Source organism: Aristolochia californica, unplaced genomic scaffold (genome assembly GCF_029961685.1).
Source record: "Aristolochia californica isolate CCGP_79_NKW_82.1479 unplaced genomic scaffold, dmAriCali1.0.hap1 SCAF_10, whole genome shotgun sequence".
Taxonomy (NCBI): Eukaryota; Viridiplantae; Streptophyta; class Magnoliopsida; order Piperales; family Aristolochiaceae; genus Aristolochia; species Aristolochia californica.
Window position 1 is genome coordinate 13199582 of NW_027181771.1, and position 144179 is coordinate 13343760.

Consider the following 144179-nt stretch of genomic DNA (forward strand, 5'->3'; position numbering starts at 1 on the left):
AATGCTGAACAAGCCACTTTTTGCCTATTCTACAAAAAGCGAACCTAAGAATCATATATCATCGTAAATGTTTTGATCGATTAATAATGTGTAACGGTTATAATTTTTTATATAAAATACTTATGGTTTGGGAGTCAACACTCGATAAAAAATGCCTCGCCCCCCATTTTCCGAATATTGCAAAATCCAATATATAAAAAACTTAAAGATTTTACAATCCTTAAAAATCACAGATACTTTTTGGAATTATCACTCTCAGCATTTTTGCATTTCAATTTTGGATATTCAATTTTTTTTCAAATCCAAACATGAGTTTTCTCTCTCCCATTTTTCTAGTAAACAAGAAGATAAGGCAAATAGATCACAACAAAATGAAAAGTTTAGAGTTTATGTATGCAAAAAAATTTGAAAACTATAATAAATGTAAGTGAAATTTTTTTTCATGCACTAATAATGAACACCAAAGTTTTGTTATCCATGTTTGTGAAATTCCACTAGTACAACCCCTAATTGCATGGTGGAATTTTATAAGAAAGAGATTTCTAATTGATCCTAACATGTTTGAAATGTGGTGGATATGCATGCCAGACACATAATGAAGATGCAAATGAGCTAATGATCCAAAAATTTCATGGTGTAGAAAAACTTAAATTCTCAAGTTAACGTGTGGTGGGATATTTACCAGAGCTAAACAACCCACTTTTTGCCTATTTTACAAAAAGCGGACCTAACAATCATATAACATCGTAAATGTTTTGATCGATTAATGATGTGTAATGGCTATAATTTTTGTTATAATTGACTTATGGTTTGGGAGTCAACGCTCAGTTAAAAATGCCTCGCCCCCCTTTCCGATGATTACAAAACCCAATATATAAAAAACTTAAACATTTTACAAACCTTAAAAATCACAGATACCTTTTAGAATTATCTCTCTCAGCATTTGTGTATTTCCATTTTGGATGTTCAATTTTTTTTCAAATCCAAAATTGAGTTTTCACTCTCCCATTTTTCAGGTAAACAAAAAGATTGAGGAAAATAGATCACAACTAAATGAAAATTTTAGAGTTTATGTATGGAAAAAAATTTGAAAACTATAATAAATGTAAGTGATGAAAATTATTTCATGCACTAAAAATGAACAACAAAGTTTGGTGATCTATGTTTGGGAAATTCCACTAGTACAACCCCTAATAGCTTGGTGGAATTTTATAAGAAAGAGATTTCTAATTGATCCTAACATGTTTTAAATGTGGTGGGTATGCATGCCAAAAACATGTTGAAGATGCAACTGACCTAATGTTCCAAAAATTTCAAGGAGTGGAAATAAATAAATTCTCAAGTTAAAGTGCGGTGGGATATTTGTGAGAGCCAAACAACCCACTTTTTGCCTATTTTGAAAAAAGTCGACCTAACAATCATATAAAATCGTAAATGTTTTGATCAATTGATGGTGTGTAATGGATATAATTATTGTTAGAAATGACTTTTGGTTTGGGAGTCAATAATCAGTTAAAATTACCTCGCCACCCCCCCCCCCCCCCCCCTCCTCCATCTTTCATTGATTCTGAAACCCAATATATAAAAAACTTGAGTTTTCTCTCTCCCATTTTTCTAGTAAACAAAAAGATATGGCAAATAGATCACAACATAATGAAAATTTTAGAGTATATGTATACAAATAAATTTGAAAACTATAATAAATCTAAGTGAAAAAAATTATTTCACTCACTTAAAATGAACATCAAAACATTGTTATCCATGTTTGGGAAATTCCACTAGTACAACCCCTAATGGCTTGGTGGAATTTTATAACAAAGAGATTTCTAATTGATCCTAACATGTTTTAAATGTGGTAGAAATGCATGCCTGAAACATGTTGAAGATGCAAATAACCTAATGATCCAAAATTTTTGAGTAGAAAAAATTAAATTCTCAAGTTAACGTGTGGTGGGATATTTACCAGAGCATAACAACCAAATTTTTGCCTATTTTACAAAAAGCGGACCTAACAATCATATATCATCGTAAATTTTTTACTCAATTAAAGATATGTAACGGATATAATTATTGTTAGAATTGACTTTTGGTTTGCGAGTCAACACTCAGTTAAAAATGCCTCACCCCACTCTTCCGATGATTCCAAAACCCAATATATAAAAACAAAAGATTTGACAATCCTTCTAAATCACATATACTTTTTGGAATTATCTCTCTCAGCAGTTGTGCTTTTCCATTTTGGAAGTTCAATTTTTTTTCAAATCCAAACTTGAGTTTTCACTCTCCTATTTTTCTGGGAAACAAAAAGATAAGACAAATAGATCACAACAAAATGAAAATTTTAGAGTTTATGTATGCAAAAAAAATTGAAAACTATGATAAATGTGAGTGAAAAAAATTATTTCACACACTAAAAATGAACACCAAAGTTTTGTTATCCATGTTTAGGAAATTCCACTAGTACAACCCCTAATAGCTTGGTGGAATTTTAAAAGAAAGAGATTTCTAATTGATCCTAACATGTTTTAAATGTGGTGGGTATGCAAGCCAAAAACAAGTAGAAGATGCAAATGACCTAATGGTCCCAAAATTTCAAGGAGTAAAAAAAATTAAATTCTAAAGTTAACATGCTCTGGGATAATTACCAGAGCAAAACAACCCACTTTTTGCCTATTTTACAAAAAGTGGACCTAACAATCATATAACATCGTTAATATTTTGATTGATTAAAGATGTGTAATGGTTATAATTTTTTTAGAAATGACTTATGGTATGGGAGACAACACTCAGTTAAAAATGTGTCACTCCCCTCTTCCGATGATTGCAAAATCCAATATATGAAAAACTAAAAGAGTTTAAAATCCTTGAAAATCACATATACTTTTTGGAATTATCTCTCTCAGCGTTTGTGCATGTCCATTTTGGATGTTCAATTTGTTTTCAAATCCAAACTTGAGTTTTCACTCTCCCTTTTTTATGGTAAAAAAAAACATAAGGAAAATAGATCACAACATAATGAAAATTTTAGAGTTTATGTATGCAAAAAAATTTGAAAACTATAATAAATCTAAGTGAATAAAATTGTTTCACGCACTAAAAATGAACACCAAAGTTTTATTATCCATGTTTGGGAAATTCCACTAGTACAACCCCTAATAGCTTGGTGCAATTTTATCAGAAAGAGATTCTAACTGATCCTAACATGTTTTAAATGTGGTGGATATGCATGCTAGAAACATGTTGAAGATGCAAATGACCTAATGATCCAAAAATTTCAAGTTGTAGAAAAAATTAAATTCTCAACTTAACATGCGGTAGGATATTACCGGAGCCAAACAACCCACTTTTTGCCTATTTTACAAAAAGCAGACCTAACAATCATAGATCATCGTAAATATTTTGATCGATTAATGATGTGTAATGCCTATAATTTTTTTTAGAAATGACTTATGGTGTGGGAGTCAACACTCAATGAAAAATGCCCCTTTCGATGATTGCAAAACCCCATATATAAAAACCTAAAAGTGTTTACAATCCTTAAAAATCACAGATATTTTTTGGAATTATCTCTCTCTGCATTTGTACATTTCCATTTTGGAAGTTCAATTTTTTTTCAGATCCAAACTTGAGTTTTCACTCTTCCATTTTTCTCGTAAAATAAAAGATAAGGCAAAAAGATCACAGCAAAATGAAAATTGTAGAGTTTATGTATGCAAAAAAATTAGAAAACTGTAATAAATGTAAGTGAAGAAAATTATTTCATGCACTAAAAATGAACACCAAAGTTTTGTTATCCAAGTTTTGGAAATTCCACTAGTACAACCCCTGATAGCTTGGTGGAATTTTATAAGAAAGAGATTTCTATTTGATCCTAATATGTTTTAAATGTGGTGTATATGCATGCCAGAAACATGTTGAAGATGCAAATGACCTAATGGTCCAAAAATTTCAAGGAGTAGAAAAAAATAAATTCTCAAGTTAACGTGCTGTGGGATATTTACCAGAGCCAAACAACCAACTTTTTGCCTATTTTACAAAAGCGGACCTAACAATCATAGATCATCATAAATGTTTTGATCAATTAATAATGTGTAACGGCTATAATTTTTGTTAGAAATTACTTATTGTTTGGGAGTCAACACTTTGTAAAAAATGGTTCTTCCGATGATTGCAAAACCTAATATATAAACAACTAAAACAGATTACAATCATTAAATATCACAGATATTTTTTGGAATTATCTCTCTTTGCATTTGTGCCTTTCCATTTTGGAACATAAATTTTTTTTCAAATCCAAACTTGAGTTTTCACTCTCCCATTTTTCTCGTTAACAAAAATAAGGCAAATAGATCACAACAAAATGAAAATTTGAGAGTTTATGTTTGCAAAAAAATTATCAAACTATAATAAATGTAAGTGAAGAAAATTATTTCATGCACTAAAAATGAACCCCAAAGTTTTGTTATCCATGTTTGGGAAATTCTACTTGTACAAACCCTGATAGCTTTGTGGAATTTTATAAGAAAGAGATTTTTACTTGATCCGAACATGTTTTAAATGTGGTGGATATGCATGCCCGAAACATGTTGAAGATGCAAATGACATAATGATATAAAATTTTAAGGAGTAGAAAAAAACAAATTCTCAAATTAACGTAGTGGGATATTTTCCAGAGCCAAACAACCCACGTTTTGCCTATTTTAAAAAAAAGTGGACCAAAAAATCGTAGATCATCATAAATGTTTTGATTGATTAATGATGTGTAACGGTTATAATTTTTGTTGAAAATGACTTATGGTTTGGGAGTCAACACTCAGTTAAAAATGCCTCCCCCCATTCGCCCACCCTCCTCCCCGCTCTTATGATGATTGCAAAACCCAATATATGAAAAACTAAAAGAGTTTACAATCCTTAAAAATCACAGATAAGTTTGTGGATTTATCTCTCTCAGCATTTGTGAATTATGGGTGTTCATTTTTTTTTTCAAATCCAAACTTGAGAGTTTTCACTCTCCATTTTTTCACGTAAACAAAAAGGTAAGGCAAAAATATCACAACAAAATGAAAATTTTAGAGTTTATGTATGCAAAAAAATTTGAAAACTATAATAAATGTAAGTTAAGAAAATTATTTCATGCACTAAAAATGAACACCAAAGTTTTGTGATTCATGTTTGGGAAATTCCACTATACAACCCCTAAAAGCTTGGTGGAATTTTATAAGAAAGAGATTCTAATTGATCCTAACATGTTTTAAATGTGGTGGATATGCATGCCAGAAACATGTTGAAGATGCAATTGACCTAATGGTCCAAAAATTTCACGGAGTAGATAAAATTAAATTCTCAAGTAAACGTGCGGTGGGATATTTACCAAAGCCAAACAACCCACTTTTTGCCTATTTTACAATAAGCGGACCAAACAATCATAGATCATCATAAATTTTTTGATCGACTAATGATGTGTAACAACTATAATTTTTGTTAGAAATGACTTATGATTTGGGAGTCAACACACAATGAAAAATGCCCCTACCGATGATTGCGAAACCCAATATATAAAACCCTAAAAGAGTTTACAATCCTTAAAAATCACAGATATTTTTTGGAATTATCTCTCTCAGCATTTGTGCATTTCCATTTTGGAAGTTCAATTTTTTTCAAAACCAAACTTGAGTTTTCTCTCTCCCATTTTTCTCGTAAAATAAAAGTTAAGGCAAATAGATCACAAAAAAACGAAAATTTTAGAGTTTATGTATGCAAAAAAAATTAGAAAAATATTTCACGCACTAAAAATGGACACCAAAGTTTTGTTATTCATGTTTGGGTAATTCCACTAGAACAACCCGTGATAGCTTGGTGGAATTTTATAAGAAAGTGATTTCTAGTTGATCCTAACATGTTTTAGATTTGGTGGATATGCATGCCATAAACATGTTGAAGATGCAAAAGACCTATGATCCAAAACATTCATGGTGTAGAAAAATTAAATTCTCAACTTAACGTACAGTGGGATATTTACTAGAGCCAAACAACCCACTTTTTCCCTATTTTACAAAAAGAGGACCTATCAATCAAAGATCATCCTAAATGTTTTGATCGATTAATGATGAGTAACAGTAATAATTTTGGTTAAAAATGATTTATGGTTTGGGAGTCAACACTCAGTTAAAATGCCTCCACCCGCCCCCGCCCCACCCCCCCCCCCCCCCCCCCCCCCCCCCAACCTCTTTCAATGATTGCAAAAACCAATATATGAAAAACTAAAAGAGTTTACAATCCTTAAAAATCACAGATACGTTTGTGGAATTATCTCTCTCAGCATTTGTGCATTTTGGGTGTTCCAATTTTTTTTCAAATCCAAACTTGGGTTTTCACTCTCCCTTTTTTCTCGTAAACAAAAAGATAAGGAATAGATCACAACAAAATAAAAATTTTGGAGTTTATGTATGCAAAAAAATTTGAAAACTATATTAAATGTAAGTGAAGACAAATATTTCACCCACTAAAAATGAACACCAAAGTTTTGTGATCCATGTTTGGGAAATTCCACTAGTAAAACCCCTAATAGCTTGGTGGAATTTTATAAGAAAGATTTTAATTGATCCTAACAGCTTTTAAATGTGGTGGATATGCATGCCAGAAACATGTTAAAGATGCAAATGACCTAATGATCCAAAAATATCGAGTAGAATCTAAATTCTCAAGTTAACGTGCGGTGGGATATTTACGAGAGCCAAACAACGCACTTTTTGCCTATTTTACAAAAAGCGGACCTAACAATCATAGATCATCGTACATGTTTTGATCAATTAATAATGTGTAACGGCAATAATTTTTGTTAGAAATGACTTATGGTTTGGGAGTCAACACTTAGTGAAAATTGCCTCTTCCATTGATTGCAAAACCCAATACATAAACATCTAAAAGAGTTTACAATCCATAAAAATCACAGATATTTGTTGGAATTATCTCTGTCAGTATTTGCGCATTTCCATTTTGGAAGTTCCATTTTGTTTCAAATCCAAAATTGAGTTTTCACTCTCCCATTTTTCTCGTAAACAAAAGGATAAGGCAAATAGATCAACACAAAATGAAAATTTTAGAGTTTATGTATGCAAAAAAATTATAAAACTATAATAAATGTAAGTGAAGAAAATTATTTCACGCACTAAACATGAACTCCAAAGTTTTGTTATCCATGTTTGGGTAATTCCACTAATACAAACCCCTAATGGCTTGGTGGAATTTTATAAAAAAGAGATTTCTAATTGATCCTATCAGGTTTTAAATGTTGTGGTTATGCATGCTAGAAACATGTTGAAGATACAAATGTCCTAATGATCCAAAAATTTCAAGGAGTAGAAAATATTAAATTCTCAAGTTAACGTGTGGTTGGATATTTACCAGAGCCAAACAACCCACTTTTTGCCTATACTTAAAAATCACAGATACTTTTTGGAATTATCTTTCTCAGCATTTGGGCATTTCCATTTTGGATGTTCATTTTTTGTTTCAAATCCAAACTTGTCCCACTTTTCTCATAAACAACACGATCACAACACGCAGAAAAATTTAGAGTTTATGTATGCAAAAAAATTTGAAAACTATAATGAATGTAAGTGAAAAGAATTATTTCACCCAAAAAAATGACCTCCAAAGTTTTGATATCCATGTTTGGGAAATTCCACTAGTACAACCCCTAATGGCTTGGTGGAATTTTATAAGAAAGAGATTTCTAATTGATCCTAACATGTTTTAAATGTGGTGGATATGCATGCCAGAAACATTTTGAAGGTGCAAATGACCTAATGATCCAAAAATATCAAGGAGTAGAAAAAATTAAATTCTCAAGTGAACGTGTGGTTGGATATTTACCAGGTCCAAACAACCTACTTTTTGCCTATCCTTAAAAATCATTGATAGTTTTTGGAATTATCTCTCTCAGAATTTGTTCATTTCCATTTTGGAAGTTCAATTTTTTTTCAAATCCAAACTTTTCCCACTTTTCACATAAACAAAACGATCACAACAAAATGAAAATTTTAGAGTTTATATTTTCAAATAAATTCGAAAACTATAATAAATGTAAGTGATGAAAATTATTTCTCGCGCAAAAAAATGAACTCCAAAGTTTTGTTATCCATGTTTGGGAAATTCCACTAATACAACCCCTAATAGTCTAGTGGAATTTTATAACAAAGAGATTTCTAATTGATCCTAACCTGTCTTTAATGTGGTGGATAAGCATGCCAAAAACATGTTGAAGATGCAAATGACCTAATGATCCAAAAATTTCAAGGAGTAGAAAAATTGGATTCCCAAGTTAATGTGTGGTTAGATATTTGCCAAAGCCAAACAACCCATTTTTTGCCTATCCTTAAAAAATCACAGATACTTTTTGGAATTCTCTCTCTCAGCATTTGTGCATTTCCATTTTGGATGTTCAATTTTTTTTTTTCAAATCCAAACTTTTCCCACTTTTCCAGTAAACAAAATGATCACATTAAAATGAAAATTTTAGAGTTTATGTATGCAAAAAAAATTGAAAACTATAATAAATGTAAGAGAAGAAAATTATTTGACGCACTAAAAATGAACTCAAAAGTTTTGTTATCCATGTTTGGAAAATTCCACTAGTACACCCCCAAATAGCTAGGTGGAATTCTATAAGAAAGAGATTTCTAATTGATCCTAGCATGTTTTAAATGTGGTGGATATGCATGCCAGAAACATGTTTAAGATGCAAATGACCTAAAGATCCAAAAATTTCAACCAGTAGAAAAAATTAAATTATCAAGTTAACGTGTGGTTAGATATTTACCAGAGCCAAACAACCTACTTTTTGCCTATCCTTAAAAATCATTGATAGTTTTTGGAATTATCTCTCTCAGAATTTGTTCATTTCCATTTTGGATGTTCAATTTTTTTTTTTAAATCCAAACTTGTCCTTCTTTTCTCGTAAACAAAATGATCACAACAAAATGAAAATTTTAGAGTTTATGTATGCAAAAAAAATTGACAGCTATAATAAATGTATGTTAAGAAAATTATTTCTCGCTCTAAAAATGAACTCCAAAGTTTTGTTATCCATGTTTGGGAAATTCCACAAGTACAACCCGTAATAGGTAGTGGAATTTTATAAGAAAGAGATTTCTAATTGATCCTAACACATGTTCAAGATGCAAATGACTTAATGATCCAAAAAATTCAAGGAGTAGAAAAAATTAAATTCCCAAGTTAACTAGTGGTTGTATATTTGCCAGAGCCAAACAACCCACTTTTTGCTTATCCTTAAATATAATAGATACATTTTTGAATTCTCTCTCTCAACATTTGTGCATTTCCATTTTGGATGTTCAATTTTTTTTCAAATCCAAACTTGTCCCACTTTTCTCGTAAACAAAATGATCACAACAAAATGAAAATTTTAGAGTTTATGTATACAAAAAAATTTGAAACTATAATAAATGTAAGCGAAGAAAATTATTTCACGCACGAAAAATGAACTCCATAGTTTTGTTATCCATGTTTGGGAAATTCCACGAGTACAACCCCTAATAGCTCGGTCGAATATTGTAAGAAGGAGATTTCTAATTGATCCAAACATGTTTTAAATGTGGTGGATATGGATGTCAGAAACATGTTGAAGATGCAAATGACCTAATGATCCAAAAATATCATGGAGTAGAAAAAATTAAATTCTAAAGTTAACGTGTGGTTGGATATTTACCAGAGCCAAACAACCCACTTTTTGCCTATCCTTAAAAATCACATATACTTTTCAGAATTATTTCTCTCAGCATTTGTGCATTTCCATTTTGATTGTTCGATTTTTTTTCAAATCCTAACTTGTCCCACTTTTCTCGTAAACAAAACGAACACAACAAAATGAAAATTTTAGAGCCTATGTATGCAAAAAAACATTTAAAACTAAAATAAATGTTAGTGAAGAAAATTATTTCAAGAACTAAAAATGAACTCCAAAGTTTTTTTATGAATGTTTGGGAAATTCCACTAGTACAACCCCTAATAGCTTGGTGGAATTTTATAAGAAAGAGATTTCTAATTGATCCTAACATGTTTTATATGTGGTGGATATGCATGCCACAAACATGTTGAAGATGAAAATCACCTAATGATCCAAAAATTTCAAGGAGTAGAAAAAATTAAACTCCCATGTTAATGTGTGGTTAGATGTTTGCTAGAGCCAAACAACCCACTTTTTGCGTATCCTTAAAAAACAAAGACACTTTTTGGAATTCTATCTCTCAGAAATTTTGCATTTCCATTTTGGATGTTCAATTTTTTTTCAAATCCAAACTTGTCCCACTTTTTTAGTAAACAAAACGATCACAACAAAATGAAAATTTTAGAGTTTATGTATGCAAAAAAAATTGAAACTATAATAAATGAAAGTGAAGAAAATTATTTCACACACTAAAAATGAACTCCAAAGTTTTGTTATCCATGTTTGGGAAATTCCACTAGTACAACCCCTAATAGCTTGGTGGATATTTATAAGAAAGAGATTTCTAATTGATACGAACATGTTTTAAATGTGGTGGATAAGCATGCCAGAAACATGTTGAAGAAGCAAAAGACCAAAAGATCCAAAAATTTCAAGGAGAAGAAAAGATTAAATTCTCAAGTTAACGTGTGGTTGGGTATTTACCAGAGCCAAACAACCCAATTTTTGCCTCTCCTTAAAAATTATAGATACTTTTTGAAATTATCTCTCTCATCTTTTGTACATTTCGATTTTGAATGTTCAATTTTTTTTCAATTCCAAACTTGTCCGACTTTTCTTGTAAACAATACGATCACAACAAAATGAAAATTTTAGAGTTTATGTATGCAAAAAATTTTTGAAAACTATAATAAATGATAGTGAAGAAAATTATTTCACACACTAAAAATGAACTCCAAAGTTTTGTTATCCATGTTTGGGAAATTCCACTAGTACAACCCCTAATAGCTTGGTGGAATTTTATAAGAAAGGGATTTCTAATTGATCCTAATACGTTTTAAATGTGGTGGATATGCATGCCAGAAACATGTGGAAGATGCAAATGACCTAAAGATCCAAATAAGTCTAGGCGTAGAAGAAATTAAATTCCCAAGTTAACGTGTGGTTGGATATTAGCCTGAGCCAAACAACCCACTTTTTGCCTATCCTTAAAAATCACAGATACTTTTTGGAATTCTCTCTCTCAACGTTTGTACAATTCCAATTTGTATGTTCATTTTTTTTTTAAATCCAAACTTGTCCCACTGTTTTAGTAAACAAAATGATCACAACAAAATAAAAATTTTAGAGTTTATGTATGCAAAAAAAATTGGAACTATATTAAATGAAAGAGAAGAAAATTATTTAACGCACTAAAAATGAACTCCAAAGTTTTGTTATCCATGTTTGGGAAATTCCACTTGTACAACCCCTAATAGCCTGGTGGAATTTTATAAGAAAGAGATTTCTAATTGATCCTAACATGTTTTAAATGTGGTGGAAATGCATGCCAGAAACATGTTAAAGATGCAAATGACCTAATGATCCAAAAACTTCAAGGAGTAAAAAAAATTAAATTCTCAAGTTAACGTGTGGTTAGATATTTACCAGAGCCAAACAACCCACTTTTTGCCTATCCTTAAAAATCACAGATACTTCTTGGAATTATTTCTCTCAGTATTTGTGCATTTCCATTTTGGATGTTCAATTTTTTTTCAAATCGAAACTTGTCTGACTTTTCTTGTAAAGAAAACGATCTCAACAAAATAAAAATTTAACAGTTTATCTATGCTAAAAAAATTGAAAACTATAATAAAAGTAAGTGAAAAATTATTTCACACACTAAAAATGAACTCCAAAGTTTTGTTATCCATGTTTGGGAAATTCCACTAGTACAACCCCTAATAGCTTGGCGGAATTTTACCAGGAAGAGATTTCTAATTGATCGTAACATGTTTTAAATGTGGTGGATATGCATGCCAGGAGCTTGTTGAAGATGCAAATGACCTAATGATCCAAAAATTTTAAGCAGTAGAAAAAATTAAATTCTCAAGTTAACGTGTGGATGGATATTTACAAGAGCCAAACAACATACTTTTTGCCCATCCTAAAAAATCATTGATACTTTTTCGAATTATCTCTCTCATTTCCATTTTGGATGTTCAATTTTTTTTCAAATCCAAACTTTCCCCACTTTTTTCATAAAAAAAACGATTACAAGAAAAATAAAATTTTAGAGATTATGGTTGCAAAAAAATGTGAAAACTATAATAAATGTAAGTGAAGAAAATTATTTCACGCACTAAAAATGAACTCCAATGTTTTATTATCCTTCATTGGGAAATTCCACTAGTAGAACCCCTAATGGCTTGGTGGAATTTTGTAGGAAAGAGATTTCTAATGTATCCTAACTTGTTTTAAATGTGGTGGATATGCATACCAGAAATATGTTGAAGATGCCAATGACCTAATGATCCAATAATTTCAAGGAGTAGAAAAAATTAAATTCTCAAGTTAACGTGTGGTTGGATATTTACCAGAGCCAAACAACCCACTTTTAGCCTATCCTTAAAATCAAAGATACTTTTTTTGAATTATCTCTCTCCGCATTTGTGCATTTCCATTTTGGATGTTAAATTTTGTTTCAAATCCAAACTTGTCCCACTTTTCTCGTAAACAAAACTATCACAACAAAATGAAAATTTTAGAGTTTATGTACGCAAAAAAAAATTGAAAACTATAATAAATGTAAGTGAAGAAAATTATTTCATGCACTAAAAATTAACTCCAAAGTTTATTATCCATGTTTGGAAAAATCCACTAGTAAAACTCCTGATAGCCTTGTGGAATTATATAAGAAAGGGAATTCTAATTGATCCTAACTTGTTTTAAATGTGGCGGATATGCATCCTAGAAAGATGTTGAAGATGCAAATGACCTAATGATCCAAAAATTTCAAGGAGAAGAAAAAATTAAATTCTCAAGTTAACGTGTGGTTGGATATATACCAGAGCCGAACAACCCACTTTTTGCCTCTCCTAAAAAATCACAGATATTTTTGAAATTATCTCTCTCAGCATTTGCGCATTTCCATTTTGGATGTTCACTTTTTTTTCAAATCCAAACTTGTCCCACTTTTCACATAAACTAAACGATCACAACAAAATGAAAATTTTAGAGTTTATGTATGCAAAAAAATTTGAAAACTATAATAAATGTAAGTGAAAAAAATTATTTCACACACTAAAAATGAACTCCAAAGTTTATTATCCATGTTTGGGAAATTCCACTAGTACAACCCCTAATAGCTTGGTCGAATTATATAAGAAAAAGATTTCTAATTGGTCCTAACATGTTTTAAATGTGGTGGATATGCATGCCAGAAACATGTTGAAGATGCAAATGACCTAATGATAAAAAAATTGCAAGGAGAAGAAAAAAATAAATTCTCAAGTTAACGTGTGGTTGAATATTTACCAGAGACGAACAACCCACTTTTTTCATATCCTTAAAAATCACAGATACCGTATGGAATTATCTCCCTCAGCTTTTGTGCATTTCCATTTTGGATTTCTATTTTTTTTCTAATCCAAACTTGTCCCACTTTTCACGTAAACAAAATGATCACAATAAAATGATAATTTTAGAGTTTATGTATGCAAAAAAAATTGAAAACTATAATAAATATAAGTGAAGATTATTATTTCACGCACTAAAAATGAACTCCAAAGTTTAGTTATCCATGTTTAGGAAATTCCACTAGTACAACCCCTAATAGCTTGGTGGAATTTTATAAGAAAGAGATTTTAATTGATCCTAACAGCTTTTAAATGTGGTGGATATGCATGCCAGAAACATGTTGAAGATGCAAATGACCTAATGATCAAAAAATTTCAAGGAGAAGAAAAAATAAAATTCTCAAGTTAACGTGTGGTTGAATATTTACCAGAGCCGAACAACCCACTTTTTTCATATCCTTAAAAATCACAGATACTTTATGGAATTATCTCTCTTAGCTTTTGTGCATTTCCATTTTGGATTTCTATTTTTTTTTCTAATCCAAACTTGTCCCACTTTTCACGTAAACAAAACGATCAGAACAAAATGATAATTTTAGAGTTTATGTATGCAAAAAAATTGAAAACTATAATAAATGTAAGTGAAGATTATTATTTCACGCACTAAAAATGAACTCCAAAGTTTAGTTATCCATGTTTAGGAAATTCCACTAGTACAACCCCTAATAGCTTGGTGGAATTTTATAAGAAAGAGATTTCTAATTGATCCTCAAATGTTTTAAATGTGGTGGATATGCATGCCAGAAACATGTTGAAGATGCAAATGACCTAATGATCCAAAAATTTCAAGGAGTAGAAAAAATTAAATTCTAAAGTTAACGTGTGTTTGGATATTTACTAGAGGTGCCGATCCTTAAAAATCACAGATACTTTTTGGAATTATCTCTCTCATCATTTGTGCATTTACATTTTGGATCCTCAATTTGTTTTCAAATCCAAACTTGTCCCATGTTTCTGGTAAACAAAACGATCACAACAAAATGAAAATTTTAGAGATTATATTTGCAAAACAAATTGAAAACTATAATAAATGTAAGTGAAGAAAATTATTTCACGCACTAAAAATGAACTCCAAAGTTTTCTTATCGATGTTTTGGAAATTCTACTAGTACAACCCCTAATAGCTTGGCAGAATTTTATAAGAAAGAGATTTCTAATTGATCCTAACATGTTTTAAATATGGTGGATATGCATGCCAGAAACCTGTTGAAGATGCAATGACATAATGATCCAAAAATTTCAAGGAGTTGAAAAAGTTAAATTCTCAAGTTAACGTGTGGTTGGATATTTACCAGAGCCAAGCAACCCACTTTCAGCCTATCCTTAAAATCAAAGATACTTTTTGGAATTATCTCTATCTGTATTTGTGCATTTCCATTTTGGATGTTAAATTTTTTTTCAAATCCAAACATTTCCCACTTTTCTCGTAAACAAAACGATCACAACAAAATGAAAAATTTAGTGTTAATGTATGCAAAAAAAAAATTGAAAATTATAATAAATGTAAGTGAAGAAAATTATTTCATGCACTAAAAATAAAGTCCAAAGTTTATTATCCATGTTTGGGAAACTCCACTAGTTCAACCCCTAATAGCTTGGTGGAATTTTATAAGAAATAGATTTCTAATTGATCCTAACATGTTTTAAATGTGGTGGATATGCATGCCAAAAACATGTTGAAGATGAAAATGACCTAATGATCCAAAAATTTTGAGTTGAAAAAAGTAAATTCTCAAGTTAATGTGTGGTTGGATATTTACCAGAGCCAAATAACCAACTTTTTGCCTTTCCTTAAAAATCACAGATACTTTTTGAAATTATCTCTCTTAGCATTTGAGCATTTCCATTTTCGATGTGAATTTTTTTTTCAAATCCAAACTTTTCCCACTTTTCTCGTAAACAAAATGAGCACAACAAAGTGATAATGTTAGAGTTTATATATCCCAAAAAAATAGAAAACTATAATAAATGTAAGTGAAAAAAATTATTTCACACACTAAAATTGAACTCGAAAGTTTTGTTATCCATGTTTGGGAAATTCCACTAGTACAACCCACTTTTAGCTTATCCTTAAAATCAAAAATATTTTTTTGTTATATCTCACTCTGCATATGTGCATTTCCATTTTGGATGTTAAATTTCTTTTCAAATTCAAACTTGTCCCACTTTTCTCGTATACAAAACGATCACAACAAAATGAAAATGTTAGAGTTTATGTATGTAAAAAAATTTGAAAAATAAAATAAATGTAAGTGAAGAAAATTATTTCACACTCTAAAAATGAACTCCAAAGTTTATTATCCATGTTTTGGAAATTCCACTAGTACAACCCAAGATAGCTTGGTGGAATTATATAAGAAAGTGATTTCTAATTGATCCTAACATGTTTAAAATGTGGTGGATATGCATCCCATAAATATGTTGAAGATGCAAATGAGCTAATGATCCAAATATTTCAAGGAGAAGAAAAAATTAATTTCTCAAGTTAACGTGGTTGGATATTTACTTGAGCTGAACAACCCACTTTTTCCACATCCTTAAAAATCGCAGATACTTTATGGAATTATCTCTCTCAGCATTTGTGCATTTCCATTTTGGATGTTCAATTTTTTTTCTAATCCAAACATGTCCCATTTGTCTCGTAAACAAAACGATCTCAACAAAATGAAAATTTTAGAGTTTATGTATGCAAAAAATTTGAAAACTATAATAAATGTGAGTGAAGAAAATTATATCACGCACTAAAAATGAACTCCAAAGTTTTGTAATGCATGTTTGGGAAATTCCACTAGTACAACCCCTAATAGCTTGGTGAAATTTTATAACAAAGAGATTTCTAATTGATCCTAACATGTTTTAATTGTGGTGGATATGCATGCCAGAAACATGTTGAAGATGGAAATTACCGAATGATCCAAAAATTTCAAGAAGTAGAAAAAATTAAATTCTCAAGTCAACGTGTGGTTGGATATTTACCAGAGCCAATCAACCCACTTTTTGCCCATCTTTAAAAACCATTGATACTTTTTGGAACTATCTCTCTCAGCATTTGTGCACTTCCATTTTGGATGTTCAATTTTTTTTCAATTACAAACTTGTCCCACCTTTCACGTAAACAAAATGACCACAACAAAATGAAAATTTTAGAGTTTGTGTATGCAAAAATATTTTAAAACTATAATAAATCTAAGTGAAGAAAATTATTTCAGGCACTAAAAATGAACTCTAAAGTTTCGTTATCCTTGTTTTCGAAATTTCACTAGTGCAACCTCTAATGGCTTGGTGGAATTTTATAAGAAAGATTTTTCTAATTGATTGTAGCATGTTTTAAATGTGGTTGATATGCATGCTAGAAAGAAGTTGAAGATGCAAATGACCTAATAATCTAAAAATATCAAGGAGTTGAAAAAATTAAATTCTACAGTCAACGTGTGGTTGGGTATTTACCAGAGCCAAACAACCTACTTTTTGCCTATCCTTCAAAATCATAGATACTTTTTGGAATTATCTCTCTCAGCATTTGTGCATTTCCATGTTGGATGTTCAATATTTTTTCAAATCCAAACTTGTCCCACTTTTCTCGTAAACAAAATGTTCACAACATAGCAAAAATTTTAGAGTTTATGTATGCAAAAAAATTTAAAAACTATAATAAACGTAAGTGAAGAAAATTATTTCACGCACTAAAAATAACCTCCAAAGTTTTGTTATCCACGTAAGGAAAATTCCACTACCGAATGGCTTCGTGGAATTTTATAAGAAAGAGATTTCTAATTGATCCTAACATGTTTTAAATGAGGTGGATATGCATGCCAGAAATATGTTGAAGATGCAAATGACCTAATGATCCAAAAAAATTTCAAGGAGTAGAAAAAATTAAATTCTCAAGATAATGTGTGGTTGGATTTTTACCAGAGCCAAACAACCCACTTTTTGCCCATCCTTAAAAATCACAAATACTTTTTGGAATTATCTCTCTCAGCTTTTATGCATTTCAATTTTGGATGATCAATTTTTTTTCAAATCCAAACTTGCCCCACTTTTCTTGTAAACAAACCGATCACAACAAAATAAAAATTTTAACGTTTATGTATGCAAAAAAATTTGGAAACTATAATAAATGTAAGTGAAGAAAATTATTTCACGCACTAAAAATGAACTCCAAAGTTTTGTTATCCTTGCTTGGGAAATTCCACTAGTACAACCCCTAATGGCTTGGTGGAATTTTATAAGAAAGAGATTTCTAATTGACCTTAACATGTTTTAAAAGTGGTGGATATGCAAGCTAGAAACATGTTGAAGATGAAAATGACCTAATAATCCAAAAATTTCAAGGAGTAATAAAAAATAAATTCTCAAGTTAACGTGTGGTTGGATATTTCCAGAGCCAAATGACCCACTTTTTGCCTATCCTTAAAAATCATAGATACTTTTTGGAATTGTCACTCTCAGCATTTGTGCATTTCCATGTTGGATGTTCAATTTTTTTCAAATCCAAACTTGTCCCACTTTTCTCGTAAACAAAACGTTCAAAACAAAATGAAAATTTTGGAGTTTATGTATGCAAAAAAATTTGAAATATAGTAAATGTAAGTGAAGAAAATTATTTCACGCACTAACAATGAACTCCAAAGTTTTGTCATCCATGTTAGAGAAATTCCACTAGTACAACCACTAATGGCTTGGGGAAATTTTATAAGAAAGTGATTTCTAATTGATCCTAACATGTTTTAAATCAGGTGGATATGCATGCCAGAAACTTGTGGAAGACCCAAATGACCGAATGATCAAATAATATCAAGGAGTAAAAAAAATTAAATTTTCAAGTTAACGTGTGGTTGGATATTTACCAGAGCCAAACAAACCACTTTTTTCCTATCCTTAAAAATCACATATAATTTTTGGAATTATCTCTGTCAGCATTTGTGCATTTCCATTTTGGATGTTCAATTTTTTTTGAAATCCAAACTTGACCCACATTGGCTGTATACAAAACGATCACAACAAAATGAAAATTTTAGAGTTTATGTCTGCAAAAAAAACTGAAAACTATAATAAATGTAAGTGAAGAAAATTATTTCAGGCACTAAAAATGAACTTCAAAGTTTCGTTATCCATGTTTGAGAAATTCCACTAGTACAACCCCTAATAGCTTGGTGGAATTTTATAAGAAAGTGATTTCTAATTGATCCAAACATGTTTTAAATGTGGTGGATATGCATGCCAGTAACATGTTAACGTGTGGTTGGATATTTACCAGAGCAAAACAACCCACTTTTTGCCAATCCTTAAAAATCACATTTACTTTTTGGAATCATCTCTGTCAGCATTTGTGCATTTCCATTTCCGATGTTCAATTTTTTTTCAAATCCAAACTTGTCCACCTTTTCTCATAAACAAAACGATCACAACAAAATGAAAATTTTAGAGTTTATGTATGCAAAAAAATTTGAAAACTATAATAAATGTAATTGAAGAAAATTATTTCATGCACTAAAAATGAACTCCAAAGTGTTGTTATCCATGTTTGGGAAATTTCACTTGTACAACCCCTAATGGCTTGTAGGAATTTTATAAGAAAGAGATTTTTAATTGATCCTAACGTGTTTTAATTGTGGTGGAAATGCATTTATGTTCTCTGAGTTTTCCGAGGAGGAGGACTCAGTTTCTAGATGAAGTTCATATACTTCATCTTCTGACTGGATGTCATCATAATGGATGATTTCCAATCCATTTTCTATGGCTAATAACTTATAAGTACTGTACCGCCGTTGCTGTTTATCATTTGGACAATCTTTTGCAAAATGTCCTTCTTTCTAGCATATCTAGCATTTACATTTGCTTGGGGTTTTCCCCTTTGGGCAATATGCATTTGACCTTTTACTGGATGTGGTAGGGCCGGAATTTGTTCTTTTTCTAAAGTATCTGTTTTTAGGATTATACCTAGTTGTAGAACTTTTTTTTATCCTAAATTTTTTTCTGTTGAAATCCTTAGAATATTTTCTTTGCTTATGGGAGGTGGTTTTACAACCATAAGCTCCTACATTTTTGTTCTGGTTTGAACAACATAATGTTTGTTTATTTGCCTTACTACTTTTCTTTTGTAGTTTTTGGACTTCACAAAGATTTGCCAACATGTCTTGTACAAATCTATCTCTTCTTCCTAAAGTGTCAAAGTTTAGGAAAGTATACATGGTTAAAGTACCAAGTTCTGGATTATTTTGCCAATATTTTGTTATGTAGTCTTTTTCAGCTACATGTGCAAAAGGTTCTGGAAATTTTACATAAAAGATAGACAGATAAGGTTTCTGATCTTCTTTTTGCAGTTTATAGAAGTAACTTGCAAATTCACAATAATACTTCTCATAGAAACAAATGTTACAAATTTGTAACTTGTTTAATTTCTGAAGAGTTTCTAAACATTTTCTTTGTTTAGTACTCTCATTGTAAGCTTCTACGGTTGGATGTATTCCTAGAAATTCTTTTGATATCTTAGCCACTAATATTTTCAAGATATTGGCTATCGATATTGAGGTATTAGCTCATTTTTGGTCTTCGGGAAGGTTGTCCCACCAATGAGCTACATTACCCTGTAAAGCTTGGGTAAAGAAATTAAATGCTGAATCTTTGTCCCAAGATTCATGCATATTTGCAGCATTGCTCATACTTCTTTCCCATTCTTTAAGGACATTTTCTTCATCCTTGGGGCAATCCAAGTTGAGATAAAATTCAAAAAGGTTTATGCTATCTATGGATGTGTGTCCCTTAGTAGCATTTGATGGATCGATATTTGTGTATTTTGTCGAATACCTTTGTCCTCCCAGGGATATTTTGGAGTGGGAGAAACTTTCTCGTTCTTGCGGGTGAACCGCAGTATGGTTTCGGAAGTAATCTTGAGAGCTATCTTCCATGTGGGTGTCTCGTATATCTTTCCCAATGGAAATAGTACATCTCCATGGAATAGATTGTATCATCTTCAGGTTGAAGCATGTTTCTTAGTAAGAGGGTGAAGGCAAGGCCATCTCTCTTTCTTTGTAAACGATCTAAAAGTTTTTGCCTATAGATCATCTATTTCTAGATCTTGTCCATGCTTGTTTACTTGTCCGGAATTTCCTATGAGAATTTTCGGGAAATCTTATGACTTGTGGTCGGGCTTCTTCCCAGCTGTCATATATTCATGTTTCTCTTCCTATGAAAACAACATACCAATATTTTTTTTTTCTGGTTTTCCATATATACTTGTAGAGGCTTCTCCTGTTGAAGCGGTGTCTACAAGTTGAGATACGATTTCTTCTTGGGTCATTCTGTAGATCTCACTTTGCTGAATGATTACCAAATCTTCTAAGAATTGCTTAGATAGCCTATTCTTGAAGTTCAAGTTGTTCAATCCTGATTTGGTGTTTTAGATCTTTGATAACTTGTTTTAATCCTACTGGACCGAGTCCTAAGAATCGTCCATCTCGGATTATCCGTTCTTCCTTCGTTGTTATAATCTACAACTAAAAGATTTTCTTCTAACTCTTTGAGTTTGGCTTGAACTCGTAAGACGCGATCTTTTAATTGTCGAATCTAGACCTTCTGGAATTCGATTTGATTATCATACCTTCTGGTCATGATATATTATCGTAGTAGCGAATAATTTATAAGTCTTATCGTTGGATTAGACCTATTTTGTTCCATATAGGAAGTTTTAAGGTTTTGTAGATATTTTCCATATACAAATGTTACATGGGATGTGATCGGTTTGGGTCGTAACTGTTTGGGAGTATTTATACCTAAACAGAAAGAATTAAAGTTAAGCTTTGAATTCTTTGACACATATAAGCTCAAGTCTAATACTTGGCTCTGATACCATTTTAAAGACAACAAGCTTCTAATAGACTTTAACACAAACACACAGTGGATTATGGTACCGAAAGCACTATTGCCTGATACCAATAAATACACACAATGAGTCTCCAGCAAACTCAATAGGCTAAACAGCGGATGACATGGTGAACCTAGGGATGAGGGCATCAGAACTAGATCCTAGGGATCACAACTACATACTGACTATAGGCAGCGGAAAACAACGATGACTCACACAATACTATTCCTACAGTCACACTTCAACAGTCTTTCATTTCACCATCATATTACTCCTGCTTCCTACCACATGTCACTGCTATGTACTCGTTTGTGTCTATTTTCATAGCTATCTAATAGGCCCAACATGACTTCTGTTGCTACTTAAAACTTCTTTGGGGTTTGACCCTATTCCTGTCGGCTTACCACCACGTGGGAAATCCGTCAATGCGGTCCTCATGGTCTCTAGAGGGTCCCAAGCCGTTCCTATTTACTGTTGCGGCTCCATGGCTGCTTCAGCAGGGTAGAGCACAACTCCGTTTCATTTTCTACCTCGGAGCGTAGCCGAATAATTCGAAGTCTCTAGCTTCTGTCCTATTTGGCACTATTTTAAAACTATTTCTTTTTGACTAGTGAACAGTAAACATGAATAGTAACCATGAATAGTAAAGATGAACAGTATTTTTGAATAGTAACTTTGGAACAGTAAAAGCAAACACTATGGAGATCATATATATAGATGAAGAATATGAACAGTAATAACAAATATTGTACGAAGCACAATATTACAAACATGCGGAAAATATAAAAATATTTTTCAAACAAAAATAAAACAACTAAATACAAAAACGACTTGAAGATGTAAATGACCTCATGATCAAAAAATTTGAAGGAATAAAAAAAATTTAATTCTCAAGTTGACATGTGGTCGAATATTTACTAGAGACAAACAACCCACTTTTTTCCTATCCTTAAAAATCACAGATACTTTTTGGAATTATCTCTCTTAGCATTTGTGCATTTTCATTTTGGATGTTCAATTTTTTTTCAAATCCAAACACGGCCAACTTTTCTCATAAACAAAATGATCAAACCAAAATGAAAATTTTAGAGTTTATGTATGCAAAAAAATTTGAAAACTATAATAAATGTAAGAGAAGAAAATTATTTCACACACTAAAAATGAAATCCAAAGTTTCGTTATCCATGTTTGGGAAATTCCACTAGTACAACCCCCTAAAGGTATGGTGGAATTTAATAAGAAAGAGATTTCTCACTGATCCTAACATGTTTTAAATGAGGAGCATATGCATGTCAGAAACATGTTGAAGATGCAAATGACCTAATGATCCAAAAATTTCAAGAAGAAGAAAACATTAAATTCTCAAGTTAACGTGTGGTTGGATATTTACCCGACCCAAACAACCCACTTTTTGCCTATCCTTAAAAATCAAAGATACTTTTTGGAATTATCTCTCTCAGCATATGTGCATTTCCATTTTGGACGTTCTATTTTTTTTTCAAATCCAAACTTGTCCCACTTTTCTCGTAAACTAAACGATCACAACAAAATGAAAATTTTAGAGTATTTGTATGCAAAAAAAATTAAAAATTATAATAAATGTAAGTGAAGAAAATTATTTCACGCACTAAAAATGAACTCAAAAGATTCGTAATCCATGTTTGGGAAATTCCACTAGTACAACCCCTAATGGCTTGGTGGAATTTTGTAAGAAAGAGGTTTCTAATTGATCCAAGCATGTTTTAAATGTGGTGGATATGCATGCAAAAAACATGTTGAAGATGCCAATGGCCTAATGATCCAAAAATTTCAAGGAGTAGAAAAAATTAAATTCTTAAGTTAACATGTGGTTGGATGATTACCAGAGCCCAACAACCCACTTTCTGCCTATCCTTAAAAATCACAGATACTTTTTGGAATTATCTCTCTCAGCATTTGTGCATTACCATTTTGGATGTTTATTTTTTTTTCAAATCCAAAGTTGTCCCACTTTCCTCGTAAACAAAACGATCACAACAAAATGAAAATTTTAGAGTTTACGTATGCAAAAAAATTTGAAAACTATAATAAATTTAAGAGAAGAAAATTATTTTACGAACTAAAAATGAACTCCAAAGTTCTGTTATCCATGTTTTGGAAATTCCACTAGAACAACCCTAATAGCTTGGTGGTATTTTATAAGAAAGAAATTTCTAATTGATCCTAACATGTTTTAAATGTGGTGGATATGCATTCCAGAAACATGTTGGAGATGCAAATGACCTAATGATCTAAAAATTTCAAGGAGAAGAAAAAATTAAATTCTCAAGTTAACGTGTGGTTCGATATTTAACAGAGCCAAACAATCCACTTTTCGCCTATCCTTAAAAATCACATATACTTTTTGGAATTATCTCTCTCAGCATTTGTGCATTTCCATTTTGGATGTTCAATTTTTTTTCATATCCAAACTTTTCCCACTTTTCTCGTAAACAAAACGATCACAACAAAATGAAAATTTTAGAGTTTATGTATACAAAAAAATTTGAAAACTATAATAAATGAAAGTGAAAAAAATTATTTCATGCACTAAAAATGAACTCCAAAATTTCGTTATCCATGTTTGGGAAATTCCACTAGTACAACCCCTAATAGCTTGGTGGAATTTTATAAGAAAGAGATTTCTAATTTATCCTAACATGTTTTAAATGTGGTGGATATGCATGCTAGAAATATGTTGAAGATGCAAATGACCTAATGATCCAAAAATTTCGTGTAGAAAAAAATAAATTCTCAAGTTAACGTGTGGTTGGATATTTAGAAGAGCCAAACAACCCACTTTTTGGAATTATCTCCCTCAGCATTTGTGCATTTCTATTTTGGATGTTCAATTTCGTTTCAAATCCACACTTGTCCCACTTTTCTCGTAAACAAAATGATTACAACAAAATGAAAATTTTAGAGTTTATGTATGCAAAAAAAATTGAAACTATAATAAATGTAAGTGAAGAAAATTATTTCACGCACTAAAAATGAACTCCAATGATTCGAAATCCATGTTTGGGAAATACCACAAGTACAATCCCTAATAGCTTGGGGGAATTTTATAAAAAAAATATTTCTAATTGATCCTAACATGTTTTAAATGTGGTGGATATGCATGCCAAAAACATGTTGAAGATGCAAATGACCTATTGATCCAAAAATTTAAAGGAGAAGAAAAAATTAAATTCTCAAGTTAACGTGTGGTTGGATATTTACAAAAGCCAAACAACCCACTTTTTGCCTATCCTCAAAAATCAAAGATACTTTTTGGAATTATCTCTCTCAACAGTTGTGTATTTCCATTTTAGATGTTAAATTTTTTTTCATATCCAAACTCTTCCCACTTTTCACGTAAACAAAACGATCACAACAAAATGAAAATTTTAGAGTTCTTGTATGAAAATTTGTTTTGAAAACTATAATAAATGTAAGTGAAGAAAATTATTTCACACACTAAAAATGAACTCCAAATTTTGTTATCCTTGTTTGGGAAATTCCACTAGTACAACCCCTAATGGCTTTGTGAAATTTTTTAAGAAAGAAATTTCTAATTGATCCAAGCATGTTTTAAATGTGGTGGATGTGCATGCCAAAAACATGTTGAAGATGCCAATGACCTAATGATCCAAAAATTTCAAGGAGCAGAAAAAATTAAATTCTCAAGTTAATGTGTGGTTAGATATTTATCATAGCAAAACAACCCACTTTTTTCCAATCCTTAAAAATCATAGATACTTTTTGGAATTATCTCTCTCAGCATGTGTGCATTTCCATTTTGGATGTTTAATTCTTTTTCAAATCCAAACTTGTCCCACTTTTCTCGTAAACAAAACGATCACAACAAAATGAAAATTTTAGAGTTTACGTATGCAAAAAAAATTGAAAACTATAATAAATGTAAAGGAAGAAAATTATTTCACGAACTAAAAATGAACTCCAAAGTTTTTTATGCATGTTTTGGAAATTCCACTAGTACACCCTGATAGCTTGGTGGAATTTTATAAGAAAGAGATTTCTGATTGATCCTAACATATTTTTAAATGTGGTGGATATGCATGTGTTAAGCATCTAGCCAATACTACCGAAAAGACCAGCTTATTAGAAGCGGAAGACATAGGTACTTAACCCCAAGACCATAACAGTACATCCCACCCTCCCGAGCCGATGACCACAGTGGCCTTAACACAGCAACGGGGACCGGGTCAGGAGTTCATACTCCCGTACGGCTCCCTGTCAAGGGCGTATGTCCACCTGTGCACGCGGGGACTCGAAGTCTAGATGTAGCGCCTGCTCTGATACCAAATGTTAAGCACCTAGCCAATACTACCCAAAAGACTAGCTTATTAGGAGCGGAAGACATAGGTACTTATCCCCAAGACCATAACAGCATGCGACAAACAAGTGGTAGATGCAAATGACCTAATGATCCAAAACATTCAAGGAGTAGAAAAAATTAAATTCTAGAGTTAACATGTGGTTGGATATTTAGCAGAGCCAAACAACCCACTTTTTGCCTATCCTTAAAAATCATAGATACTACTTGGAATTATCTCTCTCAGCATTTGTACATTTCCATTTTGGAAATTCAATTTTTTTTCAAATCCAAACTTGTCCCACTTTTCTTGTAAACGAACCGATCACAACAAAATGAAAATTTATGAATTTATGTATGCAAAAAAATTTGAAAACTATAATAAATGTAAGTGAAGAAATTTATTTCACGCAGTGAAAATGAACTCCAAAGTTCCGTTATCCATGTTTGGGAAATTCCACTAGTACAACCCCTAATAGCTTGGTGGAATTTTATAAGAAAGAGATTTCTAATTGATCCTAACATGTTTTAAATGAGGTGGATATGCATGTCAGAAACATGTTGAAGATGCAAATGGACTAATGATCCAAAAATTTCGAGTAGAAAAAATTAAATTCTCAAGTTAACGTGTGGTTGGATATTTAGCAGAGCCAAACAACCCACTTTTTGCTTTTCCAAAAAATCACAGATACTTTTTGGACTTATCTCTCTCAGCATTTGTGTATTTCCATTTTGGATGTTCAATTTTTTTACAAATCCAAACTTGTCCCTCTTTTCTTGTAAACGAACCGATCACAACAAAATGAAAATTTTTGAATTTATGTATGCAAAAAAATTTTAAAACTATAATAAATGTCAGTGAAGAAAATTATTTCACGCACTAAAAATGAACTCCAAAGTTTTGTTATCCATGTTTGGGAAATTGCAATTGTACAGCCCCTAATAGCTTGGTGGAATTTTATAAGAAAGAGATTTCTAATAGATCCTAACATGTTTTAAATGTTTTGTCTCTCTCAGCTTTTGTGCATTTCCATTTTGGATGTTCAATTTTTTTTCAAATCCAAACTTGTCCTACTTTTCTCGTAAACAAAACGATCACAACAAAAGGAAAATTTTACAGTTTATGTATGCAAAAAAAATTGAAAACTATAATCAATGAAAGAATATTATTTCATGCACTAAAAATGAACTCCAAAGTTTTGTTATCCTTGTTTGGGAAATTCCACTAGTACAACCCTGAATAGCAAGGGGGAATTTTATAAGAAAGAGATTTCTAATTCATCCTTACATGTTTTAAATGTGGTGGATATACATGCCAGAAACATGTTGAAGATGCAAATGACCTAATGATCCAAAAATATCAAGGAGTAGAAAAAATTAAATTCTCAAGTTAACATGTGATTGGATATTTACCAGAGCCAAACAACCCACTTTTTGCTTATCCTTCAAAATCACAGGTACTTTTCGGAATTATCTCCCTCAGCATTTGTGCATATCCATTTTGGATGTTCGATTTTTTTTCAAATCCTAACTAGTCCCACTTTTCTCGTAAACAAAACGATCACAACAAAATGAAAATTTTAGAGTTTATCTATGCAAAAAAATTTGGAAACTATAATAAATGTAAGTGAAGAAATTTATTTCACGCACTAAAAATGAACTCCAAAGTTCTGTATCCATGTTTGGCAAAATCCACAAGTACAACCCCTAATAGCTTGGTGGAATTTTATAAGAAAGAGATTTCTAATTGATCCTAACATGTTTTAAATGAGGTGGATATGCATGCCAGAAACATGTGGATAATACAAATGGACTAATGATCCAAAAATTTCGAGGAGTAGAAAAAATTAAATTCTCAAGTTAACGTGTGGTTGGATATTTAGCAGAGCCAAACTACCCACTTTTTGCCTTTCCATAAAAATCACAGATACTTTTTGGAATTATCTCTCTCTGCATTTGTGTATTTCCATTTTTGATGTTCAATTTTTTTACAAATCCAAACTTGTCCCTCTTTTCTTGTAAACGAACTGATCACAACACAATGAAAATTTTTGAATTTATGTATGCAAAAAAATTTGAAAACTATAATAAATGTCAGTGAAGAAAATTATTTCACGCACTAAAAATGAACTCCAAAGTTTTGTTATCCAGGTTTGGGAAATTCTAATTGTACAACCCCTAATAGCTTGGTGGAATTTTATAAGAAAGAGATTTCTAATTGATCCTAACATGTTTTAAATGAGGTGGATATGCATGCCAGAAACATGTTGAAGATGCAAATGGACTAGTGATCCAAAAATTTCGAGTAGAAAAATTAAATTCTCAAGTTAACGTGTGGTTGGATATTTAGCAGAGCCAAACAACCCACTTTTTGCCTTTCCATAAAAATCACAGATACTTTTTAGAAATATCTCACTCAGCATTTGTGTATTTCCATTTTGGATGGTCAATTTTTTTTCAAATCCAAACTTGTCCCTCTTTTCTTGTAAATGAACCGATCACAAAAAAATGAAAATATTTGAATTTATGTATGCAAAAGTATTTTAAAACTATAATAAATGTCAGTGAAGAAAATTATTTCACGCACTAAAAATGAAGTCCAAAGTTTTGTTATCCATGTTTGGGAAATTGCAATTGTACAGCCCCTAATAGCTTGGTGGAATTTTATAAGAAAGAGATTTCTAATAGATCCTAACATGTTTTAAATGTTTTGTCTCTCTCAGCTTTTGTGCATTTCCATTTTGGATGTTCAATTTTTTTTCAAATCCAAACTTGTCCTATTTTTCTCGTAAACAAAACGATCACAACAAAAGGAAAATTTTACAGTTTATGTATGCAAAAAAAATTGAAAACTATAATCAATGAAAGAATATTATTTCATGCACTAAAAATGAACTCCAAAGTTTTGTTATCCTTGTTTGGGAAATTCCACTAGTACAACCCTGAATAGCAAGGGGGAATTTTATAAGAAAGAGATTTCTAATTCATCCTTACATGTTTTAAATGTGGTGGATATACATGCCAGAAACATGTTGAAGATGCAAATGACCTAATGATCCAAAAATATCAAGGAGTAGAAAAAATTAAATTCTCAAGTTAACATGTGAATATTTACCAGAGCCAAACAACCCACTTTTTGCCTATCCTTCAAAATCACAGGTACTCTTCGGAATTATCTCTCTCAGCATTTGTGCATATCCATTTTGGATGTTCGATTTTTTTTCAAATCCTAACTAGTCCCACTTTTCTCGTAAACAAAACGATCACAACAAAATGAAAATTTTAGAGTTTATCTATGCAAAAAAATTTGGAAACTATAATAAATGTAAGTGAAGAAATTTATTTCACGCACTAAAAATGAACTCCAAAGTTCTGTATCCATGTTTGGAAAAATCCACAAGTACAACCCCTAATAGCTTGGTGGAATTTTATAAGAAAGAGATTTCTAATTGATCCTAACATGTTTTAAATGAGGTGGATATGCCTGCCAGAAACATGTGGATGATACAAATGGACTAATGATCCAAAAATTTCGAGGAGTAGAAAAAATTAAATTCTCAAGTTAACGTGTGGTTGGATATTTAGCAGAGCCAAACTACCCACTTTTTGCCTTTCCATAAAAATCACAGATACTTTTTGGAATTATCTCTCTCTGCATTTGTGTATTTCCATTTTTGATGTTCAATTTTTTTACAAATCCAAACTTGTCCCTCTTTTCTTGTAAACGAACCGATCACAACACAATGAAAATTTTTGAATTTATGTATGCAAAAAAATTTGAAAACTATAATAAATGTTATCCAGGTTTGGGAAATTCTAATTGTACAACCCCTAATAGCTTGGTGGAATTTTATAAGAAAGAGATTTCTAATTGATCCTAACGTGTTTTAACGGAGGTGGATATGCATGTTAGAAACATGTTGAAAATGCTAATGACGTAATGATCCAAAAATTTCATGGAGTAGAAAAAATTAAATTCTCAAGCTAACGTGTGGTTGGATAATTACCAGAGCCAAACGACCTACTTTTTGCCTATCCTTCAAAATCACAGATACTTTTTGGAATCATCTCTCTCTCAGTTTTGCGCATTTCCATTTTGGATGTTCAATTTTTTTTTCAAATCCAAACTTCTACCCACTTTTCTCGTAAACAAAACGATCACAACAAAAGGAAAATTTTATAGTTTAGGTGTGCAAAAAAATTTGAAAACTATAATCAATGAAAGAATATTATTTGAAGCACTAAAAATGAACTCCACAGTTTTGTTATCCATGTTTGGGAAATTCCACTAGTACAACCCTGAATAGCAAGGGGGAATTTTATAAGAAAGAGATTTCCAATTCATCCTAACATGTTTTAAATGTGGTGGATATACATGCCAGATACATGTGGAAGATGGAAATCACCTAATGATCCAAAATATCAACGAGTGGAAAACATTAAATTCTCAAGTTAACATGTGATTGGATATTTACCAGAGCCAAACAACCCACTTTTTGCCTATCCTTCAAAATCACATGTACTTTTCGGAATTATCTACCTCAGCATTTGTGCATATCCATTTTGGATGTTCGATTTTTTTTCAAATCCTAACTAGTCCCACTTTTCTCGTAAACAAAACGATCACAACAAAATGAAAATTTTACAGTTTATGTATGCAAAAAAATTTGAAAACTATAATAAATGTAAGTGAAGAAAGTTATTTCACGCACTAAAAATGAACTCCAAAGTTCTCTTATCCATGTTTGGGAAATTCCACTAGTACAACCCCTAAAAGCTTGGTGGAATTTTATAAGAAAGAGATTTCTAATTGATCCTAACATGTTTTAAATGAGGTGGATATGCATGCCAGAAACATGTTGAAGATGCAAATGGACTAATGATCCAAAAATTTCAAGGAGTAGAAAAAAATTAAATTCCCAAGTTAACGTGTGGTTGGATATTTAGCAGAACCAAACAACCCACTTTTTGCTTTTCCATAAATATCACAAATACTTTTTCGAATTATCTCTCTTAGCATTTGTGTATTTCCATTTTGGATGTTCAATTTTTTTTACAAATCCAAACTTGTCCCTCTTTTCTTGTAAACGAACCGATCACAACAAAATGAAAATTTATGAATTTATGTATGCAAAAACAATTTGAAAACTATAATATATGTCAGTGAAGAAAATTATTTCACGCACTAAAAATGAACTCCAAAGTTTTGTTATCCATGTTTGGGAAATTCCAGTTGTACAGCCCCTAATAGCATGGTGGAATTTTATAAAAAAGAGATTTCTAATTGATCCTAACATGTTTTAACGGAGGTGGATATGCGTGTCAGAAACATGTTGAAAATGCTAATGACCTAATGATCCAAAAATTTCAAGGAGTAGAAAAAATTAAATTCTCAAGTTAACGTGTGGTTGGATAATTACCAGAGCAAAACGACCTACCTTTTGCCTATCCTTCAAAATCACAGATACTTTTTGGAATTATCTCTCTCAGCTTTTTTACATTTCCATTTTGGATGTTCAATTTTTTTTTCAAAACCAAACTTGTCCCACTTTTCTTGTAAACAAAACGATAACAACAAAAGGAAAATTTTACAGTTTATGTATGCAAAAAAAATTGAAAACTATAATCAATGAAAGAATATTATTTCAAGCACTAAAAATGAACTCCAAAGTTTTGTTATCCTTGTTTGGGAAATTCCACTAGTACAACCCTGAATACCTAGGGGGAATTTTATAAGAAAGAGATTTCAAATTCATCCTAACATGTTTTAAATGTGGTGGACATACATGCCAGAAACATGTTGAAGATGCGAATGACCTAATGATCCAAAAATATCATGGAGTAGAAAAAATTAAATTCTCAAGTTAACATGTGATTGGATATTTACCAGAGCCAAACGACCTACTTTATGCCTATCCTTCAAAATCACAGATACTTTTAGGAATTATCTCTCTCAGCTTTTGTACATTTCCATTTTGGATGTTCAATTTTTTTTTCAAATCCAAACCTGTCCCACTTTTCTCGTAAACAAAACGATCACAACAAAAGGAAAATTTTACAGTTTATGTATGCAAAAAAATTTGAAAACTATAATCAATGAAAGAATATTATTTCAAGCACTAAAACTGAACTCCAAAGTTTTGTTATCCATGTTTGGGAAATTCCACTAGTAGAAACCTGAATATCTAGGGGGAATTTTATAAGAAAGAGATTTCTAATTCATCCTAACATGTTTTAAATGTGGTGGCCATACATGCCAGAAACATGTTGAAGATGCGAATGACCTAATGATCCAAAAATATCAAGGAGTAGAAAAAATTAAATTCTCAAGTTAACATGTGATTGGATATTTACCAGAGCCAAACAACCCACTTTTTGCCTATCCTTCAAAATCACAGGTACTTTTAGGAATTATCTCCCTCAGCATTTGTGCATATCCATTTTGGATGTTCGATTTTTTTTCAAATCCTAACTTGTCCCACATTTCTCGTAACCAAAACGATCACAACAAAATGAAAATTTTAGAGTTTATGTATGCAAAAAATTTGAAAACTATAATAAATGTAAGTGAAGAAATCTATCTCTCGCAGTAAAAATGAACTCCAAAGTTCCGTTATCCATGTTTGAGAAATTCCACTAGTACAATCCCTAATAGCTTGGTGGAATTTTATAAGAAAGAGATTTCTAATTGATGCTAACATGTTTTAAATGAGGTGGATATGCATGCCAGAAACATGTTGAAGATGCAAATGGACTAATAATCCAAAAATTTCAAGGAGTAGAAAAAATTGAATTCTCAAGTTAACATGTGGTTGATATTTAGTAGAGCCAAACAACCCACTTTTTGCCTTTCCATAAAAATCACAGATTCTTTTTCGAATTATCTCTCTCAGCATTTGAGTAATTCCATTTTGGATGTTCAATTTTTTTACAAATCCAAACTTGTCCCTCTTTTCTTGTAAACGAACCGATCACAACAAAATGAAAATTTTTGAATTTATATATGCAAAAAATTTTGAAAACTATAATAAATATCAGTGAAGAAAATTATTTCACGCACTAAAAATGAACTCCAAAGTTTTGTTATCCATGTTTGGGAAATTCCACTTGTACCGCCCCTAATGGCTTGTTCGAATTTTATAAGAAAGAGATTTCTAATTGATCCTAACATGTTTTAAATATTTTATCTCTCTTAGCTTTTGTTCATTTCCATTTTGGATGTTCAATTTTCTTTTCAAATCCAAACTTGTCCTACTTTTCTCGTAAACAAAACGATCACAACAAAAGGAAAATTTTACAGTTTATGTATGCAAAAAAATTTGAAAACTATAATCAATGAAAGAATATTATTTCAAGCACTAAAAATGAACTCCAAAGTTTTGTTATCCTTGTTTGGGAAATTCCACTAGTACAACCCTGAATAGCTAGGGGAATTTTATAAGAAAGAGATTTCTAAATCATCCTAACATGTTTTAAATGTGGTGGATATACATGCGAGAAACATGTTGAAGATGCAAATGACCTAATGATCCAAAAATATCAAGGAGTAGAAAAAATTAAATTCTCAAGTTAACATGTGATTGGATATTTACCAGAGCCAAACAACCCACTTTTTGCCTATCCTTCAAAATCACAGGTACTTTTCGGAATTATCTCCCTCTGCATTTGTGCATATCCATTTTGGATGTTTGATTTTTTTTTTAAATCCTAACTAGCCCACTTTTCTCGTAAACAAAACGATCACAACAAAATGAAAATTTTAGAGTTTAAGTATGAAAAAAAATTGAAAACTATAATAAATGTAAGTGAAGAAATTTATTTCACGCACTAAAAATGAACTCCAAAGTTCCGTTATCCATGTTTGGGAAATTCCACTATTACAACCCCTAATAGCTTGGTGGAATTTTATAAGAAAGAGATTTCTAATTGATCTTAACATGTTTTAAATGAGGTGGATATGCATGCCAGAAACATGTTGAAGATACAAATGGACTAATGATCCAAAAATTTCAAGCAGTAGAAAAAATTAAATTCTCAAGTTAATGTGTGGTTGGATATTTAGCAGAGCCAAACAACCCACTTTTTGCCTTTCCATAAAAATCACAGATACTTTTTGTAATTATCTCTCTCAACATTTGTGTATTTCCATTTTGGATGTTCAATTTTTTTACAAATCCAAACTTCTCCCTCTTTTCTTGTAAACGAACCGATCACAACAAAATGAAAATTTTCGAATTTATGTATGCAAAAAAATTTGAAAACTATAATAAATGTCAGTGAAGAAAATTATTTCATGCACTAAAAATGAACTCCAAAGTATTGTTATCCATGTTTGGGAAATTCCAGTTGTACAGCCCCTAATAGCATGGTGGAATTTTATAAAAAAGAGATTTCTAATTGATCCTAACATGTTTTAACGGAGGTGGATATGCATGTCAGAAACATGTTGAAAATGCTAATGACCTAATGATCCAAAAATTTCAAGGAGTAGAAAAAATTAAATTCTCAAGTTAACGTGTCATTGGATAATTACCAGAGCCAAACGACCTACTTTTTGCCTATCCTTCAAAATAACAGATACTTTTTGGAATTATCTCTCTCAACTTTTGTACATTTCCATTTTGGATGTTTAATTTTTGTTTCAAATCCAAACTTGTCCCACTTTTCTCGTAAACAAAAGAATCACAACAAAAGGAAAATTTTACAGTTTATGTATGCAAAAAAATTTGAAAACTATAATAATGAAAGAATATTATTTCAAGCACTAAAAATGAACTCCAAAGTTTTGTTATCCATGTTTGGGAAATTCCACTAGTACAACCCTGAATAGCTAGGGGGAATTTTATAAGAAAGAGATTTCTAATTCATCCTAACATGTTTTAAATGTGGTGGCCATACATGCCAGAAACATGTTGAAAATGCTAATGACCTAATGATCCAAAAATATCAAGGAGTAGAAAAAATTAAATTCTCAAGTTAACGTGTGGTTGGATAATTACCTTTGCCAAACGACCTACTTTTTGCCTATCCTTCAAAATCGCAGATACTTTTTGGAATTATCTCTCTCAGCTTGTGTCCATTTCCAATTTGGATATTCAATTTTTTTTTCAAATCCAAAATTCTACCCACTTTTCTCGTAAACAAAACGATCACAACAAAAGGAAAATTTTACGGTTTATGTATGCATAAAAATTTGAAAACTATAATCAATGAAAGAATATTATTTGAAACACTAAAAATAAACTCCAAAGTTTTGTTTTCCATGTTTGGGAAATTCCACTAGTACAACCCTGAATAGCTAGGGGGAATTTTATAAGAAAGAGATTTCTAATTCATCCTAACATGTTTTAAATGTGGTGGATATACATGCCAGAAACATGTTGAAGATGCAAATGACCTAATGATCCAAAAATATCAACGAGTAAAAAAAATTAAATTCTCAAGTTAACATGTGATTGGATATTTACCAGAGTCAAACATCCTACTTTTTGCCTATCCTTCAAATTCACAGGTACTTTTCAGAATTATCTCCGTCAGTATTTGTGCATATCCATTTTGGATGTTCGATTTGTTTTCAAATCCTAACTAGTCCCACTTTTCTCGTAAACAACACGATCACAACAAAATGAAAATTTAAGAGTTTATGTATACAAAAAAATTTGAAAACTATAATAAATGTAAGTGAAGAAATTTATTTCACGCACTAAAAATGAACTCCAAAGTTCCGTTATCCATGTTTGGGAAATTCCACAAGTACTACCCCTAATAGCTTGGTGGAATTTTATAAGAAAGAGATTTCTAATTGATCCTAACCTATTTTAAATGAGGTGGATATGCATGCCAGAAACATGTTGAAGATGCAAATGGACTAATGATCCAAAAATTTCGAGTAGAAAAAATTAAATTCTCAAGTTAACGTGTGGTTGGATAGTTAGCAGAGCCAAACAACCCACTTTTTGGCTTTCCGTAAAAATCACAGATACTTTTTTGAAATTATCTCTCTCAGCATTTGTGTATTTCCATTTTGGATGTTCAATTTTTTTACAAATCCAAACTTGTCCCTCTTTTCTTGTAAACAAACCAGTCACAACAAAATGAAAATTTTTAAATTTATGCATGCAAAAAAATTTGAAAACTATATTAAATATCAGTGAGGAAAATTATTTCACCCACTAAAAATGAACTCCAAAATTTTGTTATCCATGTTTGGGAAATTCCACTTGTACCGCCCCTAATAGCTTGATGGAATTTTAATAGAAAGAGATTTCTAATTGATCCGAACATGTTTTAACGGAGGTGGATATGCATGTCAGAAACATGTTGAAAATGCTAATGACCTAATGATCCAAAAATTTCAAGGAGTAGAAAAAATTCAATTCTCAAGTTAACGTGTGGTTGGATAATTACCAGAGCCAAACGACCTACTTTTTGTCTATCCTTCAAAATCACAGATAATTTTTGGAATTATCTCACTCAGCTTTTGTGCATTTCCATTTTGGATGTTCAATTTTTTTTTTCAAATCCAAACTTGTCCCACTTTTCTTGTAAACAAAACGATCACAACAAAAGGAAAATTTTACAGTTTATGTATGCAAGAAAATTTGAAAACTATAATCAATGAAAGAATATTATTTCAAGCACTAAAAATGAACTCCAAAGTTTTGTTATCTATGTTTGGGAAATTCCACTAGTACAACCCTGAATAGCTAGGGGGAATTTTATAAGAAAGAGATTTCTAATTCATCCTAACATGTTTTAAATGTGGTGGATATACATGCCAGAAACATGTTGAAGATGCAAATGACCTAATGATCCAAAAATATCAAGGAGTAGAAAAAATTAAATTCTCAAGTTAACATGTGATTGGATATTTACTAGAGCCAAACAACCCACTTTTTGCCTATCCTTAAAAATCATAGGTACTTTTCGGAATTATCTCCCTCAGCATTTGTTCATATCCATTTTGGATGTTTGATTTTTTTTCAAATCCTAACTAGTCCCACTTTTCTCGTAAACAAAATGATCACAACAAAATGAAAATTTTAGAGTTTATGTATGCAAAAAAATTTGAAAACTATAATAAATGTAAGTGAAGAAATTTATTTCACGCACTAAAAATGAACTCCGAAGTTCCGTTATCCATGTTTGGGAAATTCCACTAGTACAACCCCTAAAAGCTTGGTCGAATTTTATAAAAAAGAGATTTCTTATTGATCCTAACATGTTTTAAATGAGGTGGATATGCATGCCAAAAACATGTTGAAGATGCAAATGGACTAATGATCCAAAAATTTCAAGGAGTAGAAAAAATTAAATTCTCAAGTTAACGTGTGGTTGGATATTTAGTAGAGCCAAAGAACCCACTTTTTACCTTTCCATACAAATTACAGATACTTTTTGGAATTATCTCTCTCAGCAAATGTGTATTTCCATTTTGGATGTTCAATTTTTTCACAAATCCAAACTTGTCCCTCTTTTCTGGTAAACGAGCCGATCACAACAAAATAAAAATTTTAGAATTTATGTATGCAAAAAAATTTTAAAACAATAATAAATGTCAGTGAAAAAAATTATTTCATGCACTAAAAATAAACTCCAAAGTTTTGTTATCCATGTTTGGGAAATTCCAGTTGTACAGCCCCTAATAGCTTGGTGGAATTTTATAAGAAATATATTTCTAATTGATCCTAACATGTTTTAACGGAGGTGGATATGCATGTCAGAAACATGTTGAAAATGCTAATGACCTAATGATCCAAAAATTTCAAGGAGTAGAAAAAATTAAATTCTCAAGTTAACGTGTGGTTGGATAATTACTAGAGCCAAATGACCTACTTTTTGCCTATCCTTCAAAATCACAGATACTTTTTGGAATTATCTCTCTCAGCTTTTGTGCATTTCCATTTTGGATGTTCAATTTTTTTTTCAAATCCAAACTTGTCCCCTTTTCTCGTAAACAAAACGATCAAAACAAAAGGAAAATTTTATAGTTTATGTATGCAAAAAAATTTGAAAACTATAATCAATGAAAGAATATTATTTCAAGCACCAAAACCAAAAATGAACTCCAAAGTTTTGTTATCCATGTTTGGGAAATTCCAGTAGTACGACCCTGCATAGCTAGGGGGAATTTTGTAAAAAAGAGATTTCTAATTCATCCTAACATGTTTTAAATGTGGTGGATATACATGCCAGAAACATGTTGAAGATGCAAATGACCTAATGATCCAAAAATATGGAGTAGAAAAAATTAAATTCTCAAGTTAGCATGTGATTGGATATTTACCGGAGCCAAACAACCCACTTTTTGCCTATCCTTCAAAATCACAGGTACTTTTCGGAATTATCTCCCTCAACATTTGTGCATATCCATTTTGGATGTTCGATTTTTTTTCAAATCCTAACTATTCCCACTTTTCTCGTAAACAAAATGATCACAACAAAATGAAAATTTTAGAGTTCATGTAAGCAAACAAATTTGAAAACTATAATAATTGTAAGAAAATTATTTCATGCACTAAAAATGAACTCCAAAGTTTCGATATCCAAGTTTGGGAAAGTCCACTAGTACAACCCCTAATAGCTAGGTAGAATTTTATAAGAAAGAGATTTGTAATTGATCCTAACATTTTTAAATGTGGTGCTTATGCATGCCAGAAACATGCCAAAGATGTAAATGACCTAATGATCCAAAAATTTCATGGAACAGAAAAATATTAAATTCTGAAGTTAACGCGTGGTTGGATATTTACCAGAGCCAAACAACCCACTTTTTGCGTATCCTTCAAAATCATAGATACTTTTTGGAATTATCTCTCTCAGCATTTGTTCATTTTCATTTTGGATGTTCAATTTTTTTCTAAGCCAAACATGTCCCTTTTTTCTCATAAAAAAAAAACGATCACAACAAAATGAAAATTTTAGAGTTCATGTATGCAAAAAAATTTGAAAACTATAATAAATGTAAGTGAAGAAAATTATTTCAAGCACTAAAAATGAACTCCAAAGTTTTGTTATCCATGTTTGGGAAATTCCACTAGTACAAACCCTAATAGCTTGGTGGAATTTTATATGAAAGGGATTTGTAATTGATTCTAATGTTTTAAAATGTGGTGCATATGAATGCCAGAAACATGTTGAAGATGTTAATGACCTAATGATCCAAAAATTTCGAGGAGTAGAAAAAAATTAAATTCTCTAGTTAACATGTGGTTGGATAATTACCAGAGACAAACAACCCACTTTTAGCCTATCCTTCAAAATCACAGTTACTTTCTGGAATTATCTCTCTCAGCATTTGTGCATTTCCTTTTTGGATGTTCAATTTTTTTCAAATCCAAACTTGTCCCACTTTACTCGTAAACAAAATGATCAAAATAAAAATGAAAATTTTAGAGTTCATGTATGCCAAAAAAAAATTGAAAACTATAATAAATGTTAGTGAAGAAAATTATTTCATGGACTAAAAATAAACTCCAAAGTTTTGTTATCCATGTTTTCGAAATTCCACTAGTACAAACCCTAATAGCTTGGTGGAATTTTATAAGAAAGATATTTCTAATTGATCCTAACATGTTTTAAATGTGGTGGATATGCATGCCAGAAACATGTTGAAGATGCAAATTACCTAATGATCCAAAAATTTCAAGAAGTAGAAAAAAATTAAATTCTCAAGTAACGGGTGGTTGGATATTTACCACAGCCATACAACCCATTTTTTTTCCTATCCGTCAAAGTCACGAATACTTTTTGGAATTATCAGTTTCAGCATTTGTGCATTTCCATTTTGGATGTTCGATTTTTTTTAAAATCCAAACTTGTCCGATTTTTCTCGTAAACAAAACGAACACAACAAAATGAAAATTTTTGTGTTCATTTATGCAGAAAAATTTGAATACTATAATAAATATTAGTGAAGAAAATTATTTCATGCACTAAAAATGAACTCCAAAGTTTTGTTATCCATGTTTGGGAAATTCCACTAGGACAACCCCTAATAGCTTGGTGGAATTTTATAAGAAAGAGATTTCTAATTGATTCTAACATGTTTTAAATGTGGTGGATATGCATGCCAGAAACATGTTGAAGATGCAAATCACCTAATCATCCAAAAATTTAACTGAATAGAAAAAAAAAATTCTCAAGTTCATGTGTGGTTGGATATTTACCAAAGCCAAACAACCCACTTTTTGCCAATCCTTCAAAATCACAGATACTTTTTGGAATTATCTCTCTCAGTATTTGGGCATTTCCATTTTGGATGTTCCATTTTTTTTTCAAATTCAAACTTGTCCCACTTTTTTGATAAACAAAACTATCACAACAAAATGGACATTTGCTGGCAAAAAATTTTGAAAACATTAATAAATGTAAGTCAAGAAATTTATTTCACGCACTAAAAATGAACTCCAGAGTTTTGATCTCCATGTTTGGGAAATTCCATTAGTAAAACCCCTAATAGCTTGGAAGAATTTTATAAGAAAATGATTTCTAATTGAACCTAACAAGTTTTAAATATGGTGGATATGCATGCCAAAAACATGTTGAAGATGCAAATGACCTAATGATCGAAAAATTTCGAGTAGAAAAAAATTAAATTCTCAAGTTAACGTGTGGTTGGATATTTACTAGAGCCAAACAACCCACTTTTTCCCTATCCTTCAAAACCACATTTACTTTTTGGAATTATCTCTCTCAGCATTTGTGCATTTCCATTTTCGATGTTCGATTTTTTTTCAAATCCAAACTTCTCCCACTTTTCTCGTAAACAAAACGATCACAACAAAATGAAAATTTTAGAGTTCATGTATGCAAAAAAATTGAAAACTATAATAAATGAAAGTGAAGAAAATTATTTCACGCACTAAAAATGAACTCTAAAGTTCTGTTATCCATGTTTGGGAAATTCCACTAGTACTAACCCTAACAGCTTGGTGGAATTTTATACGAAAGAGATTTGTAATTGATCCTAATGTTTTTTATTGTGGTGCATATGCATGCCCGAAACATGTTGAAGTTTTAAATGACCTAATGATCCAAAAATTTCAAGGAGTAGAAAAAAATTAAATTCTCAAGTTAACGTGTGGTTGGATATTTACAAGAGACAAACAACCCACTTTTAGCCTATCCTTCAAAATCACAGTTACTTTTTGGAATTATCTCTCTCAGTATTTGTGAATTTCCTTTTTGGATGTTCAATTTTTTTTCAAATCCAAACTTGTCCCACTTTACTCCTAAACCAAACGATCACAACAAAATGAAAATGTTAGAGTTCATGTATGCAAAAAAATTTGAAAACTATAATAAATGTTAGTTAAGAAAATTATTTCATGCACTAAAAATGAAATCCAAAGTTTTCTTATCCATGTTTTGGAAATTCCACTAGTACAACCACTAATAGCTTAGTGGAATTTTATAAGAATGAAATTTCTAATTGATCCTAAGATGTTTTAAATGTGGTGGATATGCATGCCAGAGACATGTTGAATATGCAAATTACCTAATGATCCAAAAATTTCAAGAAGTAGATGAAAATTAAATTCTCAAGTTAACACGTGGTTGGATATTTACGAGAGCCAAACAACCCATTTTTTCCTATCTGTCAAAATCACAGATTCTTTTTGGAATTATCTCTTTCAGCATTTGTACATTTCCATTTTGGAAGTTCGATTTGTTTTCAAATCCAAACTTGTCCCACTGTTCTCGTAAACAAAACAATCACAAAAAAATGAAAATTTTAGTATTGATGTATGCAAAAAAAATTGAAAACTATAATAAATGTAGGTCAAGAAAATTATTTCACGCACTAAAAATGAAGTCCAAAATTTTGTTATCCATGTTTGGGAAATTCCACTAGGACAACCCCGAATAGCTAGGTTGAATTTTATAAGAATGAGATTTCTAATTGATCCTAACATGTTTTAAATGTGGTGGATATGCATGCCAGAAACATGTTGAAGATGCAAATCACCTAATGATCCAAAATTTCATGGAGTAGAAAAAAAATAAAATTCTCAAGTTAACGTGTGGTAGGATGTGCATTTCCATTTTGGATGTTCGATTTTTTTTTGCATATCCAAACTTGTCCCACTTTTCTCATAAACAAAACGATCACAACAAAATGGAAATTTCAGGCAAAAAAGTTTGAAAACAATAATAAATGTAAGTGAAGAAAATTATTTCACACACTAAAAATGAACTCCAGATTTTTTATCTCCACATTTGGGAAATTCCATTAGTAAAACCCCTAATAGCTTGGTGGAATTTTATAAGAAAGAGATTTCTAATTGAGCCTAACATGTTTTAAATATGGTGGATATGCATGCCAAAAACATGTTGAAGATGCAAATGACCTAATGATCCAAAAATTTCAAAGAGTAGAAAAAAATTAAATTCTGTAATTAACGTGTGGTTGGATATTTACCAGAGCCAAACAACCCACATTTTGCCTATCCTTCAAAATCACAGATACATTTTGGAATTATCTCTGTCAGCATTTGTGCATTTCCATTTTGGATGTTCGATTTTTTTTCAAATCCAAACTCGTTCCACTTTTCTCGTAAACAAAAATATCACAACAAAATGAAAATTTTAGAGTTCATGTATGCTAAAAAAATTTGAAAACTATAAAAAATGTAAGTGAAGAAAATTATTTCACGAACTAAAAATGAACTCCAAAGTTTTGTTGTCCATGTTTGGGAAATTCCACTAGTACAACCCCTAATAGCTTGGTGGAATTTTATAAGAAAGCGATTTCTAATTGATCCTAACATGTTTTAAATGTGGTGGATATGCATGCCAGAAACATGTTGAAGATGCAAATGACCTTGTGATCCAAAAATTTCACGGAATAGAAAAAAAAAAAAATCTTAAGTTCACGTGTGGTTGTATATTTACCAGAGCCAAAGAACTCACTTTTTGCTTATCCTTCAAAATCACAGATTCTTTTTGGAATTATCTCTCTCAGCATTTGTTCATTTCCATTTTAGAAGTGCAATTTTTTTTCAAATCCAAACTTGTCGCACTTTTCTCTTAAACAAAACGATCACAACAAAATAAAAATTTAAGAGTTCATGTATTCAAAAAAAATTGAAAACTATAATAAATGTAAGTGAAGAAAATTATTTCACGGACTAAAAATGAACATCAGAGTATTGTTATCCATGTTTGGGAAATTCCACTAGTACAACGCCTAATAGTTTGGTGGAATTTTATAAGAAAGAGATTTCTAATTGATCCTAACATTTTTAAATGTGGTGGATATGCATGCATGAAACATGTTGAAGATGCAAATGACCTAATGATCCAAAAATTTAAAGGAGTTGAAAAAAATTAAATTCTCAAGTTCACGTGTGGTTGGATATTTACTAGAGCCAAACAACCCACTTTTTGCCTATCCTTTAAAATCACAGTAACTTTTCGGAATTATCTTTCTCAGCAATTGTGCATTTGCTTTTTGGATGTTTGATTTTTTTTCAAATAAAAATATTTGCCACTTTTCTCGTAAACAAAACGATCACAACAAAATAAAAATTTTAGAGTTCATGTATGCAAAAAAAATTTGAAAAATATAATAAATGTAAGTGCAGAAAATTATTTCATGCACAAAAAATGAACTCGAAAGTTTTGTTATCCATGTTTGGGAAAATCCACTAGTACAACCCCTAATAGCTTCGTGTAATTTTATAAGAAAGAGATTTCTAATTCATCCTAACATGTTTTAAATATGGTGGATATGCATAGCAGAAATATGTTGAAGATGTAAATTACCTAAAGATCCAAAAAATTCATCGAGGAGAAAAACAATTCTCAAGTTCACGTGTGGTTGGATATTTACCAGAGCCAAACAACCCACTTTTTGCCTATCCTTCAAAATCACATATTCTTTTTGGAATTATCTCTCGCAGCATTTTTTCATTTTCATTTTGGATGTTTGATTTTTTTTTAAAGCCAAACATGTCCCACTTTTCTCGTAAACAAAACGAACACAACAAAATCAAAATTTTAGAGTTCATGTATGCAAAAAATTTAAAAACTATAATAAATGTAAGTGAAGAAAATTATTTCATGCACTAAAAATGAACTCCAAAGTTTTGTTATCCATGTTTGGGAAATTCCACTAGTACAAACCCTAATAGCTTGGTGGAATTTTATTCGAAAGTGATTTGTAATTGATCCTAACATTTTTAAATGTGGTGCATAGCCATGCCAGAAACATGTTGACTATGTAAATGACCTAATGATCAAAAAATTTCTAGGAGTAGTAAAAAATTAAATTCTCAAGATAACGAGTTGGTTGATATTTACCAGAGCCAAACAACCCACTTTTTGCCTATCCTTAAAAATCACAGATACTTTTCTGAATTATCTCTCTCAGCATTTGTGCATTTCCATTTTGGATGTTCGATTTTTTTTCAAATCCAAACTTGTCCCACTTTTCTCGTAAACAAAACGTTCACAACAAAATGAAAATTTTAGGGTTCATGTATGCAAAAAAATTTTGAAAACTATAATAAATGTAGGTGAAGAAAATTATTTCACGCACTAAAAATGAACTCCAGAGTTTTCTTATCCATGTTTGGGAAATTCCACTCGAACAACCCCTAATAGCTTGGTGGAATTTTATAAGAAAGAGATTTCTAATTGATCCTAACATGTTTTAAATGTGGTGGATAAGCATGCCAGAAACATGTTGAAGACGCAAATCACCTAATGATCCCAAAGTTTCACAGAGTAGAAAAAAAAAGTTCTCAAGTTCACGTGTGGTTGGATTTTTACGAGAGCCAAACAACCCACTTTTTGCCTATCTTTCGAAATCACAGATACTTTTTGGAATTATCTCTCTCAGCATTTGTGAATTTCTACTTTTGATGTTCAATTTTTTTTCAAATCCAAACTTGTTCCACTTTTCTCATAAACAAAACGATCACAACAAAATGGAAATTTAAGGCAAAAAATTTTGAAAACAATAATAAATCAAAGTGAAGGAAATTATTTCACTCTCTAAAAATGAACTTCAGAGTTTTGATCTCCACGTTTGGGAAAATTCCATTAGTGAAACCCCAAATAGCTTGGTGGAATTTTTTAAGAAAGAGATTTCTAATTGAACCTAACATGTATTAAATATAGAGGATATGCATGCCAAAAAAAATTTGAAGATGCAAATGACCTAATGATCCAAAAATTTCAAGGAGTAGAAAAAAATTAAATTCTCAAGTTAATGTGTGGTTGGATATTTACCAGAGCCAAACAACCCACTTTTTGCCTATCCTTAAAAATCACAGATACATTTTGGAATTATCTCTCTCAGCATTTGTGCATTTCCATTTTGGATGTTCGATTTGTTTTCAAATCCAAACTTGTTCCACTTTTTTTGTAAACAAAACGATCACAACAAAAAGAAAATTTTAGAGTTCATGTATGCTAAAAAATTTTAAAACTATTAAAAATTGAAGTGAAGAAAATTATTTCACGTATTAAAAATGAACTCCAAAGTTTTGTTGTCCATGTTTGGGAAATTCCACTAGTACAACCCCTAATAGCTTGGTGGAATTTTATAAGAAAGAGATTTCTAATTGATCCTAACATGTTTTAAATGTGGTGAATAAGCATGCCAGAAACAAGTTGTAGATGCAAATGACCTTATGATCCAAAAATTTCACCGAGTAGAAAAAAAAAATTTCTTAAGTTCACGTGTTGTTGGATATTTACATGTGCCAAAGAACCCACTTTTTGCCTATCCTTCAAAATCACATATTCTGTTTGGAATTATCTCTCTCAGTATTTGTGCATTTCCTTTTTAGAAGTACAATTTTTTTCAAATCCAAACTTGTCCTACTTTTCTCGTAAACAAAACTATCACAACAAAATGAAAATTTTAGAGTTCATGTATGCAAATAAAATTTGAAAACTATAATAAATGTAAGTGAAGAAAATTATTTCACGCACTAAAAATGAACACCAGAGTATTGTTATCCATGTTTGAGAAATTCCACTAGTACAACGCCTAATAGCTTGGTGGAAATTTATCAGATAAATATTTCTAATTGATCCTAACATATTTTAAATGTGGTGGATATGCATGCATGAAACATGTTGAAGATGCAAATGACCTAATGATCCAAAAATTTAAAAGGAGTTGAAAAAATTTAAATTCTCAAGTTCAGGTGTGGTTGGATATTTACCAGAGCAAAACAACCCACATTTTGTGTATCCTTCAAAATCACAGATACTTTTTGGAATTATCTTTTTCAGCATTTGTGCATTTCCAATTTGGATATTCGATTTGTTTTCAAATCCAAAATTGTCCCACTTTTCTCGTAACCAAAACGATCACAACCAAATTAAAATTTTAGAGTTCATGTATGCAAAAATAGTTTGAAAACTATAATAAATGAAAGTGAAGAAAATTATTTCACGCACTAAAAATGAACTCCAAAGTTTTGTTATCCATGTTTTGGAAATTCCTCTAGTACAACCCCAAATAGCTTGGTGGAATTTAATGAGAAAGAGATTTCTAATTGATCCTAACATGTTTTAAATGTGGTGGATATGCATGCCAGAATCATGTTGAAGATGTAAATGACATGATGATCCAAAAATTTCAAGGAGTAGAAAAATATTAAATTCTCATGCTAACGTGTGGTTGGATATTTACCAGAGCCAAACAACCCACTTTTTGCCTATCCTTCAAAATCACAGATACTTTTTGGAATTATCTCTCTCAGCATTTGTTCATCTTCATTTTGGATGTTTGATTTTTTTTCAAAGCCAAACATGTCTCACTTTTCTCATCAACATAACGATTACAACAAAATGAAAAATTTAGAATTCACGTATGCAAAAAAATTTGAAAACTTTAAAAATTGTAAGTGAAGAAAATTATTTCACGCACTAAAAATGAACTCCAAAGTTTTGTTATCCATGTTTGGGAAATTCCACTAGTACAAACCCTAACAGCTTGGTGGAATTTTATACGAAAGAGATTTGTAATTGATCCTAACATTTTTAAATGTGGTGCATACGCATGTCAGAAACATTTTGAGTATGTAAATGACCTAATGATATAAAAATTTCAAGGAGAAGAAAAAAATTAAATTCTCAAGTTAATGTGTCGGTTGATATTTACCAGAGCCAAACAACCCACTTTTTGCCTATCCTTCAAAATCAAAGATACTTTTTGGAATTATCTCCCTCAGCATTTGTGCATTTCCATTTTGGATGTTCGATTTTTTTTCAAATCCAAACTTGTCCCACTTTTCTCGTAAACAAAACGATCACAACAAAATTAAAATTATAGTGTTCAAGTATGCCAAAAAATTTGAAAACTATAATCAATGTAGGTGAAGAAAATTATTTCACGCACTAAAAATGAACTCCAGAGTTTTGTTATCCACGTTTGGGAAATTCCACTAGGACAACCCCTAATAGCTAGGTGGAATTTTATAAGAAAGAGATTTTTAATTGATCCTAACATTGTTTACATGTGGTGGATATGCATGCCAGAAATATGTTTAAGATCCAAATTACCTAATGATCCAAAAATTTCACGAAGTAGACAAAAAAAATTCTCAAGTTCATGTGTGACTGGATATTTACCAGAGCCAAACAACCCACTTTTTGCCTATCCTTCAAAATCACAGATACTTTTTGCAATTATCTCTCTCAGCATTTGTACATTTCCATTTTGGATGTTCAATTTTTTTTGAAATCCAAACTTGTCCCACTTTTCTCATAAACAAAACGATCACAACAAAATGGAAATTTCAGGCAAAAAATTTTGAAAACAATAATCAATGTAAGTGAAGAAAATTATTTCACGCAATAAAAATGAACTCCAAAGTTTTGATCTCCTCATTTGGGTATTTCCATTAGTAAAACCTCCAATAGCTTGGTGGAATTTTGTAAGAAAGAGATTTTTAATTGAACCTAACATGTTTTAAATATGGCGGATATGCATGCCAAAAAAACTTTGAAGATGCAAATGACCTAATGATCCAAAAATTTCGAGTAGAAAAAAATTAAATTCTCAAGTTAACATGTGGTTGGATACTTACCAAAGCCAAACAACCCACTTTTTGCCTATCCTTCAAAATCACAGATACATTTTGGAATTATGTCTCTCGGCATTTGTGCATTTCCATTTTGGATGTTCGATTTTTTTTCAAATCCAAACTTGTTCCACTTTCCTTGTAAACAAAACGATCACAACAAAATGAAAATTTTAGAGTTCATGTATGCTAAAAAATTTGAAAACTATAAAAAATGTAAGTGAAGAAAATTATTTCACGCACTATAAATGAACTCCAAAGATTTGTTGTCCATGTTTGCGAAATTTCACTCGTACAACCCCTAATAGCTTGTTGGAATTTTACAAGAAAGAGGTTTCTAATTGATCCTAACATGTTTTAGATGTGGTGGATAAGCATGCCAGAAACATGTTGAAGATGCAAATGACCATATGATCCAAAAATTTCACGGAGTAGAACAAAAAAAATTCTTAAGTTCATGTGTTGTTGGATATTTACCAGAGCCAAAGAACCCACTTTTGCCTATCCTTCAAAACCACAGATTCTTTTTGGAATTATCTCTCTTAGCATTTGTGCATTTCCATTTTAGAAGTACAATTTTTTTCAAATCCAAACATGTCCCACTTTTCTCGTAAATAAATGATCACAACAAAATGAAAATTTTAGAGTTCATGTATGCCAAAAAAATTGAAAATTATAATAAATGTAAGTGAAGAAAATTATTTCATGTACTAAAAATGAACACCAGAGTATTGTTATCCATGTTTGGGAAATTCCACTAGCACAACGCCTAATAGCTTGGTGGAATTTTATAAGAAAGAGATTTCTAATTGATCCTAACATGTTTTAAATGTGGTGGATATGCAAGCATGAAACATGTTGAAAATGCAAATGACCTATTGATCCAAAAATTTAAAGGAGTTGAAAAAACTTAAATTCTCAAGTTCACGTGTGGTTGGATATTTACCAGAGCCAAACAACCCACTTTTTGCCTATCCTTCAAAATCACAGATACTTTTTGGAATTATCTTTCTCATCATTTGTGCATTTCCATTTTGGATGTTCGATTTTTTTTCAAATCTAAAATTGTCCCACTTTTCTCGTATACAAAATGATCACAACAAAATTAAAATTTTTGGGTTCATGTATGTTAAAATAGTTTTGAAAACTATAATAAATGTAAGTGAAGAAAATTATTTCACGCACTAAAAATGAACTCCTAAGTTTTGTTATCCATGTTTAGGAAATTCCTCTAGTACAACCCCTAATAGCTTGGTGGAATTTTATAAGAAAGAAAATTCTAATAGATCCTAACATGTTTTAAATGTGGTGGATATGCATGCTAGAAACATGTTGAAGATGTAAATGACATGATGATCCAAATATTCCAAGGAGTAGAAAAATATTAAATTCTCAAGTTAACGCGTGGTTGGATATTTACCAGAGCCAGACAACCCACTTTCTGCCTATCCTTCAAAATCGTAGATACTTTTTGGAATTATCTCTCTCAGCATTTGTGCATTTCCATTTTGGATGTTCGATTTTTTTTTAAATCCAATCTTGTTCCACTTTTCTCGTAAACAAAACGATCACAGAAAAATTAAATTTTTAGAGTTCATGTATGCTAAAAAATTGAAAAACTATAAAAAATGTAAGTGAAGAAAATTATTTACGCACTAAAAATGAAATGCAATGTTTTGTTGTCCATGTTTGGGAAATTCCACTAGTACAACCCCTAATAACTTGGTGGAATTTTATAAGAAAGAGATTTCTAATTGATCCAAACATGTTTTAAATGTGGTGGAAATGTATTCCATAAACATGTTGAAGATGCAAATGACCTAATGATCCAAAAATTTCATGGTGTAGTAAAAAAATAAATTCTTGAGTTCACGTGTGGTTGGATATTTACCTGAGCGAAAGAACCCACTTTTTGCCTATCCTTCAAAATCACAGATTCTTTTTGAAATTATCTCTCCCAGCATTTATGCATTTTAATTTTAGAAGTTCAATTTTTCTTCAAATCCAAACTTGTCCCACTTTTCTCGTAAACAAAACGATCACAACAAAATGAAAATTTTAGAGTTCAAGTATGCAAAAAAAATTGAAAACTAAAATAAATGTAAGTGAAGAAAATTATTTCATGCACTAAAAATGAACTCCAGAGTTTTCTTATCCACGTCTGGGAAATTCCACTAGTACAACCCCTAATAGCTTGGTGGAATTTTGTAAGAAAGAGTTCTAATTGATCGTAACATGTTTTAAATGTGGTGGATATGATTGCCGGAAACATGTTGAAGTTACAAATGACCTAATGATCCAAAATTTTCAAGGAGTTGAAAAAAATTAAATTCTCAAGTTCACGTGTGGTTGGATATTTACCAGAGCCAAACAACCCACTTTTTGACTATCCTTCAAAATCACAAATACTTTTTGAAATTATCTCTCTCAGCACTTGAGCATTTCAATTTTGGATGTTCGATTTTTTTTCAAATCCAAAATTGTACCACTTATCTCATAAACAAAATGATCACAACAAAATTAGAACTTTAGAGTTCATGTTTGCAAAAATAATTTGAAAACTGTAATAAATGTAAGTGAAGAAAATTAGTTCACGCACTAGAAATGAACTACAAAGTTATGTTATCCATATTTTGGAAATTCCACTAGTACAACCCCAAATAGTTTGGTGGAATTTTATAAGAAAGAGATTTCTACTAGATCCTAACATGTTTTAAATGTGGTGGATATGCATCCCAGAAACATGTTGAAGATGTAAATGACATGATGATCCAAAAATTTCAAGGAGTAGAAAAATATTAAATTCTCAAGTTAACCCGTGGTTGGATTTTTACCGGAGCCAAACAACCCACTTTTTCCCTAACCTTCGAAATCACATATACTTTTTAGAATTATCTCTCTTAGCATTTGTTCATTTTCATTTTGGATGTTCAATTTTTTTTCAAAGCCAAACATGTCCCACTTTTCTCGTAAACAAAACGATCACAACAAAAAGAAAATTTTAGAGTTCATGTATGCAAAAAAATTTCAAAACTATAATAAATGTAGGTGAAGAAAATTATTTGATGAACTAAAAATGAACTCCAAAGTTTTGTTATCCATGTTTGGGAAATTTCACTAGTACAAACCCTAATAGCTCTGTGAAATTTTATACGAAAGAGATTTTTAATTGATCCTAACATTTTTTAATGTGGTGCATAGGCACGCCGGAAACATGTTGACTATGTAAATGACCTAATGATCCAAAAATTTCAAGGAGTAGAAAAAAATTAAATTCTCAAGTTAACTTGTGGTTGGATATTTACTAGAGCAAAACAACCCACTTTTTGCCTATCCTTCAACCTCACAGATACTTTTTGGAATTATCTCTTTCAGCATTTGTGCATTTCCATTTTGGATGTTCAATTTTTTTCAAATTCAAACTTCTACCACTTTTCTCGTAAACAGAACGATCACAACAAAATGAAAATTTTAGAGTTCTTGTATGCAAAAAAATTTGGAAACTATAACAAATGTTAGTGAAGAAAATAATTTCATGCACTAAAAATGAACTATAATGTTTTGTTATCCATGTTTGGGAAATTCCACTAGTACAACCTCTAATAGCTAGGTGGAATTTTAAAAGAAAGATATTTCTATTTGATCCTAACATGTTTTAAATGTGGTGGATATGCATGCCATAAACATGTGGAAGATGCAAATTACCTAATGATCAAAATATTTCAGGGAGTCGAAAAAACATAAATTCTCTAAGTAACGCGTGGGGTGATATTTACCAGAGCCAAACAACCCACTTTTTGCCTATCCTTCATAATCATAAAAACTTTTTCGAATTATCTCTTTCAGCATTTGTGCATTTCCATTTAGGATGTTCAATTTTTTTTCAAATCCAAATTTGTCCCACTTTTCTCGTAGACAATACGATCACAACAAAATGAAAATTTGAGAGTTCTTGTATACAAAAACAATTGAAAACTACAATAAATGTAAGTGCAGAAAATTATTTCACGCACTGAAAATGAACTCATAAGTTTTGTTATCCATGTTTGGGAAATTCCACTAGTACAACCCCTAATAGCTTGGAGGAATTTTATAAGAAACAGGTTTCCAATTGATCCTAACATGTTTTAAATATGGTGGATATGCATGCCAGAAACAAGTTGAAGATGCAAATGACCTAATGATCCAAAATTTCTAGGAGAAGAAAAAAATTAAATTCTCAAGTTAAGGTGTAGTTGGATATTTACCAGAGCCAAACAACCCACTTTTGCCTCCCTTCAAAATTGCAGATACTTTTTGGAATTATCTCTCTCAAAATTTTTGCATTTTCATTTTGGATTTTGGATTTTTTTTCAAATCCAAACTTGTTCCACTTTTCTCGTAAACAAAACGATCACAACAAAATGAAAATTTTAGAGTTCATGTATGCTAAAAAAATTTGAAAACTATAAAATATGTAAGTGAAGAAAATTATTTCACGCTCAAAAAATGAACTCCAAAGTTTTGTTGTCCATGTTTGGGAAATTCCTCTAGTACAACCCCTAATAACTTGGTGGAATTTTCTAAGAAAGAGATTTCTAATTGATCCTAACATGTTTTAAACGTGGTGGATATGCATGCCATAAACATGTTGAAGATGCAAATGACCTAATGATCCAAAAATTTCACGGAGGAGAAAAAAAATAAATTCTTAAGTTCACATGTGGTTGGATATTTACCTGAGCAAAAGAACCCACTTTTTGCCTATCCTTCAAAATCACAAATTCTTTTTGGAATTATCTCTCCCTGCATATGTGCATTTCAATTGTAGAAGTTCAACTTTTCTTCAAATCCAAACTTGTCCCACTTTTCTCGTAAAAAAAAAGATCACAACAAAATGAAAATTTAAGAGTTCAAGTATGCAAAAAAATTTGAAAACTAAAATAAATGTAAGTGAAGAAAATTATTTCATCCACTAAAAATGAACTCCAGAGTTTTCTTATTCATGTTTGGAAAATTCCACTAGTACAACCCCTAATAGCTTGGTGGAATTTTATAAGAAAGAGATTTCTAATTGATCCTAACATGTTTTAAATGTGGTGGATATGATTGCCAGAAACATGTTGAAGATGCAAATGACCTACTGATCCAAAAATATCAAGGAATTGAAAAAAATTAAATTCTCAAGTTCACGTGTGGTTGGATATTTACCAGAGCCAAACAACCCACTTTTTGAATATCCTTCAAAATCATAAATACTTTTTGGAATTATCTCTCTCAGCATTTGAGCATTTCCATTTTGGATGTTCGATTTTTATTCAAATCCAAAATTGTCCCACTTGCCTCGTAAACAAAACGATCACAACAATATTAAAATTTTAGAGTTCATGTATGCCAAAATAATTTGAAAACTATAATCAATGTAAGTGAAGAAAATTATTTCACGCACTAAAAATGAACTCCAAAGTTTTGTTATCCATGTTTTGGAAATTCCACTAGTACAACCCCTAATAGCTCGGTGGAATTTTATAAGAAAGAGATTTCTAATTGATCCTAACATGTTTTAAATGTGGTGGATATGATTGCTAGAAACATGTTGAAGATGTAAATGACATGATGATCCAAAAATTTCAAGGAGTAGAAAAATATTAAATTCTCAAGTTTACACGTGGTTGGATTTTTACCAGAGCCAAACAACCCACTTTTTCCCAATCCTTCAAAATCACAGATACTTTTTGGAATTATCTCTCTCAGCATTAGTTCATTTTTATTTTGGATGTTCAATTTTTTTTCAAAGCCAAACATGTCCCACTTTTCTCGTAAACAAAACGTTCACAACAAAATAAAATTTTTAGAGTTCATGTATGCAAAAAAATTTGAAAACTATAATAAATGTAAGTGAAGAAAATTATTTCATGCACTAAAAATGAACTCCAAAGTTTTGTTATCCATGTTGGGGAAATTCCACTAGTACAAACCCTAATAGCTTGGTGGAATTTTATAAGAAAGAGATTTGTAATTGATCCTAACATTTTTTAATGTGTTGCATAGGCATGCCAGAAACATGTTGACTATGTAAATGACCTAATGATCCAAAAATTTCAAGGAGTAGAAAAAAATTAAATTCTCAAGTTAACATGTGGTTGGATATTTACCAGAGCAAAACAACCCACTTTTTGCCTATCCTTCAACATCATAGATACTTTTTGGAATTATCACTCTCAGCATTTGTGCATTTCCATTTTGGATGTTGAATATTTTTTCAAATCCAAACTTCTACCACTTTTCTCGTAAGCAAAACGTTCACAACAAAATGAAAATTTTAGAGTTCATGTATGCAAAAAAATTTGAAAACTATAATAAATGTATGTGAAGAAAATTATTTCACGCACTAAAAATAAAGATCAGAGTATTGTTATCCATGTTTGGAAAATTCCACTAGCACAACGCCTAATAGCTTGGTGAAATTTTTAAGAAAGAGATTTCTAATATATCCTAACATGTTTTAAATGTGGTGGATATGCATGCATGAAACATGTTGAAGATGCAAATGACCTATTGATCCAAAAATTTAAAGGAGTTGAAAAAAATTAAATTCTCAAGTTCACGTGTGGTTGGATATTTACCAAAGCGAAACAACCCACTTTTTGCCTATCCTTCAAAATTAGAGATACTTTTTGGCATTATCTTTCTCAGCATTTGCGCATTTTCATTTTGGATGTTCGATTTTTTTTCAAATAAAAAATTGTCGCACTTTCTCGTAAACAAAAAGATCACAACAAAATTAAAATTTTAGAGTTCATGTAAGCAAAAATAGTTTGAAAACTTTAATAAACGTAAGTGAATAAAATTATTTCACGCACTAAAAATGAACTCCAAAGTTTTGTTATCCATGTTGGGGAAATTCCACTTGTACAAACCCTAATAGCTTGGCGGAATTTTATAAGAAAGAGATTTGTAATTGATCCTAACATTTTTTAATGTGTTGCATAGGCATGCCAGAAACATGTTGACTATGTAAATGACCTAATGATGCAAAAATTTCGAGTAGAAAAAAATTAAATTCTCAAGTTAACATGTGGTTGGATATTTACGAGAGCAAAACAACCCACTTTTTGCCTATCCTTCAACAACATAGATAATTTTTGGAATTATCTCTCTCAGCATTTGTGCATTTCCATTTTGGATATTCTATTTTTTTTCAAATCCAAACTTCTACCACTTTTCTCGTAAACAAAACGTTCACAACAAAATGAAAATTTTAGAGTTCATGTATGCAAAAAAATTTGAAAACTATAATAAATGTATGTGAAGAAAATTATTTCACGCACTAAAAATAAAGATCAGAGTATTGTTATCCATGTTTGGAAAATTTCACTAGTACAACGCCTAATAGCTTGGTGAAATTTTTAAGAAAGAGATTTCTAATATATCCTAACATGTTTTAAATGTGGTGGATATGCATGCATGAAACATGTTGAAGAAGCAAATGACCTATTGATCCAAAAATTTAAAGGAGTTGAAAAAAATTAAATTCTCAAGTTCACGTGTGGTTGGATTTTTACCAAAACGAAACAACCCACTTTTTGCCTATCCTTCAAAATTAGAGATACTTTTTGGCATTATCTTTCTCAGCATTTGCGCATTTTCATTTTGGATGTTCGATTTTTTTTCAAATAAAAAATTATCGCACTTTCTCGTAAACAAAAAGATCACAACAAAATTAAAATTTTAGAGTTCATGTAAGCAAAAATAGTTTGAAAACTTTAATAAATGTAAGTGAATAAAATTATTTCACGCACTAAAAATGAACTCTAAAATTTTGTTATCCATGTTTTGGAAATTCCACTAGTACAACCCCTAATATCTTGGTGGAATTTTATAAGAAAGAAATTTCTAATAGATCCTAACATGTTTTAAATGTGGTGGATATGCATGCCAGAAACATGTTGAAGTTGTAAATGACATGATGATCCAAAAATTTCAAGGAGTAGAAAAATATTAAATTCTCAAGTTAACACGTGGTTGGATATTTACCAAAGCCAAACAACCCACTTTCTGCCTATCCTTCAAAATCGCATATACTTTTTGGAATTATCTCTCTCTACATTTGTTCATTTTCATTTTGGATGTTTGATTTTTTTTCAAAGCCGAACATGTCCCACTTTTCTCGTAAACAAAACGATCCCAACAAAATCAAAATGTTAGAGTTCACATATGCAAAAAAATTTGAAAACTATAAAAAATGTAGGTGAAGAAAATTATTCCAAGCAATAAAAATGAACTCCAAAGTTTTGTTATCCATGATTGGGAAATTCCACTAGTACAAACCTTAATAGCTTCGTAGAATTTTATACGAAAGAGATTTGTAATTGATGCTAACATTTTAAAATGTGGTGCATATGCATGCTAGAAACATGTTGACTATGTAAATGACCTAATGATCCATAAATTTCAAGAAATAGAAAAAAATTAAATTCTCAAGTTAACATGTGGGATGATATTTACTAGAGCCAAACAACCCACTTTTTGCCTATCCTTCAAACTCACAGATAATTTTTGGAATTATCTCTCTCAGCATTTGTGCATTTCCATTTTGGATGTTCAATTTTTTTTTAAATCCAAACTTCTCCCACTTTTCTCGTAAACAAAACGATCACAAAAAATGTAAATTTTCGAGTTCATGTATGCAAAAAAATTTGGAAACTATTATAAATGTTAGTGAAGAAAATTACTTCATGCACCAAAAATGAACTCCAAAGTTTTGTTATCCATGTTTGGGAAATTCCACTAGTAAAACCCCTAATAGCTTGGTGGAATTTTAAAAGAAAGAGATTTCTAATTGATCGTAACATGTTTTAAATGTGGTGGATATGCATGCCAGAAACTTGTTGAAGATGAAGATGCAAATTACCTAATGATCCAAAAATTTCAAGGAGTAGAAAAAAATTAAATTCTCAACTTAACACGTCATTGCATATTTACCTGAGCCCAACAACCCACTTTTTTCCTATCCTTCAAAATCGAAGATACTTTTTGGAATTATCTCACTCAGCATTTGTGCATTTCCAGTTTGGATGTTCAATTTTTTTTCAAATCCAAACTAGTCCCACTTTTCTCGTTAACAAAACGATCACAACAAAAAGAAAATTTTAGAGTTCATGTTTGCAAAAAAAATTTAAAACTATAATAAAGGTAAGTGAAGAAAATTATTTCATGCACTAAAAATGAACTCCAAAGTTTTGTTATCCATGTTTTGGAAATTCCACTAGTACAACCCCTAATAGCTTGGTGGAATTTTATAAGAAAGAGATTTCTAATTGATCCTAACATGTTTTAAATGTGGTGGATATGGATGCCAGAAACATGTTGAAGATGTAAATGACATGATGATCAAAAAATTTCAAGGAGTAGAAAAATATTAAATTTTCAAGTTAACACGTGGTTGGATTTTTACCAGAGCCAAAAAACCCACTTTTTCCCTATTCTTTAAAATCACAGATACTTTTTGGAGTCATCTCTCTCAGCATTTGTTCATTTTTATTTTGGATGTTCGATTTTTTTTCAAAGCCAAACATGTCCCACTTTTCTCGTAAACAAAACGATCACTACAAAATGAAAATTTTAGAGTTCATGTATGCAAAAAAATTTGAAAACTATAATAAATGTAAGTGAAGAAAATTATTTCATGCACTAAAAATGAACTCCAAAGTTTTGTTATCCATGTTTGGGAAATCCCACTAGTACAAACCCTAATAGCTTTGTGGAATTTTATACGAAAGAGATTTGTAATTGATCCTAACATTTTTAAATGTGGTGCATAGGCATGCCAGAAACATGTTGACTATGTAAATGACCTAATGATCCAAAAATTTCAAGGAGAAGAAAAAAATTAAATTCTCAAGTTAATGTGTGGTTGGATATTTACCAGAGCAAAACAACCCACTTTTTGCCCATCCTTCAACATCACAAATAATTTTTGGAATTATCTTTCGCAGCATTTGTGCATATCCATTGTGGATGTTCAATTTTTTTTCAAGTCCAAACTTCTACCACTTTTCTTGTAAACAAAATGATCACCACAAAATGAAAATTTTAGAGTTCATGTATGCAAAAAAATTTGGAAACTATAACAAATATTAGTGAAGAAAATTATCTCATGCACTATAAATGAACTATAACGTTTTGTATCCATCTTTGGGAAATTCCACTAGTACAACTCGTAATAGCTTGGTGGAATTTTAAAAGAAAGACATTTCTAATTGATCCTAACATGTTTTAAATGTGGTGGATATGATTGCCAGAAACATGTTGAATATGCAAATGACCTAATGATCCAAAAATTTCAAGGAGTTGAAAAATATTAAATTCTCAAGTAATGCGTGGTTGGATATTTTCCAGAGCCAAACAACCTACTTTTTGCCTATCCTTCAAAATCACAGATACTTTTTTGAATTATCTTTTTCAGCATTTGTGCATTTCCATTTTGGATGTTCAATTTTTTTTCAAATCCAAACTTGTCCCACTTTTCTCGTAAACAAAATGATCACAACACAATGAAAATTTTAGAGTTCATGTATGGAAAAAAATTTGAAAACTATAATAAATGTAAGTGAAGAAAACTATTTCAAGCACTAAAAATGAACTCCAGAGTTTTGTTATCCATGTTTTGGAAATTCCACTAGTACAACCCCTAATAACTTGGTGGAATTTCATAAGAAAGAGATTTCTAATTGATCCTTACAGGTTTTAAATGTGGTAGACATGCATGCCAGAAACATGTTGAAGATGCAAATCACCTAATGATCCAAATATTTTAAGGAGTAGAAAAGAATTAAATTCTCAAGTTACCGTGAGGTTGGATTTTTACGAGAGCCAAACAACCCACTTTTTGCCTATCCATCAAAGTCATAGAAACTTTTTGGAATTATCTCTCTCAGCAATTGTGCATTTCCATTTTGGATGTTCGATTTTATTCCAAATCCAAACTTGTCCCACTTTTCTCGGAAACAAAACGATCACAACAAAATGAAAATTTTAGAGTTCATGTATGCAAAAATATTTGAAAACTCAGATAAATGTAAGTGAAGAAAATTATTTCACGCATTAGAAATGAACTCCAAAGTTTTGTTATCCATGTTTTGGAAATTCCACTAGTGCAACCCTTAATAGCTTGGTGGAATTATATAAGAAAGAGATTTGTAATTGATCCTAATATTTTTTACATGTGGTGGATATGTATGCCAGAAATATGTTGAAGATGCAAATGACCTAATAATCCAAAAATTTCAAGGAGTAGAAAAAAATTAAATTCTCAAGTTAACGCGTCATTGCATATTTACCTGAGCCCAACAACCCACTTTTTTCCTACCCATCAAAATCGAAGATACTTTTTGGAATTATCTCTCTCAGCATTTGTGCATTTCCATTTTGGATGTTCAATTTTTTTTCAAATCCAAACTTGTCCCACTTTTCTCGTAAAAAAATGATTACAATAAAATGAAAATTTTGGAGTTCATGCATGCAAAAAAATTCTACGACTATAATAAATGTATTTGAAGAAAATGATTTCACGCACTAAAAATGAACTCTAAAGTTTTCTTATCCATGTATAGGAAATTCCACTAGTACAACCCCTAATAGGTTGGTGGAATTTTATAAGAAAGAGATTTCTAATTGAATCTAACATATTTTAAATATGGTGGATATGCATGCCAGAAACATGATGAAGATTAAAATGACCTAATGCTCCAAAAATGTAAAGAAGTAGAAAAAAATTAAATTCTCAAGCTCATGTGTGGTTGGATATTTACTAGAGCCAAACAACCCACTTTTTTCCTATCCTTCAAAATCACAAATACTTTTGGAATTATCTCTCTCAGCATTTGTGCATTTCCATTTTGGATGTTCAATTTTATTTCAAATCCAAATTGGTCCCACTTTTCGCGTAAAGAAAACGATCACAACAAAATTAAAATTTAAGATTTCATGTATGCAAAAAAAATTGAAAACTATTAAAAATGTAAGTGAAGAAAATTATTTCACGCACTAAATTGAACTCCAAAGTTTTGTTGTCCATATTTGGGAATTTCCACTAGTACAACACCTAACAACTTGGTGGAATTTTATAAGAGAGAGATTTCTAATTGATCCTAACATGTTTTAAATGTGGTTGATACGCATGCTAGAAACATGTTGAAGATGCAAATGACCTTATGATCCAAAAAATTCACGAAGTAGATAAAAAAATAAAGGCTTAAGTTAACATGTGGTTGGATATTTACCAGAGCCAAAGAACCCACTTTCTGCCTATCCTTAAAAATCATAGATTCTTTTTGGAATGATCTCTCTCAGCATTAGTGCATTTCCATTTTAGATGTTAAATTTTTTTTCAAATCCAAACTTGTCCCACTTTTCTCGTAAACAAAATGATCACAACAAAGTGAAAATTTTAGAGTTCATGTATGCAAAAAAATTTGAAAATTATAACAAATGTAAGTAAAGAAAATTATTTCAAACAATAAAAATGAACTCCAGAGTTTTGTTATCCATGTTTGGGAAATTCCACTAGTAAAACCCTTAATAGCTTGGTGGAATTTTATAAGAAAGAGATTTCTAATTGATCCTTACATGTTTTAAATGTGGTGGATATGCATACCAGAAACATGTTGAAGATGCAAATGTCCTAATGATCTAAAAATTTCAAGGAGTAGCAAAAAATTAAATTCTCAAGTTAACGCGAGGTTGGATATTTACCAGAGCCAAATAACCCACTTTTTGCCTATCCTTCAAAATCACATATACTTTTTGGAATTTCCACTAGTACAACACCTAACAACTTGTTGGAATTTTATAAGAGAGAGATTTCTAATTGATCCTAACATGTTTTAAATGTGGTTGATACGCATGCTAGAAACATGTTGAAGATGCAAATGACCTTATGATCCAAAAAATTCACGGAGTAGATAAAAAAATAAAGGCTTAAGTTAACGTGTGGTTGGATATTTACTAGAGCCAAAGAACCCACGTTTTGCCTATCCTTAAAAATCATAGATTCTTTTTGGAATGATCTCTCTCAGCATTTGTGCAATTCCATTTTGGATGTTCAATTTTTTTTTCTAATCCAAACTTGTCCCACTTTTCTCGTAAACAAAACGATCACAAGAAAATAAAAGTTTTGGAGTTCATGTATGCAAAAAAATTGAAAACTATAATAAAAGTAAGTGAAGAAAATTATTTCACGCACTAAAAATGAACTCCAAAGTTTTGTTATCCATGTTTGGGAAATTCCACTAGTACAATCCCTAATAGCTTGGTGGAATTTTATAATAAAGAGATTTCTAATTGATCCGAACATGTTTTAAATGTGGAGGATATGCATGCCAGAAACACGTTGAAGAGGCAAATGACCTAATCATTCAAAAATTTCAAGAAGTAGAAAAAAATTAAATTCTTAAGTTAATGCGTTGTTGGATAATTACTAGAGCCAAACAACCCACTTTTTTCTTATCCTTCAAAATCATAGATACTTTTTGGAATTATCTCTCTCAGCATGTGTGCATTTCCATTTTGGACATTCAGTATTTTTTCAAATCCAAACTTGTCCCACTTTTCTCATAAACAAAACGATCACAACAAAATGAAAATTTTAGAGTTCATGTATGCAAAAAAATTTGAAAATTCTAACAAAAGTAAGGGAAGAAAATTATTTCACGCACTGAAAATGAACTCCAGAGTTTTGTTATCCATGTTTGAGAAATTCCACTAGTACAACCCCTATAGCTTGGTGGAATTTTATAAGAAAGAGATTACAAATTGGTCCTTACATGTTTTAAATGTGGTGGATATGCATGCAAGAAACATGTTGAAGATGCAAATCACCTAATGATCCAAAACTTTCAAGGAGTGGAAAAAAATTAAATTCTCAAGTTAACGTGTGGTTGGATATTTTCCAGAGCCAAACAACTATCGTTTTTCCTATCCTTCAAAATCATAGACACTTTTTGGAATTATCTCTCTCAGCATTTGAGCTTTTCTGTCTTGGATGTTAAATTTTTTTTCAAATCCAAGCTTGTTCCATTTTTCTCGTAAACAAAACGATCACAACAAAATGAAAATTTTAGAGTTCATGTATGCAAAACAATTTGAAAACTATAATAAAAGTAGGTGAATAAAATAATTTCACGCACAAAAAATGAACTCCAAAGTTTTTTTTCCATGTTTGGGAAATTCTACTTGCACAATCCCAAATAGTTTGGTTGAATTTTATAAGAAAGAGATTTCTAATTGATCCTAACATGTTTTAATTGTGGTGGATATGCATGCCAGAAACATGTTGAAGATGCAAATGACCTAATGATTCAAAAATTTATAGCAGTAGAAAAAAAAAAATTTCAAGTCAACATGAGGTTGGATATTTACCTGAGCCAAACAACCCACTTTTTTCCAATCCTTAAAAATCGCAGATACTTTTTGGAGTTAAATTTTTTTTCATACCCAAACATGTCCCACTTTTGTCATAAACAAAACGATCACAACAAAATGAAAATTTAAGAGTTCATGTATGCAAAGAAACTATAAAACTATAATAAATGTAAGTGAAGAAAATTATTTCACACGCTAAAAATAAACTCCAAAGTTTTGTTATCCATGTTTGGGAAATTCCACTCGTCCAACCCCTAATAGCTTAGTGGAATTTTATAAGAAAGAGATTTCTAATTGATCCTAACATGTTTTAAATGTGGTGGATATGCTTGCCTGAAACATGTTGAAGAGGCAAATGACCTAATCATCCAAAAAATTTAGGGAGTAGAAAAAAATTAAATTCTCTAGTTAACGCGTGGTTGGATATTTACTAGAGTCAAACAACCCACTTTTTGCCTATCCATCAAAATCACAGATACTTTTGGGAATTATCTCTCTCAGCATTTGTGCATTTTCATTTTGAATATACAATTTTTTTTTAAAATCCAAACTTGTCCGACTTTTCTTGTAAACAAAACGATCACAACAAAAAGAAAATTTTAGAGTTTCTGTTTGCAAAAAAATTTGAAAACTATAATAAAAGTTAGTGAAGAAAATTATTTCATGCACTAAAATGAACTCCAGAGTTTTGTTATCCATGTTTGAGAAATTCCACTAGTACAGCCCCTAATAGCTTGGTGGAATTTTATAAGAAAGAGATTTCTAATTGATTCTAACATGTTTTAATGTGGTGGATATGCATGCCAGAAACATGTTGAAGATGCAAATGACCTAATGATCCAAAAATGTAATGCAGTAGAAAAAAATCAAATTCTCAAGTAAACATGTGGTTGGATATTTCCCAGAGCCAAACAACCCACTTTTTCCCTATCCTAAAAAATCACTGATACTTTTTTGGTTTTATCTCTCTCAGCATTTGTGCGTTTCCTTTTTGGATGTTAGATTTTTTTCAAATCCAAACTTGTCCCACTTTTCTCGTAAACAAAACGATGACAACAAATTGAAAATTTCAGAGTTCATGTATGCAAAAAAGTTTGAAAACTGTAATCAATGTAAGGGAAGAAAATTATTTCACGCACTAAAAATGAACTCCAAAGATTTGTTATCCTTGTTTGGAAAATTCTACTAGTACAACCCCTAATAGCTTGGTTGAATTTTATAAGAAAGAGATTTCTAATTGATCCTAACATGTTCTAAATGTGGTGGATATGCATGCCAAAAACATGTTGAAGATGCAAATGACCTAATGATCCAAAAATTTCAAGGAGTAGAAAAAAACTAAATTCTCTAGTTCACGTGTGGTTGGATATTTACCAGAGCCAAACAACCCACTTTTTGCCAATCCTTCAAAATCACAGATACGTTTTGGAATTATCTCTGTCAGCATTTGTGCATTTACATTTTCGATGTTCAATTTTTTTTCAAATCCAAACTAGTCCCACTTTTCTCGTAAACAAAACAATCACAACAAAATGAAAATTTTAAAGTTCATGTATCCAAAAAAATTGGAAAACTATAACAAATGTAAGTGAAGAAAATTATTTCAAGCAATAAAAATGAACTCCACAGTTTTGTTATTCGTGTTTCAGAAATTCCACTAGTACAACCCCTAATAGGTTGGTGGAGTTTTATAAGAAAGAGATTTCTAATTGATCCTAACATGTTTTAAATGTGGGGAATATGCATGCCAGAAACATGTTGAAGATGGAAATTACCTAATGAGCCAAAAATTTCAAGGAGTAGCAAAAAATTAAATTCTGAAGTTAACGCGTGATTGGATATTTACCAGAGCCAAACTACCCACTTTTTTCCTATCCTTCAAAATCTTATATACTTTTTGGAATTATATCTCTCAGCATTTGTGCATCACCATTTTGGGTGTTAATTTTTTTTTCAAATCCAAACTTGTCCCACTTTTCTCGTAAACAAAACATTCACAACAAAATGAAAATTTTAGAGTTCATGTATGCAAAAAAATTTAAAAATTATAACAAATGTAAGAGAAGAAAATTATTTCACGCACTAAAAATGAACTCCAATGATTTGTTATCCAAGTTTGGGAAATTCCACTAGAACAACCCCTAATAGCTTGGTGGAATTTTATAAGAAAGAGATTTCTAATTGATCCTAACATGTTTTATTGTGGTGGATATGCATGCCAGAAACATGTTGAAGATGCAAATGACCTAATGATCCAAAAATTTATACGAGTAGAAAAAAATTAAATTCTCAAGTTAACTTGTGGTTGGATATTTACCTGAGCCAAACAACCCACTTTTTGCCAATCCTTAAAAATCACAGATACTTTTTGGAATTATCTCTCTCAGCATTTGTGCGTTTACTTTTTGGATGTTCAATTTTTTTTTCTAACACAAACTTGTCCCACTTTTGTCGTAAACAAAACGATCACAACAAAATAAAAATTTTAGAGTTCATGTATGCAAAAAAATTATAAAACCATAATAAACTTAAGTGAAGAAAATTATTTCACGCACTAAAAATGAACTGCAAAGTTTTGTTATCCATGTTTGGGAAATTCCACTAGTACAACCCCTAATAGCTTGGTGGAATTTTAGAAGAAAGAGATTTCTAATTGATCCTAACATGTTTTAATTGTGGTGGATATGCATGCCAGAAACATGTTGAAGAGGCAAATGACCTAATCATCCAAAAATTTGAAGAAGTAGAAAAAAATTAAATTCTCAAGTTAACGTGTGGTTGGATATTTACCAGCGCCAAACAACCCACTTTTTGCCTATCCTTCAAAATCACAGATACTTTTTGGAATTATCTCTCTCAGCATTTGTGCATTTCCATTTTGGACGTTCATTTTTTTTTTCAAATCCAAACTAGTCCCACTTTTCTCGTAAACAAAACATTCACAACAAAATTAAAATTTTAGTGATCATGTATGCAAAAAAATTTTAAAATTATAACAAATGTAAGTGAAGAAAATTATTTCACGCACTAAAAATGAACTCAAGAGTTTTGTTATCCCTTTTTGGCAAATTCCACTAGTACAACCCCTTATAGCTTCGTGGAATTTTAAAAGAAAGAGATTTCTAATTGATCCTTACAGGTTTTAAATGTGGTGGATATGCATGCAAGAAACATGTTGAAGATGGAAATCACCTAATGATGAAAAAATTTCGAGTAGAAAAAAATTAAATTCTCAAGTTAACGTGTGGTAGGATATTTTCCAGAGCCAAACAACCCCACTTTTTGCCTATCCTTCAAAGTCATAGAAGCATTTTGAAATTATCTCTCTCAGCATTTGAGCTTTTCTGATGTTCAATTTTTGTTCAAATCCAAACTTGTCCCATTTTTCTTGTAAACAAAACGATCACAACAAAATGAAAATTTTAGAGTTCATGTATGCAAAAAAATTTGAAAACTATAATAAAATAGTAGAAGAAAATAATTTCACGCACTAAAAATGAACTCCAAAGTTTTGTTCTCCATGTTTGGAAAATTCTACTTGTACAACCCCAAATAGTTTGGTTGAATTTTATAAGAAAGAGAATTCGAATTGATCCTAACATGTTTTAAATGTGGTGGATATGCATGCCAGAAACATGTTGAAGATGCAAATGACCTAATGATCCAAAAATTTATAGGAATAGAAAAAAAAAAATCTTAAGTCAACATGTGGTTGGATATTTTCCTGAGCCAAACAACCCACTTTTTGCCAATCCTTAAAAATCACATATACTTTTTGGAATTATCTCTCTTAGTATTTGTGTGATTCCATTTTGGATGTTCAATTTGTTTTCAAATCCAAACTTGTCCCACTTTTGTCGTAAACAAAACGATCACAACAAAATGAAAATTTTAGAGTTCATGTATGCAAAAAAAATTATAAAACTATAATAAATGTCAGTGAAGAAAATTATTTCATGCACAAAAAATGAATTCCAAAGTTTTGTTATCCATGTTTGGGAAATTCCACTAGTACAACCCCTAATAGCTTGGTGGATTTTTATAAGAAATAGATTTCTAATTGATCCTAACATGTTTTAAATGTGGTGGATATGCATGCAAGAAACATGTTGAAGAGGCAAATGACATAAGCATCCAAAAATTTCAAGATGTAGAAAAAAAATAAATTCTTAAGTTAACGCGTGGTTGGATATTTACTAGAGCCACACAACCCACTTTTTGCCTATCCTTCAAAATCACAGATACTTTTTGGAATTATCTCTCTTAGCATTTGTGCATTTCCATTTCTGATGTTCAATTTTTTTTCAAATCCAAACTTGTCCCACTTTTCTCCTAAACAAAACGTTCACAACAAAATGAAAATTTTAGAGTTCATGTATGCAAAAAAATTAGAAAATTAATAGAAAAGTAAGTGAAGAAAATTATTTCACACACTAAAAATAAACTCCAAAGTTTTGTTATCCATGTTTTGGAAATTCCACTAGTACAACCCCTCATAGCTTGTTGGAATTTTATAAGGAAGAGATTTCTAATTGATCCTTACATGTTTTAAATGTGGTGGATACGAATGCCAGAAACATGTTGAAGAAGCAAATCACCTAATGATCCAAAATTTTCAAGGAGTGGAAAAAATTAAATTCTCAAGTTAACGTGTCATTGGATATTTACTTGAGCCAAACAACCCACTTTTTGCCTATCCTCCAAAGTCATAGAAACTTTTTGGATTTGTCTCTCTCAACATTTGTGCATTTCCGTTTTGGATATTCAATTTATTTTCAAATGCAAACTTGTCCCACTTTTCTCGTAAACAAAACGATGACAACAAATTGAAAATTTTAGAGTTCATGTATGCATAAAAAATTGTAAAATATAATCAATATAAGTGATAAAATTATTTCATGCACTAAAAATGTACTCTAAAGATTTGTTATCCATATTTGGGAAATTCTACTAGTACAACCCCTAATAGCTTGGTTGAATTTTATAAGAAAGAGATTTCTAATTGATCCTAACATGTTTTAAATGTGGTGGATATGCATGCCAGAAACATGTTGAAGATGCAAACGACCTAATTATCCAAAAATTTGGAGTAGAAAAAAATTAAATTCTCAAGTTCACGTGTGGTTGGATATTTACCAGAGCCAAACAACCCACTTTGTGCCAATCCTTCAAAATCACAGGTACTTTTTGGAATGATCTCTTTCAGCATTAGTGCATTTCCATTTTAGATGTTCAATTTTTTTCAAATCCAAACTTGTCCTACTTTTCTCAGAAACAAAACGATCACAACAAAATGAAAATTTTAGAGTTCACGTATGCAAAAATTTTGAAAACTATAACAAATGTAAGTGAAGAAAATTATTTCAAGCAATAAAAACGAACATCAGAGTTTTGTTATCCTTGTTTGGGAAATTCCACTAGTAAACCCCTAATAGCTTGGTGGAATTTTATTAGAAAGAGATTTCTAATTGATCCTGACATGTTTTAAATGTGGTGGATATGCATGCCAGAAACATTTTGACGATGCAAATGACCTAATGATCATAAAATTTCAAGGAGTAGCAAAAAATTAAATTCTCACGTTAACGCGTGGTTGGATTATTTACCAGAGCAAAACTACCAAGTTTTGCCTATCCTTCAAAATCTCTGATACTTTTTGGAATTATATCTCTCAGCATTTGTGCATTTTTATTTTGGATGTTCAATTTTTTTTTAAATCCAAACTTGTCCCACTTTTCTCCTAAACAAAACATTCACAACAAAATGAAAATTTTAGAGTTCATGTATGCAAAAAAATTTTAAAATTATAACAAATGTAAGTGAAGAAAATTATTTCATGCACTAAAAATGAGCTCCAATGTTTTGTAATCCAAGTTTGGGAAATTCCACTAGTGCAACCCCTAATAGCTTGGTGGAATTTTATAAGAAAGAGATTTCTAATTGATCCTAACATGTTTTAATGTGGTGGATATGCATGCAAGAAACATGTTGAAGATGCAAATGACGTAATGATCCAAAAATTTATAGGAGTAGAAAAAAGTTAAATTCTAAAGTTAACATGTGGTTGGATATTTAAATAAGCCAAACAACCCACTTTTTGCCAATCCTTAAAAATCACATATACTGTTTGGAATTATCTCTCTCAGCATTTGTGCGTTTCCTTTTTGGATGTTCAATTTTTTTTCAAACACAAACTTGTCCCACTTTTGTCATAAATAAAACGATCACAACAAAATGAAAATTTTAGAGTTCATGTATGCAAAAAAATTATAAAACTATAATAAATGTCAGTGAAAAAAATTATTTCATGCACTAAAAATGAACTCGAAAGTTTTGTTATCCATGTTAGGAAAATTCCATTAGTACAACCCCTAATAGCTTGGAGGAATTTTATATGAAAGAGATTTCTAATTGATCCTAACATGTTTTAAATGTGGTGGATATGCATGCTAGAAACATGTTGAAGAGGCAAATGACCTAATCATCCAAAAATTTCAAGAAGTAGAAAAATATTAAATTCTCAAGTTAACGCATGTTTGGATATTTACCAGAGCCAAACATCCCACTTTTTGCCTATCCTTCAAAATCACAGATACTTTTTGGAATTATCTCTCTCAGCATTTGTGCCTTTCCATTTTGGACATTCATTTTTTTTTCAAATCCAAACTTGTCCTACTTTTCTCGTAAAAAAACGTTAAGAAGAAAATGAACATTTTAGAGTTCATGTATGCAAAAAAATTTGAAAATTATAACAAATGTCAGTGAAGAAAATTATTTCTCTCACTAAAAATGAACACAAAAGTTTTGCTATCCTTATTTGGGAAATTCCACAAGTACAACCCCCTATAGCTTGGTGGAATTTTATAAGAAAGAGATTTTTAATTGATCCTTACAGGTTTTAAATGTGGTGGATATGCATGCCAAAAACATGTTGAAGATGCAACTCACCTAATGATCCAAAAATTTCAAGGAGTGTAAAAAAATTAAATTCTTAAGTAAACGTTTGGTAGGATATTTTCCGGAGCCAAACAACCCACTTTTTGCCTATCCTTCAAAGTCATAGAAACTTTTTGGAATTATCTCTCTCAGCATTTGAGCTTTTCCATTTTGGATGTTCAAATTTTTTTCAAATCCAAACTTGTCCCATTTTTCTTGTAAACAAAACGATCACAACAAAATGAAAATTTTAGAGTTCATGTATGCAAAAAAATTTGAAAACTATAATAAAATTTGGTGAAGAAATTAATTTCACGTACTAAAAATGAACTCCAAAGTTTTGTTCTCCATGTTTGGGAAATTCTACTTGTACAACAACAAATAGTTTGGTTGAATTTTATAAGAAAGAGATTTCTAATTGATCCTAACATGTTTTAAATGTGGTGGATATGCATGCCAGAAACATGTTGAAGATGCAAATGACCTAATGATAAGAAAATTTATAGGAGTAGAAAAAAAAATTTCAAGTCAACATGTGGTTGGATATTTACCTGACCCAAATAACCCACTTTATGCCAATCCTTAAAAATCACAGATTCTTTTTGGAGTTATCTCTCTCAGCATTTGTACGATTCCATTTTGGATGTTCAATTTTTTTTCAAATCCAAACTTGTCCCACTTTTGTCGTAAAAAAACGATCACAAAAAAATGAAAATTTTAGAGTACATGTATGCAAAAAAAATATAAAACTATAATAAATGTAAGTGAAGAAAATTATTTCACGCACTAAAAATCAACTCCAAAATTTTGTTGTCCTTGTTTCGGAAATTCCACTAGTACAACCCCTAATAGCTTGGTGGAATTTTATAAGAAAGAGATTTCTAATTGATCCTAACATGTTTTAAATGTGGTGGATATGCTTGCCAGAAACATGTTGAAGAGGCTAATGACCTAATCATCCAAAAATTTGAAGAAGTAGAAAAAAATTAAATTCTTAAGTTAGCGTGGTTGGATATTTACCAGAGCCAAACAACCCACTTTTTGCCTATCCTTCAAAATCACAGATACTTTTTGGAATTATCTCTCTCAGCATTTGTGCATTTCCATTTTGGATGTTCAATTTTTTTTTCAAACCCAAACTTGTCCCACTTTTCTCCGAAACAAAACGTTCACAACAAAATGAAAATTTTAGTGTTCATGTTTGCAAAAGAAATTGAAAATTAATGGAAAAGTAAGTGAAGAAAATTATTTCACGCACTAAAAATGAACTCCAGAGTTTTGTTATCCACGTTTGGGAAAATCCTCTAGTACAACCCCTTATGGCTTGGTGCAATTTTATAAGAAAAAGATTTCTAATTGATCCTTATAGGTTTTCAATTTGGTGGATATGCATGCCAGAAACATGTTGAAGATGCAACTCACCTAATGATCCAAAAATTTCAAGGAGTGTAAAAAAATTAAATTCTCAAGTTAACGTGTGGTTGGATATTTACCAGAGCCATAAACCCCACTATTTGCCAATCCTTCAAAGTCATAGAAAATTTTTGGATTTATCTCTCTCAGCATTTGTACATTTCCGTTTGGGATATTCAATTTATTTTTAAATCCAAACTAGTCCCACTTTTCTCGTAAACAAAACGATCACAACAAAATGAAAATTTTAGAGTTCATGATTGCAAAAAAATTTGAAAACTATAACAAATGTAAGTGAAGAAAATTATTTCAAGCAATAAAAATGAACTCCACAGTTTTGTTATTCATGTTTGGAAAATTCCACTAGTACAACCCTATTAGCTTGGTTGAATTTTATAAGAAAGAGATTTCTAATTGATCCTAACATGTTTTAAATGTGGTGGATATGCATGCCAGAAACAAGTTGAAGATGCAAATGACCTAATAATCCAAAAATTTCAGGGAGTAGAAAAAAATTAAATTCTCAAGTTCACGTGTGGTTGGATATTTACCAGAGCCAAACAACCCACTTTTTGCCAAACCTTCAAAATCACAGGTACTTTTTGGAATTATCTCTCTCTGCATTTGTGCATTTCCTTTTGGGATGTTCAATTTTTTTTCAAATCCAAACTTGTCCCACTTTTCCCGTAAAGAAAACGATCACAAAAAAATAAAAATTTTAGAGTTCATGTATGCATAAAAAAATGAAAACAATAACAAATATAACAGAAGAAAATTAATTCACGCACCAAAATTGAACTCCAAAGTTTTGTTGTCCATGTTTGGGAAATTCCACTAGTACAACCCCTAATAGCTTGGAGAAATATTATAAGAAAGAGATTTCTAATTGATTCTAACATGTTTTAAATGTGGTGGATATGCATGCTAGAAACATGTTGAAGATGCAAATGACCTTATGATCCTAAAATTTCACGAAGTAAGAAAAATAAAATTCTTAAGTCAACGTGTGGTTGGATATTTACCAGAGCCAAAGACCCACTTTTTGCCTATCCTTTAAAATCATAGATTCTTTTTGGAATGATCTCTCTCAGCATTAGTGCATTTCCATTTTAGATGTTAAATTTTTTTTCAAATCCAAACTTGTCCCACTTTTCTCGTAAACAAAACGATCACAACAAAATGAAAATTTTAGAGTTCATGCATGCAAAAAATTTTGAAAACTCTAACAAATGTAAGTGAAGAAAATTATTTGAAGCAATAAAAGTGAACTCCAGAGTTTTGTTATCCATGTTGGGGAAATTCCACTAGTACAACCCCTAATAGCTTGGTGGAATTTTATAAGAATGAGAATTCTAATTGATCCTAACATGTTTTAAATGTGGTGGACATGCATGCCAGAAACTTGTTGAAGATGCAAATGACCTAATGATCCAAAAATTTCAAGGAGTAGCAAAAAGTTAAATTCTCAAGTTAATGCGTGGTTGAATTTACCAGAGCCAAACTACCCATTTTTTGCCTATCCTTAAAAATCTCTGATACTTTTATGAATTATATCTCTCAGCATTTGTGCATTTCTATTTTGGATGTTCAATTTTTTTTTCAAATCCAAACTTGTCCCACTTTTCTCGTAAACAAAACATTGACAACAAAATGAAAATTTTAGAGTTCATGTATGCAAAAAAGTTTGAAAATTATAACAAATGTAAGTGAAGAAAATTATTTCACGCACTAAAAATGAACTCCAATGTTTTGTTATCTGAGTTTTGGAAATTCCACTAGTACAACCCCTAATAGCTTGGTGGAATTTTATAAGAAAGAGATTTCTAATTGATCCAAACATGTTTTAATGCGGTGGATATGCATGCCAGAAACATGTTGAAGATGCAAATGACCTAATGTTCCAAAAATTTATAGGAGTAGAAAAAAATTCTCAAGTTAACATGTGGTTGGATATTTACCTGAGCCAAGCAACCCATTTTTTGCCAGTCCTTAAAAATCACGGATACTTTTTGGAATCATCTCTCTTAGCATTTGTGCATTTACTTTTTGGATGTTCAATTTTTTTTCAAACCAAACTTGTCCAACTTTTGTCATAAACAAAACGATCACAACAAAATGAAAATTCTAGAGTTCCTGTATGCAAAAAAATTATAAAACTATAACAAATGTAAGTGAAGAAAATTATTTCACGCTCTAAAAATGAACTCCAAGGTTTTGTTATCCATGTTTGGAAAATTCCACTAGTACAACCCCAAATAGCTTGGTGGAATTTTATAAGAAAGAGATTTCAAATTGATCCTAACATGTTTTAAATGTGGTGGATATGCATGCTAGAAACATGTTGAAGAGGCAAATGACCTAATCATCCAAAATTTTCAAAAAGTAGAAAATAATTAAATTCTGAAGTTAACATGTGGTTGGATATTTACCAGAGCCAAACAACCCACTTTTTGCCTATCCTTCAAAATCACAGATACTTTTTGGAATTATCTCTCTCAGTATTTGTGCATTTCCATTTTGGACGTTCATTTTTTTTTTTCAAATCCAAACTTGTCCCACTTTTCTCGTCAACAAAACGTTCACAACAAAATGAAAATTTTAAAGTTCATGTATGCAAAAAAATTTGAAAATTATAACAATTGTTAGTGAAGAAAATTATTTCACGCACAAAAAATGAACTCAAGAGTTTTGTTATCCTTGTTTGGGAAATTCGACTAGTACAACCCCTTATAGCTTGGTGGAATTTTATAGGAAAGAAATTTCTGATTGATCCTTATAGGTTTTAAATGTGTTGGATATGCATGCCAGAAACATGTTGAAGATGCAAATCACCTAATGATCAAAAAATTTCAAGGAGTAGAACAAAATTAAATTCTAAAGTTAATGAGTGGTAGGATATTTACCAGAGCCAAACAACCCACTTTTTGCCTATCCTTCAAAATCATAGAAACTTTTTGGAATTATCTCTCTCAGCATTTGAGCATATCTGTTTTAGATGTTCAATTTTTTTTCAAATCCAAACTTGTCCAATTTTCTCGTAAACTAAACGATCACAACAAAATGAAAATTTTAGAGTTCATGTATGCAAAAAAAATTGAAAACCATAATAAAATTCAGTGAAGAAAATTATTTCACGCACAAAAAATTAACTCCAAAGTTTTGTGATCCATGTTTGGGAAATTCTACTAGTACAACCCCTAATATCTTGGTGGAATTTTATAAGAAAGAGATTTATAATTGATCCTAACATGTTTTGATATTGTGGATATGCATGCCAGAAACATGTTGAAGATGCAAATGACCTAATGATCCAAAAATTTATAGGAGTAGAAAAAAATTAAATTCTCAAGCTAACATGTGGTTGGATATTTATCTGAGGTAAACAACCCACTTTTTGCCAATCCTTAAAAAATCACAGATACTTTTTGGAATTATCTCTCTCAACATTTGTGCGTTTCCTTTTTGGATGTTCAATTTTTTTTCAAATGCAAACTTGTCCCACTTTTGTCGTAAACAAAATGATCACAACAAAATGAAAATTCTAGAGTTCACGTATGCAAAAAAATTATAAAACTATAATAAATGTAAGTGAAAAAAATTCTTTCTTGCACTAAAAATGAACTCCAAAGTTTTGTTATCCATGTTTGGGAAATTCTACTTGTACAACCCCTAATAGCTTGGTGGAATTTTATAAGAAAGAGATTTCTAATTGATCCTAACATGTTTTAAATGTGGTGGATATGCATGGTAGAAACACGTTGAAGAGGCAAATGACCTAATCAGCCAAAAATTTCAAAAGTAGAAAAAAATTAAATTCTCAAGTTAACACGTGGTTGGATATTTACCAGAGCCAAACAACCCACTTTTTGCCTATCCTTCAAAATCACAGACACTTTTGGGAATTATCTCTCTTAGCTTTTGTGCATTTCCATTTTGGATGTTCAATTTTTTTTCAAATCCAAACTTGTTCCATTTTCCGCGTAAAGCAAAACGATCACAACAAAATAAAAATTTTAGAGTTCATGTATGCAAAAAAAATTGAAAACAATAAAAAATGTAAGTGAAGAAAATTATTTCACGCACTAAAATTGAACTCCAAAGTTTCGTTGTCCATGTTTGGGAAATTCCACTAGTATAACCCCTAATAGCTTGGAGAAATATTATAAGAAAGAGATTTCTAATTGATTCTAACATGTTTTAAATGTGGTGGATATGCATGCTAGATACATGTTGAAGATGCAAATGACCTTATGATCCAAAAATTTCACGCAGTAGAAAAAACAAAATTCTTAAGTCAAAGTGTGGTTGGATATTTACCAGAGCCAAAGACCCACTTTTTGCCTATCCTTCAAAATCATAGATTCTTTTTGGAATGATCTCTCTCAGCATTAGTGCATTTCCATTCTAGGTGTTCAATTTTTTTTCAAATCCAAACTTGTCCCACTTTTCTCGTAAACAAAACGATCCAAACAAAATGAAAATTTTAGAGTTCAGGTATGCAAAAAATTTTGAAAACTCTAACAAATGTAAGTGAAGAAAAAATATATCAAGCAATAAAAATGAACTCCAGAGTTTTGCTATCCATGTTTGGGAAATTCCACTAGTACAACCCCTAATAGCTTGGTGGAATTTTCAAGAGAGAGAATTTTAATTGATCCTAACATGTTTTAAATGTGGTGAATATGCATGCCAGAAACGTGTTGAAGATGCAAATGACCTAATGATCCAAAAATTTCAAGAAGTAGCAAAAAGTTAAATTCTCAAGTTAACGCGTGGTTGGATGTTTACCAGAGCCAAACTACCCACATTTTGCCTATCCTTCAAAATCTCTGATACTTTTTGGAAGTATATCTCTCACATTTGTCCATTTCTATTTTGGATGTTCAATTTTTTTTCAAATCCAAACTTGTTCCACTTTTCTCGTAAACAAAACATTCACAACAAAATGAAAATTTTAGAGTTCATGTATGCAAAAAAATTTGAAAATTATAACAAATGTAAGTGAAGAAAATTATTTCACGAACTAAAAATGAACTCCAATGTTTTGTTATCCGAGTTTGGGAAATTCCACTAGTACAACCCCTAATAGCTTGGTGGAATTTTATAAGAAAGAGATTTCTAATTGATCCTAATATGTTTTAATGCGGTGGATATGCATGCCAGAAACATGTTGAAGATGCAAATGACCTAATGTTCCAAAAATTTATAGGAGTAGAAAAAAATAAAATTCTCAAGTTAACATGTGGTTGAATATTTACCTGAGCCAAGCAACCCACTTTTTGCCAATCCTTAAAAATCATGGATACTTTTTGGAATTATCTCTCTTAGCATTTGTGTGTTTCCTTTTTGGATGTTCAATTTTTTTTCAAACCAAACTTGTCCAACTTTAGTCATAAACAAAACAATCACAACAAAATGAAAATTTTAGAGTTCATGTATGCAAAAAAATTATAAAACTATAATAAATGTAAGTGAAGAAAATTATTTGACGCTCTCAAAATGAACTCCAAAGTTTTGTAATCCATGTTTGGGAAATTCCACTAGTACAACCCCAAATAGCTTGCTGGAATTTTATAAGAAAGAGATTTCTAATTGATCCTAACATGTTTTAAATGTGGTGGATATGCATGCTAGAAACATGTTGAAGAGGCAAATGACCTAATCATCCAAAATTTTCAAAAAGTAGAAAAAAATTAAATTCTGAAGTTAACGCGTGGTTGGATAATTACCAGAGCCAAACAACCCACTTTTTGCCTATCCTTCAAATTCATAAATACTTTTTTGAATTATCTCTCTCAGCATTTGTGCATTTCCATTTTGGACGTTCATTTTTTTTCAAATCCAAACTTGTCCCACTTTTCTCGTCAACAAAACGTTCAAAACAAAATGAAAATTTTAGAGTTCATGTATGCAAAAAAATTTGAAAATTATAACAATTGTAAGTGAAGAAAATTGTTTCACACACTAAAAGTGAACTCAAGAGTTTTGTTATCCTTGTTTGAGAAATTCGACTAGTACAACCCCTTATAGCTTGGTGGAATTTTATAGGAAAGTGATTTCTGATTGATCCTTACAGGTTTTAAATGTGGTGAATATGCATGCCAGAAACATGTTGAAGATGCAAATCACCTAATGATTAAAAAATTTCAAGGAGTAGAACAAAATTAAATTCTCAAGTTAATGAGTGGTAGGATATTTACCACAGCCAAACATCCCACTTTTTTCCTTTCCTTCAAAGTTAGAAATTTTTTGGAATTATCTCTCTCAGCATTTGAGCATTTCCGTTTTAGATGTTCAATTTTTTTTCAAATCCAAACTTGTCCAATTTTCTCATAAACTAAACGATCACAACAAAATGAAAATTTTAGAGTTCATGTATGCAAAAAAATTTGAAAGCCATAATAAAAGTCAGTGAAGAAAATTATTTCTCGCACTAAAAATTAACTCCAAAGTTTTGTTATCCAAGTTTGGGAAATTCTACTAGTACAACCCCCAATAGCTTGGTGGAATTTTATAAGAAAGAGATTTCTAATTGATCCTAACATGTTTTGATGTGGTGGATATGCATTCCAGAAACATGTTAAAGATGCAAATGACCTAATGATCCAAAAATTTATAGGAGTAGAAAAAAATTAAATTCTCAAGCTAACATGTGGTTGGATATTATATGAGGCAAACAACCCACTTTTTGCCAATCCTTAAAAATCACAGATACTTCTTGGAATTATCTCTCTCAGCATTTGTGCGTTTCCTTTTTGGATGTTCAAATTTTTTTCAAATCCAAACTTGTCCCACTTTTGTCGTAAACAAAACGATCACAACAAAATGATAATTTTAGAGTTCATGTATGCAAAAAATTATAAAACTATAATAAATGTAAGTGAAAAAAATTCTTTCACGCACTAAAAATGAACTCCAAAGTTTTGTTATCCATGTTTGGGAAATTCTACTTGTACAACCCCTAATAGCTTGGTGGAATTTTATAAGAAAGAGATTTCTAATTGATCCTAACAGGTTTTAAATGTGGTGGATATGCATGCCAGAATCATGTTGAAGAGGCAAATGACCTAATCATCCAAAAATTTCAAAAAGTAGAAAAAAATTAAATTCTCAAGTTAACACGTGGTTGGAGATTTACCAGAGCCAAACAACCCACTTTTTGCCTATCCTTCAAAATCACAGATACTTTTGGGAATCATCTCTCTCAGCATTTGTGCATATCCATTTTGGACGTTCATTTTTTTTTCAAATCCAAACTTGTCCCACTTTTCTTGTTAACAAAACGATCCCAACAAAGTGAAAATTTTAGAGTTCATGTATGCAAAAAAATTTGAAAACTATAATAAATGTAAGAGAAGAAAATTATTTCACGCACTAAAAAAGAACTCCAAAGTTTTGTTATCCATGTTTGGGAAATTCAGCTAGTACAACCCCTAATAGCTTGGTGGAATTTTATACGAAAGAGATTTCTAATTGATTGTAACATGTTTTAAATGTGGTGGATATGCTTGGGAGAAACATTTTGAAGATGCAAATGACCTAATGATCCTAAAATTTTGAATTAAAAAAAAGTAAATTCCCAAGCTAACTTGTGGTTGGATATTTACCAGAGCCAAACAACCCACTTTTTGCTTATCCTTCAAAATCACATATACTTTTTTGAATTATCTCAATCAGCATATGTGCAATTCCCTTTTGGATGTTCGATTTTTTTCAAATCTAAACTTGTCCCAGTTTTTTCGTAAACAAAACGATCACAACAAAATGAAAATTTTAGATTTCATGTATGCAAAAAAATTTGAAAACTATAATAAATGTAAGTGGAGAAAATTATGTAACGCACTAAAAATGAACTCCAAAGTTATGTTATCCATGTTAGGGAAATTTCACTAGTACAACCCCTAATAGCTTAGTGGAATTTAATAAGAAAGAGATTTCTAATTGATTCTAACATGTTTTAAATGTGGTGGATATGCATGCAAGAAACATGTTGAAGATACAAATGACCTAATGATCCAAAAATTTCAAGGAGTAGAAAAAAATTAAATTCTCAAGTTCATGTGTGGTTGGATATTTACCAGAGCCAAATAACCCACTTTTTGCCTGTCCTTCAAAAAGACAGATACTTTTTTGAATTATGTGTCTCACCATTTGTGCATTTCCATTTTGGATGTTCAATTTTTTCTCAAATCTAAACTTGTCCCACTTTTTTCGTAAACAAAACGATCACAACAAAATGAAAATTTTAGAGTTCATGTGTGGAAAAAAAATTGAAAACTATAATGAAAGTAAGTGAAGAAAAATATTTCACGCACAAAAAATGAACTCCAAAGTTTTGTTATCCAAGTTTGGAAAATTCCACTAGTACAACCCCTAATAAATTGGGTGAATTATATAAGAAAGAGATTTCTAAACGATCCTCACATGTTTTAAGTGAGGTGGGTATGCATGCTGGAAACATGTTGAAGATGCAAATGATCTAATGATCCAAAAATTTCAAGGAGTAGAAAAAAATTCAATTCTAAAGTTAATGTGTGGTTTGATATTTACCAGAACCAAACAGCCAACTTTTTCCCTATCCTTCGAAATTACCTATACTTTTTGGAATTATCTCTCTCAGCATTTGTGCATTTACATTTAGGATGTTTGATTTTTTTTCAAATCCGAACTTGTCCCACTTTTCTCGTAAACAAAACGATTACAACAAAATGAAAACTTTAGAGTTCATGTATGCAAAAAAATTTGAAAACAAAAATAAGTGAAAGTGAAAAAAATCTTTTCACGCACTATAAATGAACTCCAAAGTTTTGTAATTTATTTTTGGGAAATTCCACTAGTACAACCCCTAATAGCTTGCTGGAATTTTAAAAGAAAGAGATATCTAATTGATCCTAACATGTTTTAAATGTGGTGGATATCCATGCCAGAAACATATTCAAGATTCAAATGACCTAATGATCCTAAAATTTCAAGGAGTAGAAAAAAATTAAATTCTATAGTCAATGCGTGGTTGGATACTTACTAGAGCCAAACAACCCACTGTTTGCCTATCCTTCAAAATCACATATACTTTTTGGAATTATCTCTCTCAGCATTTGTGCATTTCCATTTTGTATGTTCGATTTTTTTCAAATAAAAACTTGTCCCACTTTTCTCGTAAACAAATCGATAACAACAAAATTAAAATTTTAGAGTTCATGAATGCAAAAAAATTTGAAAACTATATTAAATGTAGGTGAAGAAAATTATTTCATGCTCTAAAAATGAACTCCAAAGTTTTGTTATCCATGTTTGGGAAATACCAATACTATAACCCCTTATAGCTTGGTGGAATTTAATAAGAAAGAGTTTTCTAATTGGACATAACATGTTTTAAATGTGGTTGATATGCATGGGAGAAACATTTTGAAGATGCAAATCACTTAATGATCCTAAAATTTCTAGTAGAAAAAAATTAAATTCTCAAATTAACTTGTGGTTGGATATTTACCAGAGCCAAACAACCCACTTTTTTCCTCCCCTTCAAAATCACATATACTTTTTTGAATTATCTCTATCAGCATTTGTGAAATTCCCTTTTGGATGTTCGATTTTTTTAAATCCATACTTGTCCGAGTTTTCTCGTAATCAAAACGATAAAAAAAATTAAAATTTTAGAGTTCATGAATGAAAAATAATTTGAAAACTATAATAAATTTTAGTGAAGAAATTTATTTCACGCACTAAAAATGAACTCCAAAGTTTTGTTATCCATGTTTGGGAAACCCCACTAGTACAACCCCTAATAGCTTGGTGGAATTTAATAAGAAAGAGATTTCTAATTGATCCTAACATGTTTTAAATGTGGTGGATATGCATGAAGAAACATGTTGAAGATGCAAATGACCTAATCATCCAAAAATTTCAAGGAGTAGGAAAAACTTAAATTCTCAAGTTAACATGTGGTTGGATATTTACATGAGCCAAACAACCCACTTTTTGCTTATCCTTCAAAATCACAGGTTCTTTTTGGAATTATCACTCTAGGCATTTGTGCATTTCCATTTTGGATGTTCATTTTTTTTTCAAATCCAAACTTGTCCCACTTTTCTCTCTCGTAAACAAAACGATCACAACGAAATTTAAAATTAAGGCTTCACGTATGCAAAAAAAATTGAAAACTATAATAAATGTTAGTGAAGAAAATAATATTACGCACTAAAAATGAACTCCAAAGTTTTGTTATCCTTGTTTGGGAAATTCCCTAATAGCTTGTTGGAATTTTATAAGAAAGAGATTTCTAATTGATCCTAACATGTTGAAGATGCAAATGACCTAATGATCCAAAAAATTCAAGGAGTAGAAAAAATTTAAATTCTCAAGTTAACGCGTGGTTGGATATTTACCATAGCCAAACAACCCACTTTTTGCCTATCCTTCAAAATCACATACACTGTTTGGAATTATCTCTCTCAGCATTTGTGCATTTCCATTTTTGGATGTTCAATTTTTTTTCAAATCCAAACTTGTCCTACTTTTCTCGTAAACAAAACGATCACAACAAAATGAAAATTTTAGAGTTCATGTATGCAAAAAAATTTGAAAACTATAATAAATATAAGTGAAGAAAATTATTTCACACACTAAAAATAATCTCTGAACTTTGTTATCTATGTTTGGGAAAGGAGTAGAAAAAAATTAAGTTCTCAAATTTACGCGTGGTAGGATATTTACCAGAGCCAAACAACCCGTTTTTTGCCTATCCTTCAAAATCACATATAATTTTTGGAATTATCTCTCTCAGCATTTGTGCATTTCCACTTTGGATGTTCGGTTTTTTTTCAAATCCAAACCTCTCCCACTTTTCTCGTAAACAAAACGAACTCAACAAAATGAAAATTTTAGAGTTCATATCTACAAAAAAATTTGGAAACTATCACAAATGTAAGTGAAGAAAATTATTTCACGCACTAAAAATTAACTCCAAAGTATTGTTTTCCATGTTTGGGAAAGTCCACTAGTACAACCCCTAATAACTTGGTGGAATTTTATAAGAAAGATATTTCTAATTGATCCTAACATGTTTTAAATGTGGTGGATATGCATGCCAGAAACATGTTGAAGATTCAAATGACCTAAGGATCCAAAAATTTCAAGGAGTAGAAAAAATTAAATTCTCAACTTTATGCGTGGTTAGATAATTACTAGAGCAAAACAACCCACTTTTTGCCTATCCTTCAAAAGCACATATACTTTTTGAAATTATCTCTCTTAGCATTTGTGCATTTCCATTTTGGATGTTCGATTTTTTTTAAATCAAAACTTGTCCCACTTTTCTCGTAAACAAAATGATCACAATAAAATGAAAATTTTAGAGTTCATGTATGCAAAAAAAATTGAAAAATAACATAAATGTAAGTGCAGAAAATTATATCATGCACTAAAAATGAACTCCAATGTTTTGTTATCCATGTTTGGGAAATTCCACTAGTACAACCCCAAATAGCTTGGTGGAATTTTATAAGAAAGAGATTTCAAATTGATCCTAACATGTTATAAATGTGGTGGATATGCATGCCAGAAACATGTTGAAGACGCAAATGACCTAATGATCTAAATATTTAAAGGAGTAGAAAAAAATTAAATTCTCAAGTTAACCCGTGGTTGGATAATTACCACAGCCAAACAACCCACTTCTTGCCTATCCTTCAAAATCACAGATACATTTAGGAATTATCTCTCTCAACATTTGTGCATTTTCATTTTGGATGTTCAATTTTTTTTCAAATTCTAACTTGTCCCCTTTTTCTCGTAAACAAAACGATCTCAACAAAATCAAAATTTTAGAGTTCATGTATTCGAAAAAATTTGAAAACTATAATAAATGTAAGTAAAGAAAATTATTTCATGCACTACAAATGAAGTCCAAAGTTTTGTTATCCAAGTTTGGGAAATTCTACTAGTACAACCCCTAATAGCTTGGTGGAATTTTTTCAGAAAGAGATTTCTAATTCATCCTAACATTTTTTAAATGTGGTGGATATGCATGCATGAAAAATGTTGAAGATGCAAATGACCTAATGATCAAAAAATTTCATGGAGTAGAAGAAAATTGAATTCTCAAGTTAACGCGTGGTTGGATATTTACCACAGCCAAACAACCCACTTTTTGCTTATCCTTCAAAATCAAAGATACTTTTTGGAATTCTTTCTCTCAGCATTTGTGCATCTCCATTGTGGATGTTCAATTTTTTTTCAAATCCAAACTTGTCCAACTTTTCTCGTAGAGAAAACGATCACAACAAAATGAAAATATTAGAGTTCATGTAAGTAAAAATATTTGAAAACTATAATAACTGTTAGTGAAGAAAATTATTTCACACACCAAAAATGAACTCTAAAGTTTTGTTATACATGTTTGGGAAATTCCACTACTACAACCCCTAATAGCTTGGTGGAATTTTTTGAGAAAGAAATTTCTAATTGATCCTAACTTGTTTTAAATGTGGTGGATATGCATGCCAGAAACATGTTGAAGATGCAAGTGACCTAATGATCCAAAAATTTCAAGGAGTAGATAAAATACTAAATTCTCAAGTTAACACGTGGTTGGATATTTACCAGAGCCAAACAGCCCACTTTTTGCCTATCCTTCAAAATCACATAAACTTTTTGGAATTACCTCACCCAGAATTTGTGCATTTCCTTTTTGGATGTTCGATTTTTTTCAAATCCAAACTTGACCCACTTTTCTCGTAAATAACACGATCAACACAATATGAAAATTTTAGAGTTCATGTATGCATGAAAATTTGAAAACTATAATAAATGAAAGTGAAGAAAATTATTTCACGCTCTAAAAATGAACTCCAAAGTTTTGTCATCCAAGTTTGGGAAATTTCACAAGTACAACCCCTAATAGCTTTGTGGAATTTTACATTAAAGAGATTCCTATTTGATCCTAACATGTTTTAAATGTGGTGGATATGCATGCCTGAAACATTTTGAAAATGGAAATGACCTAATGATCCAAAAATTTCAAGGAGTAGGAAAAAATTAAATTCTGAATTTAAAGCGTGGTTGGATATTTACCAGAGGCTAACAACCCACTTTTTTTCTTTCCTTCAAAATCACAGATACTTTTTGGAATTCTTTCTCACAGCATTTGTGTATTTTCATTTTGGATGTTCGAATTTTTTTCAAATCCAAACTTTTTCCAGTTTTCTCGTAAATAAAACGATCACAACAAAATGAAAATATTAGAGTTCATTTAAGGAAAAAAAATTGAAAATTATAATAAATGTTAGTGAAGAAAATTATTTCACGCACTATAAATGAACTCCAAAGTTTTGTTATCCATGTTTGGGAACTTCAACTAGTACAAACCCTAATAGTTTGGTGGAATTTTATGAGAAAGAGATTTTTAATTGATCCTAACATGTTTTAAATGTGGTGGATATGCATGCCAGAAACATGTTGAATATGCAAATGACCTAATGATCCAAAAATTTCAAGGAGTAGAAAAAAATAAATTCTCAAGTTAACGCATGGTTGGTTATTAATCAGAGCCAAACAATCCACTTTTTCTCTATCCATCAAAATCATAGATACTTTTTGGAATTATCTCTTTAAGTATTTGTGCATTTCCATTTTGGATGTTCGATTTTTTTTCAAACCCAAACTTGTCTCTCTTTTCTCGTAAACAAAATGATCACAACAAAAAAAAAATTTAGAGTTAATGTATGCAAAAAAATTCTAAAACTATAATAAATGTTAGTCAAGAAATTTATTTCACGCATTAAAAATGAACTCCAAAGTTTTGTTATCCATGTTTGGGAAATTCCACTAGTACAACCCCTAATAGCTTGGTCAAATTTTATTTGAAAGAGATTTCTAATTTATCCTAATATGTTTTAAATGTGGTGGATATGCACGCCTGAAACATGTTGAAGATGCAAACGACCTAATGATCCAAAAATTTCAAGCAGTAAAAAAAATTAAATTCTCAAGTTAACGTGTGGTTGGATATTTACTAGAGCTAAACAACCAACTTTTTGTCTATGCTTAAAAATCACAGATAATTGTTGGAATTATATCTCTCAGCATTTGTGCATTTCCATTTTGGATGTTCGATTTTTTTTAAATCAAAACTTGTCCCACTTTTCTCGTAAACAAAATGATCACAATAAAATGAAAATTTTAGAGTTCATGTATGCAAAAAAATTTGAAAAATAACATAAATGTAAGTGAAGAAAATTATATCATGCACTAAAAATGAACTTCTATGTTTTGTTATCCATGTTTGGAAAATTCCACTAGTACAACCCCAAATAGCTTGGTCGAATTTTATAAGAAAGAGATTTCTAATTGATCCTAACATGTTATAAATGTGGTGGATATGCATGCCAGAAACATGTTGAAGATGCAAATGACCTAATGATCCAAAATTTTCAAGGAGTAGAAAAAAATTAAATTCTCAACTTAACCCGTGGTTGGATATTTACCACAGCCAAACAACGCACTTCTTGCCTATCCTTCAAAATCAAAGATACATTTAGGAATTATCTCTCTCAACAATTGTGCATTTCCATTTTGGATGTTCGTTTTTTTTTCAAATTCTAACTTGTCCCCTTTTTCTCGTAAACAAAACGATCTCAATAAAATCTAAATTTTAGAGTTCATGTATTCGAAAAAATTTGAAAACTATAATAAATGTAAGTAAAGAAAATTATTTCATGCACTAAAAATGAACTCCAGAGTTTTGTTATCCATGTTTGGGAAATTCCACTAGTACAACCCCTAATAGCATGGTGGAATTTTTTCAGAAAGAGATTTCTAATTCATCCTAACATTTTTTAAATGTGGTGGATATGCATGCAAGAAAAATGTTGAAGATGCAAATGACCTAATGATCAAAAAATTTCATGGAGTAGAAAAAATTTAAATTCTCAAGTTAACGCGTGGTTGGATATTTACCAGAGCCAAAAAACCCACTTTTTGCTTATCCTTCAAAATCACAGATACTTTTTGGAATTCTTTCTCTCAGCATTTGTGCATCGCCATTGTGGATGTTCAATTTTTTTTCAAATCCAAACTTGTCCAGCTTTTCTCGTAAACAAAACGATCTCAACAAAATGAAAATTTTAGAGTTCATATCTGCAAAAAAATTTGGAAACTATCACAAATGTAAGTGAAGAAAATTATTTCACGCACTAAAAATTAACTCCAAAGTATTGTTTTCCATGTTTGGGAAATTCCACTACTACAACCCCTAATAACTTGGTGGAATTTTATAAGAAAGATATTTCTAATTGATCCTAACATGTTTTAACTGTGGTGGATATGCATGCCAGAAACATGTTGAAGATTCAAATGACCTAAGGATCCAAAAATTTCAAGGAGTAGATAAAATATTAAATTCTCAAGTTAACACGTGGTTGGATATTTACCAGAGCCAAACAACCCACTTTTTGCCTATCCTTCAAAATCACAGAAACTTTATGGAATTATCTCTCCCAGAATTTTTGCATTTCCATTTTGGATGTTCGATTTTTTTCAAATCCGAACTTGTCCCACTTTTCTCGTAAAGAACACGATCAACACAATATGAAAATTTTAGAGTTCATGTATGCATGAAAATTTGAAAACTATAATAAATGAAAGTGAAAAAAATTATTTCACGCTCTAAAAATGAACTCCAAAGTTTTGTTATCCAAGTTTGGGAAATTCCACAAGTACAACCCCTATCCACAAGTACAACCCCTAATAGCTTTGTGGAATTTTACATGAAAGAGATTCCTATTTGATCCTAACATGTTTTAAATGTGGTGGATATGCATGCCTGAAACATTTTGAAAATGGAAATGACCTAATGATCCAAAAATTTCAAGGAGTAGAAAAAAATTAAATTTTGAATTTAAAGCGTGGTTGGATATTTACCAGAGGCTAACAACCCACTTTTTTTTTTTTCCTTCAAAATCACAGATACTTTTTGGAACTCTTTCTCACAGCATTTGTGTATTTTCATTTTGGATGTTCGATTTTTTTTCATTTCCAAACTTTTTCCACTTTTCTCATAAATAAAACGATCACAACAAAAATGAAAATATTAGAGTTCATTTAAGCAAAAAAATTTGAAAATTATAATAAATGTTAGTGAAGAAAATTATTTCACGCACTAAAAATGAACTCCAAAGTTTTGTTATCCATGTTTGGGAACTTCAACTAGTACAAACCCCAATAGCTTGGTGGAATTTTATGAGAAAGAGATTTTTAATTGATCCTAACATGTTTTAAATGTGGTGGATATGCATGCAAGAAAAATGTTGAAGATGCAAATGACCTAATGATCAAAAAATTTCATGGAGTAGAAAAAATTTAAATTCTCAAGTTAACGCGTGGTTGGATATTTACCAGAGCCAAAAAACCCACTTTTTGCTTATCCTTCAAAATCACAGATACTTTTTGGAATTCTTTCTCTCAGGATTTGTGCATCTCCATTGTGGATGTTCGATTTTTTTAAATCCAAACTTGTCCAGCTTTTCTCGTAAACAAAATGATCTCAAAAAAATGAAAATTTTAGAGTTCATATCTGCAAAAAAATTTGGAAACTATCACAAATGTAAATGAAGAAAATTATTTCACGCACTAAAAATTAACTCCAAAGTATTGTTTTCCATGTTTGGGAAATTCCACTAGTACAACCCCTAATAACTTGGTGGAATTTTATAAGAAAGATATTTCTAATTGATCCTAACATGTTTTAAATGTGGTGGATATGCATGCCAGAAACATGTTGAAGATTCAAATGACCTAAGGATCCAAAAATTTCAAGGAGTAGAAAAAATTAAATTCTCAACTTTATGCGTGGTTAGATAATTACTAGAGCAAAACAACCCACTTTTTGCCTATCCTTCAAAATCACAAAAACTTTTTGGAATTATCTCTCCCAGAATTTGTGCATTTCCATTTTGGATGTTCAATTTTTTTCAAATCCAAACTTGTCCCACTTTTCTCGTAAAGAACACGATCAACACAATATGAAAATTTTAGAGTTCATGTATACATGAAAATTTGAAAACTATAATAAATGAAAGTGAAAAAAATTATTTCACGCTCTAAAAATGAATTCCAAAGTTTTGTTATCCGAGTTTGGGAAATTCCACAAGTACAACCCCTATCCACAAGTACAACCCCTAATAGCTTTGTGGAATTTTACATGAAAGAGATTCCTATTTGATCCTAACATGTTTTAAATGTGGTGGATATGCATGCCTGAAACATTTTGAAAATGGAAATGACCTAATGATCCAAAAATTTCAAGGAGTAGAAAAAAATTAAATTTTGAATTTAAAGCGTGGTTGGATATTTACCAGAGGCTAACAACCCACTTTTTTTCTTTCCTTCAAAATCACGGATACTTTTTGGAATTCTTTCTCATAGCATTTGTGTATTTTCATTTTGGATGTTCGATTTTTTGTCAAATCCAAACCTTTTCCACTTTTCTCGTAAATAAAACGATCACAAAAAAAATGAAAATATTAGAGTTCATTTAAGCAAAAAAATTTGAATATTATAATAAATGTTAGTGAAGAAAATTATTTCACGCACTAAAAATGAACTCCAAAGTTTTGTTATCCATGTTTGGGAACTTCAACTAGTACAAACCCTAATAGCTTGGTGGAATTTTATGAGAAAGAGATTTCTAATTGATCCTAACATGTTTTAAATGTGGTGGATATGCATGCCAGAAACATGTTGAATATGCAAATGTCCTAATGATCCAAAAATTTCAAGGAGTAGAAAAAAATTAAATTCTCAAGTTAACGCATGGTTGAATATTAATCAGCGCCAAACAACCCACTATTTCTCTATCCTTCAAAATCACAGATACTTTTTGGAATTATCTCATTAAGTATTTGTGCATTTCCATTTTGGATGTTCGATTTTTTTTCAAACCCAAACTTGTCTCTCTTTTCTCGTAAACAAAATGATCACAACAAAAAAAAAAAATTTAGAGTTAATGTATGCAAAAAAATTCTAAAACTGTAATAAATGTTAGTGAAGAAAATTATTTCACGCATTAAAAATGAACTCCAAAGTTTTGTTATCCATGTTTGGGAAATTCCACAAGTACAACCCCTAATAGCTTCGTCGAATTTTATATGAAAGAGATTTCTAATTGATCCTAATATGTTTTAAATGTGGTGGATATGCACGCTAGAAACATATTGAAGATGCAAACGACCTAATGATCCAAAAATTTCAAGCAGTAAAAAATATTAAATTGTCAAGTTAACGTGTGGTTGGATATTTACTAAAGCCAAACAACCAACTTTTTGCCTATGCTTAAAAATCACAGATAATTTTTGGAATTATCTCTCAACATTTGTGCATTTCCATTTTGGATGTTCGATTTTTTTTAAATCATAACTTGTCCCACTTTTCTCGTAAGCAAGATGATCACAATAAAATGAAAATTTTAGAGTTCGTGTATGAAAAAAAAATTGAAAAATAACATAAATGTAAGTGAACAAAATTATATCATGCACTAAAAATGAACTCCTAGGTTTTGTTATCCATGTTTGGGAAATACCACTAGTACAACCTTTAACAGCTTGGTGGAATTTTATAAGAAAGAGATTTCTAATTGATCCTAACATGTTATAAATGTGGTGGTTATGCATGCCAGAAGCATGTTGAAGATGCAAATGACCTAATGATCCAAAAATTTCATGGAGTAGAAAAAAATTAAATTCTCAAGTTAACCCGTGGTTGGATATTTACCACTGCCAAACAACCCACTTCTTGCCTATCCTTCAAAATCAAAGATACATTTAGGAATTATCTCTCTCAGCAATTGTGCATTTCCATTTTGGATGTTCAATTTTTTTTCAAATTCTAACTTGTCCCCTTTTTCTCATAAACAAAACGATCTCAATAAAATCAAAATTTTAGAGTTCATGTATTCGAAAAAATTTGAAAACTATAATAAATGTAAGTAAAGAAAATTATTTCATGCACTAAAAATGAACTCCAGAGTTTTGTTATCCATGTTTGGGAAATTCCACTAGTACAAACCCTAATAGCATGGTGGAATTTTTTCAGAAAGAAATTTCTAATTCATCCTAACATTTTTTAAATGTGGTGGATATGCATGCATGAAAAATGTTGAAGATGCAAATGACCTAATGATCAAAAAATTTCATGGAGTAGAAAAAAATTAAATTCTCAAGTTAACGCGTGGTTGGATATTTACCAGAGCCAAACAACCCACTTTTTGCTTATCCTTCAAAATCACAGATACTTTTTGGAATTCTTTCTCTCAACATTTGTGCATCTCCATTGTGGATGTTCGATTTTTTTTCAAATCCAAACTTGTCCAGCTTTTCTCGTAAAGAAAATGATCACAAAAAAATGAAAATATTTGAGTTCATGCAAGTAAAAAAATTTGAAAACTATAATAAATGTTAGTGAAGAAAATTATTTCACGCACCAAAAATGAACTCTAAAGTTTTGTTATACATGTTTGGGAAATTCCACTTCTACAACCCCTAATAGCTTGGAGGAATTTTTTGAGAAAGAGATTTCTAATTGATCCTAACATGTTTTAACTGTGGTGGATATGCATGCCAGAAACATGTTGAAGATGCAAGTGACCTAATGATCCAAAAATTTCAAGGAGTAGATAAAATATTAAATTCTCAAGTTAACACGTGGTTGGATATTTACGAGAGCCAAACAACCCTATCCTTGAAAATCACAGATACTTTTTGGAATTATCTCTCTCAGAATTTCTGCATTTCCATTTTGGATGTTCTATTTTTTTCTCAAATCTAAACTTGTCCCACTTTTCTCGTAAACAAAACGATCACAACAAAATGAAAATTTTAGAGTTCATGTATGCAAAAAAATTTGAAAACTATAATAATTGTAAGTGAAGAAAATTATTTCATGGACTAAAAATGAATTCGAAAGTTTTGCTATCCATGTTTGGGAAATTCCTTTAGTACAACCCCTAATTGCCTAGTGGAATTTTAGAAGAAAGAGATTTCTAGTTGATCCTAACATTGTTTAAATGTGGTGGATATGAATGCCAGAAATATGTTTAAGATGCAACTGACCAAATAATCCAAAAATTTCAAGGAGTAGAAAAAAATTAAATTCTCAATTAAATTGTGGTTGGATATTTACCAGAGCCAAACAACCCACTTTTTGCCTATCCTTCAAAATCACAGTTACTTTTTGGAATTATCTCTCTCAGCATTTGTGCATTTCCATTTTGGAAGTTCAATTTTTTTTCAAATCCAAATTTGTCCCACTTTTCTCGTAAACAAAATGATCACAATGAAATAAAAATTTTAGAGTTCATGTATGCACAAATGCAAATGTCATAATGATTAAAAAATTTTAAGGACTAGAAAAAAATTAAATTCTCAAGTTAACGTGTGGTTGGATATTTACCAGAGCCAAACAATCCCTTTTTGCCTATCCTTCAATATCACAGATGTTTTTTCGAATTATCTTTCTCAGCATTTGTGCATGTCCTTTTTTGGACATTCAACTTTATTTCAAATCCAAACTTGTCCCACTTTTCTCGTAAACAAAACGACCAAAACAAGATAAAAATTTAAGAGTTCATGTATGCAAAATAATTTGAAAACTATAATAAATGTAAGTGAAGAAAATTATTTCACACACTAAAAATGAACTCCAAAGTTTTGTCATCCATGTTTTGGAAATTCCACTAGTACCACCCCTAATAGCTTGGTGGAATTTTATAAGAAAGAGATTTCTAATTGATCCTAACATGTTTTAAATGTGGTGGATATGCATGGCAGAAACATATTAAAGATGCAAATGACCTAATGATCCAAAATTTTCAAGGACTAGAAAAAAGTAAATTCGCAACTTAACATGTGGTTGGATATTTCCCAGAGCCAAACAACACACTTTTTGCTTATCCTTCAAAATCACAGATACTTTTTGGAATTATCTCTCTCAGCAATTGTGCATTTCCATTTTGGACGTTCAATTTTTTTTCAAATCCAAACTAGTCCCACTTTTCTCGTATACAAAACTATCACAATAAAATGAAAATATAGAGTTCAATTATGCAAAAATATTTGAAAACTTTAATAAATGTAAGTCAAAAAAATTATTTCACGCACTAAAAATGAACTCCAAAGTTTTGTTAGCCATGTTTGGGAAATTTCACTAGTACAACCCTTAATAGCTTGGTCGAATTTTATCAGAAAGAGATTTCTAATTGATCCTAACATGTTTAAAATGTGTTGGATATGCAAGCCAGAAACATGTTGAAGATCTAAATGACCTAATCAACCAATAATTTCAAGGAGTAGAGAAAAATTATATTCTCAAGTTAACGTTTGGTTGGATATTTACCAGAGCCCAACAACGCACTTTTTACCTATCCTTTAATGTCACAAATAATTTTTTGAATTATCTTTCTCAGCGTTTGTGCATTTTCATTTTTTAAATTCAATTTTTTTTCAAATCCAAACTTGTCCCACTTTTCTTGTAAAGAAAACGACCACAACAAGATGAAAATTTTAGAGCTCATGTATGCAAAAAAATTTGCAAACTATAATAAATGTAAGTGAATAAAATTATTTCACGCACTAAAAATGAACTTCAAAGTTTTTTGACCCATGTTTGGGAAATTTCACTAGTACAACCCCTAATAGTTTGGTGGAATTTTATAAGAAAGGGATTTTTAATTGATCCTAACAAGTTTTAAATGTGGTGGATATGCATGCCAAAAATATGTTGAAGATGCAAATGACGTAATGATGCAAAAATTTTAAGGTGTAGAAAAAAATTAAATTCTCAAGTTAACGTGTGGTTGGATATTTACCAAAGCCAAACAACCCCCTTTTTGCCTATCCTTCAATATCACAGATGCTTTTTTGAATTATCTTTCTCAGCATTTGTGCATTTCCATTTTGGACATTCAACTTTTTTTCAAATGCAAACTGCTCCCACTTTTTTCCTAAACAAAACGACCACAACAAGATGAAAATTTTAATGTTCATGTTTGCAAAAACAATTTGGAAACTATAATAAATGTAAGTGAAGAAAATTATTTCATGCACTAAAAATGAACTCCAAAGTTTTGTGATCCTTGTATGGGAAATTTCACTAGTACAACCCCTAAAAGCTTGGTGGAATTTTAAAAGAAAGGGATTTGTAATTGATCCTAACATGTTTTAAATGTGGTCGATATGCATGCCAAAAACATGTTGAAGATGCAAATGACGTAATAATCCAAAAATTTTAAGGACTAGAAAAAAATTAAATTCTCAAGTTAAAATGTGGTTGGATATTTACAAGAGCCAAACAACCCACTTTTTGCCTATCCTTCAAATTCACATATACTTTTTGGAATTATCTCTCTCAACATTTCTGCATTTCCATTTTGGATGTTCAATTTTTTTTCAAATCCAAACTTGTCCTATGTTTCTCGTAAACTAAACGATGACAAAAAAATGAAAGTTTTAGAGTTCATGTATTCAAAAAAAATTTGAAAACTTTAATAAATGAAAGTTGAGAATATTATTACACGCACTAAAAAGGAACTCAAAAGTTTTGTGATCCTTTATAGGGAAATTCCACTAGTACAACGCCTACTAGCTTGGTGGAATTTTATAAGAAAGATATTTCTAATTGAACCTAACATGTTTTAAATGTGATGGATATGCATGTCAGAAACATGTTGAAGATGCAAATGACCTAATGATCTAAAATTTTCTAGTAGAAAAAAATTAAATTCTCAAGTTAACGTGTGGTTGGATATTTACCTGAGCCAAACAACCCACTTTTTTCGTATCCTTGAAAATCACAGATACTTTTTGGAATTATCTTTCTCTGACATTTCTGCATTTCCATTTTGGATGTTCAATTTTTTTTTCAAATCCAAACTTGTCCCACTATTCTCGTAAACAAAACGATCACAACAAAATGAAAATTTTAGAGTTCCAAGTTTGCAAAAAAATTAGAAAACTATAATAAATGAAAGTGAAGAAAATTATTTCACGCACTAAAATTGAACTCCAAAGTTTTGTTATCCATTTTTGGGAAATTCCACTAGAACAACCCCTAATAGCTTGGTGGAATTTTATAAGAAAGAGATTTCTAATTGATCCTAACATGTTTTAAATGTGGTGGATTTGCATGCCAGAAATATGTTGAAGAAGGAACTGACCAAATAATCCAACAATTTCAAGCAGTAGAAAAAAATTAGATTCTCAAGTTAACGTGTGGTTGGATTATTTACCAGAGCCAAACAACCGAATTTTTGCCTATCCTACAAAATCACAGATACTTTTTGGAATTATCTCTCTCAGCATTTCTGCATTTCCATTTTTGAAGTTCAATTTTTTTTCAAATCCAAACTTGTCCCACTTTTCTTGTAAACAAAACGATCACAACAAAATGAAAATTTTAGAGTTCATGTAAGCAAAAAAATTAAAAATTATAATAAATATAAGTGAAGAAAATTATTTCATGCACTAAAAATGAACTCCAAATTTTTGTTATCTATGTTTGGGAAATTCCACTAGTACAACCCTTAATAGCTTGGTGGAATTTTATCCGAAAGAGATTTCTAATTGATCCTAAGATGTTTTAAATGTGGTAGATATGCATGCCAAAAACATGTTGAAGATGCAAATGACCTAATGATCCAAAAATTTCAAGGAGTAGAAAAAAATTATATTCTCAAGGTAACGTGTGGTTGGATAACCAGATCCAAACAACCTACTTTTTGCCTATCCTTCAAAATTACAGATACTTTTTGGAATTATCTCTCTCAGCATTTGTGCATTTCCATTTTGGACGTTCAATTTTATTTCAAATCCAAACTTGTCCCACTTTTCTCGTAAACAAAACGATCACAACAAAATGAAAAGTTTTTGAGGTCATGTATGCAAAAAAATTAAAAACTATAATAAATGTTTGAGAAGAATATTATTTCACGCACTAAAAATGAACTCCAAAGTTTTGTTATCCATGTTTTGGAAATTCCACAAGTACAACCCCTAATATCTTTGTGCAATTTTATAAGAAAGCGATTTCTAATTGATCCTAACATGTTTTAAATTTGGTGGATATGCATGCCAGAAAGATGTTGAAGATGCAAATGATCTAATGATCCAAAAATTTGAAGGAGTAGAAAAAAATTAAATTCTCAAGTTAACGTGTGGTTGGATATTTGCCAGAGCCAAACAACCCACTTTTTGCCTATCCTTCAAAATTACATATACTTTTTTGAATTATCTCTCTACGCATTTGTGCATTTCTATTTTGGACGTTCAAATTTTATTCAAACCCCAACATGTCCCAGTTTTTTTGTAAACAAAACGATCACAACAAAATGAAAAGTTTAGAGTTCATGTATGCAAAAAAATTAAAAACTATAATAAATGTAAGTGAAGAAAATTATATCATGCACTAAAATTGTACTCCAAAGTTTTGCTATCCATGTTTGGGAAATTTTACTAGTGCAACCCTTAATAGCTTGGTCGAATTTTATCAAAAAGAGATTTCTAATTGATCCTAACATGTTTTAAATGTGGTAGATATGCATGCCAGAAACATGTTGAAGATGGAAATGACTTATTGATCCAAAAATTTCAAGGAGTAGAAAAAAATTATATTCTCAAGTTAACGTGTGGTTGGATATTTACCAGAGCAAAACTACTCACTTTTTGCCTATCCTTCTAAATTACAGATACCTTTTGGAATTATCTCTCTCAGCATTTGTGCATTTTCATTTTGGACGTTCAATTTTTGTTCAAATCCAAATTTGACCAACTTTTCTCGTAAACAAAACGATCACAACAAAATGAAAATTTTAGAGTTCATGTATGCAAAAAAATTTGAAAACTATAAAAAATGTATGAGAAGAAAATTATTTCTGGCACTAAAAGTGAACTCCAAAGTTTTGTTATCCATGTTTGGGAAATTCCGCAAGTACAACCCCTAACATCTTCGTGCAATTTTATAAGAAAGAGATTTCTAATTGATCATAACATGTTTTAAATTTTGTGGATATCATGCGAGAAAGATGTTGAAGAAGCAAATTTCCTAATGATCCAAAAATTTCAAGGAGTAAAAAAAAATTAAATTCTCAAATTAACGTGTGGTTGGATATTTACCAAAGCGAAACAACCCACATTTTGTCTATCCTTCAAAATCATAGATACTTTTTGGAATTATCTCTCTCAACATTTGTCCATTTCCATTTTGGACGTTCAATTTTTTTTCAAATCCAAACTTGTCCCACTTTTCTAGTAAACCAAACGATCACATCAAAATGAAAATTTTAGAGTTCATGTATGAAAAAAATTTTGACAACTATAATAAATGTAAGTGAAAAAAATTATTTCATGAAATAAAAATGAACCCCAAAGTTTTGTTATCCATGTTTGGGAAATTCCACTAGTACAACCCCTAATAGCTTGGTGGAATTTTATAAATATAATATTTCTAATTGCTCCGAACATGTTTTAAATGTGTTGGATATGCATGCCAGAAACATGTTGAGGATGCAAATGACCTAATGATCCAAAAATATCATGGAGTAGAAAAAAATTAAATTCTTAAGTTAACGTGTAGTGGGATATTTACCAGAACCAAACAACCCCACTTTTTGCCTATCTTTCAAAATCATAGATACTTTTTGGAATTATCTCTCTCACCAACTTGTGCATTTCCATTTTGGACGTTCAATTGTTTTTTGAAATCCAAACACTCCCATTTTTCTCGTAAACAAAACGATCACAACAAAATAAAAATTTTAGAGTTCATGTATGCAAAAAAATAGGAAAACTATAATAAAAGTAAGTGAAGAAAATTATTTCACGCTCTAAAAATGAATGCAAAAGTTTTGTTATCCATGTTTGGGAAATTCCACTTGAACAACACCAAATTGCTTGGTAGAATTTTATAAGAAAGGGATTTCGAATTGATCCTAACATGTTTTAAATGAGGTGGATATGCATGCAAGAAACATGTTGAAGATGCAAATGACCTAATGAACCAAAATTTTCAATGAGTAGAAAAAAATTAAATTCTCAAGTTAACGTGTGGTTGCATATTTACAAGAAACAAAAAACCCACTTTTTGCCTCAGCTTTTATGCTTTTCCATTTTGGTCGTTCAATATTTTTTCTATCCAAACTTGTCCCACCTTTCTCGTAAACAAAACGATCACAACAAAATGAAAATTTAAGAGTTCATGTATGCAATAAAATTTGAAAAATTTAATAATTGTAAGTGAAGAAAACTATTTCACGCGCTGAAAATGAACTCCAAAGTTTTGTTTTCAACGTTTGGGAAATTCCACTAGTACAACCCCTAATAGCTTGGTGGAATATTATAAGCAAGAGATTTCTAATTGACCCTAACATGGTTTAAATGTGGTGGATATGCATGGCAGAAACATGTTGAAGATGCAAATGGCCTAATGATCCAAAAATTTCAAGGACTAGACAAAAATAAATTCTCCAGTTAACGTGTGGTTGGATATTTACTAGAGCCAAACAACACACTTTTTTCCTATCCTTCAAAATCACATATACTTTTTGGAATTATTTCTCTCAGCATTTGTGCATTTCTATTTTGGAAGTTGAATTTCTTTTCAAATCGAAATTTTTCCCACTTTTCTCGTAAACAAAACGATCACAACAAAATGAAAATTTTAGAGTTCATGTAAGAAAAAAATTTTGTAAACTATAATAATGTTAGTGAAGAAAATTATTTCAGGCACTAAAAATGAACTCCAAAGTTTTGTTATCCATGTTTGGGAAATTCCACTAGTACAACCCCTAATAGCTTGGTGGAATTTTATAAGAAAGAGATTTGTAATTGATCCTAACATGTTTTAAATGTGGTGGATATGCAAGCAAAAAACATGTTGAAGGTGCAACTGACCTAATGAGCCAAAAATTTCAAGGAGTTGAAAAAAAATTAAATTCTCAAGTTAACGTGTGGTTGGATATATTACCAGAGCCAAACGACCCACTTTTTGCCTATCCTTCAAAATCACATATATTTTTTAGAATTATCTCTCTCAACATTTGTGCATTTCCACTTTGGATGTTCAATTTCTTTTCAAATCCAAACTTGGCCCACTTTTCTCGTAAACAAAACGATCACAAGATGAAAATTTTAGAGTTCATGTATGCAAAAAAATTTGAAAACTAAAATAAATGTAAGTGAAGAAAATTATTTCATGCACTAAAAATGAACTACAAAATTTTATGATCCATGTTTGGGAAATTTCACTAGTACAACCCCTAATAGCTTGGTGGAATTTCATAAGAAAGGGATTTGTAATTGATCCTAACATGTTTTAAATGTGGTGGATATGCATGCCAAAAACATGTTGAAGATGCAAATGACGTAATGATCCAAAAAATTTAAGGACTAGAAAAAAATTAAATTCTCAAGTTAACGTGTGGTTGGATATTTACCAAAGCCAAACAACCCACTTTTTGCCTATCCTTCAAATTAACATATACTTTTTGGAATTGTCTCTCTCAGCATTTTTGCATTTCCATTTTGGATGTTCAATTGTTTTTCAAATCCAAACTTGTCCCACATTTCTCGTAAACTAAAAAATCACAAAAAAATGCAAGTTTTAGAGTTCATGTATGCAAAAAAATTTGAAAACTATAATAAATGTAAGTGAAGAAATTATTACACGCACTAAAAAGGAACTCCAAAGTTTTGTGATCCTTGACTGGAAAATTCCACTTGTACATCCCCTAATAGCTTGGTGAAATTTTATAAGAAAGAGATTTCTAATTGATCCTAACATGTTTTAAATGTGGTGGATATGCATGCAGAAACATATTGAAGAAGCAAATGACATAATGATTGAAAAATTTTAAGAAGTGGAAAAAAATTAAATTCTCTAGTTAACGTGTGGTTGGATATTTACCAGAGCCAAACAACCCACTTTTTTCCTATCCTTTAAAATCACAGATACTTTTTGGAATTATCTCTCACTGACACTTCTGCATTTCCATTTTGAATGTTCAATTTTGTTTTCAAATCCAAACTTTTCCCTCTATTCTCGTAAACAAAACGATCACAACAAAATGAAAATTTTAGAGTTCATGTTTGCAAAAAACTTTGAAAACTATAATAAATGTAAGTGAAGAAAATTATTTGACGCACTAAAAATTAACTCGAAAGTTTTGTTATCCTTTTTTGGGAAACTCCACTATAACTACCCCTAATAGCTTGGTGGAATTTTATAAGAAAGAGATTTCTAATTGATCCTAACATGTTTTAAATGTGGTGGATATGTATGCCAGAAACATGTTGAAGATGCAAATGACCTAATGATCCAAAAATTTCAAGGTGTAGAAAAAAATTAGATTCTCAAGTTAACGTGTGGTTGGATTATTTACAAGATCCAAACAACCCACTTTTGCCTATCCTTCATAATCACAGATACTTATTGGAATTATTTCTCTCAGCATTTCTGCATTTCCATTTTGGATGTTCAATTTTTTTTTCAAATCCTAACTTGTCCCACTTTTCTTGAAAACAAAAAGATCACAACATAATGAAAATTTTAGAGTTCTTATATGCAAAAAAAATTGAAAACTATTATAAATGTAAGTGAAGCAAATTATTTCAAGTACTAAAAATGAACTCGAAAGTTTTGTTATCCATGTTTGGGAAATTCCACTAGTACAACCCCTAATAGCTTAGTGGAATTTTATAAGAAAGAGATTTCTAGTTGATCCTAACATGTTTTAAATGTGGTGGATATGAATGCCAGAAACATGTTGAAGATGCAATTGACCAAATAATCAAAAAATTTGAAGGAGTACAGAAAAATTAAATTCTCAAGTTAACATATGGTTGGATATTTACCAGTGCCAAACCACTTTTTGCCCATCCATCAAAATCACAGAAACTTTTTGGAATTATCTCTATCAGCATTTGTGCATTTCCATTTTGGACGTTCAATTTTTTTTCAAATCCAAACTTGTCCAACTTTTCTCGTAAACAAAACGATCACAACAAAATGAAAATTTTAGAGTTCATGTATGCAAAAAAAATTAAAAACTATAATAAATGTCAGTGAAGAAAATTATTTCATGCACTAAAAATGAACTCCATAGTTTTGTTATCCATGTTTGGGAAATTCCACTAGTATAACCCTTAATAGCTTGGTGGAATTTTATCAGAAAGAGATTTCTAATTGATCCTAACATGTTTTAAATGTGGTGGATATGCATGCCAGAAATATGTTGAAGATGCAAATGACCTAATGATCCAAAAATTTCAAGGAGTAGAAAAAAATTATATTCTCAAGTTAAACGTGTGGTTGGTTACTTACGAGTGCCAAACAACCCACTTTTTGCCTAATCTTCAAAATTACAGATTCTTTTTGGAATTATCTCTCAGCATTTGTGCATTTCCATTTTGGACGTTCAATTTTTTTTCAAATTCAAACTTGTCCCTCTTTTCTCATAAACAAAACGATCACAACAAAATGAAAAGTTTTAGAGTTCATGTATGCAAAAAAATTTGAAAACTATAATAAATGAATGAGAAGAAAATTACTTCACACACTAAAAATGATCTCCAAAGTTTTGTTATCCATGTTTGGGAAATTCCACAAGTACAACCCCTAATATCTTCGGGCAATTTTATAAGAAAGAGATTTCTAATTGATCCTAACATGTTTTAAATTTGGTGGATATGCATGCCAGAAAGATGCTCAAGATGCAAATGACCTATTGATCCAAAAATTTCAAGGAGTAGAAAAAAATTAAATTCTCAAGTTAATGTGTGGTTGGATATTTACCGGAGCCAAACAACCAACTTTTTGCCTATCCTTCAAAATTACATATACATTTTGGAATTATCTCTCTCAGCATTTGTGCATTTCCATTTTGGACGTTCAATTTTTATTCTAACCCCAACATGTCCCAGGTTTTTCGTAAACAAAACGATCACAACAAAATGAAAAGTTTAGTGTTCATGTATGCAAAAAAATTAAAAACTATAATAAATGTAAGTGAAGAAAATTATTTCATGCACTTAAAATGAACTCCAAAGTTTTGTTATCCATGTTCCGGAAATTCCACTAATACAACCCTTAATAGCTTGGTGGAATTTTATCAGAAGGAGATTTCAAATTGATCCTAACATGTTTTAAATGCGGTGGATATGCATGCCAGAAACATGTTGAAGATGCAAATGACCTAATGATCCAAGAATTTAAAGGAGTAGAAAAAAATTATATTCTCAAGTTAACATGTGGTTGGATATTTACCAGAGCCAAACAACCCACTTTTTTCCTTTCCTAAGAAATTTCAGATATTTTTTTGAATTATCTCTCTCAGCATTTCTGCATTTCCATTTTGGACGTTCAATTTTTTTTCAAATCCAAACTTGTCCCACTTTTCTCATCAACAAAACGATCACAACAAAATGAAAATTTTAGAGTTCATGTATGGAAAAAAAAATTGAAAACTATAATAAATGTATGAGAAGAAAATTATTTCACACACTAAAAATGAACTCCAAAGTTTTGTTATCCATGTTTGGGAAATTCCACAAGTACAACCCCTAATATCTTCGTGCAATTTTATAAGAAAGAGATTTCTAATTGATCCTAACATGTTTTTAATTTGGTGGATATGCATGCCAAAAAGATGTTGAAGATGCAAATGACCTAATGATCCAAAAATTTCAAGGAGTAGATAAAAATTCTCAAGTTAACGTATGGTTGGATATTTACCAGAGCCAAACAACCCACATTTTATCTATCCTTCAAAATCACAGATACTTTTTGGAATTATCTCTCTCAGCATTTGTCCATTTCCATTTTGGACATTCAGTTTTTTTCAAATCCAAACACTTCCCACTTTTCTCGTAAACAAAACGATCACAACAAAATGAAAATTTTAGAGTTAATGTATGCAAAAAAAATTGACAACTATAATAAATGTAAGTGAAAAAAATTACTTCACGAACAAAAAATGAACCCCCAAGTTTTGTTATCCATGTTTGGGAAATTCCACTAATACAACCCCTAATTGCTTGGTGGAATTTTATATGAATAATATTTCTAATTAATCCTAACATATTTTAAATGTGGTGGATATGCATGCCAGAAAATATGTTGAAGATGCAAATGACCTAATGATCCAAAAATTTCATGGAGTAGAAAAAAATTAAATTCTCAAGTTAACGTGTGGTTGGATATTTACCATTGCCAAACAACCCCACTTTTTGCCTATCCTTCAAATTCACAGATAGTTTTTGAAATTATCTCTCTCAGCACTTGTGCATTTCCATTTTGGACGTTCAATTTTTTTTTAAATCCAAACACTCCCATTTTTCTCGTAAACAAAACGATCACAACAAAATGAAAATTTTAGAGTTCATGTATGCAAAAAAGGTGGAAAACTATAATAAATTTGAGTGAAGAAAATTATTTCACGCACTAAAAATGAACTCCAAAGTTTTGTTATCCATGTTTGGAAAATTCCACTCGTACAACCCCAAATAGCTTGGTGGAATTTTATAAGAAATAGATTTTAATTGATCCTAACATGTTTTAAATGTGGTGAATATGCATGCCAAAAACTTGTTGAAGATGCAAATGACCTAATGATCCAAAAATTTCAAGGAGTAGCGAAAAATTAAATTCTCAAGTTAACGTGTGGTTGGATATTTACCAAAACCAAACCACCCAATTTTTGCCTATCCTTCAAAATCACAGATATTTTTTCAAATTATCTCTCTCTACATCTGTGCATTTCCATTGTGGACGTTCAATTTTTTTTGAAATCCAAACTTGTCCTATTTTTCTCGTAAATAAAACGATCACAACAAAATGAAAATTTTAGAGTTCATGTATGTAAAAAAATTTGAAAACTGTAATAAATGTAAAGAAAATTATTTCACACACTAAAAATGAACTCCAAAGTTTTGTTATCCATGTTTGGAAAATTCCACTAGTACAACGCCTAATAGCTTGGTGGAATTTTATATGAAATAGATTTCTAATTGATCCTAACATGTTTTAAATGTGGTGGATATGCATGCCAAAAACATGTTGAAGATGCAAATGACCTAATGATCCAAAAATTTCAAGGAGTAGACAAAAATTAAATTCTCAAGTTAACGTATGGTTGGATATTTACCAAAGCCAAACCACCCAATTTTTGCTTATCCTTCAAAATCACATATACTTTTTTGAATTATCTTTCTCTGCATTTGTGCATTTCCATTTTGGACGTTCAATTTTTTTTTCAAATCAAAACTTGTCCAATTTTCTCATAAACTAAACGATCACAACAAAATGAAAAATTTAGAGTTCATGTACGCAAAAAAATTTGAAAACTATAATAAATGTAAGTGAAGCAAATTATTTCAAACACTAAAAAAGAACTCCAAAGTTTTGTTATCCATGTTTGGGAAATTCTACTAGTACAACCCATAATTGCTTTGTGGAATTTTATAAGAAAGAGATTTCTAATTGATCCTAACATGTTTTAAATGTGGTGGATAAGCATGCCAGAAACATGTTGAAGATTCAAATGACCTAATGATCCAAAATTTTCAAGGAGTAGAAAAACATTAAATTCTCAAGTTAACGTGTGGTTGCATATTTACCAGGGCCAAACAACTCATTGTTTGCCTATTCATCAAAATCACAGATAGTTTTTGTAATTATCTCCCTCAGGATTTATTCATTTCCATTTTGAACGTTCAATATTTTTTTGAAATCTAAACTTGTCCCACTTTTCTCGTAAACAAAACGATCACAACAAAATCAAAATTTTAGAGTTCATGTTTGCAAAAAAATTTGAAACTATAATAAATGTAAGTAAAGAAATTTATTTCACGGACTAAAAAAATATCAAAAGTTTTGTTATCCTTTTTTGGGAAATTTCACTAGTACAACCTATAATAGCTTTGTGGAATTTTATAAGAAAGCGATTTCTAATTGATCCTAACATGTATTAACTGTGGTGGATATGCATGACAGAAACATGTCGAAGATGCAAGTGACCTAATGATCTAAAAATTTCGTGTTGAAAAAAATTGAACTCTCAAGTAACGTGTAGTTGGATATTTACCAGGGCCAAACAACCCATGTTTAGCCTATCCTTCAAAATCACAGATACATTTTTGAATTATCACTATCAGCATTTGTGCCTTTCCATTTTGGACGTTCAATATTTTTTCAAATCCAAACTTGTCCCATTCTTCTCGTAAACAAAACGTTCACAACAAAATGAAATTTTTAGAGTTCACGTATCCAAAACAATTTGAAAACTATAATAAATTTAAGTGAAGAAAATTATTTCAGGCACTAAAAATGAACTCCAAAGTTTTGTTATCATGTTTGGGAAATTCCACTAGTACAACCCGTAATAGCTTGGTGGAATTTTAGAAGAAAGAGATTTTTAATTGATCCTAACATGTTTTAAATGTGGTGGATATGCATGCCAGAAACATGTTGAAGATGCAAATGACCTAATGATCCAAAAATTTCAATGAGTAGAAAAACATTAAATTCTCAAGTTAACGTGCAGTTGCTTATTTCCAAGAGCCAAAGAACCCACTTTTTGCCTATCCTTCAAAATCACAAATACTTTTTGGAATTATCTCCCTCAGCATTTATGCATTTCCATTTTGAACGTTCAATTTTTTTTTTAAATCGAAACTTGTCCCACTTTTCTCGTAAACAAAACTATCACAACAAAATCAAAATTTTAGGGTTCATGATTGCAAAAAAGTTTGAAACTATCATAAATGTAAGTGAAGAAATTTATTTCATGCACTAAAAATAATCTCCAAAGTTTTGTTATCCATTTTTGGGAAATTCCACCAGTACAACCCCAAATAGGTCGGTGGAATTTTATAAGTAAGAGATTTCTAATTGATCCTAACATGTTTTAAATGTGGTGGATATGCATGAAAGAAACATGTCGAAGATGCAAAAGACCTATCGATCTAAAAATTTCGACTACAAAAAAATTGAACTCTCAAGTTAACGTGTGGTTGGATTTTTACCGGAGCCAAACAACCGACGTTTTGCCTATCCTTCATATTCACAGATACATTTTCGAATTATCTCTATTAGCATTTGTGCATTTGCATTTTGGAAGTTCAATTTTTTTTCAAATTCAAACTTGCCCACTTTTCTCTTAAAAAAAATGATCACAACAAAATGAAAATTTTAGAATTCACGTATCCAAAAAAATTTGAAAACTATAATAAATGTAAGTGAAGAAAATTATTTCATGCACTAAAAATAAACGCAAAAGTTTTGTTATCAATGTTTTGGAAATTCCACTAGAACAACACCTAATAGCTTGGTAGAATTTTATAAGAAAAAGATTTCTAATTGATCCTAACATGTTTTAAATGTGGTGGATATGCATGCAAGACACATGTTGAAGATGCAAATGTCCTAATGATCCAAAAATTTCAAAGAGTAGAAAAAATTAAATTCTCAAGTTAACGTGTGGTTGCATATTTACCAGAGCCAAACAATCCACATTTTTCCTATCTTTCAAAATCGCAGATACTTTTTGGAATTATCTCCCTCAGAATTTATGCATTTCCATTTTGGACGTGATATTTGTTTTTCTAATCCGAACTTGTCCCACCTTTCTCCTAAACAAAACGATCACAACAAAATGAAAATTTTAGAGTTCATGTATGCAAAAAAACTAGAAAACTAAAATAAATGTAAGTGAAGAAAATTATTTCACGCAATAAAAATGAACTCAAAGTTTTGTTTTCAACGTTTGGGAAATTCCACTAGTACAACCCCTAATAGCTTGGTAGAATTTTATAAGAAAGAGATTTCTAATTGATCCAAACATGTTTTAAATGTGGTGGATATGCAAGCAAAAAACATGTTGAAGATGCAAATGACCTAACGATCCAATAATTTCAAGGAGTTGAAAAAAAAAAATTCTCAAGTTAACGTGTGGTTGGATATTTTCCAGAGCCAAACGACCCTCTTTTTGCCTATCCTTCAAAATCACAAATACTTTTTAGAATTATCTCTCTCGACATTTGTGCATTTCCATTTTGGATGTTCAATTTCTTTTCAAATCCAAACTTGTCCAACTTTTCTTGTAAACAAAACGATCACAACAAAATTAAAATTTTAGAGTTCATGTATGCCAAAAAATTTGTAAACTATAATAGTGTTAGTGTGGAAAATCATTTCAGGCACTAAAAATGAACTCCAAAGTTTTGTTATCCATGTTTCGGAAATTCCACTAGTACAACCCCTAATAGCTTGGTGGAATTTTATAAGAATGAGACTTCTAATGGATCCTAAAATGTTTTAAATGTGTGGTTGGAAATTTACTAGAGCAAAGCAACCCACTTTTTTTCTATCGTTCAAAATCATAGATAATTTTTGGAATTATCTCTCTCAACATTTGTGCATTTCCATTTTGGCCATTCATTTTTTTTTCAAATCCAAACTTGTCCCACATTTCTCTTAAACAAAATGATCAGAACAAAATGAAAATTGTGGAGTTCATGTATGCAAAAAAATTTGAAAACTATAATATATGTAAGTGAAGAAAATTATTTCACACACTAAAAATGAACTCCAAAGTTTTGTCATCCATGTTTTGGAAATTCCACTAGTACCACCCCTAATAGCTTGGTGGAATTTTATAAGAAAGAGATTTCTAATTGATCCTAACATGTTTTAAACGTGGTGGATATGCATGGTAGAAACATGTTGAAGATACAAATGACCTAATGATCCAAAAATTTGGAGGACTAGAAAAAAATAAATTCGCAAGTTAACGTGTGGTTGGATATTTACCAGAGCCAAACAACACACTTTTTGCCTATCCTTCAAAATCACAGATACTTTTTGGAATTATCTCTCTCAGCAATTGTGCATTTCCATTTTGGACGTTCAATTTTTTTTCAAATCCAAACTAGTGCCACTTTTCTCGTAAACAAAACTATCACCACAAAATGAAAATTTAGAGTTCATGTATGCAAAAAAATTTGTAAACTATAAGAAATTTAAGTGATGAAAATTATTTCACACACTAAAAATTAACTCCAAAGTTTTGTGATCCATGTTTGGGAAATTTCACTAGTACTACCCCAAATAGCTTGGTGGAATTTTATAAGAAAAAGTTAGTAATTGATCCTAACATGTTTTAAATGTGGTGGATAAGCATGCCAAAAGCATGTTGAAGATGCAAATGACGTAATGATCCAAAAATTTTAAGGACTAGAAAAAAATTAAATTCTCAAGTTAATGTGTGGTTGAATATTTACCACAGCCAAACAACCCACTTTTTGCCTATCATTGAAATTCACATATACTTTTCGGAATTATCTCTCTCAACATTTCTGCATTTCCATTTTAGATGTTCAATTTTTTTTCAAATCCAAACTTGTCCCATGTTTCTCGTAAAATAAACAATCTCAAAAAAATGCAAGTTTTAGAGTTCTTATATGCAAAAATTTTTTGAAAAGTTTAATAAATGAAAGTGAAGAAAATTATTACACGCACTAAAAAGGAACTTCAATGTTTTGTGAATCTTGATTGGGAAATTCCACTAGTACAACCCCTAATAGCTTGGTGGAATTTTATAAGAAAGAGATTTCTAATTAATCCTACAATGTTTTAAATGTGGTGGATATGCATGCCAGAAACATGTTGAAGATGCAAATGACCTAATGATCCAAAAATTTCAAGGAGTAGAAAAAAATTTAATTCTCAAGTTAAAGTGTGGTTGGATATTTACCTGAGCCAAACAACCAACGTTTTTCCTATCCTTCAAAATTGCAGACACTTTTTGGAATTATCTCTCTCTGACATTTCTGCATTCCCATTTTGGATGTTCAATTTTTTTTTCAAATCCAAACTTGTCCCACTTTTCTCGTAAACAAAACGATCACAACAAAATGAAAATTTTAGAGTTCATGTTTGCAAAAAAAATTGAAAACTATAATAAATGTAAGTGAAGAAAATTATTTCATGGACTAAAAATGAACTCCAAAGTTTTGTTATCCATTTTTTGGAAGTTCCACTAGAACAACCTCTAATATCTTAGTAGATTTTAATAAGACAAAGATTTCTAATTGATCCTAACATGTTTTAAATGTGGTGGATATGCATGCTAGAAACATGTTGAAGATGCAAATGACCTAATGAACCAAAAATTTCAAGTAGAAAAAAATTAGCTACTCAAGTTAACGTGTGGTTGGATATTTTACCAGAGCCAAACAACCCACATTTTGCCTTTCCTTTAAAATCACGGATACTTTTTGGAATTATCACTCTCAGCATTTTTGGATTTCCATTTTGGATGTTCATTTTTTTTTTCAAATCCAAACTTATCGCACTTTTCTCGTAAACAAAACGATCACAACAAAATGAAAATTTTCAAGTTCATGTATGCAAAAAAATTTGAAAACTATAATAAATGTATGTGAAGAAAATTATTTCAATCACTAAAAATGAAGTCGAAAGTTTTGTTATCCATGTTTGGGAAATTCCACTAGTAATTTTTGGCCACTTGCATCCTCAACATGCTTGTGGCATGCTCACCCACCACACTTAAAGCATGTTGGGATGAGTTACAAGTCCCTTTTCCTATAAAATTCCACCAAGCTATTATTAGGGGGTTGTACTAGTGGAATTTCCCAAACATGGATTTTGGGTTTCATTTTTAGTATGTGAAATAATTTTCTATTCATTATTATAGTTTTCAAATTTTTTTGCATACACGAACTCTAAAATTTTCATTTTGTTACGATCTTATATCTTTTTTGTTTATGAGGAAAAATGGGAGTCACAAGTTTGGACCTGAAAAAAAAAAAAAATTGAACATCCAAAATGGGGATGCACAAATGCTGGGAGAGATAATTCCAAAGAATATCTGTGATTTTAAAGGATAGGCATAAAAGTGGGTTGTTTGGCTCTGGTAAAAAATATCAAACCACTTCAGAATTCAACTTTTTCTACCCCCCCTAATTTTTGGCCACTTGCATCCTCAACATGCTTGTGGCATGCACACCCACCACACTTAAAGCATGTTGGGATCAGTTACAAGTCCCTTTCCTATAAAATTCCACCAAACTATTATTAGGGGGTTGTACTAGTGGAATTTCCCAAAAATGGATTTTGGGGTTTTTTTTAGTGCGTGAAATAATTTTCTATTCATTATTATAGTTTTACAAACTTTTTTGAACACATGAACTCTAAAATTTTCATTTTGTTGCGATCTTATATCTTTTTTGTTTACGAAGAAAAAGGGGAGTCATAAGTTTGGACCTGAAAAAAAAAAAATTTGAACATCCAAATTGGGGATGCACAAATACTGGGAGAGATAATTCCAAAGAGTATCTGTGATTTTTAAGGATAGTAAAAAAAGTGGGTTGTTTGGCTCTGGTTAATATCCAACCACTTGAGAATTCAACTTTTTCTACCCCCCCTTAATTTTTGGCCACTTGCATCCTCAACATGCTTGTGGCATGCACACCCACCACACTTAAAGCATGTTGGGATCAGTTACAAGTCCTTTTCCTATAAAATTCCACCAAACTATTATTAGGGGGTTGTACTAGTGGAATTTCCCAAACATGGATTTTGGGGTTCATTTTTAGTGCGTGATATAATTTTCTATTCATTATTATAGTTTTCAAAGTTTTTTGCACACATGAACTCTAAAATTTTCATTTTGTTGCGATCTTATATCTTTTTTGTTTACGAGGAAAAATGGTAGTCATAAGTTTGGACCTGGAAAAAAAAAAATTTGAACATCCAAATTGGGGATGCACAAATACTGGGAGAGATAATTCCAAAGAGTATCTGTGATTTTTAAGGATAGGAAAAAAAGTGGGTTGTTTGGCTCTGGTAAATATCCAACCACTTGGGAATTCAAATTTTTCTACCCCCCCTAATTTTTGGCCACTTGCATCCTCAACATGCTTGTGGCATGCACACCCACCACACTTAAAGCAAGTTGGGATCAGTTACAAGTCCATTTCCTATAAAATTCCACCAAGCTAATATTAGGGGGTTGTACTAGTCGAATTTCCCAAACGTGGATTTTGGGGTTCGTTTTTAGTGCGTGATATAATTTTCTATTCATTATTATAGTTTTCAAATTTTTTTGCACACATGAACTCCAAAATTTTCATTTTGTTGCGATCTTATATCTTTTTTGTTTACGAGGAAAAATGGGACTCACAAGTTTGGACCTGAAAAAAAAAAAAATTTGAACATCCAAAAATGGGGATGCAGAAATGCTGGGAGAGATAATTCCAAAGAGTATCTGTGATTTTTAAGAATAGGCAAAAAACGTGGGTTGTTTGGTTCCAACCACTTGAGAATTCAACTTTTTCTGCCCCCCCTAATTTTTGACCACTTGCATCCTCAACATGCTTGTGGCATGCACACCCACCACACTTAAAGCATGTTTGGATCAGTTACAAGTCCCTTTCCTATAAAATTCCACCAAGCTATTATTAGGGGGTTGTACTAGTGGAATTTCCCAAACATGGATTTTGCGGGTCATTTTTAGTGCGTGAAATAATTTTCTTTTCATTATTATAGTTTTAAAATTTTTTTGCACACATGAACTCTAAAATTTTCATTTTGTTGCGATCTTATATCTTTTTTGTTTACGAGGAAAAATGGGAGTCACAAGTTCGGACCTGAAAAAAAAAAAATGAACATCCAAAAATGGGGATGCACAAATGCTGGGAGAGATAATTCCAAAGAGTATCTGTGATTTTTAAGGATAGGCAAAAAACGTGGGTTGTTTGGTTCTGGTAAATATCCAACCACTTGAGAATTCAACTTTTTCTACCCCCCCTAATTTTTGACCACTTGCATCCTCAAGATGCTTGTGGCATGCACACCCACCACACTTAAAGCATGTTGGGATCAGTTACAAGTCCCTTTCCTATAAAATTCCACCAAGCTATTTTAGGGGGTTGTACTAGTGGAATTTCCCAAACATGGATTTTGGGGTTCATTTTTAGTGCGTGAAATAATTTTATATTCATTATTATAGTTTTTAAATTTTTTTGCATGCATGAACTCTAGAATTTTCATTATGTTGCGATCTTATATCTTTTTTGTTTACGAGGAAAAATGGGAGTAACAAGTTTGGATCCGAAAAAAAAAAAAAATTGAACATCCAAAATAGGGATGCCCAAATGCTGGGAGAGATAATTCCAAAGAGTATCTGTGATTTTTAAGGATAGGCAAAAAAGTGGGTTGTTCGGCTCTGGTAAATATCCAACCACTTGAGAATTCAACTTTTTCTACCCCCCCTAATTTTTGCCCACTTGCATCCTCAACATGCTTGTGGCATGCACACCCACCACACTTAACGCATGTTGGGATCAGTTACAAGTCCCTTTCCTATAAAATTCCACCAAGCTATTATTAGGGGGTTGTACTAGTGGAATTTCCCAAACATGAATTTTGGGGTTCATTTTTAGTACGTGAAATAATTTTCTATTCACTATTATAGTTTTCAAATTTTTTTGCACACAAGAACTCTAAAATTTTCATTTTGTTGCGATCTTGTATCTTTTTTGTTTACGAGGAAAAATAGGAGTCACAAGATTGGACCTGAAAAAAAAAAAAATTTGAACATCCAAAATGGGGATGCACAAATACTGGGTGAGATAATTCCAAAGAGTATCTGTGATTTTTAAGGATAGTCAAAAAAGTGCGTTGTTTGGCTCTGGTAAATATCCAACCACTTGAGAATTCAACTTTTTCTACCCCCCTTAATTTTTGGCCACTTGCATCCTCAACATGCTTGTGGCATGCACACCCACCACACTTAAAGCATGTTGGGATCAGTTACAAGTCCCTTTCCTATAAAATTCCACCAAGCTATTATTAGGGGTTGTACTAGTGGAATTTCCCAAACATGGATTTTGGGGTTCATTTTTAGTGCGTGAAATAATTTTCTATTCATTATTATAGTTTTCAAATTTTTTTGCACACATGAACTCTAAAATTTTCATTTTGTTGCGATCTTATATCTTTTTTGTTTACGAGGAAAAATGGGAGTCACAAGTTTGGACCCGAAAAAAAAAAAAAATTGAACATCCAAAAATGGGGATGCACAAATGCTGGGAGAGATAATTCCAAAGAGTATCTGTGATTTTTAAGGATAGGCAAAAAAGTGGGTTGTTTGGCTCTGGTAAATATCCAACCACTTGAAAATTCAACTTTTTCTACCCCCCCTAATTTTTGCCCACTTGCATCCTCAACATGCTTGTGGCATGCACACCCACCATACTTAAAGCATGTTGGGATCAGTTACAAGTCCCTTTCCTATAAAATTCCACCAAGCTATTATTAGGGGGTTGTACTAGTGGAATTTCCCAAACATGAATTTTGGAGTTCATTTTTAGTGCGTGAAATAATTTTCTATTCACTATTATAGTTTTCAAATTTTTTTGCACTCAAGAACTCTAAAATTTTCATTTTGTTGCGATCTTATATCTTTTTTGTTTACGAGGAAAAATAGGAGTCACAAGATTGGACCTGAAAAAAAAAAATTTGAACATCCAAAATGGTGATGCACAAATACTGGGAGAGATAATTCCAAATAGTATCTGTGATTTTTAAGGATAGTCAAAAAAGTGCGTTGTTTGGCTCTGGTAAATATCCAACCACTTGAGAATTCAACTTTTTCTACCCCCGCTAATTTTTGGCCACTTGCATCCTCAACATGCTAGTGGCATTCGCACCCACCACACTTAAAGCATGTTGCGATCAGTTACAAGTCCTTTTCTTATAAAATTCCACCAACCTATTATTAGGGGGTTGTACTAGTGGAATATCCCAAACGTGGATTTTGGGGTTCATTTTTAGTGCGTGATATAATTTTCTATTCATTATTATAGTTTTCAAATTTTTTTGCACACATGAACTCTAAAATTTTCATTTTGTTGCGATCTTATATCTTTTTTGTTTACGAGGAAAAATGGGACTCACAAGTTTGGACCCAAAAAAAAAAATTTGAACATCCAAAATGGGGATGCACAAATGCTGGGAGAGATAATTCCAAAGAGTATCTGTGATTTTTAAGGATAGGCAAAAAAGTGGGTTGTTTGGCTCTGGTAAATATCCAACCACTTGAGAATTCAACTTTTTCTACCCCCCCTAATTTTTGGCCACTTGCATCCTCAACATGCTTGTGTCATGAACACCCACCACACTTAAAGCATGTTAGGATCAGTTACAAGTCCCTTGCCTATAAAATTCCACCAAGCTATTATTAGGGGATTGTACTAGTGGAATTTCCCAAACATTGATTTTGGGGTTCATTTTTAGTGCGTGAAATAATTTTCTATTCATTATTATAGTTTTCAAATTTTTTTGCACACATGAACTCTAAAATTTTCATTTTGTTGCGATCTTATATCTTTTTTGTTTACGAGGAAAAATGGGAGTCACAGGTTTGGACCTGAAAAAAAAAAAATTTTGAACATCCAAAATGGGGATGCACAAATGCTGGGAGAGATAATTCCAAATAGTATCTGTGATTTTTAAGGATAGGCAAAAAAGTGGGTTGTTTGGCTCTGGTAAATATCAAACCACTTGAGAATTCAACTTTTTCTTACCCCCCCCCCCCCCCCCCCCCCTAATTTTTGGCCACTTGCATCCTCAACATGCTTGTGGCATGCACACCCACCACACTTAAAGCATGTTGGGATAAGTTACGAGTCCCTTTCTTATAAAATTCCAACAACATATTATTAGGGGGTTGTACTAGTGGAATTTCCCAAACATGGATTTTGAGGTTCATTTTTAGTGCTTGAAATAATTTTCTATTCATTATTATAGCTTTCAAAGTTTCTTGCACACATTACATCTAAAATTTTCATTTTGTTGCAATCTTTTATCTTTTTTGTTTTCGAGGAAAAATGGGAGTCACAAGTTTGGACCTGAAAAAAAAAAAATTGAACATCCAAAATGGTGATGCACATATGCTGGGAGAGATACTTCCAAAGAGTATCTGTGGTTTTTAAGGATAGGCAAAAAAGTGGGTCGTTTGGCTCTGGTAAAAAATATCCAACCACTAGAGAATTCAATTTTTTCTACCCCCTCTAATTTTTGGCCACTTGCATCCTCAACATGCTTGTGGCATGCACAGCCACCACACTTAAAGCATTTGGGATCAGTTACGAGTCCCTTTCCTATAAAATTTCACCAAGCTCTTATTAGGGGGTTGTACTAGTGGAATTTCCCAAACATGGATTTTGGGGTTCATTTTTAGTGCTTGAAATAATTTTCTATTCAATATTATAGTTTTCAAATTTTTTTGCACACATGAACTCTGAAATTTTCATTTTGTTGCGATCTTATATCTTTTTCGTTTACGAGGAAAAATGGGACTGACAAGTTTGGACCTGAAAAAAAAAAAAAATTTGAACATCCAAAAATGGGGATGCACAAATGCTGGGAGAGATAAATCCAAACTATATCTATGATTTTTAAGGATAGGCAAAAAAGTGGGTTGTTTGGTTCTGGTAAATATCCAACCACTTGAGAATTCAACTTTTTCTACCCCCCCCCCCCCCCCCCCCCCCCCCCCCCCCCCCCCTAATTTTTCGCCACTTGCATCCTCAACATGTTTGTGGCATGCACACCCACAACACTTAAAGCATGTCGAGATCAGTTATAAGTCCCTTTCCTATAAAATTCCACTAAGCTATTATTAGGGGGTTGTACTAGTGGAATTTCCCAAACACTGATTTTGGGGTTCATTTTTAGTGCGTGAAATAATTTTCTATTCATTATTATAGTTTTCAAATTTTTTTGCACACATGAACTCTAAAATTTTCCTTTTGTTGCGATCTTATATCTTTTTTGTTTACAAGAAAAATGGGACTCACAAGTTTGGACCTCAAAAAAAAAAAAAATTTGAACATCCAAAATGGGGATGCACAAATGCTGGGAGAGATAATTCCAAAGAGTATCTGTGATTTTTAAGGATAGTAAAAAAAGTGGGTTGTTTGGCTCTGGTAAATATCCAACCGCTTGAGAATTCAACTTTTTCTACCCCCCTTAATTTTTGGCCACTTGCATCCTCAACATGCTTGTGGCATGCACACTCACCACACTTAAAGCATGTTGGGATCAGTTACAAGTCACTTTCCTATAAAATTCCACCAAGCTATTATTAGGGGGTTGTACTAGTGGAATTTCCCAAACATGAATTTTGGGTTTCATTTTTAGTACGTGAAATAATTTTCTATTCATTATTATAGTTTTCAAATTTTTTTGCACACATGAACCCTAAAATTTTCATTTTGTTACGATCTTATATCTTTTTTGTTTACGAGGAAAAATGGGAGTCACAAGTTTGGACCTGAAAAAAAAAAATTTGAACATCCAAAATGGGGATGCACAAATACTGAGAGAGATAATTCCAAAGAGTATCTGTGATTTTTAAGGGTAGGCAAAAAATTGGGTTGTTTGGCTCTGGTAAATATCCAACCACTTGAGAATTCAACTTTTTCTACCCCGCCTAATTTTTGGCCACTTGCATCCTCTACATGCTTGTGGCATGCACACCCACCACACTTAAAGCATGTTGGGATCAGTTACAAGTCCCTTTCCTATAAAATTCCACCAAGCTATTATTAGGGGGTTGTACTAGTGGAATTTCCCAAACATGGATTTTGGGGTTCATTTTTAGTGCGTGAAATAATTTTCTATTCATTATTATTGTTTTCAAATTTTTTCGCACACATGAACTCTATAATTTTCATTTTGTTGCGATCTTTTATCTTTTTTATTTACGCGGAAAAATGGGAGCCACACGTTTGGACCTGAAAAAAAAAAAAAATTTGAACATCCAAAATGGGGATGCACAAATGCTGGGAGAGATAATTCCAAAGAGTAACTGTGACTTTTAAGGATAGGCAAAAAAGTGGGCTGTTTGACTCTGGTAAATATCCAACCACTTGAGAATTCAACTTTTTCTTGCCCCCCCTAATTTTTGGCCACTTGCATCCTCAACATGCTTATGGCATGCTCACCCACCACACTTAAAGCATGTTGGGATCAGTTACAAGTCCCTTTTCCTATAAAATTCCACCAAGCTATTATTAGGGGGTTGTACTAGTGGAATTTCCCAAACATGGATTTTGGGTTTCATTTTTAGTATGTGAAATAATTTTCTATTCATTATTATAGTTTTCAAATTTTTTTGCATACACGAACTCTAAAATTTTCATTTTGTTACGATCTTATATCTTTTTTGTTTATGAGGAAAAATGGGAGTCACAAGTTTGGACCTGAAAAAAAAAAAAAATTGAACATCCAAAATGGGGATGCACAAATGCTGGGAGAGATAATTCCAAAGAATATCTGTGATTTTAAAGGATAGGCATAAAAGTGGGTTGTTTGGCTCTGGTAAAAAATATCAAACCACTTCAGAATTCAACTTTTTCTACCCCCCCTAATTTTTGGCCACTTGCATCCTCAACATGCTTGTGGCATGCACACCCACCACACTTAAAGCATGTTGGGATCAGTTACAAGTCCCTTTCCTATAAAATTCCACCAAACTATTATTAGGGGGTTGTACTAGTGGAATTTCCCAAAAATGGATTTTGGGGTTTTTTTTAGTGCGTGAAATAATTTTCTATTCATTATTATAGTTTTACAAACTTTTTTGAACACATGAACTCTAAAATTTTCATTTTGTTGCGATCTTATATCTTTTTTGTTTACGAGGAAAAATGGGAGTCACAAGTTTGGAACTGAAAAAAAAAAAATTGAACATCCAAAAATGGGGATGCACAAATGCTGGGAGAGATAATTCCAAAGAGTATCTGTGATTTTTAAGGATAGGCAAAAAAGTTGGTTGTTTGGTTCCGGTAAATATCCAACCACTTGAGAATTCAACTTTTTCTACCCCCACTAATTTTTGGCCACTTGCATCCTCAACATGCTTGTGGCATGCACACCCACCACACTTAAAGCATGTTGGGATCAGTTACAAGTCCCTTTCCTATAAAATTCCACCAAGCTATTTTAGGGGATTGTACTAATGGAATTTCCCAAACATAGATTTTGGGGTTCATTTTTAGTGCGTAAAATAATTTTATATTCATTATTATAGTTTTCATATTTTTTTGCATACATGAACTCTAAAATTTTCATTATGTTGCGATCTTATATCTTTTTTGTTTACGAGGAAAAATGGGAGTAACAAGTTTGGACCCGAAAAAAAAAAAATTTTTGAACATCCAAAATAGGGATGCCCAAATGCTGGGAGCGATAATTCCAAAGCATATCTGTCATTTTTAAGGATAGGCAAAAAAGTGGGTTGTTTGGCTCTGGTAAATATCCAACCACTTGAGAATTCAACTTTTTCTACCCCCCCTAATTTTTGGCTACTTGCATCCTCAACAAGCTTGTGGCATGCACACCCACCACACTTAAAGCATGTTGGGATCAGTTACAAGTCCCTTTCCTATAAAATTCCACCAAGCTATTATTAGGGGGTTGTACTAGTGGAATTTCCCCAACATGAATTTTGGGGTTCATTTTTAGTGCGTGAAATAATTTTCTATTCACTATTATAGTTTTCAAATTTTTTTGCACTCAAGAACTCTAAAATTTTCATTTTGTTGCGATTTTATATCTTTTTTGTTTACGAGGAAAAATAGGAGTCACAAGATTGGACTTGAAAAAAAAAAAAAATTTGAACATCCAAAATGGTGATGCACAAATACTGGGAGAGATAATTCCAAATAGTATCCGTGATTTTTAAGGATAGTCAAAAAAGTGCGTTGTTTGGCTCTGGTAAATATCCAACCACTTGAGAATTCAACTTTTTCTACCCCCCTTATTTTTGGCCACTTGCATCCTCAACTTGCTAGTGGCATTCACACTCACCACACTTAAAGCATGTTGGGATCAGTTACAAGTCCTTTTCTTATAAAATTCCACCAACCTATTATTAGAGGGTTGTACTAGTGGAATTTCCCAAACGTGGATTTTGGGGTTCATTTTTAGTGCATGATATAATTTTCTATTCATTATTATAATTTTCAAATTTTTTTGCACATATGAACTCTAAAATTTTCATTTTGTTGCGATCTTATATCTTTTTTGTTTACGAGGAAAAATGGGACTCACAAGTTTGGACCCCAAAAAAAAAAAATTTGAACATCCAAAATGGGGATGCACAAATGCTGGGAGAGATAATTCCAAAGAGTATCTGTGATTTTTAAGGATAGGCAAAAAAGTGGGTTGTTTGGCTCTGGTAAATATCCAACCACTTGAGAATTCAACTTTTTCTACCACCCCTAATTTTTGGCCACTTGAATCCTCAACATGCTTGTGGCATGAACACCCACCACACTTAAAGCATGTTGTGATCAGTTACAAGTCCTTTGCCTATAAAATTCCACCAAGCTATTATTAGGGGGTTGTACTAGTGGAATTTCCCAAACATGGATTTTGGGGTTCATTTCTAGTGCGTGAAATAATTTTCTATTCATTATTATAGTTTTCAAACTTTTTGCACACATGAACTCTAAAATTTTCATTTTGTTGCGATCTTATATCTTTTTTGTTTACGAGGAAAAATGGGAGTCACAAGTTTGGACCTGAAAAAAAAAAATTTGAACATCCAAAATGGGGATGCACAAATGCTGGGAGAGATAATTCCAAAGAGTATATGTGATTTTTAAGGATAGGCAAAAAAGTGGGTTGTTTGGCTCTGGTAAATATCCAACCACTTGAGAATTCAACTTTTTCTACCCCCCCCCCCCCCCTAATTTTTGGCCACTTGCATCTTCAACATGTTTGTGGCATGCACACCTACCACACTTAAAGCATTGTGGGATCAGTTACAAGTCCGTTTCCTATAAAATTCCACCAGGCTATTATTAGGAGGATGTACTAGAGGAATTTCCCAAACAGGGATTTTGAGGTTCATTTTTAGTGCGTCAAATTATTTTCTATTCATTACTATAGTTTTCAATTTTTTTTGCATACATGAACTCTAAAATTTTTATTTTCTTGCGATCTTATATCTTTTTTGTTTACGAGGAAAAATGGGACTCACAAGTTTGGACATGAAAAAAAAATAAAATTCGAACATCCAAAATGGGGATGCACAAATGCTGGGAGAGATACTTCCAAAGAGTCTCTGTGATTCTTAAGGATAGGCAAAAAAGTGGGTTGTTTGGCTCTGGTAAATATCCAACCACTTGAGAATTCAACTTTTTCTACCCCCCCTAATTTTTGGCCACTTGCATCTTCAACATGTTTGTGGCATGCACACGCACCACACTTAAAGCATGTTGGGATCAGTTACAAGTCACTTTCCTATTAAATTCCACCAAGCTATTATTAGGGGTTTGTACTAGTGGAATTTCCCAAACATGGATTTAGGGGTTACTTTTTAGTGCATGAAATAATTTTCTATTCATTATTATAGTTTTCAATTTTTTTTTGCACACATGAACTCTAAAATTTTCATTTTGTTGCGATCTTATATCTTTTTTGTATACGAGGAAAAATGGGTCTCACAAGTTTGGACCTGAAAAAAAAAAAAATTTGAACATCCAAAATTGGGATGCACAAATGCTGGGAGAGATACTTCCAAAGAGTATCTGTGATTTTTAAGGATAGGCAAAAAAGTGGGTTGTTTGGCTCTGGTAAATATCCAACCACCTGAGAATTCTACTTTTTCTACCCCCCCTAATTTTTGGCCACTTGCATCCTCAACATGCTTGTGGCATGAACACCCACCACACTTAAAGCATGTTGGGATCGGTTACAAGTCCCTTGCCTATAAAATTCCACCAAGCTATTGTTAGGGGGTTGTACTAGTGAAATTTCCCAAACATGGATCTTGGGGTTCATTTTTAGTGCGTGAAATAATTTTCTATTCATTATTATAGTTTTCAAATTTTATTGCACAAATGAACTCTAAAATTTTCATTTTGTTGCGATCTTATATCTTTTTTGTTTACGAGGAAAAATGAGAGGCACAAGTTTGGACCTGAAAAAAAAAAAAATTTGAACATCCAAAATGGGGAATGCACAAATACTGGGACAGATAATTCCAAAGAGTATCTATGATTTTTATGGATAGGCAAAAAAGTGGGTTGTTTGGCTCTGGTAAATATCCAACCACTTGAGAATTCAACTTTTTCTACCCCCCCTAATTTTTGGCCACTTGCATCCTCAACATGCTTGTGGCATGCACACGCACCACACTTAAAGCATGTTGGGATCAGTAACAAGTCCCTTTCCTATAAAATTCAGCCAAGCTATTATTAGGGGGTTGTACTAGTGGAATTTCCCAAACATGGATTTTGGGGTTCTTTTTTAGTACATGAAATAATTTTCTATTCATTATTATAGTTTTCAAATTTTTTTGAACACATGAACTCTAAAATTTTTATTTTGTTGCGATCTTATATCTTTTTTGTTTACGAGGAAAAATGGGAGTCATAAGTTTGGACCTGAAAAAAAAAAAATTTGAACATCCAAAATGGGGATGCACAAATGCTGGGAGAGATAATTCCAAAGAGTATCTGTGATTTTTAAGGATAGGCAAAAAAGTGGGTTGTTTGGCTCTGGTAAATATCCAACCACTTGAGAATTCAACTTTTTCTACCCCCCCTTAATTTTTGGCCACTTGCATCCTCAACATGCTTGTGGCATGCACACCCACCACACTTAAAGCATGGTGGGATCAGTTACTAGTCCCTTTCCTATAAAATTCCACCAAGCTATTATTAGGGGGTTGTACTAGTGGAATTTCCCAAACATGGATTTTGGGGTTAATTTTTAGTACGTGAAATAATTTTCTATTCACTATTATAGTTTTCAATTTTTTTTGCACACATGAACTCTAAAATTTTCATTTTGTTGCGATCTTATATCTTTTTTGTTTACGAGGAAAAATGGAACTCACAAGTTTCGACCTGAGAAAAAAAAAATTTGAACATCGAAAATGGGGATGCACAAATACTGGGAGAGATAATTCCGAAGAGTATCTGTGATTTTTAAGGATAGGCAAAAAAGTGGGTTGTTTGGCTCTGGTAAATATCCAACCACTTGAGAATTCAACTTTTTCTACCCCCCCTAATTTTTGGCCACTTGCATCCTCAACATGCTTGTGGCATGCATACCCACCACACTTAAAGCATGTTGGGATCAGTTACAAGTCCGTTTCCTATAAAATTCCACCAGGCTATTATTAGGGGGATGTACTAGTGGAATTTCCCAAACTTGGATTTTGAGGTTCATTTTTAGTGCGTCATATAATTTTCTATTCATTATTATAGTTTTCAATTTTTCTTGCACACATGAACTCAAAAATTTTCATTTTGTTGCGATCTTATATCTTTTTTGTTTAGGAGGAAAAATGAGAGTCACAAGTTTGGACCTGAAGAAAAAAAAATTTTGAACATCCAAAATGGGGAATGCACAAATACTGGGAGAGATAATTCCAAAGAGTATCTGTGATTTTTATGGATAGGCAAAAAAGTGGGTTGTTTGGCTCTGGTAAATATCCAACCACTTGAGAATTCAACTTTTTCTACCCCCCCTAATTTTTGGCCACTTGCATCCTCAACATGCTTGTGGCATGCATACCCACCACACTTAAAGCATGTTGGGATCAGTTACAAGTCCGTTTCCTATAAAATTCCACCAGGCTATTATTAGGGGGATGTACTAGTGGAATTTCCCAAACAAGGATTTTGAGGTTCATTTTTAGTGCGTCAAATAATTTTCTATTCATTATTATAGTTTTCAATTTTTTTTGCATACATGAACTCTAAAATTTTCATTTTCTTGCGATCTTATTTCTTTTTTGTTTACAAGGAAAAATGGGATTCACAAGTTTGGACATGAAAAAAAAAAAAAATTTGAACATCCAAAATGGGGATGCACAAATGCTGGGAGAGATACTTCCAAAGAGTATCTGTGATTTTTAAGGATAGGCAAAAAAGTGGGTTGTTTGGCTCTGGTAAATATCCAACCACTTGAGAATTCAACTTTTTCTACCCCCCCTAATTTTTGGCCACTTGCATCTTCAACATGTTTGTGGCATGCACACCCACCACACTTAAAGCATGTTGGGATCAGTTACAAGTCACTTTCCTATAAAATTCCACCAAGCATTATTAGGGGGTTGTACTAGTGGAATTTCCCAAACATGGATTTAGGGGTTAATTTTTAGTGCATGAAATAATTTTCTATTCATTATTATAGTTTTCAATTTTTTTTGCACACATGAACTCTAAAATTTTCATTTTGTTGCGATCTTACATCTTTTTTGTATACGAGGAAAAATGGGTCTCACAAGTTTGGACCTGAAAAAAAAAAATTTGAACATCCAAAATTGGGATGCACAAATGCTGGGAGAGATAATTCCAAAGAGTATCTGTGATTTTTAAGGATAGGCAAAAAAGTGGGTTGTTTGGCTCTGGTAAATATCCAACCACTTGAGAATTCTACTTTTTCTACCCCCCTAATTTTTGGCCACTTGCATCCTCAAAATGCTTGTGGCATGCACACCCACAACACTTAAAGCATGTTGGGATCAGTTACAAGTCCCTTTCCTATAAAATTCCACCAAGCTATTATTAGGGGGTTGTACTAGAGGAATTTCCCAAACATGGATTTTGGGGTTCATTTTTAGTGCGTGAAATAATTTTCTATTCATTATTATAGTTTTCAAATTTTTTTCAACACATGAAGTCTAAAATTTTCATTTTGTTGCGATCTTATATATTTTTTGTTTACGAGGAACAATGGGAGTCACAAGTTTGGACCTGAAAAAAAAAAAAAATTTGAACATCCAAAAATAGGGATGCACAAATGCAGGGAGAGATAATTCCAAAGAGTATCTGTGATTTTTATGGATAGGCAAAAAAGTGGGTTGTTTGGCTCTGGTAAATATCCAACCACTTGAGAATTCAACTTTTTCTACCCCCCCTAATTTTTGGCCACTCGCATCCTCAACATGCTTGTGGCATGCATACCCACCACACTTAAAGCATGTTGGGATCAGTTACAAGTCCGTTCCCTATAAAATTCCACCAGGCTATTAGGGGGATGTACTAATGGAATTTCCCAAACAAGGATTTTGAGGTTCATTTTTAGTGCGTCAAATAATTTTCTATTCATTATTATAGTTTTCAATTTTTTTTGCATACATGAACTCTAAAATTTTCATTTTCTTGCGATCTTATTTCTTTTTTGTTTACAAGGAAAATTGGGATTCACAAGTTTGGACATGAAAAAAAAAAAAAATTTGAACATCCAAAATGGGGATGCACAAATGCTGGGAGAGATACTTCCAAAGAGTATCTGTGATTTTTAAGGATAGGCAAAAAAGTGGGCTTTTTGGCTCTGGTAAATATCCAACCACTTGAGAATTCAACTTTTTCTACCCCCCCTAATTTTTGGCCACTTGCATCTTCAACATGTTTGTGGCATGCACACCCACCACACTTAAAGCATGTTGGGATCAGTTACAAGTCACTTTCCTATAAAATTCCACCAAGCATTATTAGGGGGTCGTACTAGTGAAATTTCCCAAACATGGATTTAGGGGTTAATTTTTAGTGCATGAAATAATTTTCTATTCATTATTATAGTTTTCAATTTTTTTTGCACACATGAACTCTAAAATTTTCATTTTGTTGCGATCTTATATCTTTTTTGTATACGAGGAAAAATGGGTCTCACAAGTTTGGACCTGAAAAAAAAAAATTTGAACATCCAAAATTGGGATGCACAAATGCTGGGAGAGATAATTCCAAAGAGTATCTGTGATTTTTATGGATAGGCAAAAAAGTGGGTTGTTTGGCTCTGGTAAATATCCAACCACTTGAGAATTCTACTTTTTCTACCCCCCCTAATTTTTGGCCACTTGCATCCTCAAAATGCTTGTGGCATGCACACCCACAACACTTAAAGCATGTTGGGATCAGTTACAAGTCCCTTTCCTATAAAATTCCACCAAGCTATTATTAGGGGGTTGTACAAGAGGAATTTCCCAAACATGGATTTTGGGGTTAATTTTTAGTGCGTGAAATAATTTTCTATTCATTATTATAGTTTTCAAATTTTTTTCAACACATGAAGTCTAAAATTTTCATTTTGTTGCGATCTTATATATTTTTTGTTTACGAGGAACAATGGGAGTCACAAGTTTGGACCTGAAAAAAAAAAAAAATTTGAACATCCAAAAATAGGGATACACAAATGCAGGGAGAGATAATTCCAAAGAGTATCTGTGATTTTTAAGGATAGGCAAAAAAGTGGGTTGTTTGGCTCTTGTAAATATCCAACCACTTGAGAATTCAACTTTTTCTACCCCCCCCTATTTTTTGGCCACTTGCATCCTCAACATGCTTGTGGCATGCACACCCACCACACTTAAAGCATGTTGGGATCAGTTACAAGTCCCTTTCCTATAAAATTCCACCAAGGTGTTATTAGGGGGTGGTACTAGTGGAATTTCCCAAACATGGATTTTGGGGTTCATTTTTAGTGCGTGATATAATTTTCCATTCATTATAATAGTTTTCAAATTTTTTGGCACACATGAACTCTAAAATTTTCATTTTGTTGCGATCTTATATCTTTTTTGTTTACGAGGAAAAATGGGAGTCAAAAGTATGGACCTGAAAAAAAAAAAAATTTGAACATCAAAAAATGGGGATGCACAAATGCTGGGAGAGATAATTCCAAAGAGTATCTGTGATTTTTAAGGGTAGGTAAAAAAGTGGATTGTTTGGCTCTGGTAAATATCCAACCATTTGAGAATTCAATTTTTTCTACCCCCCCTAATTTTTGGCCACTTGCATCCTCAACATGCTTGTGGTATGCACACCTACCACACTTAAAGCATGTTGGGATCAGTTACAAGTCCCTTTCCTATAAAATTCCACCAAGCTATTATTAGGGGGTTGTACTAGTGGAATTTCCCAAACAAGGATTTTGGGGTTCATTTTTAGTACGTGAAATAATTTTCTATTCATTATTATAGTTTTCAAATTTTTTTGCACACATGAACTCTATAATTTTCATTTTGTTGCGATCTTATATCTTTTTTGTTTACGAGGAAAAATGGGACTCACAAGTTTGGACCTGAAAAAAAAAATTTTGAACATCCAAAATGGGGATGCACAAATGCTGGGAGAGATAATTCCAAAGAGTATCTGTGATTTTTAAGGATAGGCAAAAAAGTGGGTTGTTTGGTTCTGGTAAATATCCAACCACTTGAGAATTCAACTTTTTCGACCCCCCCATATTTTTGGCCACTTGCATCCTTACCATGCTTGTGGCATGCACACCCACCACACATAAAGCATGTTGGGATCAGTTACAAATCCCTTTCCTATAAAATTCCACAAAGCTATTATTAGGGGGTTGTACTAGTGGAATTTCCCAAACATGGATTTTGGGGTTCATTTTTAGTGCGTGAAATAATTTTCTATTCATTATTATAATTTTCAAAATTTTTTGCACACTTGAACTCTAAAATTTTCATTTTGTTGCGATCTTATATCTTTTTTGTTTACGAGGAAAAATGTGAGTCACAAGTTTGGACCCGAAAAAAAAAAAATTTGAACATCCAAAATAGGAAAGCACAAATGCTGGGAGAGATAATTCCAAAGAGTCTCTATGATTTTTAAGGATAGGCAAAAAAGTGGGTTGTTTGGCTCTGGTAAATATCCAACCACTTGAGAATTCAAGTTTTTCTACCCCCCCTAATTTTTGGCCACTTGCATCCTCAACATGCTTGAGGCATGCACACCCACAACACTTGAAGCATGTTGGGATCAGTTACAAGTCCCTTTCCTATAAAATTCCACCAAGCTATTATAAGGGGGTTGTACTAGTGGAATTTCCCAAACATGGATTTTGGGGTTCATTTTTAGTGCGTGAAATAATTTTCTATTCATTATTATAGTTTTAAAATTTTTTGCACACATGAACTCTTTAATTTTCATTTTGTTACGATCTTATATCTTTTTTGTTTACGCGAAAAAATGGGAGTCACAAATTTGGACCTGAAAAAAAACAAAATTTGAACATAAAACAATGGGGATGCACAAATGCTGGGAGTGATAATTCCAAAGAGTATCTGTGATTTTTAAGGATAGGCAAAAAAGTGGGTTGTTTTGCTCTGGTAAATATCCAACCACTTGAGAATTCAACTTTTTCTACCCCCCCCCAATTTTTGGCCACTTGCATCCTCAACATGCTTGTGGCATGCACACCCACCACACTTAAAGCATGTTGGGATCAGTTACAAGTCCCTTTCCTATAAAATTCCACCAAGCTATTATTAGGGGGTTGTACTAGTGGAATTTCCCAAACATGGATTTTGGGGTTCATTTTTAGTGCGTGAAATAATTTTCTATTCATTATTATAGTTTTCAAATTTTTATGCACACATGAACTCTAAAATTTTCATTTTGTTGCGATCTTATATCTTTTTTGTTTACAAGGAAAAATGGGAGTCACAAGTTTGGACCTTAAAAAAACAAAAATTTTGAACATCCAAAAATGGGGATGCACAAATGCTGGTTGAGATAATTCCAAAGAGTATCTGTGATTTTTAAGGATAGGTAAAAAAGTGGGTTGTTTGGTTCTGGTAAATATCCAACCACTTGAGAATTCAAGCTTTTCAACCCCCCCCCCCCCCCCCCCCCCCCCCCCATATTTTTGGCCACACTTGCATCCTTAACATGCTTGTGGCATGCACACCCACCACACTTAAAACTTGTTGGGATCAGTTACAAGTCCCTTTCCTATAAAATGCCACCAAGGTATTATTAGGGGGTTGTACTAGTAGAATTTCCCAAACATGGATTTTGGGGTTCATTTTTAGTGCGTGAAATAATTTTCTATTCATTATTATAGTTTTCAAATTTTTTTGCACACATGAACTCTAAAATTTTCATTTTGTTGCGATCTTATATCTTTTTTGTTTACGAGGAAAAATGTGAGTCACAAGTTTGGACCCGAAAAAAAAAAAATTTGTACATCCAAAATAGGGAAGCACAAATGCTGGGAGAGATAATTCCAAAGAGTATCTGTGATTTTCAAGGATAGGCAAAAAAGTAGGTTGTTTGGCTCTGGTAAATATCCAACCACTTGAGAATTCAAGTTTTTCTACCCCCCCTAATTTTTGGCACTTGCATCCTCAACATGCTTGTGGCATGCACACCCACCACACTTAAAGCATTTTGGGATCAGTTACAAGTCCCTTTCCTATAAAATTCCACCAATCTATTATTAGGAGTTGTACTAGTGGAATTTCCCAAACATGGATTTTGGGGTTCATTTTTAGTGCGTGAAATAATTTTCTATTCATTATTATAGTTTTCAATTTTTTTTGCACACATCAACTCTAAAATATTCATTTTGTTGCGATCTTATATCTTTTTTGTTTACGAGGAAAAATGGGAGTCACAAGTTTGGACCTGAAAAAAAAATGTTTGAACATCCAAAATGGGGATGCACAAATGCTGGGAGAGATAATTCCAAAGAGTATCTGTGATTTTTAAGGATAGGCAAAAAAGTGGGTTGTTTGGCTCTGGTAAATATCCAACCACTCGAGAATTCAACTTTTTCTACCCCCCCTAATTTTTGGCCACTTGTATCCTCAACATGCTTGTGGCATGCACACCCACCACACTTAAAGCATGTTGGGATCAGTTACAAGTCCCTTTCCTATAAAATTCCACCAAGCTATTATTAGGGGGTTGTACTAGTGGAATTTCCCAAACATAGATTTTGGGGTTCATTTTTAGTACGTGAAATAATTTTCTATTCATTATTATAGTTTTGAAATTTTTTTACACACATGAACTCTAAAATTTTCATTTTTTTGCGATCTTATATCTTTTTTGTTTACGAGGAAAAATGGGAGTCATAAGTTTGGACCCGAAAAAAAAAAATTTGAACATCAAAAATAGGGATGCACAAATGCTGGGAGAGATAATTCCAAAGAGTCTTTGTGATTTTTAAGGATAGGCAAAAAAGTGGGTTGTTTGGTTCAGGTAAATATCCAACCACTTGAGAATTCAACTTTTTCTACCCCCCCATATTTTTGGCCACTTGCATCCTTAACATGCTTATGGCATGCACACCCACCACACTTAAAACATGTTGGGATCAGTTACAAGTCCCTTTCCTATAAAATTCCACCAAGCTATTATTACGGGGTTGTACTAGTGGAATTTTCCAAACATGGATTTTGGGGTTCAATTTTAGTGCATGAAATAATTTTCTCTTCATTATTATAGTTTTCAAATTTTTTTGCACACATGAACTCTAAAATTTTCATTTTGTTGCGATCTAATATCTTTTTTTTTTTACGAAGAAAAATGGGAGGCACAAGTTAGGACTTGAAAAAAAAAAAATTTGAACATTTAAAAAATGGGGATGCACAAATGCTGGGAGAGATAATTCCAAAGAGTATCTATGATTTTTAAGGATAGGAAAAAAAGTGGGTTGTTTGGCTCTGGTAAATATCCAACCACTTGACATTTCAGCTTTTTCTACCCCCCCTAATTTTTGGCCACTTGCATCCTCAACATGCTTGTAGCATGCACTCCCACCACACTTAAAGCATGTTGGGATCAGTTACAAGTCCCTTTCCTTTAAAATTCCACCAAGCTATTATTAGGGGGTTGTACTAGTGGAATTTCCCAAACAAGGATTTTGGTATTCATTTTTAGTGCGTGAAATAATTTTCTATTCATTATTATAGTTTTCAATTTTTTTTGCACACATGAACTCTAAAATTTTTATTTTTTTGCGATCTTATATCTTTTTTGTTTACGAGGAAAAATGGGAGTCACAAGTTTGGACTTGAAAAAAAAAAAAAAATTGAACATAAAAAAATGGGGATGCACAAATGTTGGGAGAGATAATTCCAAAGAGTATCTATGATTTTTAAGGATAGGAAAAAAAGTGGGTTGTTTGGCTCTGGTAAATATCCAACCACTTGACATTTCAACTTTTTCTACCCCCCCTAATTTTTGGCCACTTGCATCCTCAACATGCTTGTAGCATGCACTCCCACCACACTTAAAACTTGTTGGGATCAGTTACAAGTCCCTTTCCTATAAAATGCCACCAAGGTATTATTAGGGGGTTGTACTAGTAGAATTTCCCAAACATGGATTTTGGGGTTCATTTTTAGTGCGTGAAATAATTTTCTATTCATTATTATAGTTTTCAAATTTTTTTACACACATGAACTCTAAAATTTTTATTTTTTTGCGATCTTATATCTTTTTTGTTTACGAGGAAAAATATGAGTCACAAGTTTGGACCCAAAAAAAAAAAAAAAATTTGAACATCCAAAATAGGGATGCACAAATGCTGGAAGAGATAATTCCAATGAGTCTTTGTGATTTTTAAGGATAGGCAAAAAAGTGGGTTGTTTGGCTCTGGTAAATATCCAACCACTTGAGAATTCAACTTTTTCTACCCCCCCCCCCCCCCCCATATTTTTGGCCACTTGCATCCTCAACATGCTTATGGCATGCACACCCACCACACTTAAAGCGTGTTGGGATCAGTTACAAGTCCCTTTCCTATAAAATTCCACCAAGCTATTATTAGGGGATTGTACTAGTGGAATTTCCATAACATGGATTTTGGGGTTCATTTTTAGTGCGTGAAATAATTTTCTATTCATTATTATAGTTTTCAATTTTTTTTGCACACATCAACTCTAAAATTTTCATTTTGTTGCGATCTTATATCTTTTTTGTTTACGAGGAAAAATGGGAGTCACAAGTTTGGACCTGAAAAAAAAAAAAGTTTGAACATCCAAAATGGGGATGCACAAATGCTGGGAGAGATAATTCCAAAGAGTATCTGTGATTTTTAAGGATAGGCAAAAAAGTGGGTTGTTTGGCTCTGGTAAATATCCAACCACTCGAGAATTCAACTTTTTCTACCCCCCCCTAATTTTTGGCCACTTGCATCCTCAACATGCTTGTGGCATGCACACCCACCACACTTAAAGCATGTTGGGATCAGTTACAAGTCCCTTTCCTATAAAATTCCCCCAAGCTATTATTAGGGGGTTGTACTAGTGGAATTTCCCAAACATGGATTTTGGGGGTTCATTTTTAGTGCGTGATATAATTTTCTATTCATTATTATAGTTTTCAAATTTTTTTACACACATGAACTCTAAAATTTTCATTTTTTTGCGATCTTATATCTTTTTTGTTTACGAGGAAAAATGTGAGTCACAAGTTTGGACCCCAAAAAAAAAATTTGAACATCCAAAAATGGGGGATGCACAAATGCTGGGAGAGATAATTCCAAAGAGTCTTTGTGATTTTTAAGGATAGGCAAAAAAGTGGGTTGTTTGGTTCAGGTAAATATCCAACCACTTGAGAATTCAACTTTTTCTACCCCCCCATATTTTTGGCCACTTGCATCCTTAACATGCTTATGGCATGCACACCCACCACACTTAAAACATGTTGGGATCAGTTACAAGTCCCTTTCCTATAAAATTCCACCAAGCTATTTTTAGGGGGTTGTACTAGTGGAATTTCCCAAACATGGATTTTGGGGTTCAATTTTAGTGCGTGAAATAATTTTCTCTTCATTATTATAGTTTTCAAATTTTTTTGCACACATGAACTCTAAAATTTTCATTTTGTTGCGATCTTATATCTTTTTTGTTTACGAGGAAAAATGGGATGCACAAGTTTGGACTTGAAAAAAAAAAAATTTGAACATTTAAAAAATGGGGATGCACAAATGCTGGAGAGATAATTCCAAAGAGTATCTATGATTTTTAAGGATAGGAAAAAAAGTGGGTTTTTTGGCTTTGGTAAATATCCAACCACTTGACATTTCAACTTTTTCTACCCCCCCTAATTTTTGGCCACTTGCATCCCCAACATGCTTGTAGCTTGCACTCCCACCACACTTAAAGCATGTTGGGATCAGTTACAAGTCCCTTTCGTATAATATTCCACCAAGCTATTATTAGGGGTTGTACTAGTGGAATTTCCCAAACATGGATTTTGGGGTTCATTTTTAGTGCGTGATATAATTTTCTATTTATTATTATAGTTTTCAAATTTTTTTGCACACATGAACTCTGAAATTTTCATTTTGTTGCGATCTTATATGTTTTTTGTTTACGAGGAAAAATGGGAGTCACAAGTTTGGACTTGAAAAAAAAAAAATTTGAACATAAAAAAATGGGGATGCACAAATGTTGGGAGAGATAAATCCAAAGAGTATCCGTGATTTTTAAGGATAGGCAAAAAAGTGGGTTGTTTGGCTCTGGTAAATATCCAACCACTTGAGAATTCAACTTTTTCTACCCCCCCCCATATTTTTGGCAACTTGCATCCTCAACATGCTTGTGGCATCCACACCCACCACACTTAAAGCATGTTGGGATCAGTTACAAGTCCCTTTCCTTTAAAATTCCACCAAGCTATTATTAGCGGGTTGTACTAGTGGAATTTCCCAAACAAGGATTTTGGTATTCATTTTTAGTCCGTGAAATAATTTTCTATTTATTATTATAGTTTTCAAATTTTTTTGCACACATGAACTCTAAAATTTTTATTTTTTTGCGATTTCATATCTTTTTTGTTTACGAGGAAAAATGTGAGTCACAAGTTTGGACCCCAAAAAAAAAAAAATTTGAACATCCAAAATAGGGATGCACAAATGCTGGGAGAGATAATTCCAAAGAGTCTTTGTGATTTTTAAGGATAGGCAAAAAAGTGGGTTGTTTGGCTCTGGTAAATATCCAACCACTTGAGAATACAACTTTTTCTACCCCCCCCCCCCCATATTTTTGGCCACTTGCATCCTCAACATGCTTGTGGCATGCACACCCACCACACTTAAAGCATGTTGGGATCAGTTACAAGTCCCTTTCCTATAAAATTCCCCCAAGCTATTATTAGGGGGTTGTACTAGTGGAATTTCCCAAACATGGATTTTGGGGTTCATTTTTAGTGCGTGATATAATTTTCTATTTATTATTATAGTTTTCAAATTTTTTTGCACACATGAACTCTAAAATTTTCATTTTGTTGCGATCTTATATGTTTTTTGTTTACGAGGAAAAATGGGAGTCACAAGTTTGGACTTGAAAAAAAAAAATTTGAACATAAAAAAATGGGGATGCACAAATGTTGGGAGAGATAATTCCGAAGAGTATCTGTGATTTTTAAGGATAGGCAAAAAAGTGAGTTGGTTGGCTCTGGTAATATATCCAACCACTTGAGAATTCAACCTTTTCTACCCCCCCTTAATTTTTGGCCACTTGCATCCTCAACATGCTTGTGGCATGCACACCCACCACACTTAAAGCATGTTGGGATCAGTTACAAGTCCCTTTCCTACAAAATTCCACCAAGCTATTATTAGGGGGTTGTACTAGTGGAATTTACCAAGCATGGATTTTGGGGTTCATTTTTAGTGCGTGAAATAATTTTCTATTCATTATTATAGTTTTCAAATTTTTTTGCACACATGAACTCTAAAATTTTTATTTTTTTGCGATCTTATATCTTTTTTGTTTACGAGGAAAAATGTGAGTCACAAGTTTGGACCCCAAAAAAAAAAAAAATTTGAACATCCAAAATAGGGATGCACAAATGCTGGGAGAGATAATTCCAAAGAGTCTTTGCGATTTTTAAGGATAGGCAAAAAAGTGGGTTGTTTGGCTCTGGTAAATATCCAACCACTTGAGAATTCAACTTTTTCTACCCCCCCCCCCCCCCCCCCCCCCATATTTTTGGCCACTTGCATCCTCAACATGCTTGTGGCATGCACACCCACCACACTTAAAGCATGTTGGGATCAGTTACAAGTCCCTTTCCTACAAAATTCCACCAAGCTATTATTAAGGGGTTGTGCAAGTGGATTTTACCAAGCATGGAATTTGGGGTTCATTTTTAGTGCGTGAAATAATTTTCTATTCATTATTATAGTTTTCAAATTTATTTGCACACATGAACTCTAAAATTTTCATTTTGTTACGATCTTATATCTTTTTTGTTTACGAGGAAAAATGGGAGTCACAAGTTTGGACCTGAAAAAAAAAAAAGTTTGAACATCCAAAATGGGGATACACAAATGCTGGGAGAGATAATTTCGAAGAGTATCTGTGATTTTTAAGGATAGGCAAAAAAGTGAGTTGTTTGGCTCTCGAAAATATCCAACCACTTGAGAATTCAACTTTTTCTACCCCCCCTAATTTTTGGCCACTTGCATCCTCAACATGCTTGTGGCATGCACACCCACCACACTTAAAGCATGTTGGGATCAGTTACAAGTCCCATTCCTATAAAATTCCACCGACTTTTGTGTCGATATCATAGCAATAGTGCTTTGGTATCAGTATTCCGCTGTCAGAGTCTGCTAGAGGCTCTCGTCGTCTTTAAAATGGTATCAGAGCCGAGTATTAGACTTGGTTTTGTATGTGTCAAAGAAGTCAAAGCTTAACTTTGATTCTTTCTGTTTAGGTATACATACTCCCAAACAGTTACGACCCATACCGGTCACATCCCAAGTAACATTTGTAAGGAACAAATGTACAAAACCGAAAGTCCATTATGGAACAAAATAGGTCTAATCCAGCGATAAGACTTATAGATTATTCGCGACTGCGAGAATATATCATGACCAGACGGTATGATAATCAAATCGAATTCCAGAGAGTCTGGATTCGACAGTTAAAAGATCGACTCACACGAGTTCAAGCCAAACTCAAAGAGCTCGAAGAAAATCCTTTAGTTGTAGATTATAACAACGAAGGAAGAAGAATAATCCGAGATGGACGATTCTTAGGACTCGGTCCAGTAGGGTTAAAACAAGTTATCAAAGACCTGAAACACCAAATCAGGATTGAACAACTTGAACTTCAAGAATATGCTATCTAAGCAATTCTTAGAAGATTTGGTAATCATTCTGCAAAGAGAAATCTACAGAATGACCCATGAAGAAACCGTATCTCAACCTGTAGACACCGCTTCAACAGGAGAAGCCTCTACAAGTACATACGGAAAACCAGAAAAAACAAAATACTGGTATGTTGTCTTCATCGGAAGAGCAACAGGAATATATGACAGCTGGGAAGACGCCCAAGCTCAAGTCATAGGATTTCCCGGAAATTCTCACCGAAAGTTCCGGACAAAGGAAGATGCTGAACAAGCTTGGACAACATCCCGAAACAGATGATCTATCGGCAAAAACTTTTAGATCGTTTGCAAAGAACGAGAGATGGCCTAGCCTTCACCCTTTTACTAAGAAACATGCTTCAACCAGAAGATGATTCTATCCACTCTATGGAAATGTATTATTTCCATTGGGACAGATACACGAATCGCATCCATCAATTTCGATGCAAGATCAAAAGTATTAAACAAAAGCTAAACCTCCTAGCTTTGTAAAAAATGAATGAGTTTTTCTATTTAATGGATATGGAAACTCCATTGCCATTAGGCCTTCCTGACATCACCGGATGGCTTAAAAACCTAGTGTACTTTGCAACACCTTGCATAGCACCTAGAAGAAAGGATCCAGCACCACCTGCTTTTAGGATCGCTTCAAAAGCATCATCCTCCACCGATGATGAAGTTTACGCAGAATATAATACCTTCGGTCGCCAACCGATTTATTATGTTCAAGAAGAAAAACCATCTTCTAGTAAACAACAAGAGCAACACGACAGTGAACCAGAAGCCTGGGAATCTGATGAAGTTGCAGAAGAAAATACCAAGAAAACAGACTACTCTGCTAAAGACAAAAAGGCAGATGATCTTGGTAAAAGATTTCGAATGCTTCGTGGTAGCAACCACTTTGAAGCAGAAACTTCAAGGGTACGAGATACCTACATGGAAGATAGCTTTCAAGATAACTTCCGAAACCGTACTGCGGTTCACCCGCAAGAACGAGAAAGTTTCTCCCATTCCAAAATATCCCTGGGAGGACAAAGGTATTCGACAAAATACACAAATGTCGACCCTTCAAATGCTACTAAGGGACACCAAACCATAGATAGCATAAACCCTTTTGGATTTTATCTCAACTTGGATTGCCCCAAGGATGGAGAAAAAGTCCTTAAAGATTGGGAAAGAAGCATGAGCAATGCTGCAAATATGCATGAATCTTGGAACCAAGAATCAGCATTTAATTTCTTTACCCATGCTTTACAGGGTAATGTAGCTCTTTGGTGGGACAACCTTCCCGAAGACCAAAAAAGAGCTAATACCTCAATATCGATAGCCAATATCTTGAAAGGATTAGTGGCTAAGATATCAAAGGAATTTCTAGGAATACATCCAACCCTAGAAGCCTACAATGAGAGTACTAAACAAAGAAAACGTTTAGAAACTCTTCAGAAATTAAACAAGTTACAAATCTGTAACATTTGTTTTTATGAGAAGTATTACTGCGAGTTTGCAAGTTACTTCTATAAACTGCAAAAAGAAGATCAGAAACCTTATCTGTCTATCTTTTATGCAAAATTGCCAGAACCATTTGCACATGTAGCTGAAAAAGACTACATTACAAAGTATTGGCAAAACAATCCAGAACTTGGTACATTAACCATGGACATTTTCCTAAACATTGATACTTTAGGAAGAAGACATAGATTTGTACAAGACATGTTGGCAAATCTTTGTGAAGCCCAAAAACTACAAAAGAAAAGTAGTAAGGCAAACAAACAAATATTATGTTGTTCAAACCAGAACAAAAATGTAGGAGCTTATGGTTGCAAAACCACCTCCCATAAGCAACGAAAATATCCTAAGAAATTTCAACAGAAAAAATTTAGGATACAAAAAAGTTCTACAACAAGGTATACTCCTAAAAAGAGATACTTTCGAAAAAGAACAAATTCTGGCCCCACCACATCCAGTAAAGGGTCAAATGCATACTGCCCAAAGGGGAAAACCCCAAGCAAATGCAAATGCTGGATATGCCAGAAAGAAGGACATTTCGCCAGAGATTGTCCAAATGAAAAACAACAACGACGGTACAGTACATACATGGTACTAGCCGAAGAAAATGGATTGGAAATCATCCATTATGATGACATCCAGTCAGAAGATGAAGTATATGAACTTCATCTCAAAACTGAGTCTTCCTCCTCAGAAAACTCAGAGAACATGTCAGACTCTTCCGGTTCCTTCTCTGAATGAGTATCCGCATAAACGCAGAGCATGTTGCATCTGGAAATTCTTATATCACGGTCATGCTTAAACTACCTGGATATATCAAATTCCATATACACGCTCTCGTAGACACAGGAAGTTCATATTGTCTAGCTCGACAAAATCTACTTCCCACGGATCTATGGAAACCGCTTGAAGTACCTCTTCAAGTAACAGTTGGCTCCGGCGACACTATCTCTCTCCCTGCCGAAGCTCGAAACATTCATCTCGACATTGGAGGTGAAAAGTTTATGATTCCAAAACTCATTAGTTTAGGATCAAACATAAATACAGGACCAGATTTAGTCCTAGGAAATGAATGGCTCATGTTTCATGCCCCAGTAGAGCAAACACCAGCCTACTATAAACTTCGATGTCGCACTCGACGTGAGATCGATAATACTGCTGTATTTGTCTACGCAGTAAAACCCACTGAAGCCTATGCCATTTCTGGCAATGGAGATGTCCTCCATCAAGTCTTCAAAAAACGCAGCAAGCGTGGTGATGAGATTCCTCCCTTAGAAACTCTGCTCCTCGCTGAGTCCTGTGAATCTGAAGTTCAGCAACTTCTAGAATCCACTTGTTCTGAGAAACCCTTAGAATGGTGGCATAAACAAAAACCATATGCCGACCTCGAACTTCTTGATCCTGAAAAAGAAATCCGAGAAAAACCTATGGTTTACACTCCTTCTGATGTTGAAGAATTCTCAACACAAATAAATGATTTGCTAGCTCAAGGATTAATCCACGCAAGTCATTCTCCACATACATCTCCTGCTTTCCTGGTACGGAATCATGCAGAGATAAAACGAGGAAAAGCTCGAATGGTCATTAACTATAAAAAGGTTAATGAAGCCACAAAAATGGATGGCTACTATCTTCCTAACAAAGAAAGATTAATAGCTGCCATAAGAGGAAAACAATGGTTTTCTAAGTTTGATTGCAAATCTGGGTTTTGGCAAATTCGTCTAACCGAAAGAGCTATTCCCCTTACTGCATTCAGTTGTCCTTCAGGACATTATGAGTGGCTTGTAATGCCCTTTGGGTTAAAACAAGCTCCCAACATATTTCAAAGAAGAATGGATGATATCCTCAAACCATTCTTTAAATTTTGCTTAGTCTATGTTGATGACATCCTAGTCTTTTCAGAAACCAAGGATCAACACAAAGAGCAATTACTTAAGGTCTTAAATGCCTTAAAAACTGCTGGGATAGCACTCAGCAAAAAGAAATCTGAGTTGTTTAAAACCAAGATAGACTTCTTAGGTCTAAACATCTCAAAAGGAGAAATCATTCTTCAAAATCATATTCTGGAAAAACTAGCTGCTTTTCCGAATGAAATTGAAGATATAAAACAACTTCAACGTTTCTTAGGATGCCTAACATATGCTGAACAATTCATAAAGAATTTAGCAAAAATTAGGAAACCCTTTCAAAAGAAACTAAAGAAAGACGTCAAATGGGAATGGACACCCACTGATAGTCTCGAAGTAATCCGGATCAAACAAATGATGAAACACCTCCCAGTGTTAACTCTACCCGATCCAGATACAAATCTGATTTTAGAAACTGATGCCTCTGATCACACTTGGGCAGCAGTCCTAAAATGCAAACTCAATGATTCTGAAAGAATATGCAAATATACATCAGGAACATTTTCATCTGCTGAAACAAACTATCATTCTTATGAAAAAGAAATTTTAGCAGTAAAGAATGGGATAAAAAAATTTTTTATTTATCTCGCTCCCAAAGAATTTCTGGTAAGAACTGACTGTAAAAATTTTGTCGGTTTTATGACAAGAAATTTAGAAGATTCACTTTGTCGCGGTAGGTTACTCCGTTGGCAGCAATGGTTCTTTCAATTCTCTTTTACTGTTGAACACATTAAAGGAGATAAAAACTATTTACCTGACACTCTTACTCGAGAATTCTCTTGTGTTACAGACAGGTAAAATGGATCCCCTCAGCAGCACCCTGACGGACCTAGCAGCAGCAATTGCCACACTCACGGTATTGCTTTCAACCCTACAGTCACTATTCGACAGTCTTCTAGTTCTTTCAGAACGAGGAGACATTCATGAGAATTGTGCCCGTTACGGGTTAAGTGGAGAAGTCTTACAACTCAAGGTTAAAGAATTAACCGAAGAGTTAAAAGAACTCACTCAACGGCATGAAATGCCAAGCTCCTCCGGGACTTCTACCGGATCTCCATCGCGAGAAAAGGAAGCAACAACGTCAGCTAATCAGCAGACGGATGACTTTAGTGTTTTGATAAACACAGGTCGACCCGGGATTTCTACCGGTCATGCCAGGCATGAGAAGGAAATCACAACCCAATCTTCTCTGAAGATAGGGGAATCAGGGATTTCTACCTGCCAGTCAAGAGCTGGAAAGGAAACCTTAACGATTTCATTGAAATCGGAATCAGGGACTTCTACCTGTCAGTCTAGAGCTGAAAAAGAAGTCTTAACGGATCCATCCCAGATGGAAACGGACTTGTCTAGTAATGAGAAATCATTCAAGACAAAATTGGTTACCCCGTCTGAGTTTACAAGGTTGAAAAGCCTAAATAAACCAGAGAAAACTAGTTTTAATGAGTTTGAGTTTTTAAAGAAATTTAAACCTTTAAAACTTTCGGACATTATGTCTGAAGAACCCTCGCTACGCCCTCAAAAGGTGGACAGCGTTCGTTCAAAGATCGAATCCGATCATACTGTTCAATTCCAGAGATGGAATGAACAAATTGAGCAAGGGATGAACACTCCCTTCTTCACCACTGAGCCCAGCAACAGTTGGAATCAAGTGAAGCTGAGTCATGAAATAGACTCAAAATATGCATCCATGCTTTACGCATATGGATTCATAAAAAAGATGGTATTGCACTCCACCGATTTATCAGTGTTGGAGAAACTGCCAAAGGAAATTATGGAGGCTTGCAAAAGTTTCATCTCCATAACCAAGAGTAAAGGAATTCGACTTCATTTCGTTTCCTGTATTGCTGAAATTGTTACTGACACAAAAATGTTTCCAAGCATTTCCGTCGTGACCATTGAAGGCATCAAAGAAGGTGACGCCAACATGGAATATGATCCCAGACATATTCCAAAAGCCAAGCCTTGCCCAGAAGCAGTCTGGCCAACCAGACGTATCCACGGGCTCAAGAACCTGATACAGCTCATGAAGCAGCTGATTCAGAAAAAGAGAAGCTTCGTCTACAAGACCTCCGTCCCATTGACGATCATCTCGAAAAGCTATAAAGAGACTCCGGCCTCCGTCCAGACCAGTCTTGAAGCTACGCTGAAGAAACTCCTTGGAGGAAATATCCCCTTCAGCAAAACAACAAAGGAAAGCTTCTGCCAGATGGCCCAGAAGACTTTTTCGAAGGAGCACACCTGTAAACTGTGCACCAAAAGGCAGCTGTCCGAATAAGCAGTCAGCAGCCACGTCAACAGACTAGGCCCACGACGAAAACAAAGTCAGCAAAGGCGGCTCAAAAAGTCCGCAATGGCGGCTACAAAAAGTCATCAATGACGGCTACACCAAAGTCAACAAAGACGGCTAAAAAGATTCCTGCACGTCATCATCATGATGTCACAAGCAGAAAAGACATTTCTACCCCTGCTTTCGGCGCCGAAAGGTAATAATGCAAGGGCAAAAGAGACATGCCAAAAAGACAAAAGTTACCCTTTGTCTTTAAACGCACACCTTACAATCAAGGGTAAAGGTGGAAAAGCTGAAAAATCTTCAGCTATAAATAAGATGCTCCTCCAGAGGTTTAGGACATCAAAAAATTCAGTATCGAACATCAAAGCGACACTGAAGTTGGAGCGACTTGGCGATTTCCGGCGATCTTTCTCCAGCAAGTTCCACAAGCACGGTATGTGCTTAAACAGCCGTAATGGCTAAGTAGAAAAGAGGGAACCGACCGGTGCCACGGTCGGTAACTTCGGGAGTTATGTAGATAAGTAGTTTTTCTATCCCTTTTTTAAAGGTATGTATTTAGTTATTTTTACTTTCTTTTGTTTTGAACAATGTTTTTTATATTTCCGCATGTTTGTAATATTGTGATTCGTACAGTAGTTGTTTTTACTGTTCATGTTCGCATCTATGTATTGATCTCCACAGTGTTTGTTTTTACTGTTCCAAAGTTACTATTCAAAAGTACTGTTCATTTTTACTATTCATGGTTACTATTCATGATTACTATTCATGTTTACTGTTCACTCGTCAAAAGGAAATAGTATCGAAATAGTGCCAAATAGGACAGACGCTAGAGACTTGGAATTATTCGGCTACGCTCCGAGGTAGAAAAGGAAACGGAGCTGTGCTCTACCCTGCTGAAGCAGCCATGGAGCCGCAACGGTTAATATGAACGGCTCGGGGCCCTCTGAAGACCGTGAGGACCGCATCGACGGAACTGCCCACGTGGTGGTAAGCCGGCAGGAATAGGGTCAAACCCCGAAGAAGTTCTAGGTAGCAGCAGAAGTCATGTTGGGCCTACTAGATAGCTATGAAATAGACACAAACGAGTATATAGCAGTAACATGTGGTAGGAAGCAGGACAGTGGCCTAATGGTAAAATGATAGGATTGACGAAATGTGACTGTAGGAATAGTATTGTGTGAGTCATCGATGTTTTCCGCTGCCTTTAGATGTTTTCTCCACTGCCTGACAGGTAGTTGTCCCTAGGATTCTAGTTCCGCTGCCCTCATCCCTAGGTTGTCTTCCACCGATGATGAAGTTTACGCAGAATATAATACCTTCGGTCGCCAACCGATTTATTATGTTCAAGAAGAAAAACCATCTTCTAATAAACAACAAGAGCAACACGACAGTGAACCAGAAGCCTGGGAATCTGATGAAGTTGCAGAAGAAAATACCAAGAAAACAGACTACTCTGCTAAAGACAAAAAGGCAGATGATCTTGGTAAAAGATTTCGAATGCTTCGTGGTAGCAACCACTTTGAAGCAGAAACTTCAAGGGTACGAGATACCTACATGGAAGATAGCTTTCAAGATAACTTCCGAAACCGTACTGCGGTTCACCCGCAAGAACGAGAAAGTTTCTCCCATTCCAAAATATCCCTGGGAGGACAAAGGTATTCGACAAAATACACAAATGTCGACCCTTCAAATGCTACTAAGGGACACCAAACCATAGATAGCATAAACCCTTTTGGATTTTATCTCAACTTGGATTGCCCCAAGGATGGAGAAAAAGTCCTTAAAGATTGGGAAAGAAGCATGAGCAATGCTGCAAATATGCATGAATCTTGGAACCAAGAATCAGCATTTAATTTCTTTACCCATGCTTTACAGGGTAATGTAGCTCTTTGGTGGGACAACCTTCCCGAAGACCAAAAAAGAGCTAATACCTCAATATCGATAGCCAATATCTTGAAAGGATTAGTGGCTAAGATATCAAAGGAATTTCTAGGAATACATCCAACCCTAGAAGCCTACAATGAGAGTACTAAACAAAGAAAACGTTTAGAAACTCTTCAGAACTTAAACAAGTTACAAATCTGTAACATTTGTTTTTATGAGAAGTATTACTGCGAGTTTGCAAGTTACTTCTATAAACTGCAAAAAGAAGATCAGAAACCTTATCTGTCTATCTTTTATGCAAAATTGCCAGAACCATTTGCACATGTAGCTGAAAAAGACTACATTACAAAGTATTGGCAAAACAATCCAGAACTTGGTACATTAACCATGGACATTTTCCTAAACATTGATACTTTAGGAAGAAGACATAGATTTGTACAAGACATGTTGGCAAATCTTTGTGAAGCCCAAAAACTACAAAAGAAAAGTAGTAAGGCAAACAAACAAACATTATGTTGTTCAAACCAGAACAAAAATGTAGGAGCTTATGGTTGCAAAACCACCTCCCATAAGCAACGAAAATATCCTAAGAAATTTCAACAGAAAAAATTTAGGATACAAAAAAGTTCTACAACAAGGTATACTCCTAAAAAGAGATACTTTCGAAAAAGAACAAATTCTGGCCCCACCACATCCAGTAAAGGGTCAAATGCATACTGCCCAAAGGGGAAAACCCCAAGCAAATGCAAATGCTGGATATGCCAGAAAGAAGGACATTTCGCCAGAGATTGTCCAAATGAAAAACAACAACGGCGATACAGTACATACATGGTACTAGCCGAAGAAAAAGGATTGGAAATCATCCATTACGATGACATCCAGTCAGAAGATGAAGTATATGAACTTCATCTCAACACTGAGTCTTCCTCCTCGGAAAACTCAGAAAATATGAGTGACTCTTCCGGCACAACTTTTGCCTAAAATTCGGTTATGCTTTTGCCTTCCCGTTAAAATGGCAGCCAGCGTGGTGATTTATCTCCCACTATTGTCATAAATTACTTTCTCTACTCCTGCAGTATAGAGAATTTTATAATTAACCTGATACTCTTACCACTCGAGAATTTTCTTGTGTTACAGACAGGTAAATGGATCCCCTCAGCAGCACCCTGACGGACCTAGCAGCAGCAATTGCCACACTCACGGTATTGCTTTCAACCCTACAGTCACTATTCGACAGTCTTTTAGTTCTTTCAGAACGAGGAGACATTCATGAGAATTGTGCCCGTTACGGGTTAAGTGGAGAAGTCTTACAACTCAAGGTTAAAGAATTAACCGAAGAGTTAAAAGAACTCACTCAACGGCATGAAATGCCAAGCTCCTCCGGGACTTCTACCGGATCTCCATCGCGAGAAAAGGAAGCAACAACGTCAGCTAATCAGCAGACGGATGACTTTAGTGTTTTGATAAACACAGGTCGACCCGGGATTTCTACCGGTCATGCCAGGCATGAGAAGGAAATCACAACCCAATCTTCTCTGAAGATAGGGGAATCAGGGATTTCTACCTGCCAGTCAAGAGCTGGAAAGGAAACCTTAACGATTTCATTGAAATCGGAATCAGGGACTTCTACCTGTCAGTCTAGAGCTGAAAAGGAAGTCTTAACGGATCCATCCCAGATGGAAACGGACTTGTCTAGTAATGAGAAATCATTCAAGACAAAATTGGTTACCCCGTCTGAGTTTACAAGGTTGAAAAGCCTAAATAAACCAGATAAAACTAGTTTTAATGAGTTTGAGTTTTTAAAGAAATTTAAACCTTTAAAACTTTCGGACATTATGTCTGAAGAACCCTCGCTACGCCCTCAAAAGGTGGACAGCGTTCGTTCAAAGATCGAATCCGATCATACTGTTCAATTCCAGAGATGGAATGAACAAATTGAGCAAGGGATGAACACTCCCTTCTTCACCACTGAGCCCAGCAACAGTTGGAATCAAGTGAAGCTGAGTCATGAAATAGACTCAAAATATGCATCCATGCTTTACGCATATGGATTCATAAAAAAGATGGTATTGCACTCCACCGATTTATCAGTGTTGGAGAAACTGCCAAAGGAAATTATGGAGGCTTGCAAAAGTTTCATCTCCATAACCAAGAGTAAAGGAATTCGACTTCATTTCGTTTCCTGTATTGCTGAAATTGTTACTGACACAAAAATGTTTCCAAGCATTTCCGTCGTGACCATTGAAGGCATCAAAGAAGGTGACGCCAACATGGAATATGATCCCAGACATATTCCAAAAGCCAAGCCTTGCCCAGAAGCAGTCTGGCCAACCAGACGTATCCACGGGCTCAAGAACCTGATACAGCTCATGAAGCAGCTGATTCAGAAAAAGAGAAGCTTCGTCTACAAGACCTCCGTCCCATTGACGATCATCTCGAAAAGCTATAAAGAGACTCCGGCCTCCGTCCAGACCAGTCTTGAAGCTACGCTGAAGAAACTCCTTGGAGGAAATATCCCCTTCAGCAAAACAACAAAGGAAAGCTTCTGCCAGATGGCCCAGAAGACTTTTTCGAAGGAGCACACCTGTAAACTGTGCACCAAAAGGCAGCTGTCCGAATGAGCAGTCAGCAGCCACGTCAACAGACTAGTCAGCAGCCACGTCAACAGACTAGGCCCACGACGAAAATAAAGTCAGCAAAGGCGGCTCAAAAAGTCCGCAATGGCGGCTACAAAAAGTCATCAATGACGGCTACACCAAAGTCAACAAAGACGGCTAAAAAGATTCCTGTACGTCATCATCATGATGTCACAAGCAGAAAAGACATTTCTACCCCTGCTTTCGGCGCCGAAAGGTAATAATGCAAGGGCAAAAGAGACATGCCAAAAAGACAAAAGTTACCCTTTGTCTTTAAACGCACACCTTACAATCAAGGGTAAAGGTGGAAAAGCTGAAAAATCTTCAGCTATAAATAAGATGCTCCTCCAGAGGTTTAGGACATCG